General features: G+C 50.4%; 1 protein-coding gene across 1 annotated transcript; it reads right to left on the reverse strand.

Annotated features, from left to right (window-relative positions):
* Window positions 1-6,938: 6,938 nt before the first annotated feature.
* Window positions 6,939-88,478, reverse strand: LOC143956939 (T-cell surface glycoprotein CD4-like). The gene is made up of 10 exons (XM_077467111.1): window positions 88,345-88,478; window positions 55,591-55,693; window positions 47,848-48,009; window positions 45,087-45,227; window positions 40,164-40,397; window positions 32,362-32,682; window positions 31,559-31,801; window positions 23,816-23,946; window positions 18,545-18,612; window positions 6,939-11,732 (listed from the first exon to the last, which is right to left on the reverse strand). Exons 2-10 carry the CDS (start codon window positions 55,637-55,639, stop codon window positions 11,699-11,701), a joined length of 1,383 nt encoding a protein of 460 aa, XP_077323237.1. The 5' UTR covers window positions 55,640-55,693; window positions 88,345-88,478; the 3' UTR covers window positions 6,939-11,698.
* Between the last annotated feature and the right edge of the window lie 55,701 nt (window positions 88,479-144,179).

Raw genomic sequence — 144,179 nt, forward strand, 5'->3', positions numbered from 1 at the left:
CACTTGGCTATGTATCTCGGCGCGGCCCACGGGGCCCCCTATTGGGTGGGGCCCATGGGCTTGAGCTCAGTGAAGCCCAATGGTAAGTCCGGCCCTGCTCCTGGGGCAGAGAGGCAACTTTTGCCCCTGGTCTCTGGAAGCACAGGAGCTAAAGAACCAGCAACCTCACTGTCAAGGAGCAGAATGCCAGTTTCCCACCATCCCTGTGCTGAGTTCCTGGGTCTGTACACCCGCTCTGTGCCCATTATGAGGGGGTTCCCAACACAAGGATGGTCAGAACCCCTCATAATGGGCACAGCGGGCTCAAGATTTTGTACAAGGGGGCTTTCCTCTGGTTAATGGTTGGGTCGGGCAACCCTTTGTGGTCGGCTCGGGTGTGCGTCAGGGGTGCCCATTGAGTCCTCTGTTATATGTGTTTGCAATCAACCCCTTCATTAGAAGGCTAGAGAATGGACCATTGTGTGGGGTACCATTTGGGCATCGCTGGTGAGCCTCCTTTGAAGGTTGTGGCCTATGCTGATGACGTTTCTGTCTCTGGGACTGGGGAGGTGCAGGAGGTGGTCTCAGTGATAACGCAGTATTCAGAGGCATCAGGTTCAAAGGTCAACCAGGACAAGTGTGAAGCTTTCTGGATGGGCGTGGAAGGTGAGAGCTTTGTTCTCCCGGATGACTTCCCGGAGCCCCAACAAAAAATTAGAGTTCTAGGCATTGAATTTGGCCCAGGTGACTATGGTCATGCAAATTGGGTGAACAGGCTGGAGAATGCCGATGCCAAGGTGGCAAGCTGGAAAGGTTGGCAGCTTTCCTTGAGGGAAAAGGTTGATCTGATCAAGACTTACCTGATTCCGATTTTTCTATATGTCAGTTTTGTTTGCGTTTTGCCAGCTTCTCTCTATACCAGGGTCTATACTTGTTTCTTCCAGCTGTTATGGGGGAACAGAATAAACCTTGTCAAAAGGAATGTGACTTACCTTTCTAGGCGGGAGGGTGGTCTAGGGATGATCAACCCTGTAGTCTTTTTCTCTCTGATGTTTGTGAAGTACAATCTTGGTAACATGTTGGCAGAGAGACCGCCTGGGTGGGTTGGTATTTTTCAGTCCTGGTTTAGGCCCTTTCTGCGAGACTGGGAAAATGGTGGGCCAGTGAAAAGCCTGAGGGTCAAGCATGATAAGCTCCCGGCTTATGTTGCCCCGTGTTTGAAAATGCTTCGGCAGTGGCAAGTAACGGCAGGAGAAGTCAGATCTCTTCCAAGGAAACTTCTTGAGAAGCGGATCGTGAGCTCTGCTTTTGCGAGCCACTGGCCTTGAGGGATTGCCCAAGCCTGGTTTTGGGGGTGGGTTTGCGGTTGATTACTTTGGAGAGAATCCCAATGAAGTTTAGGGATCAGGCTTGGCTTGCCTTTCATGGAAAACTATATGTGAAGGGCAACTTGAAGTTTCTTTCCATGAGTGATCGGGGCTGCCCGAGAGTGGAGTGTGGAGGAGTGGTGGAGTCCATGGATCACTTTCTACTTCAGTGCCCTTTTAATATAGAGGTGTACAAGAGGGTGGGGAGGGCTCTGAGTATACCCTTCCTCCCCCATATGAGTTATGCAGAGTGGGTGTATGGGGCTTTCCAGACTCGTCGGGATTATGATTTGGAAAAACTTTTTTTAGTTAGTTTAGTAGTCCTTTATTTCACGTGGAGTGCACGGTGTCAGGTATCCTTACGGGGTAAAATCCTCCCTGTGGAAGTGGTGATGCAGAACATTCTGGGTGAGGTTGGGAAGATTCGGGGTCTTGAGAAAGACAGGTGGCAGCAGGAGGCCTGGATAAAGGCGTGGAGGAATATCAGGGCTCTGTAGCTGCTGCCTGTTGATCTCGGGGTGTGCGGCTTTCTTTGTATTCTTCTTTCACTCCCTTAGATTTTCAGATCCAATACAATTTTGATAAAAGGCTCCATGCATGGTGACGGTGATGTTCCTTAGTCTGGCTCTCCCATAGGGATTATGTAATGCGCAATTTGTTTTGCACTGTTTATTTTGTTCTTTCTGGTTTGTATAATCATATTCAATTATTTTGTAAATATGTTTTATTTATTTATTATGGTTTTATTGTATATAAGTTGTTGTTTGTAAGATTTTCAATAAACAAAATGAACCCCTCATAATGGGCACAGCGGGTGTACAGACCCGGGAACTCAGCACAGGGATGGTGAGAACCCCTCATAATGGGCACAGCGGGTGTACAGACCCGGGAACTCAGCACAGGGATGGTGGGAACCCCTCATAATGGGCACAGCGGGTGTAGAGACCCGGGAACTCGGCACAGGGATGGTGGGAACCCCTCATAATGGGCACAGCGGGTGTACAGATCCAGGAACTCAGCATAGGGATGGTGGGAACCCCTCATAATGGGCACAGCGGGTGTACAGACCCGGGAACTCAGCACAGGGATGGTGGGAACCCCTCATAATGGGCACAGCGGGTGTACAGACCCAGGAACTCAGCATAGGGATGGTGGGAACCCCTCATAATGGGCACAGCGGGTGTATAGACCCGGGAACTCAGCACAGGGATGGGGGGAACCCCTCATAATGGGCACAGCGGGAGTACAGACCCGGGAACTCGGCACAGGGATGGTGGGAACCTCTCATAATGGGCACAGTGGGTGTACAGACCCAGGAACTCAGCACAGGGATGGAGAGCACCCTTCATAATGGGCACAGCGGGTGTACAGATCCGGGAACTCAGCACAGGGATGGTGGGAACCCCTCATAATGGGCACAGCGGGTGTATAGACCCGGGAACTCAGCACAGGGATGGGGGGAACCCCTCATAATGGGCACAGCGGGTGTACAGACCCGGGAACTCGGCACAGGGATGGTGGGAACCTCTCATAATGGGCACAGTGGGTGTACAGACCCAGGAACTCAGCACAGGGATGGAGAGCACCCTTCATAATGGGCACAGCGGGTGTATAGACCCGGGAACTCAGCACAGGGATGGGGGGAACCCCTCATAATGGGCACAGCGGGTGTACAGACCCGGGAACAAAGCACAGGGATGGTGGGAACCCCTCATAATGGGCACAGCGGGTGTACAGACCCGGGAACTCAGCACAGGGATGCTGAGAACCCCTCATAATGGGCACAGCAGGTGTACAGACCTGGGAACTCAGCACAGGGATGGTGAGAACCCCTCATAATGGGCACAGCGGGTGTACAGACCCGGTAACTCAGCACAGGGATGGTGGGAACCCCTCATAATGGGCACAGCGGGCATACAGACCCGGGAACTCAGCACAGGGATGGTGAGAACATCTCATAATGGGCACAGCGGGTGTACAGATCCGGGAACTCAGCACAGGGATGGTGGGAACCCCTCATAATGGGCACAGTGGGTGTACAGATCCAGGAACTCAGCATAGGGATGGTGGGAACCCCTCATAATGGGCACAGCGGGTGTACAGACCCGGGAACTCAGCACAGGGATGGTGGGAACCCCTCATAATGGGCACAGCGGGTGTACAGACCCGGGAACTCAGCACAGGGATGGTGGGAACCCCTCATAATGGGCACAGCGGGGGTACAGACCCGGGAACTCAGCACAGGGATGGTGGGAACCCCTCATAATGGGCACAGCGGGGGTACAGACCCGGGAACTCAGCACAGGGATGGTGGGAACCCCTCATAATGGGCACAGCGGGTGTACAGACCCGGGAACTCAGCACAGGGATGGTGGGAACCCCTCATAATGGGCACAGCGGGGGTACAGACCCGGGAACTCAGCACAGGGATGGTGGGAACCCCTCATAATGGGCACAGCGAGTGTACAGACCCGGGAACTCAGCACAGGGATGGTGAGAACTCCTCATAATGGGCACAAAGGGTGCATAGATCTGGGAACCAGGGTCCCTCCAACTGCCTTCTGTGGTGGGATCCTTCCACGGCAGCTTCCTGAGCTCCAGCCCAAAGTAAAACCCCTCCCAGACAGGGGTCCCTCAAGGGCCCATTTCTATTTAAGGGCTCCGTAATCCCCTACCAGGCCCACTTCTTGCCCCTAAATATTCAAGGCCACACCTCCTGGCTTCCGCCCACTATCTTCTAGAACATTCTCCTAACCTCTAATAACCCTGACCCAGATTCCAAGCCTTAGGTTTATCCCTGGGCTAGATAAATTTACCTGTACTACCGCTAGTAGCACACTAGAGGGTGCTACATTATGGATATGATGGACATTACAGCACTGTGATTATAAATGTACATCGATTGATTTACTTCGTCACTGTAAGTGGATTTTCCTTATTTTTATTTTATTTTATTGAGAGAGTTTTTACACAGCACAGTATTGGGATTTAATTTGTTTAAGGTCATGGAGTGGCCTAGCCAGTCTCCAGACCTTAATCCTATAGAAAATGTATGGAGGAGCTGAAACTTCGAGTTGCCAAGAAACCTTCAGGATTTAGAGAAGATCTGTAGAGAAGAGAGGAGAAAATCCCTCCTGAGATGTGGAAACCTCATCACCACCTACAAGAAACGTCTGACCTCTGTGATCACCAACAAGGGTTTCCCCACCAACTACTAAGGGGATCAAATACTTATTTTACTCACTGAACTCCATTTATATTGTGTGATTTCTCTGGATTTTTGGTTGATTTTCTGTCTCCATCATATAAAATACAATTATAGACCCTTCATTTCTATGTAAGTGGGCAAAACTTACACAATCCGCAGGGGATACGATCGTTATCCCCCCCACTGTATATACAGTGGTGTGAAAAAGTGTTTGCCCCCTTCCTCATTTCCTGTTCCTTTGCATGTTTGTCACACTTAAGTGTTTCGGAACATCAAACCAATTTAAACAATAGTCAAGGACAACACAAGTAAACACAAAATGCAATTTGTAAATGAAGGTGTTTATTATTAAAGGTGACAAAAAATCCAAACCATCATGGCCCTGTGTGAAAAAGTGATTGCCCCCCTTGTTAAAACATACTATAACTGTGGTTGTCCACACCTGAGTTCAATTTCTCTAGCCACACCCAGGCCTGATTATTGCCACACCTGTTCACAATCAAGGCATCACTTAAATAGGAGCTGCTTGACACAGTAAGGTCCACCAGAAGATCCTTAAAAGCTACACATCATGCCGAGACCCAAAGAAATTCAGGAACAATTGAGAAAGAAAGTAATTGAGATCTATCAGTCTGGAAAGGGTTATAAAGCCATTTCCAAAGCTTTGGGAATCCAGCGAACCACAGTGAGAGCCATTATCCACAAATGGCGAAGACATGGAACAGTGGTGAACCTTCCCAGGAGTGGCCGGCCGCCCAAAATTACCCCAAGAGCGCAGCGACGACTCATCCAAGAGGTCACAAAAGACCCCACAACAACGTCCAAGGAACTGCAGGCCTCACTTGCCTCAGTTAAGGTCAGCGTTCATGCCTCCACCATCAGGAAAAGACTGGGCAAAAATGGCCTGCATGGCAGAGTTCCAAGGAGAAAACCACTGCTGAGCAAAAAGAACATCAAAGCTCGTCTCAATTTCTCCACAACACATCTTGATGATCCCCAAGACTTTTGGGACAACATTCTGTGGAGCGATGAGACAAAAGTGGAACTCTTTGGAAGGTGTGTGTCCAAGTATATCTGGCGTAGAAGGAACACTGCATTTCATAAAAAGAACATTATACCAACAGTAAAATATGGTGGTGGTAGTGTGATGGTCTGGGGCTGTTTTGCTGCTTCAGGACCTGGAAGACTTGCCGTGATAAAAGGAACTATGAATTCTGCTGTCTACCAAGAGATCCTGAAGGAGAATGTCCGACCATCTGTTCGTGTACTCAAGCTGAAACCAACTTGGGTTCTGCAGCAGGACAATGATTCTAAACACACCAGCAAGTCCACCACCGAATGGCTGAAGAAAAACAAAATGAAGACTTTGGAGTGGCCTAGCCAAAGTCCTGACCTGAATCCTATTGAGATGTTGTGGTATGACCTTAAAAAGGCCGTTCATGCTCGAAAACCCTCTAATGTAACTGAATTAGGACAATTCTGCAAAGATGAGTGGGCCAAAATTCCTCCAGGACGCTGTAAAAGCCTCATTGCACGTTATCGCAAACGCTTGGTTGCAGTTGTTGCTGCTAAGGGTGGCCCAACCAGTTATTAGGTTTAGGGGGCAATCACTTTTTCACACAGGGCCATGATGGTTTGGATTTTTTTTCACCTTTAATAATAAACACCTTCATTTACAAATTGCATTTTGTGTTTACTTGTGTTGTCCTTGACTATTGTTTAAATTGGTTTGATGTTCCGAAACACTTAAAGCGGTAGTAAACCCGCATTTTTTTTTTTTTTTTTTTTAAACCTGCAAAGCAAAAGGCATAATGAGCTAGTATGCACCGCATACTAGCTCATTATGAAATACTTACCTTAGAACGAGGCCCCGACATCTCGCCCGATCCACGCCGAGGAAGCCGACATGCTCCCTCGGCGTCTCTTCCGGGTATCGCGGCTCCGGCGCTGTGAGTGGCCGGAGCCGCGATATCGTCACTCCCGCGCATGCGCGCGGGAGATTTAAATCCGGCCGGACGAGCGCTGCCGGATTTTCGCGGAGAGAACCCCCTTGTGCGCATGCGCCGCTGCAGTCAGCGGCGCATACCGAGGGGAATATCTCCTAAACCGTACAGGTTTAGGAGATATTTTTTTTACCTACAGGTAAGCCTTATTATAGGCTTTCCTGTAGGTAAAAGTTAAAAAAGTGGGTTTACTTCCACTTTAAGTGTGACAAACATGCAAAGGAACAGGAAATGAGGAAAGGGGCAAACACTTTTTCACACCACTGTATAATAAAACAATAGGAGGCAATCCCTGGCACTACGGGGTATTTCTCCGGTATGATGACTCCATTGGTCTCTCCTCTTTTTACTGATAAGAATAAGAAGACACAGAGAAGAGGATCCTGGGAATGTTCTATTTATTGGGGTACACAGAAGAGGAGATTAAAGTCGGTGAAATCCCTAATTGGATGTCATGGAGTTTGCAGAATCTCTGATATCATCATAAACAATCATCGTTTTCTTATAGAAAATCCGGTTTTCGCCTTTTTTTTGTTACCCTGCGTTGTATCTTAGTGCTGCTGATCTTCTGCGACCTCTTTGCGGTCACATCTTGTTTTTCTGGACTCCGGCGTTGGCTTTGTGGGATTCTTGATGGTAACAGTAGTGGAATTTGGCAACCTAATGCATGTCGGCTCATCTGCTTGACATCTCCATCAGTGCCGATCGCTCACAGTGTTCATTTAGAAAAGGAAGGGGTCAGTAAATTACATATTTACCAGCCCCTCCCCCCACTCATCCTGAGTAGAGGGGGGGGGACTGGCAACGCTGTGGAGGGACCAGGGGAGCAAACTGGGGGGGGGGGGGCAGCAGAAGATGAAGAAGGGGCATGGACAGGAGGGGCATTTACTGATCGACTGCATTTCTCTCCTGCAGCAGCTGAATGCCGGCTGGAGGAGGAGGAGGAGAGGCGGGCTCTCAGCTGCTGCAGGAGGATCGACACCAATGGCAAAACTCCTCTCAAGGCGGTGCCCGGGGGGCACATGCCCCCCCTGCTCCCCCTTCCCCTCGGTTCAGCTATGGGGACAACACAGGGGTGCAGTTGTAAGACCGCGGTCAGGCTGTTGTCACCCTATAACAGGAAGTGCCTGCAGCACAAGGACCTTCATGGCGGGATCAACAAGTATTATTTTAAGAAAAGCTGCAGATTTAGAAGTATTAAAAACACATTTGAAACATTGTAACATGTTAATACTAATGACATTTTATGAATTGGGTTTACAAATACTCTGTGGGCTCATTCACAGCACATACATGACTTACACCTTCCTTGTACAACAACCCATCCAGCTTAAAATAGAAATGAAAGGCAAAACATTTGTGTTTAGATATAAAAACATTATAAATACTTTTTATTTTATAAGTGATTACCTGACCTCTGTTCTCAGCGGCATAAGAGGCTTAGAGAGCTGGGGGAGGAGATACAGCAGTACACTGATCCCCCTAGAGAATGTGTGGGCGGGGGAGGGGTGGGGGGCATGTCAGCACAATTCTGACCATCGGAGGACTGGGAGCAAGACCTGAGCACCGACCACGCTGGGATGGATGTGCACTCACTCAGCCTAGTGTGGTCAGTTTATAATAGGAAAGCAGAGGGACTGGCAGGATCACCACGGATTTCACAGAAAGGAAGCAATACGAGAAGGAGAAGAGGAGACTTCTTCATACAAGTACACGGTACAGCAGCCACATATCGGGGGAGGAAATGTTGGGGGAACTTATTATTGAACAGTCACTTTGTTGCATTGGAACGCGTTGGACCACCAAGTGGTAAAATGCGCAATGTTACTGTTTTTTCCCAGTGCAGGCAAAAGCAGACCAGTGGTAATTAATGCAGACCAGTGCTGACCAGTGCAGACCAGTGCAGACCAGCGCTGATCAGTGCTCAGGGCCGGGACAAGGGGTGGGCAGGAGGGACGGCTGCCCTGGGCACTGTGGTATCATGAGAGGTGGAGGGCACCACAAGGAAATTGGGGGAGGGGATTTGTGTTGGAAAGGGGGATTTGGGGGGCAGCAGGAAGTAAGTTTTGTTCTAGGAGGGGAAAATCGGGGGGTATGCAATGGGAGAAGGAATGGGGGGAAGAAGATTTGTGCTAGGAGGGATGATTTGGGAACTGCATTTGCAATGGGGTTATTGGGAGTAGCAATTTTAGGGGTAGATAATTTGTGCTAGGAGAAGTGATTTTTTTTTGGGGGGGGCACTTAAATTGGGGGGATGGGGGGGTAAGATTTGTGCTGGGAGGGGGGATTCCAGCAAGGGAAATCCCTGGGCTCTGGATGACCTTGTCTCAGCACTGCAGACCAGTGCAGACCAGCGCTGACTGCCGTAGACCAGCGCTGACCAATGCAGACCAGTGCAGACCAGCGCAGCCCAGCGATGACCAGCGCTGACCAATGCAGACCAGCGCTGACCAGTGCAGACCAGTGCAGACCAGCGCAGCCCAGCGCTGACCAGTGCAGACCAGCGCTGACCAGTGCAGACCAGTGCAGACCAGCGCAGACCAGTGCAGACCAGCGCAGACCAGCGATGATCAGCGCTAACCAATGTAGACCAGCGCAGACCAGTGCTGACCAGCGCAGACCAGCGCAGACCAGCGCAGACCAGCGCTGACCAGCGCAGACCAGCACAGCCCAACGATGACCAGCGCTGACCAATGCAGACCAGCGCTGACCAGTGCAGACCAGTGCAGACCAGTGCAGACCAGCGATGACCAGCGCTGACCAATGCAGACCAGCGCTGACCAATGCAGACCAGCGCTGACCAGTGCTGACCAGCGCAGACCAGAGCAGACCAGCGCAGACCAGCGCAGACCAGCGGTGACCAGCGCAGACCAGCGGTGACCAGTGCAGACCAGCGGTGACCAATGCAGACCAGTGCAGACCAGCGCAGACCAGCGGTGACAAATGCAGACCAGCGCAGACCAGTGCTGACCAGTGCAGACCAGCGCTGGTCAGTGCTCAGGGCCTGGACAAGGGGTGGGCAGGAGGGACGGCTGCCCTGGGCACTGTGGTATCATGAGAGGTGGAGGGCACCACAAGGAAATTGGGGGAGGGGATTTGTGTTAGAAAGGGGGATTTGGGGGGCAGCAGGAAGTAAGTTGTGTTCTAGGAGGGGAAAATCGGGGGGTATGCAATGGGAGAAGGAATGGGGGGAAGAAGATTTGTGCTAGGAGGGATGATTTGGGAACTGCATTTGCAGTGGGGTTATTGGGAGTAGCAATTTTAGGGGTAGATAATTTGTGCTAGGAGAAGTGATTTTTTTTTTGGGGGGGGGGCACTTAAATTTGGGGGATGGGGGGTAAGATTTGTGCTGGGAGGGGGGATTCCAGCAAGGGAAATCCCTGGGCTCTGGATGACCTTGTCTCAGCACTGCAGACCAGTGCAGACCAGCGCTGACTGCCGTAGACCAGCGCTGACCAATGCAGACCAGTGCAGACCAGCGCAGCCCAGCGATGACCAGCGCTGACCAATGCAGACCAGCGCTGACCAGTGCAGACCAGTGCAGACCAGCGCAGCCCAGCGCTGACCAGTGCAGACCAGCGCTGACCAGTGCAGACCAGTGCAGACCAGCGCAGACCAGTGCAGACCAGCGCAGACCAGCGATGATCAGCGCTAACCAATGTAGACCAGCGCAGACCAGTGCTGACCAGCGCAGACCAGCGCAGACCAGCGCAGACCAGCGCTGACCAGCGCAGACCAGCACAGCCCAACGATGACCAGCGCTGACCAATGCAGACCAGCGCTGACCAGTGCAGACCAGTGCAGACCAGTGCAGACCAGCGATGACCAGCGCTGACCAATGCAGACCAGCGCTGACCAATGCAGACCAGCGCTGACCAGTGCTGACCAGCGCAGACCAGAGCAGACCAGCGCAGACCAGCGCAGACCAGCGGTGACCAGCGCAGACCAGCGGTGACCAGTGCAGACCAGCGGTGACCAATGCAGACCAGTGCAGACCAGCGCAGACCAGCGGTGACAAATGCAGACCAGCGCAGACCAGTGCTGACCAGTGCAGACCAGCGCTGGTCAGTGCTCAGGGCCTGGACAAGGGGTGGGCAGGAGGGACGGCTGCCCTGGGCACTGTGGTATCATGAGAGGTGGAGGGCACCACAAGGAAATTGGGGGAGGGGATTTGTGTTAGAAAGGGGGATTTGGGGGGCAGCAGGAAGTAAGTTGTGTTCTAGGAGGGGAAAATCGGGGGGTATGCAATGGGAGAAGGAATGGGGGGAAGAAGATTTGTGCTAGGAGGGATGATTTGGGAACTGCATTTGCAGTGGGGTTATTGGGAGTAGCAATTTTAGGGGTAGATAATTTGTGCTAGGAGAAGTGATTTTTTTTTTGGGGGGGGGGCACTTAAATTTGGGGGATGGGGGGTAAGATTTGTGCTGGGAGGGGGGATTCCAGCAAGGGAAATCCCTGGGCTCTGGATGACCTTGTCTCAGCACTGCAGACCAGCGCAGACCAGCGCAGACCAGCGCAGACCAGTGCTGACCAGCGCTGACCAGTGCAGACCAGCGCAGACCAGCGCAGACCAGCGCAGACCAGCGCAGACCAGTGCAGACCAGCGCAGACCAGCGCAGACCAGCGCAGACCAGTGCTGACCAGCGCTGACCAGTGCAGTGCATTGGTGTGAACTGGGAGCATGCAATATATCGTTTTTCTGTGTGAATTAGCCCTATATCTACACACGGATTTGATTGGATCAACATTCTAACAGATTCTGGTATTGGAAGGGTGAATGTGACTATATACAGCGTGTCTCTCGGCGGGGTACAATGCGATGAAAAGCGCGCCGCGGGAAGCGGTCTCACATAGTAGTGAGGAATTGCGTGTTGTTCTAATCATCGTTTTCTTATTTATAGGATTAGCAGTTCTATGGCAACCGGAGATCCGCTGAGTAATTCCCTGCAGGACAATTTACACATCGAGTACAGAAAGCAGATCGCAGAATACAGGAAGTCGCATGTTCCTGGTGGGATCAACCGGCTGGCAGCCTGTGCAGGGAAGATGGTGCCCCCTCTAGGCCATTTATGGAGAGCCAGCCTGCTTGGCAATACAATTGTGTCCTCATAACAATTATTGGAACTTTCTTCGGAAAGCGCTCAGACGTTTTCCTTCAGTCGCTGGATTGGAAACCTGAGAAAGAGAGAAGAAGAGAAATTCACGACTTTTGCCAGAAAAACAAAATGAAAAGGTCCAAGCAGAATGAAACCCCCAAAAATATCTATGCCAAGGGTCCTCAACCCAAACCCACGAACCCTCCATGCCCCAACTCTATAAAAACGTTTATACTATGGTAATACAAAATATGTGGGGGGTTGGGGGGGCTCTGTGTGTGGGCTAAAGGCTCTCAGGGGCCCCTGGGGCACTGTGGGAGATCGGGGGGCTGGTGGACCACTGTAGGAGGTTGGTGGCACCAACACAACAAAAGTATAAGTATACATAATATGAAAATATGTGGCTCGCTATGGGATTCTGGAGGGAGCTGGGGGCAACTGGGGGAGCTGGGGGTCTCTAGGAGACGGGGGGCTTTACAGCAACATTGTGGTAGACTGGAGTGCACTGCAGGGACTGGGGGAGGGGCACTGTGAGATACTGTTGGAGGTTGGGGTGCACTATGAAAGGCTGGAGGCTCTGCTGCAAGTTAGGGGGTGCTGCAGCGGGCATGGAGGGCACTGTGGGAATTGGGGGGTAGGGTGGACCACTATAGGAGGTTAGTTGGCACTAATACATCAAAGGTATACTAATACACAAAATGTCAAATATTTGGATTCTGGAGGGAGCAGGGGACAACTGTGGGGGGTGGGGTCTATGCAAGGGGCTGGGGGTGTCTCCAGGATGCTGGGGGATTTACAGGGGTACTGTGGTAGGGTGGAATGTGGGGGGCACTATGAGACTCTGTTGGAGGTTGGGGGGCACTGCAACGGGCAGTAAGCTCTGCAGCAAGCTGGGGGGTACTGCAGAGGGCTGAAGGGCACTGTGGGAGGTTGGGGGACACAGAGGACCACTCAAAGAGGTTGGATGACACTAACACAATAAATGAATAGAAATACAAAATATGTATTAAAATGTTGGAAGGCTTTGGGTCTCTCAAGGACACTGGGGGCTTTACAGAGGCACTGGGGTAGCCTGGAGTGCACTGCAGGAACTGGAGGGGGAGGGGTGGGCACTGTGAAACACTGAGATCCATGGGGAGGGGGGGGGGGGGGTGGAGGCTCTGCAGCAAACTAGGAGGCACGGCTGGGAGCTATATCGCACTGTGGGAGTTGATGGCTCTTAGGGTACTGGAGGGCACAATGGGAATTAGGGGGCACTGCTGGGCATGGGGGGACACTGTGGGAGTTAGGGGGGCAGGGTGGACCACTATAGGAGGTTGACTGGCCCTAACCCAATAAAAGTATGGGAATACAATTAAGTATGGAAATGTTGGAAGGCTCCAGATGGGTCTGGGTGGCCCTGTAAGGGAGCTGGGGGGCATTTGTGGGATTGGGGTCTCTGGAGGTGGCTGTGGGCTTTTCAGGAGGCCCGGGGCTTTATAGAGGCACTTTGGTAGCCGGGAGTGCACAGCAAAATCTAGGTAGGGGGCATTGTGAGATACTGTTGGGGGTTCTAGGGGGGGGTATGGTTGCCACCTTTCTTCGAGCCAAAGCCGAACACTCGGCAATTTTAATTTAAGGGGGAGCGCAGTGGACTTGGTGTAAAGTGGTTTCTGCCACCAAAGCCCCCCCCTTACATCAGAGTTCTCAGTATTTGCCCGTCGGGGTACTCAGTAACTTGGGGAGCCATCGTCCAGTCTGAATAATGTGTGCGGGTTCTACTGCCCCCAACCACTAATGTGAATGAGCCCTTGGGGTATTATTAAGTGTTAGGGGCGTTAAGGCCCAACTTTATTCCAGAGTTGGGTTAGGGGTAACTGTTACGTTTTTTGGAGGAGGTTGAACATTACAGGTTCATTTTAGAGGTTGGGTTAAGTTTTCCAGCTCAGGTGAGAAGTGTTAGGAATGGTTGAAGGTGAGGGCATAAAGGGGGCGGGACTGTTCTCCTCCTTTATTTCTACAATAAAAACCCAACACTGAACACGATCGGCGAGTTCTCGGTGCCCAAAAACAATCAGCTGGACTATAAAGCGTTACTGGATCTACTGATTACCAGCAATACAGACCTGATCACAGATGAGGAAATACGGGGCAATTTAGGGAACAGCGATCACAGGTCAATTGGCTTCAGTATCAATCGCACAAATAGGAAACATAAGGAGAATACAAAGACACTGAATTTCAAAAGAGCCAACTTCCCTAAACTACGAACCTTACTAGAGGCATAAACTGGGATACAATCATAGGAACAAAGAACACGGAGGAGAGATGGGTTTGCTTTAAGAGCAAATTAAATGAAGGCATTAGCCAATACATCCCATCCCACAGAACGGTGTCATTAGCAGTAATCAGCATGGATTCATGAAGAATCGTTCTTGCCAAACCAATCTACTTACCTCCTATGAGGAGGTGAGTTGCTATCTAGATAAGGGAAGGCCTGTAGACGTGGTGTATATAGATAAAGGAAGGCCTGTAGACGTGGTGTATCTAGAGAAAGGAAGGCCCGTAGATGTGGTGTATCTAGATAAAGGAAGGCCCATAGACGTGGTGTATCTAGATAAAGGAAGGCCCGTAGATGTGGTGTATCTGGATAAAGGAAGGCCCGTAGACGTGGTGTATCTAGATAAAGGAAGGCCCCGTAGATGTGGTGTATCTAGATAAAGGAAGGCCCCGTAGATGTGGTGTATCTGGATAAAGGAAGGCCCGTAGATGTGGTGTATCTAGATAAAGGAAGGCCCGTAGACGTGGTGTATCTAGATAAAGGAAGGCCCGTAGATGTGGTGTATCTAGATAAAGGAAGGCCCGTAGATGTGGTGTATCTGGATAAAGGAAGGCCCGTAGATGTGGTGTATCTAGATAAAGGAAGGCCCGTAGATGTGGTGTATCTAGATAAAGGAAGGCCCCGTAGACGTGGTGTATCTGGATAAAGGAAGGCCCGTAGACGTGGTGTATCTAGATAAAGGAAGGCCCCGTAGATGTGGTGTATCTAGATAAAGGAAGGCCCCGTAGATGTGGTGTATCTGGATAAAGGAAGGCCCGTAGATGTGGTGTATCTAGATAAAGGAAGGCCCGTAGACGTGGTGTATCTAGATAAAGGAAGGCCCGTAGATGTGGTGTATCTAGATAAAGGAAGGCCCGTAGATGTGGTGTATCTGGATAAAGGAAGGCCCGTAGATGTGGTGTATCTAGATAAAGGAAGGCCCGTAGACGTGGTGTATCTAGATAAAGGAAGGCCCCGTAGACGTGGTGTATCTGGATAAAGGAAGGCCCGTAGACGTGGTGTATCTGGATAAAGGAAGGTCCGTAGACGTGGTGTATCTAGATAAAGTAAGGCCCGTAGACGTGGTGTATCTAGATAAAGGAAGGCCCGTAGACTTGGTGTATCTAGATAAAGGAAGGTCCGTACACGTGGTGTATCTAGATAAAGGAAGGCCCGTAGACGTGGTGTATCTATATAAAGGAAGGCCCGTAGACGTGGTGTATCTGGATAAAGGAAGGCCCGTAGACGTGGTGTATCTGGATAAAGGAAGTCCCGTAGACGTGGTGTATCTAGATAAAGGAAGGCCCGTAGACGTGGTGTATCTGGATAAAGGAAGGCCCGTAGACGTGGTGTATCTAGATAAAGGAAGTCCCGTAGACGTGGTGTATCTAGATAAAGGAAGGCCCGTAGACGTGGTGTATCTAGATAAAGGAAGGTCCGTAGACGTGGTGTATCTGGATAAAGGAAGGCCCGTAGATGTGGTGTATCTAGATAAAGGAAGGCCCGTAGACGTGGTGTATCTAGATAAAGGAAGGCCCGTAGACGTGGTGTATCTAGATAAAGGAAGGCCCGTAGACGTGGTGTATCTGGATAAAGGAAGGTCCGTAGACGTGGTGTATCTAGATAAAGGAAGGCCCGTAGACGTGGTGTATCTAGATAAAGGAAGGCCCGTAGACGTGGTGTATCTTGATAAAGGAAGGCCCGTAGACGTGGTGTATCTAGATAAAGGAAGGCCCGTAGACGTGGTGTATCTAGATAAAGGAAGGCCCGTAGACGTGTATCTTGATAAAGGAAGGCCCGTAGATGTGGTGTATCTGGATAAAGGAAGGCCCGTAGACGTGGTGTATCTAGATAAAGGAAGGCCCGTAGACGTGGTGTATCTAGATAAAGGAAGGCCCGTAGACGTGGTGTATCTTGATAAAGGAAGGCCCGTAGACGTGGTGTATCTAGATAAAGGAAGGCCCGTAGACATGGTGTATCTAGATAAAGGAAGGCCCGTAGACGTGGTGTATCTGGATAAAGGAAGGTCCGTAGACGTGGTGTATCTAGATAAAGGAAGGCCCGTAGACGTGGTGTATCTGGATAAAGGAAGGCCCGTAGACGTGGTGTATCTGGATAAAGGAAGGTCCGTAGACGTGGTCTATCTGGATAAAGGAAGGCCCGTAGACGTGGTGTATCTGGATAAAGGAAGGCCCGTAGACGTGGTGTATCTAGATAAAGGAAGGCCCGTAGACGTGGTGTATCTAGATAAAGGAAGGCCCGTAGATGTGGTGTATCTAGATAAAGGAAGGCCCGTAGACGTGGTGTATCTAGATAAAGGAAGGCCCGTAGACGTGGTGTATCTAGATAAAGGAAGGCTCGTAGACGTGGTGTATCTAGATAAAGGAAGGCCCGTGGACATGGTGTATCTAGATAAAGGAAGGCCCGTAGACGTGGTGTATCTAGATAAAGGAAGGCCCGTAGACGTGGTGTGTCTAGATAAAGGAAGGCCCGTAGACGTGGTGTGTCTAGATAAAGGAAGGCTCGTAGATGTGGTGTATCTAGATAAAGGAAGGCCCGTAGACGTGGTGTATGTAGATAAAGGAAGGTCCATAGACGTTGTGTATCTAGATAAAGGAAGGCCCGTAGACGTGGTGTATGTAGATAAAGGAAGGCCCGTAGACGTGGTGTATCTGGATAAAGGAAGGCCTGTAGATGTGGTGTATGTAGATAAAGGAAGGCCTGTAGATGTGGTGTATCTAGATAAAGGAAGGTCCGTAGACGTGGTGTATCTAGATAAAGGAAGGCCCGTAGACGTGGTGTATGTAGATAAAGGAAGGCCCGTAGACGTGGTGTATCTAGATAAAGGAAGGCCCGTAGATGTGGTGTATGTAGATAAAGGAAGGCCCGTAGACGTGGTGTATCTGGATAAAGGAAGGCCTGTAGATGTGGTGTATGTAGATAAAGGAAGGCCTGTAGATGTGGTGTATCTAGATAAAGGAAGGTCCGTAGACGTGGTGTATCTAGATAAAGGAAGGCCCGTAGACGTGGTGTATGTAGATAAAGGAAGGCCCGTAGACGTGGTGTATCTAGATAAAGGAAGGCCCGTAGATGTGGTGTATGTAGATAAAGGAAGGCCCGTAGACGTGGTGTATCTAGATAAAGGAAGGCCCGTAGATGTGGTGTATGTAGATAAAGGAAGGCCCGTAGACGTGGTGTATGTAGATAAAGGAAGGCCCGTAGACGTGGTGTATCTAGATAAAGGAAGGCCCGTAGACGTGGTGTAGGTAGATAAAGGAAGGCCCGTAGACGTGGTGTATCTAGATAAAGGAAGGCCCGTAGACGTGGTGTATCTGGATAAAGGAAGGCCTGTAGATGTGGTGTATGTAGATAAAGGAAGGCCCGTAGATGTGGTGTATCTAGATAATGGAAGGCCCGTAGACGTGGTGTATCTAGATAAAGGAAGGCCCGTAGAAGTGGTGTATCTAGATAAAGGAAGGCCCGTAGAAGTGGTGTATGTAGATAAAGGAAGGCCCGTAGACGTGGTGTATCTAGATAAAGGAAGGCCCGTAGACGTGGTGTATCTGGATAAAGGAAGGCCTGTAGATGTGGTGTATCTAGATAAAGGAAGGTCCGTAGACGTGGTGTATCTAGATAAAGGAAGGCCCGTAGACGTGGTGTATGTAGATAAAGGAAGGCCCGTAGACGTGGTGTATCTAGATAAAGGAAGGCCCGTAGATGTGGTGTATGTAGATAAAGGAAGGCCCGTAGACGTGGTGTATCTGGATAAAGGAAGGCCTGTAGATGTGGTGTATGTAGATAAAGGAAGGCCTGTAGATGTGGTGTATCTAGATAAAGGAAGGCTCATAGACGTGGTGTATCTAGATAAAGGAAGGCCCGTAAACGTGGTGTATGTAGATAAAGGAAGGCCCGTAGACGTGGTGTATCTAGATAAAGGAAGGCCCGTAGAAGTGGTGTATCTAGATAAAGGAAGGCCCGTAGACATGGTGTATGTAGATAAAGGAAGGCCCGTAGACGTGGTGTATGTAGATAAAGGAAGGCCCGTAGACGTGGTGTATCTAGATAAAGGAAGGCCCGTAGACGTGGTGTATCTAGATAAAGGAAGGCCCGTAGATGTGGTGTATCTAGATAAAGGAAGGCCCGTAGACGTGGTGTATGTAGATAAAGGAAGGCCCGTAGACGTGGTGTATCTAGATAAAGGAAGGCCCGTAGACGTGGTGTATCTAGATAAAGGAAGGCCCGTAGATGTGGTGTATCTAGATAAAGGAAGGTCCGTAGACGTGGTGTATCTAGATAAAGGAAGGTCCGTAGACGTGGTGTATCTAGATAAAGGAAGGCCCGTAGACGTGGTGTATCTAGATAAAGGAAGGCCCGTAGACGTGGTGTATCTAGATAAAGGAAGGCCCGTAGACGTGGTGTATCTAGATAAAGGAAGGCCCGTAGACGTGGTGTATCTAGATAAAGGAAGGCCCGTAGATGTGGTGTATCTAGTATAATGATGTCTCGGTGATCTGCTGATATGCGGTGGGTCCTCCTGTCCGGCTCACTGATGAGCGTCTTCTAATAAATACCCCTGAGTGTTGTATACTTACCCCCCGCACACGCACCTCTTCTGTTGGTGTATATTCTGGATCAGCCATGCTCTCTTCCGGGCTCGCCGCTGCAAAAAAAGAACAGACAGCACTCAGAATAACAAGAATCATCATAAGACGGGGGTCTAGGTGGGCCGAACAGTGGCTTAGACCAGGGTCCCCGATAGGTGGGTACAGGCAGCCTTCCTGTACTGGGCCCGGACCCCATTGGGGGAGGAGGGATGTCCTGCAATGGCTGCCTTTGGGTGGCCCCTATCAGAGCTCCCTGCCCAGACTGTGTGCATCTCATAGAACAAGGCTGAGGAAGATTGTCCCCTCCAGGTCTCCGTCCCTCTCGCTCTTAGCCAGACGCTCTGAGGGTTTCCTGTTGTTGGGGGACACGGAGAGAGTCTCATGAACTGTAATCTGTGGTTGGGGGTCTTTGTCTGGTGAGTGATGGGTACTGTGCTGGGTAAAGGGCTATAGAGGGAATTTGGTTGCTGGTAAATGTGGACATGGCCTCCAAGATTAAAGGGATCTATGGGAGGCCAAGGAGAGGCATGATGCCTCTCTATCACCTGCATACTGTGGATTACATACTGTACTCCTGACCCCTGCACTCTATACATTACATACTCCTGACCCCTGCACTCTATACATTACATACTCCCCACACCTGCACTCTATACATTACATACTCCCCACACCTGCACTCTATACATTACATACTCCTGACCCCTGTACTCTGTACATTACATACTCCTCACACCTGCACTCCGTTTGTTACCTACTCCTGACCCCTGCACTCTATACATTACATACTCCCCACACCTGCACTATATACATTACATACTCCCACACCTGCACTCTATACATTACATACTTCTGACCCCTGTACTCTGCACATTACATACTCCTCACACCTGCACTCGTTTGTTACCTACTACTGACCCCTGCACTCTATACATTACATACTACTGACCCCACCCACTCCTCACCCCCTCTTCCGTCCCCCACCCACCCCTCACCCCCTCTAACCCCCCTACCCACTAATCACCCTCTCTTCCACCCCCCACCCACTCTTCACCCCCTCTTCCGTCCCCCACCCACCCTCACCCCCTCTAACACCCCCTACCCACTAATCACCCTCTCTTCCTCCCCCACCCACTCTTCACCCCCTCTCAACCCTCCACCCACCCCTCACCCCCTCTTCCACCCCCCTCCCACCCACACCCCCTCTTCAACCTCCTACCCACCCCTCACCCCCTCTAACACCCCTATCCACCCCTCACCCCCTCTTCCACCCCCCACTCACCCCTCACCCCCTCTTCCCTGGCACAGGACATGGGCTCCATCAGCACAAGAATGATTGCTCTGGTTTTCATGTGAGAGAGTACATCGGGCATGCGCAGGTTTAAACAAATTGGCATGCTTGTTGTTCCTGCGCTGATGGGGGGGGAGGGGGCACATATCCACCCGCTGGGCCGTGGTGCCATTTAGACAGTTTTGTACTCAGGTCACAGGTACGTCTTGGCTAATTAACATCTTTTTTTTCTTTTGGAAAGGTGAACTGGCCCTTTAAATACAAATTGGGAACAGTATACTTTTGGCTCTATTCTGAAAAGAAATTGGCGTTTCACTTTCAGTCAGAAGGTGGCGATGGCGAGCCAACACAAGTACCATCAGCCAACTGCAGTCACATCCCCCGCCAGCAGAAATGTAGAAAAAGACCGAGGGGTCCATCGAGTCCGTGCGTGTTTACTTTTTTTTGGGGGGTTTATTCGTTTTTTTGTTAATCTTTTTGTCTGACTATAGAGCTTTGTGCGTCCCAAGCAGGTTTGAAGCCATTTACCATTGGCTGTCTCCAGGGCCACTCATAAGACAGTACAGGCCGGCCCTCCGTAGTGGGCCCGGGCCCCATCACTTCAAAAGAGGGGACCTGCTGAGCAGGAGGGCTGGCTATACTGCCATATTGCAGACGCCGATCCTCCTCTCCCTCCCCCTGCGGTGCTGCCGGCTCCTCCTCTTCTTTCCCCCTCCGGCTGCACTGTGGGGGGATTGGTTCTTGTACATACACCTCTTCCTTCTGCTGTCCAGAACCCCCTGTGGGATGTCATTTACTGACCCCTTCCTTTCCTAAATAAACACAACGAGTGATCGGTACCAATCACTCCTGTATCCATTAGTTGCTGAAGCATAGTAAATTGTTTACTACGCTTCTGTTTGTGAAGGAGTAGGAAGCCTCAGAGCGTTTCCTAGTCATTCATCTATAGAGAAAGGCACTTTGTTCTCAGTCACTTTGGGCTGGCAGGGGCCCTGTCAGGTAGGCTGTATGGGGCCCCCGTGATTTCTAACAGGGAGCTCCTACAGTCTCACTACCTCTGCTGAGAGAAGCATCCGATTGGTTGCTTTTCTTTCCACTCAAACAATAGAGCTTCACCAATTCACCTGCAATGCCCCCCGGTGGTGCCACAGGAACTCTGCAGCTGGCTTTTCAATTAAATTATGCAAAAAAAAAAAAAGAAAACATCAAAGCTTTGTGCAGAATTGTTTCCAGACTTCATGGCCTCATGGACAGCAAAAATATCTACCAGGGGTTCTAACCCTTTCCAAATGTAAGGATGGAGTCATGCTCAGTACTTCTGAACTGGAGTGCCATTCAGGTTCCAGAGAGCTGCTAGCACAGGACCCGGGTCATGAGCTACCATGGTGTGAGTAGGCCGGCTGCCAGCACCATAACAACCAATGGCACTCTAGGGCAAGATGCACATAGTGTTACTATGTGTTACTATGGTGTTACTATGGTGTTGCTATGGTGCTGCTATGGTCTTTCTATGGTGTTACTGTGATGTTTCTATGGTGTTACTATGGTGTTGCTATGGTGTTACTATTGTGTTTCTATGGTGTTTCTATGGCGTTGCTATGGAGTTGCTATGGTGTTACTATGGTTGTTACTATGGTGTTACTATTGTGTTACTATGGTGTTGCTATGGTGTTTCTATGGTGTTGCTATGGTGTTACTATGGTGTTGCTATGTGTTACTATTGTGTTTCTATGGCGTTGCTATGGCATTGCTATGGAGTTGCTATGGTGGTACTATGGTGTTACTATGGTGTTACTATGGTGTTACTTTTGTGTTACTATGGTGTTGCTATTGTGTTCTATGGCGTGCTAGGGCATTTGCTATGGAGTTGCTATGGTGGTTACTATGGTGTTACTATGGTGTTACTATGGTGTTACTTTTGTGTTACTATGGTGTTGCTATTGTGTTTCTATGGTGTTGCTATGGTGTTGCTATGGTGTTGCTATGGTGTTACTATTGTGTTTCTATGGTGTTACTATGGTGTTGCTATGGCGTTGCTATGGAGTTGCTATGGTGTTACTATGGTGTTGCTATGGTGTTGCTATGTGTTGCTATGGTGTTACTATTGTGTTGTTATGGTGTTGCTATGGTGTTACTATGGTGTTGCTATGGCGTTGCTATAGCGTTGCTATAGCATTAGTATGGGGTTGCTATGGTGTTACTATTATGTTTCTATGGTGTTACTATGGTGTTACTGTGATGTTTCTATGGTGTTTCTATGGTGTTACTATGGTGTTACTATAGTGTTACTATTGTGTTTCTATGGTGTTACTATGGTGTTTCTATGGTGTTTCTATGGTGTTCTATGGTGTTTCTATGGTGTTACTATGGTGTTACTATTGTGTTACTATTGTGTTCTATGGTGTTTCTATGGTGTTACTATGGTGTTTCTATGGTGTTTCTATGGTGTTGCTATGGTGTTGCTATGGTGTTAGTATGGTGTTAGTATGGTGTTGCTATGGTGTTACTATTGTGTTTCTATGGTGTTACTATTGTGTTCTATGGTGTTGCTATGGTGTTAGTATGGTGTTAGTATGGTGTTACTATGGTGTTGCTATGGTGTTGCTATGGCGTTGCTATGGTGTTGCTATGGTGTTAGTATGGTGTTACTATGGTTGCCCAAATGCCACAAACAGTTAACACTGATCCAGGGCAGGCAACATGCAGGGTCATCCCAGCATTCAGAAAAGGACTGTCCACCTCCCGCCCTCTGCTGGAGCCAAAAAAAGTAGGGAGGTTTGCTAAGAGGGGACTGGGTGATAGGGGGACTTTGGTGTGATGGGGGGGCTTGTGAATATAAGGGGGGTTCTACTGTATAGTGGGGATTCTGATGCAATGGGGTACTTTGACTGGAAGGTGGAGGGAGCCTCTGGCTAGATGGAGATAATCACCATAGAAAATTCCTACTATTCCTACTCCTGATGTTGGACGAGAAGGCCTGGCTCGCTGTCTCCGCTCTAATTGATCCCAAAGGTGTTCTATCGGGTTGAGGGCAGGACTCTGTGCAGGCCCGTCAAGTTCCTCCACCCCAAACTCGCTCATCCATGTCTTTATGGAGCTTGCTTTGTGCGCTGGTGCCCAGTCATGTTGGAACAGGAAGGGGCCGTCCCCAAATTGTTCCCACAAAGTTGGGAGCATGAAATTGTCCAAAATGTCTTGGTGTGCTGACGCCTTGAGAGTTCCCTTCACTGGAACTAAGGGGGCCAAACCCAACCTCTGAAAAGCAACCCCCACACCATAATTCCCCCTCCCCCACTTCATAATCCCCCCTCTGACACCATAATACCCCCTCCCCCCACATCATAATCCCCCCTCCACCATAATCCCCCTCCCTCCACACCATAATCTCCCCTTCTCCCCATAATAATCCCCCCTCCTTCCCACCATAATCCCCCCTGCACCAAATGATTTGGACCAGTCCACAAAGCAAGGTCCATAAAGACATGGATGAGTGAGTTTGGGGGTGGAGGAATGTGACTGGCCTGCACAGAGTCCTGACCTCAACCCACTAGAACACCTTTGGGATGAATTAGAGCAGAGACTGCGAGCCAGGCCTTCTCGTCCAACATCAGTGCCTGACCTCACAAATTTTCTTTTGGAAGAATGGTCAAACCTTCCCATAGACACCCTCCTAAACCTTGTGGACGGCCTTCCCAGAAGAGGTGAAGCTGTTACAGCTGCAAAGGGCCAACTCAATATTGAACCTTCCGGACTAAGACTGGGATGTCATTAAAGTACGTGTAAAGGCAGGTGTCCCAATACTTTTGGGAATATAGTGTGTGTAAAGCAGGTGTCCCAATACTTTTGGGAATGTGGTGTGTGTAAAGGCAGGCGTCCCAATACTTTTGGGAATGTAGTGTATGTATATACAATGTATCTTCTCATTGTAATCAGATGGTAATGAAGGGATCGGTGTCTGCTGTACTCACCATCCTGCGGGCGCGAGCCGCCACAATCACAATGATTATTACAATTAGAAGAAGGATGAGAACGCCGACTCCGATCGTCACCCAGAACGGGTAGCCGGACAGATTCCAGAACTCCGCCTCCACCTGTATACCTGGAAGAAGAGGGCGTGTCTTATCACCTGCAAATCATCTCTGAGCTTCCATTGTTATACTAGCTCCGCCTTTCTCCTCATAGATTGCTCAACTTTTATTATTTACTTGTATTTTCTCCCTGGCAGAGTAGACGTCTTCGGCCTCGTACACACGATCGGATTTTCGGCAGGGAGTTGTGTGACAGACGAGACTGTTGGCCTAAAATCCGACTGTTAGTGCGCTCCGTCAGACAATCGTTGTCCAAGTTTCGGGCCAACAATTGTTGGATGGCAGGCTAGTAAATTTTCGGCGGACGACGGTCTGTTGTCAGATTTTCGTATCGTCTGCACACAAGTCCGTCACACATAAGTACAAACACGCGAATCAATGCTCACCAAACACAGCATTCGCAGAAGGTGCGCAAAGGGTGGCGCTCCAGAGCTGAAATGCCACGTAGTACGTCACTACGTTCGTGTTTGTTGGCCGACAATTGTGTACAGTAGCATGCAAGACAAGAACCCGGCACACGCCCTTCGGACAAAAGTCTGACGCTCTGCTGTCCAACAATCCGATCGTGTGTACGAGGCTTGAGGCTGATTAGTTGCCTGGTAAAGTCATCATATCCAGCAGCTCCCAGGGAGAAAATATAATACTAATATAACAACATAGATCCTGATACCAACAGGTAAAAAAATGCAGGAAAGAGAGACGGCCAGAGACTGCAGACATGATACAGGAGATGATCAGAGACTGCAGACATGATACAGGAGATGATCAGAGACTGCAGACATGATACAGGAGATGATCAGAGACTGCAGACATGATACAGGAGATGATCAGAGACTGCAGACATGATACAGGAGATGATCAGAGACTGCAGACATGGTACAGGAGATGATCAGAGACTGCAGACATGATACAGGAGATGATCAGAGACTGCAGACATGATACAGGAGATGATCAGAGACTGCAGACATGATACAGGAGATGATCAGAGACTGCAGACATGATACAGGAGATGATCAGAGACTGCAGACATGATACAGGAGATGATCAGAGACTGCAGACATAGTACAGGAGATGATCAGAGACTGCAGACATGATACAGGAGATGATCAGAGACTGCAGACATGATACAGGAGATGATCAGAGACTGCATACATGATACAGGAGATGATCAGAGACTGCAGACATAGTACAGGAGATGATCAGAGACTGCAGACATAGTACAGGAGATGATCAGAGACTGCAGACATAGTACAGGAGATGATCAGAGACTGCAGACATAATACAGGCGATGATCAGAGACTGCAGACATAGTACAGGAGATGATCAGAGACTGCAGACATAATACAGGCGATGATCAGAGACTGCAGACATAGTACAGGAGATGATCAGAGACTGCAGACATAGTACAGGAGAGGATCAGAGACTGCAGACATAATACAGGAGATGATCAGAGACTGCTGACATAGTACAGGAGATGATCAGAGACTGCAGACATAGTACAGGAGATGATCAGAGACTGCAGACATAGTACAGGAGATGATCAGAGACTGCAGACATGATACAGGAGATGATAGAGACTGCAGACATAATACAGGAGATGATCAGAGACTGCAGACATACTACAGGAGATGATCAGAGACTGCAGACATGATACAGGAGATGATCAGAGACTGCAGACATGATACAGGAGATGATCAGAGACTGCAGACATAATACAGGAGATGATCAGAGACTGCAGACATTGTACAGGAGGTGATCAGAGACTGCAGGCATGATACAGGAGATAATCAGAGACTGCAGACATAATACAGGAGATGATCAGAGACTGCAGACATGATACAGGAGACGGTCAGAGACTGCAGACATAGTACAGGAGATGATCAGAGACTGCAGACATAGTACAGGAGATGATCAGAGACTGCAGACATAGTACAGGAGATGATCAGAGACTGCAGACATGATACAGGAGATGATCAGAGACTGCAGACATGATACAGGAGATGATCAGAGACTGCAGACATAATACAGGAGATGATCAGAGACTGCAGACATTGTACAGGAGATGATCAGAGACTGCAGGCATGATACAGGAGATGATCAGAAACTGCAGACATAGTACAGGAGATGATCAGAGACTGCAGGCATGATACAGGAGATGATCAGAAACTGCAGACATAGTACAGGAGATGATCAGAGACTGCAGACATAATACAGGAGATGATCAGAGACTGCAGACATAGTACAGGAGATGATCAGAGACTGCAGACATAATACAGGAGACGGTCAGAGACTGCAGACATAGTACAGGAGATGATCAGAGACTGCAGACATAGTACAGGAGATGATCAGAGACTGCAGACATAATACAGGAGACGGTCAGAGACTGCAGACATAGTACAGGAGATGATCAGAGACTGCAGACATAGTACAGGAGATGATCAGAGACTGCAGACATGATACAGGAGACGGTCAGAGACTGCAGACATAGTACAGGAGATGATCAGAGACTGCAGACATAGTACAGGAGATGATCAGAGACTGCAGACATAGTACAGGAGATGATCAGAGACTGCAGACATAGTACAGGAGATGATCAGAGACTGCAGACATAGTACAGGAGATGATCAGAGACTGCAGACATAGTACAGGAGATGATCAGAGACTGCAGACATGATACAGGAGATGATCAGAGACTGCAGACATAGTACAGGAGATGATCAGAGACTGCAGACATGATACAGGAGATGATCAGAGACTGCAGACATAATACAGAAGATGATCAGAGACTGCAGACATGGTGCAGGAGATGATCAGAGACTGCAGACATAGTACAGGAGATGATCAGAGACTGTAGACATAGTACAGGAGATGATCAGAGACTGCAGACATAGTACAGGAGATGATCAGAGACTGCAGACATGATACAGGAGATGATCAGAGACTGCAGACATAGTACAGGAGATGATCAGAGACTGCAGACATAGTACAGGAGATGATCAGAGACTGCAGACATGATACAGGAGATGATCAGAGACTGCAGACATAGTACAGGAGATGATCAGAGACTGCAGACATAATACAGGAGATGATCAGAGACTGCAGACATGATATAGGAGATGATCAGAGACTGCAGACATGATACAGGAGATGATCAGAGACTGCAGACATGATATAGGAGATGATCAGAGACTGCAGACATAGTACAGGAGATGATCAGAGACTGCAGACATAGTACAGGAGATGATCAGAGACTGCAGACATAGTACAGGAGATGATCAGAGACTGCACACATAGTACAGGAGATGATCAGAGACTGCAGACATAATACAGGAGATGATCAGAGACTGCAGACATAGTACAGGAGATGATCAGAGACTGCAGACATAATACAGGAGACGGTCAGAGACTGCAGACATAGTACAGGAGATGATCAGAGACTGCAGACATAGTACAGGAGATGATCAGAGACTGCAGACATGATACAGGAGACGGTCAGAGACTGCAGACATAGTACAGGAGATGATCAGAGACTGCAGACATAGTACAGGAGATGATCAGAGACTGCAGACATGATACAGGAGATGATCAGAGACTGCAGACATAATACAGGAGATGATCAGAGACTGCAGACATTGTACAGGAGATGATCAGAGACTGCAGGCATAATACAGGAGATGATCAGAGACTGCAGACATAGTACAGGAGATGATCAGAGACTGCAGACATAGTACAGGAGATGATCAGAGACTGCAGACATGATACAGGAGATGATCAGAGACTGCAGACATGATACAGGAGATGATCAGAGACTGCAGACATAATACAGGAGATGATCAGAGACTGCAGACATTGTACAGGAGATGATCAGAGACTGCAGGCATGATACAGGAGATGATCAGAGACTGCAGACATAGTACAGGAGATGATCAGAGACTGCAGACATAATACAGGAGATGATCAGAGACTGCAGACATGATACAGGAGATGATCAGAGACTGCAGACATAATACAGGAGACGGTCAGAGACTGCAGACATAGTACAGGAGATGATCAGAGACTGCAGACATAGTACAGGAGATGATCAGAGACTGCAGACATGATACAGGAGACGGTCAGAGACTGCAGACATAGTACAGGAGATGATCAGAGACTGCAGACATAGTACAGGAGATGATCAGAGACTGCAGACATAGTACAGGAGATGATCAGAGACTGCAGACATAGTACAGGAGATGATCAGAGACTGCAGACATAGTACAGGAGATGATCAGAGACTGCAGACATGATACAGGAGATGATCAGAGACTGCAGACATAGTACAGGAGATGATCAGAGACTGCAGACATGATACAGGAGATGATCAGAGACTGCAGACATAATACAGGAGATGATCAGAGACTGCAGACATTGTACAGGAGATGATCAGAGACTGCAGGCATAATACAGGAGATGATCAGAGACTGCAGACATAGTACAGGAGATGATCAGAGACTGCAGACATAGTACAGGAGATGATCAGAGACTGCAGACATGATACAGGAGATGATCAGAGACTGCAGACATGATACAGGAGATGATCAGAGACTGCAGACATAATACAGGAGATGATCAGAGACTGCAGACATTGTACAGGAGATGATCAGAGACTGCAGGCATGATACAGGAGATGATCAGAGACTGCAGACATAGTACAGGAGATGATCAGAGACTGCAGACATAATACAGGAGATGATCAGAGACTGCAGACATAGTACAGGAGATGATCAGAGACTGCAGACATAATACAGGAGACGGTCAGAGACTGCAGACATGGTACAGGAGATGATCAGAGACTGCAGACATAGTACAGGAGATGATCAGAGACTGCAGACATGATACAGGAGACGGTCAGAGACTGCAGACATAGTACAGGAGATGATCAGAGACTGCAGACATAGTACAGGAGATGATCAGAGACTGCAGACATAGTACAGGAGATGATCAGAGACTGCAGACATAATACAGGAGACGGTCAGAGACTGCAGACATGGTACAGGAGATGATCAGAGACTGCAGACATAGTACAGGAGATGATCAGAGACTGCAGACATAGTACAGGAGATGATCAGAGACTGCAGACATAGTACAGGAGATGATCAGAGACTGCAGACATGATACAGGAGATGATCAGAGACTGCAGACATAGTACAGGAGATGATCAGAGACTGCAGACATAGTACAGGAGATGATCAGAGACTGCAGACATGATACAGGAGATGATCAGAGACTGCAGACATAATACAGGAGATGATCAGAGACTGCAGACATTGTACAGGAGATGATCAGAGACTGCAGGCATAATACAGGAGATGATCAGAGACTGCAGACATGATACAGGAGACGGTCAGAGACTGCAGACATAGTACAGGAGATGATCAGAGACTGCAGACATAATACAGGAGATGATCAGAGACTGCAGACATAGTACAGGAGATGATCAGAGACTGCAGACATAGTACAGGAGATGATCAGAGACTGCAGACATAATACAGGAGATGATCAGAGACTGCAGACATAGTACAGGAGATGATCAGAGACTGCAGACATAGTACAGGAGATGATCAGAGACTGCAGACATGATACAGGAGACGGTCAGAGACTGCAGACATAGTACAGGAGATGATCAGAGACTGTAGACATAGTACAGGAGACGGTCAGAGACTGCAGACATAGTACAGGAGATGATCAGAGACTGCAGACATAGTACAGGAGATGATCAGAGACTGCAGACATGATACAGGAGACGGTCAGAGACTGCAGACATAGTACAGGAGATGATCAGAGACTGCAGACATGATACAGGAGATGATCAGAGACTGCAGACATAGTACAGGAGATGATCAGAGACTGCAGACATAGTACAGGAGATGTTTAGAGACTGCAGACATAGTACAGGAGATGATCAGAGACTGCAGACATAATACAGGAGATGATCAGAGACTGCAGACATAATACAGGAGATGATCAGAGACTGCAGACATAGTACAGGAGATGATCAGAGACTGCAGACATAGTACAGGAGATGATCAGAGACTGCAGACATGATACAGGAGATGATCAGAGACTGCAGACATGATACAGGAGATGATCAGAGACTGCAGACATAATACAGGAGATGATCAGAGACTGCAGACATTGTACAGGAGATGATCAGAGACTGCAGGCATGATACAGGAGATGATCAGAGACTGCAGACATAGTACAGGAGATGATCAGAGACTGCAGACATAATACAGGAGATGATCAGAAACTGCAGACATAGTACAGGAGATGATCAGAGACTGCAGGCATAATACAGGAGATGATCAGAGACTGCAGACATGATACAGGAGACGGTCAGAGACTGCAGACATAGTACAGGAGATGATCAGAGACTGCAGACATAATACAGGAGATGATCAGAGACTGCAGACATAGTACAGGAGATGATCAGAGACTGCAGACATAGTACAGGAGATGATCAGAGACTGCAGACATAATACAGGAGATGATCAGAGACTGCAGACATAGTACAGGAGATGATCAGAGACTGCAGACATAGTACAGGAGATGATCAGAGACTGCAGACATGATACAGGAGACGGTCAGAGACTGCAGACATAGTACAGGAGATGATCAGAGACTGTAGACATAGTACAGGATATGATCAGAGACTGCAGACATAGTACAGGAGACGGTCAGAGACTGCAGACATAGTACAGGAGATGATCAGAGACTGCAGACATAGTACAGGAGATGATCAGAGACTGCAGACATGATACAGGAGACGGTCAGAGACTGCAGACATAGTACAGGAGATGATCAGAGACTGCAGACATGATACAGGAGATGATCAGAGACTGCAGACATAGTACAGGAGATGATCAGAGACTGCAGACATAGTACAGGAGATGATCAGAGACTGCAGACATAGTACAGGAGATGATCAGAGACTGCAGACATAGTACAGGAGATGTTTAGAGACTGCAGACATAGTACAGGAGATGATCAGAGACTGCAGACATAGTACAGGAGATGATCAGAGACTGCAGACATAGTACAGGAGATGATCAGAGACTGCAGACATAATACAGGAGATGATCAGAGACTGCAGACATAATACAGGAGATGATCAGAGACTGCAGACATAGTACAGGAGATGATCAGAGACTGCAGACATAATACAGGAGATGATCAGAGACTGCAGACATGGTTCAGGAGATGATCAGAGACTGCAGACATGGTACAGGAGATGATCAGAGACTGCAGACATAATACAGGAGATGATCAGAGACTGCAGACATAGTACAGGAGACGGCCAGAGACTGCAGACATAGTACAGGAGATGATCAGAGACTGCAGACATGATGCAGGAGACAGTCATTGACTGGACACATATTACATGAGACTGCTAGAGATCACAGCTATAACAGAGAAATAGGTAAACAGAGATTAGTGTCTGAATGGACCCCAAGGGCCACATAAAAGTGTGCCAACGGGCCACATGTGGCCCCCAGGACGTGGGTTGAGCAGCAGTGTGTCCCTGTAGAGAGTTTCGCTCACCCTCTGCACACATCTCGCAGTCTCTGTGGGACAAACACCTACCGAGTGTCAGATCAGCGCTGACAAGCGTCTTCTCCTTGACCACGATGCGGCAGGCCCAGTTCCCCAATGTCTCCGGTATGACGGTCACTTCCTCGGTCACGTTTAATGCCCCCGGGGGGCCGCACTTCTCTCGGTTTATGTTGGTATTTTGCCAGCAAAGCTTCCCGTTCTCATCCAGGCAGTTTGCTTGACACAGAAGGGTGACGGTGGACTCCATGGAGAGGTGGTCTTTGGAGGAGGACACTGCAATGGTGGGACAGAAGCACATTATGGTCATCGCCTCTTCTCAGAGGACACCCCTGGAGAACATCTCATGAACAGACTGAGCACTTTGCAAAGGGTGGAATTCTAACCAGACCAGAGGAGGAGAGTATTCCGAGTGAGTTCATCCCAAGGCTGCCATGGACTCATCTGGAGTTTGTCTCTCGGGGTTTGGTCCTTCACCTGCCTCTCAGTCACCGGGTTTCATGAGGTGGGTGTTGAAGCCCAGGCCTTCCACCTGCATCCATTCACCTTCTGAGAAGAAGAATTGGGAGCCCTTGGCATGATGGAGATCAATGCCTCGGAGAGACCATGCCCTCCCAGTGCCTGGCCTTCAATAGCCATGCCAATCAAAGTCCATGACTGAGAAGCAGGTGCAGAACCTTGGGAGAGAAACTCTGGATTTACAGCCACAGGACATCCACGACCAGATGGATCAAAGTGCTCAACTCTTCTTGGCCGGTCTACTTAGACTTTTTTTTTAGCCGGCTACCGAAATACAATATGGAGTTATATGAAGGCGGGACAAACGTTTTACACACCTGTGAGATTTGCCACACACACTTCCCTCTGCAGCTTCTTCCTTCTACCTTCCATCTCTAGAACAATCTCCATCTGGTAGTCTCCAATCTCGGGATTAGGAAGATGGAGATCTAAGCTGTACGCATTGCCCCCGCAGCCTTCCAGCCAGCAGACAGAAGAACCGTTGATGGAAAGTGGTTGGATGACCTTGGATGGGTACGTGACTTTCCCTTCCACAACTTTGACTTCATTGGACTTCACTCTGAAATTGAACTGCCAGCGGAGGATCACCGGCTTCGAGTTCTGTATATACACAATACCTGAAGAGGCACTATAGGAACCTACAAAAAAAAAAAGCAAACAATGTGAGGGAAGGGCAAAGCAAAGAGCTTCCTAAAAAGTCCTATTCTCATCCAAATTTCTTGGAGGTGTGCACGAGGGTTTGATCCTCCGTCCAGTCTTTATCTGTCACCTTGGTGTGGAAATGACTGTGTTAGGAACATCCCCCATTTCACATTCTAATAATTGCGCCAGGGCTCTGCCTCGAGCCGAATGTCCTGGCCAGGGCTGCTGATAAGGTAGTACAACCAGCCCTCCTGTACTGGGCCTGGGCCCCATCAATTCAAAAGGGGGAGGAGGGCCAGCTATACTGTCTTTCTGCAGACACCGATTCTCTTCTGCCTCCTCCTGCAGCGCTGCCATCTTCTCCTCCACTCCCTCCCTCCAGCTGTGCTGCAGGGGGATCATTTCTAGCATCCGCACTCCCATCCCCCTGCTTTCCGGGCCCCTGCTGTGCGCTCCTTTTCCCTGCAGCGTTTTCTGACTTCCCTTCTCTCCCGCCAGCAGCTACTGCAGGCACACAAAAGGATGTTTCAGGATGGAGAGTGGGGGATAGACATGTGCGATTCGTTTCGTACGAATCTCAAATTCGTACGAATTTCCCAAAATTCGTACGTTCGGAAGGATCTGAAATACGAATTGCCGTGCGTCCGAATTCTGTACGCAATACGAACTTTTGTTTACGAATTTCGGATCAGTTGTCGTCGCATAGACGATTCAGTCATTATGCTTATTATGAGGGGCTCCCACCATCCCTGTGCTATGCTGACTTCCTCCTGGGGCTGTACCTCTGCTGTGCTCATTATGAGGGGCTCCCACCATCCCTGTGCTGTGCTGACTTCCTCCTGGGGCTGCTTATTATGAGGGGCTCCCACCATCCCTGTGCTATGCTGATTTCCTCCTGGGGCTGTACCTCTGCTGTGCATATTATGAGGGGCTCCCACCATCCCTGTGCTATGCTCATTATGAGGGGCTCCCACCATCCCTGTGCTGTGCTGACTTCCTCCTGGGGCTGCTTATTATTAGGGGCTCCCTCCATCCCTGTGCTATGCTGATTTCCTCCTGGGGCTGTACCTCTGCTGTGCATATTATGAGGGGCTCCCACCATCCCTGTGCTATGCTCATTATGAGGGGCTCCCACCATCCCTGTGCTGTGCTGACTTCCTCCTGGGGCTGCTTATTATGAGGGGCTCCCACCATCCCTGTGCTATGCTGACTTCCTCCTGGGGCTGTACCTCTGCTGTGCATATTATGAGGGGCTCCCACCATCCCTGTGCTATGCTGACTTCCTCCTGGGGCTGCTTACTATGAGGGAATTTCGGACACGAAATACAAAGTACAAATTAATTTTAATACGAACCGTAACGGAACAGAATGAAACAAATTTATTGACGGCGCCCATGTCTAGTTGGGGATGGGGCTGGTTAAATATACCATATAATAATTGATTTTAGTGTATTTTTAAGGAAAATATAATTTGGTATTTTGTGTGGGGGGGGGGGGGGGGCACAGCCTTGTCGGGTAAGCAGTATGGGGCCCTGTGATTTCTAACAGCAGCCCTGGTCCTGGCTCCTGTGTCTAGAGTGCATTTGGTATCTATTTCTATGGAGTAACACCGGTATCCTCCATGGTTCCTCTAGTCAGGGCTGCTGACACAGGGTCCCATACAGCCAATGCTTCAGGTATGAATGAACACATTGAGTGAGCGGTACTGAACACTCATTGCATTCATTCAGTAAAGGAAGGGGCTGTTTTTTTTATATACTTTGTTGGGAAAAAAAAGAAAAATCGAGATAAATAAAGATAAAAAAAAAAAAGTAAAGGAAGGGGCTGGTAAATATGACATATTTACCAGACCCTTCCCCCCCTCTCAAACTTGAAGGATCCTATTGTGTGCTTGCAGCTTCCGGCAGGAAGGAGAGGATGGAAGCCACCAAAACACTGCGGGGGTGGGGGGCACACAGGAGAGCCTGGGCAGCTGGGGGAAATGTGTGGTGCACATGGAGGGTGAGTGACGGGGGTCAATTACTGGAACCAATCCCTTGTATGGCTCTCTCTGCAGCAGCTGAAAGCCAACGGGAGGGAGAGGAGAAGAAGCCAGCTTTCAGCTGCTGCAGCTCTAGTAATTGCCCCCCTGTCGCACCGATCACCCTCTTCGAATTCACCCTGCTGCCTGGGCCCCCCTACTGGCACCGGGCCCCATACAGGAGGACTGGTGATACCCCCTTATCTATGACCCTGTCTTTAGTACAGTCATTCCCAGCCAGAATCCTGAGGTTTCCAGAAGTTCCTTGAGTTGTACCTGATTGATCTCCCATCTGGTTGTGCCTGGAAAATTCTGTGTCCAATCCCACCTGGCAGAGCCAGTGGCATGCCACCAATGATTAAAGATTAGGTACGCTCATGTGGAGAGGCATGTAATTGCCATCATCCCTTAGTATATGCAACAATAAAGTGCCTCCAACATTTTTAAGGCAATAAACAATGAAGAAAGGAAATATATATATATAAAAAACAATTATATTCTTTATTAATACAAAAAGATTTTCTTGTTAAAAAAAAGTAACGATCGTAGAAAACCCGAATCACAAAAGATAGAATTGAGCATAAACATTCACATGGATGTGACATTAGAAAGTGGCTAAATTCAACTACGTTTCAACAAAGAAACCTAATTAGAACATGGTTCCAAGTGATCGGTAGTTGAGAGGTCCGACGCGTTTCGAATTAGTGCATATAAATTCTTCATCAGGGACAAAAAAGAACACTTTCTGAAAATACAGAATACAATATCAATGTAACAAATGAAAACATATTCAATACAATGTACCGTTTGATAAATACCATAACATCCAATAAAAACGTACAAGTCCGCCCACTGATGTTGAAGAGGACTCTTCTCCACTACAGGCATTCCACTTAAGCACGGCTTTAGACCTCCACCGCATAAAGGGACCCAAGAGTAAAGAACGCAACGGGGACATGCACCTAACAATGGCTCCACCATTAAGTACATGACCCCGTTGAGTTCTTTACTCTTGGGTCCCTTTGTGCGGTGGAGGTCTAAAGCCGTGCTTAGGCCCTTTTCACACTGGGGCGGTGCGGCTGACGGCGGTAAAGCGCCGCTATTTCTGGCGGCGCTTTACCGTCGTTTTAGTAGCGGTCTGCGGGCGATAGCGGGGTGGTTTTAACCCCGCTAGCGGCCGAAAAAGGGTTAAAACCGCACGCACGCCGGGGATTTGCCAGCGGTATAGCCGCGCTGCCCCATTGATTTCAATGGGTAGGAGCGGTGAATACACGGCTCCTTCACCGCTCCAAAGATGCGGCTAGCAGGACTTTTTTTACCGTCCTGCTAGCGCACCGCTCGAGAGTGAAAGCCCTCGGGCTTTCACACTGGAGTGAAAGGGGCCGGTTTTTTCAGGCGCTACACAGGCGCCTGAAAACCGCCCCAGTGTGAAAGGGGCCTTTAGTGGAATGCCTGTAGTGGAGAAGAGTCCTCTTCAACATCAGTGGGCGGACTTATAAGTTTTTATGGGATGTTATGGTATTTATCAAACGGTACATTGTATTGAATATGTTTGCAATTGTTATATTGATATTGTATTCTGTATTTTCAGAAAGTGTTTTTTTTTTGTCCCTGATGAAGAATTTATGTGCACTAATTCGAAACGCGTCGGACCTCTCAACTACCGGTCACTTGGAACCATGTTCTAATTAGGTTTCTTTGTTTGAAACGTAGTTGAATTTTGCCACTTTCTAATGTCACATCCATGTGAATGTATATGTTCAGTTCTATCTTTTGTGATTCGGGTTTTCTACGATAGTTACTTTTTTTTTTAACCACTTGAGATCCGCGCTATAGTCAATTGACGGCTACAGCGCGGATCTCCTTTTCCGGGACGACGTCTATTGACGTCGTCCCGTGTACGAGCGGCCTGCGCGCGCCCTGAGGGGCGCGCGCGGCGCGCTCTGTGATCGGCGAGTCCATGAGACTCGCCTGATCACCGATCCGTGCAAGGGGTCGATCCCGACCCCTTATCACGTGATCAGCTGTCAGCCAATGACAGCTGATCAGGTGACATAACAGCTAGTATTCCTCCTCGCGCTGACAGCGCGTGGAGAAGAAAAAAAAGCCGATCACTGGCGGCCGTGATCGGGACATCAGTCCCGATCACGGCCAGCAATACAAGCGCCCACCTGCCCCCTGCCAGTGCCCACCTGCCCCCTGCAGTGCCACCCTAATAAAAAGTAAGTGCCCCCCATCAGTGCCACCCAGCAGTGACCATAGTGCCACCCAGCAGTGCCCACAGTGCCACCCAGCAGTGCCCACAGTGCCACCCACAGTGCCACCCAGCAGTGCCACCCACAGTGCCACCCACAGTGCCCACAATCTGCCTCAAAGGTGCTGCACCCCAGTGCCGCCCATCAGTGCCCAGCAGTGCCGCCCAACAGTGCCCAGCAGTGCCGCCCATCAGTGCCCAGCAGTGCCACCTATCAGAGCCACCTATCAGTGCCACCTATCAGTGCCCATCAGTCCCATCTATCAGTGGTACCTATCAGTGCCCATCCGTGCCACCCATCCGTGCCACCCATCCGTGCCATCTTATCTGTGCCCATCTTTGCCCATCAGTGCCGCCTTATCTGTGCCCATCGTTGCCGCCTTATCTGTGCCTATTAGTGCCGCCTTAACTATGCATATCAGTGCCCACCAGTGCAGCCTATCAGTGCCCACCAATGCAGCCCATCAGTGCCCACCATTGCAGCCCATCAGTGCCCACCAATGCAGCCTATCAGTGCCGCCTCATCAGTGCACTTCAATGAAGGAGAAAAATGACCCGTTTGCAAAATTTTATAACAAACTATTAAAACATGATTTTTTTTTGCATCTTTTTTTGTTTGTTTAGCAAAAAATAAAACTCCGAGCTGTAACTAAATACCACCAAAAGAAATCTCTATTTGTGGGAAAAAAATGATAAAAATTTCATTTGGGTACAGTGTTGTATGCCCGCGCAATTGTCATTCAAAGTGCATCAGCACTGAAAGCTGAAAATTGGTCTGGGCAGGAGGGGGGTTTAAGTGCCCAGTAAGCAAGTGGTTAACAAGAAAATCTTTTTGTATTAATAAAGAATATAATTGTTTTTTTTTCATATATATATATTTCCTTTCTTCATTGTTTATTTCCTTAAAAATCCCAATTTTGGAGGTACTTTATTGTTGACACCAATGACGATAACTAAAACTAATTCAAAATTTCCCACTGGTTATATATCACAGCGGCTCAATCTGTGTCTGTAGTGCGCGTTCAAAGCTTCACACCACAGATAATCGCATCTTGTTCTGCCGCGCACACACCAGCGGATTTTCAATTCCTGACGCTCAAAATTCCTGCGCATGCTCGGAAACAATTAGACAATTGAACTTCATTTTCCAGGCTCTTCATAGTGTTGTACGTCACCGTGTTCTTGACGGTCGAAAGTTCGGAGAACTTGTGTGACCCGCGTGTATGCAAGTCAAGCTTGAGCGGAATCCCATCGGAAAAACCATCCAAGATTTTTTCTACGGGATTCCGCTCAAGCTTGTCTTGCATACACGCGGGTCACACAAAAGATCGCTGAACTTTCGACCTTCAAGAACGCGGTGACGTACAGCACTATGATGAGCCGGGAAAATGAAGTTCAATTGTCGAATTGTTTCTGAGCGTGTGTCGAATTGTTTCCAAACGTGTGTCGAATTGTTTCCGAGCGTGCGTCGAATTGTTTCCGAGCGTGCGTCGAATTGTTTCCGAGCGTGTGTCAAATTGTTTCCGAGCGTGCGTCGAATTGTTTCCGAGCGTGCGTCAAATTGTTTCTGAGCGTGCGTCGAATTGTTTCCGAGCGTGTGCCGAATTGTTTCCGAGCGTGCGTCTAATTGTTTGCGAGCGCGTGTCGAATTGTTTCCGAGCGTGCGTCGAATTGTTTCCGAGCGTGTGTCGAATTGTTTCCGAGCGTGTGTCGAATTGTTTCCGAGCGTGCGTCGAATTGTTTCCGAGCGTGTGTCGAATTGTTTCCGAGCGTGCGTCTAATTGTTTGCGAGCGCGTGTCGAATTGTTTCCAAGCGCGTGTCGAATTGTTTCCGAGCGTGAGTCGAATTGTTTCCGAGCGTGCGTCGAATTGTTTCCGAGCGTGCGTCAAATTGTTTCCGAGCGTGCGTTGAATTGTTTCTGAGCGTGCGTCTAATTGTTTGCGAGCGCGTGGCGAATTGTTTCCGAGCGTGTGTCGAATTGTTTCCGAGCGCGTGGCGAATTGTTTCCGAGCGTGTGTGGAATTGTTTCCGAGCGTGAGTCGAATTGTTTCCGAGCGTGCGTCGAATTGTTTCCGAGCGCGTGGCGAATTGTTTCCGAGCGTGAGTCGAATTGTTTCCGAGCGTGCGTCGAATTGTTTCCGAGCGTGTGTGGAATTGTTTCCGAGCGTGAGTCGAATTGTTTCCGAGCGTGCGTCGAATTGTTTCCGAGCGTGTGTCGAATTGTTTCCGAGCGTGAGTCGAATTGTTTCCGAGCGTGCGTCGAATTGTTTCCGAGCGTGTGTCGAATTGTTTCCGAGCGTGCGTCGAATTGTTTGCGAGCGTGTGTCGAATTGTTTCCGAGCGTGTGTCGAATTGTTTCCGAGCGTGTGTCGAATTGTTTCCGAGCGTGTGTCGAATTGTTTCCGAGCGCGTGTCAAATTGTTTCCGAGCGTGCGTCGAATTGTTTCCGAGCGTGCGTCGAATTGTTTCCGAGCGTGTGTCGAATTGTTTCCGAGCGTGCGTCGAATTGTTTCCGAGCGTGCGTCGAATTGTTTCCGAGCGTGCGTCTAATTGTTTCCGAGCGTGCGTCTAATTGTTTCCGAGCGTGCGTCGAATTGTTTCCGAGCGTGCGTCGAATTGTTTCCGAGCGTGCGTCGAATTGTTTCCGAGCGTGCGTCGAATTGTTTCCGAGCGCGTGTCGAATTGTTTCCGAGCGTGTGTCGAATTGTTTCCGAGCATGCATAGGAATTTTACGTGTAGGAATCGCTACAGGCGATCGGAATTTCCGATCAAAACTTTTTTTTTTTTCGACTGAAAAATTGAGAACCTGCTCTCAGTATTTTGCTGGCGGGAATTCGGCCAGCAAAACTCGGATGGAGCGCACACACACGGTCGCAAAAGCTCTCATCTGTCTTTTTGCTGGCGGGATTTCCGATCGTGCGTACGCGGCATCAGAGTTATGTCATGAGTTTGGAAATTCTAGAGAAACGCTGAAATAATGCATTACATTGTAGCTAAAACCATTCGATTTTCATTGACTTAAATGTTCCGGAGAGTTTAGTCAACTACAATACAACTAAAACTAAAACAATTCAGATGACTAAAATACGACTAAAACTAAAATGGCATTTTGGTCAAAGGACTATAACTAAAGCTAAATAGAAATCTATTAACTCTGGAAAATAGAAGTAAATAAGAATGATTATCGGGCGTCTTCCATTACCGAGGACTCTGATGGTTGTGGAGATATTGAGCTCCTCATTGCCGTCCGTCTTGATATGACACCAATATTGACCGGCGCTCTGCAAGTCCACCTCCTTCATCTCTAGACTCGTTCCTCTGTCTAGATGCTTCTCATCCTTCGTCCAATGGACCTGGAGCCCCGGGACCTTCTCAGGAGACAGCTCCAGTTTTAGGTCCTCGGATGACAGGAGGCTTTTGGAAGGTGTTGCTGACACTGCAAGAAATAATAAGAAACAACAACAACAACAACAACAACAACAACGTATGAATAAAACTTTGGTCCCTACAGAAGCCGTGTGGTGGCGCCAACTGGCAAGATGGGGAAAAATACTTTTCTGCCTTGTCTTGTGTTTGGGACCAGAGGCAGTCCATCCATTAGTGGCGCAGGGCACCGCCCCCCAATCCATCCGACTGGCTCCCCATGTAGGACGCTGGATGCATGTATTCCAATGGGGGGGGGGGGGGGTTGGAGCACATGATTAAAGCCAGGCTCTAATAGGCTTCAAAATAGGTTGGGCCCTGGGGGGAGGGGGGTGGGGGAAGGGGGTTAGGGGGCACTGCACCCTGAGTCCACCTAGTTGTGTGACAATAGCGAATGAATATTCACTATTTTCACACCGATTCTCCTCACCGGCCAATCAGGAAGCGGGTCTGAGACTCATTTCCCGATTGTATTAAAGGAGAAGTGTTCCGATTGGCCACCAAGAAGGAGGGTGGAGACAGAAGCCGCCAGTCCCGCGGAGGAGAGCAGGGGAAGTGGAGGCCCGCTGCCTGTCGTGCTCCTCTTCACTCCCCCCCTCCATTTTTTTTTTTTTTAACACCAGCCGCCACTGGTTTGGACTAAGCTGGGCAAGGCTGGCCTGTGTCCTTACACATCAACCGTAGCGCTCATTCCCTCAGGGGGCACGCGGTTTGAGGTCTTTTCCTGTGGTTTTACCCCCAGCCAGGCACACAGTCCCTCCTGTGGCTCAATGAACAGTCCGGGGGAATTCTTTTCCGATGCTTTATTGAAAAACTCGAACTTGGAAAGGAGTAGGGTAACTGCGGGATACCCCGGGTAACTCCGGTAGCAAGGACACTAATCTTCCTCCTGCTATTGTGAGCACAGTCCTTGGATGCCTCCTTCCACTATCTTCCAGACACTTCTTTTCCGGTGATACCAGACCAGACCCCCAGATGAAGGTCCCTCAGTCATTTCCAGCCACTTTAGTCAGAGTTGGCCACACAGATAGCCTAGGCGGGACCTTGATGAACAGAAGACGCCTGGCAGCCTGCCCAGGAAGGCAGCAGCCCTCCAGGATGGGATCTCCTCCTCTAGGACGAGAAGTTCTCTGCTCTCAGTCTCATGGTATTTATGCTCCTTCCCAGTTATCATCTGGGCATCTCTGCTCAGGGATTGGCCAGGGCTGCATACATTTTCAGCTGCTAATTAGAATCTCCCAGCCAGAGGCGGACTGACATCTCATGGGGCCCCCGGGCAATAGAAGATTATGGGGCCCCTGGGCAATAGAAGATTATGGGCCACCCGGGCAATAGAAGATTATGGGGCCCCGGGCAATAGAAGATTATGGGGCCCCCGGGCAATAGGAGAAGATTATGGGGCCCCCGGGCAATAGAAGATTATGGGGCCCCCGGGCAATAGGAGAAGATTATGGGGCCCCCGGGCAATAGAAGATTATGGGGCCCCCAGGCAATAGAAGATTATGGGGCCCCTGGGCAATAGGAGATTATGGGGCCCCTGGGCAATAGGAGAAGATTATGGGGTCCCCGGGCAATAGTCGATTATGGGGCCCCCAGGCAATAGATTATGGGGCTACACAGTATACACACACATACAGTATACACACACAGACACACTATACACACACACAGAATACACACACTGAAAAGGCACTGGAGAGGCAGGGCAGCTATAATCTTGGGATTTTTGAAACAAAAAACAAAAGATTTTTACATACTGTCCCTGGTTTTATTGAGGCTGGAAACCCTGATGGGGCCCCTTAGTAGCATGGGGCCCTCGGGCAGTGCCCGAATGGTCAGTCCGCCCCTGCTCCCAGCCCACCAGCTTCCAGAAAGGTTTCAGACGGACAGGGGAAGCAATCAACTCTGCAGCCAGTGAAACACAGAACAGACCTGACTAATCACATTCAGCTACACTCATTACAGTAACTAAGATGACCTACCCCCGAGCACCTATGTAGTATGTAGGAGGGTGATGCACACGTAACGGAGGTGACAGGGAAACTGTCTGTCCACGAGGACAAGAAATGAAAGGAAAACTCTCCAGCGGGACACAGACATGAAAAACTGTCAGAGGTCTTAAAGTGGAAGGCGAGTCCAAACTTAAAGGAGAAGTACGGGGGGGGGGGGGAGCTGGTCTGGTTGTACTTCTCCTGTGGGGTTCAGTTCCCTCTGCTCTCCTGTGACCCGTTTCCAGCAGACAACAGTCTGAAGCCCGCTGTTGGCTGGCGTCACAGGGCCGGTCCAGGCTAGGACAAGATCGCGACGATGGAGTCAGGATCCTGACCACGTGCCTGGATCGGCAACCCGGCTCAGTCTCCCAGTGAGCCGCTGAGAGCCTGAGCCGGCCGCTCCTGCCCCCTCCATCGCTGAGAGCCTGAGCCGGCCGCTCCTGCCCCCTCCATAGCTGAGAGCCTGAGCCGGCCGCTCCTGCCCCCTCCATCGCTGAGAGCCTGAGCCGGCCGCTCCTGCCCCCTCCATCGCTGAGAGCCTGAGCCGGCCGCTCCTGCCCCCTCCATCGCTGAGAGCCTGAGCCGGCCCCTCCTGCCCCCTCCATAGCCCAGCAGTCACCAGCTCTCTGCTCTGTTTGATCGCTCGGTTCTCAGTGTAATGCCGCGTACACACGACCGGACTTCCCGGCAGGCTAGGTCAGACGGAATCATTTCCTCCGACAATCCGATCGTTTTTCGTTTTAAAAAATCCGACGGACCTAGAAATAGAACATGTTTCATATCTGTCCGACGGACTCAATTCCTATCGGGAAAAGCGTTGGTCTGTGTGCCGGTCCAACAGACCAAATATGACACAAGGGCAGCTATTGGCTACTGGCTATTGAACTTCCTTTTTTAGTCCCATTGACGTCATCGCGTTCAGAACGAACGGACTTTCGATTGGACTTAGTCCGGTTGTGTGTAGCCAACTCCGTTTGTTTGGAAAGTCTGTCGGAACTTCGCCGAAAGTCCATCGGGAAGACCGCCGGACCTAGCCTGCCGGAAAGTCCGGTCGCGTGTACGCGGCATTAGGGTTAGAGAAGCACAAAGAGCCAATCAGTTGTGCTGCCATGCTGATAGAAGTAGAGAGCAGAGTGACAGAGAGCGGAACTCGTCAGCCCACTGATTCTCCTTTCACTGTCCAGTCACATGGTGGAGGTGGGGAGGAAACCTGTAAGTAAAAGTGAAACTGCAACATAGAAAGATCAGGTGTCTTTCTTAGTCTGATGGGGCTGTGATGTGTGGCAGAGCTGTGTAAATCTCAGAACTGGATGGACAAAAATGTAAACTCTTTGACAGGTGTGAAAACATAAATATGTATTTCATCTGTGACTGTTTGCCTGAAGTTCAGTGTAAATGTGCTAAGGACGGCGAACATTTTATTGCACCTCAATGGAAGCCCCATTGGAGTAGAAAATAACCCCGGCATCGGTGGGAGTCAGTGGTCACAAAGATCAGCTGCTTAGCTTCACACTTCCCATGGAGGGGGGGGGGGCAAACAAGGGAGGAGAGGGGCGGGAGGAGAAGGAGCAGATCAGCTCTCTCCTCTCCTATCAGTGCAAGGGAGGGGGGAGGGGAAACTGTCTGGATGAGAGAGATGCTCTCAGCTCAGAGTCCTGCTGTCGAGACACTGATAGGCACTGATAGGTCTGCACCAATAATCAGGGCACTGATAGGTGGCACTGATGGGTACTGATAGGTGGCACTGTTTTGTGCTAATAGGCGTCATTGATAAGCTGCACTGATGGGCACAGATAGGTGGCACTGATGGCTACTGACAGGCTGTACTGATAGGCACTGATGGGTCTGCACCAATAATCAGGGCACTGATAGGCTGCACTGATGGCCACTTATAGGCACACTGATGTGTACTGATAGGTGGCACCGATGGCCACTTATAGACTGCACTAATGGCCAGTGAAAGGTGGCACTGCTGGCCAGTGAAAGGTGGCACTCATAGGTGACACTAATGAGCAATGATAGGCTGCACTGATGGCTACTGATAGGCTGCACTGATGGGCACTGATAGGTGACACTGTTGGGCACTGATAGGCTGAACTGATGGCCACTGATAGGTGACACTGATGGGCAATGATAGGTGACACTGATGGGCACTTATAGGTGACACTGATGGGCACTGATAGGCTGAACTGATGGCCACTGATAGGTGACACTGATGGCAATGATAGATGACACTGATGGCCACTGATAGGCTACACTGATGGCCACTGATAGGTGACACTGATGGGCAGTGATGGGTGACACTGATGGGCAGTGATAGGTGACACTGATGGCCATTGATAGGTGACACTGATGGCCACTGATAGGTGACACTGATGGGTACTCTGATGTCTACTGGCAGCACTGATGGGACTGCATCAATAATCAGGACATTTTGGTGTTGTGGGGGAGAGGGGGAAATAGTGCCCACTGTTGGTTTTCATTGTAGGTATTATGACCTAATGGTGTTAGTGAAAGGATTGGCGCCTCATTGTTAGTGCCAGTGGAAGGAATGGCGCCCCAAGGGGCAGAAAAAGACCAACCAAGGGCTGCAGTTTGGAGGCCATTGGGGTATACAGTATCATAGTTTACATATATGTGCTGATTATGTTTCCCGGATAGAATTAGCAGCTCACCCATTGGCTGGAGTTACTCTTTAACTATGTACTTACCTGCAAAGACTATGAGCTGCACGGTGTGAAGAATGGTGGCCTTGTCTTTCTGGCAGGTGTAAATCCCCGAATCGCTTCTCTGCACTTCACTCACCTCCAGGTCACTTGTGGCGTGGCTCTGTACGTTGAAGCGGCTCGCATCTGCCATCACAGATATCAACAGGTCAAAAAACATATCATTTTTCATTTAGGGTAGGAGGTAGGTGGACACCCCCCCTCCCCCCATGTCCTTTCCATAAATATTATCTGCTTTACAATATTAAAATATCATCGGTCACAAAGGATAACAACATGGCGGCTCCGGGGTTTGCTTGTCAACTTGCAGCGCTGAGCTTCTGGGATCAGTTCCCCCCAGGACCCCTATCTGCCTGGAATTTATACATTTCTTGTTTATTAACCACTTGACCCCTAGAAGGTTTTACCCCCCTTCCTGCCCAGGGCATATTTTGCTATTCAAGCACTGCGCTACTGTAACTGGTAATGGCGCGGTCATGTGACACTGTACACAAATGACACTAATAACAATAGTGGAGGGGGATGGTCACTGAGCACTTGACTGCAGCCTATTGTCATTAATGGTATTGGATAATGTCTTTATGTTTGATGGTTCTTTATATTATCCCTCCTGAAGAAGCGTTTTTTACACAAAACCTGTTGAGGATTCCCTGTACATTGAGGATTGATGTCATCTAATGTCTGAGGGGACCACATGTGTGTGTGCAGCCTATTGCATGAGGGTGTGCACCCCAAAGCTTCACATGCGTGTGCATGTATATATATATATATATATATATATATATATATATATATATATATATATATATATATAAAGGTGTAGGCACATTTTTACCCCCCCCCCCCCACCGGCACAGGGACAGAGAAGCAGACTCCATCACAGGGAAATCTTTCCCATCTCCCCACCGGCACACAGAGCAATAGAGCCTTCCATGCCAGCAGAACACAATGATCACTGCTGGCTGCTATAGCTGCTGGCAGAGATCACATGCAGAAAATCCGACAGGCTGGTTGTACTGAAGTCGATTGATGGACTGACTTCAGTACAACCAGCCTGCCTACAGATTGAACTAGTTGAGATCTGATCCATCTATGGCCGGCTTAAAGTGGTTCTCCACCCTAAAGGGGAAGTGCCGCTCATGTGATCCCTCCCCCCCCTCCGGTGCCACAATCGGCACCTTTCAGGGGGGAGGGGGTATCTGCACCCACTTCTGGGACAAGACCACCGCAGATGCCCCCCCGTTGTGTTCTGGGAAACACACTGTTCCCAGGACACAGCAGGGACCAGCAGAGACGCGCAGCGCGACTCACGCATGCGCAGTAGGGAACCGGGCAGTGAAGCCGCAACGCTTCACTTCACGATTTCCTGATAGACAGGGCTGGACTGGGACAAAAATTTGGCCCTGGACTTCATCCAGACCGGCCCACTTTAATTTTGCAAACACGCAAAAAAAACAGTATATAAACTGTACGCAATTGGGCAAAAAAGCCCCTAGAGAGCCCCCCTTACATCTGGGTCCCCAGAGAGCCCCTCTTACATCAGGGTCCCCAGAGAGCCTCCCACTTACATCAGCGTCCCCAGAGAGCACCCCTTACATCAGGGTCCCCAGAGAGCCCCTCTTACATCAGAGTCCCCAGAGATCATCTGCCTTACATCAGGTTCCCCAGAGAGCCCCTCCTTACTTCAGGGTCACCAGAAAGAGGGCAGGTAGTGGGCCGGGACCCTGTGGTTGGGGACTCCTGGACTGACTCGGGGCTATGGGCCCCAGATTCGGGGCTATAGCCCCAAAAGTCCCCCCCCAGCGATGCCACTGGCTATCACTGAAACCAGCCCACTGAGCCATCGGCCCACCGGGAAACTCCCTATAGTCCCTATGGCCAATACATGCCTGCTGACAGAGGATGGCGGCGGGGGCAGCAGAGAGCCGAACGATCGCTCGTCATCTGCCGCCGACATCGCTGGACCCCGGGACAGGTAAGCGTCAATTTATTAAAAGTCAGCAGCTGCAATATTTGTAGCTGCTGGCTTTTAATATTTTTTTTAAAGGTGCAGAACCGCTTTAATGCACACAGGGTGATTAGAGTGTGACCCAGGCACACCTGGCACACCCTGTGTGCACGCCCCTGGTACCCCATTACCGGCAGAAATTGTTCTTATCGGGTCAATAACACACGATTTGAAGATGTCATTGTTGCTTGTATTCATGTATGTGGATAATTGCTCCTTTTCATGTTATTGTATCAATAAATTGTTACTTTTATTACGATGTTATTGTAAATTTGAGGTCCTGAGAGCGTCCATTTTCCCTTTGTCTCTGGGGACATAGTGGGGTTTGTCCCCAGTTTTCTATTGCAAGGATGATGGTACCCCCCATACCCTTCACCCTGCCTTATTTGTTAAAGGGCCCACACTTTATTCTTACATCTAAGCATAGATAAATTATTAGACCCCCTTTCACACTTGTGCAACCTGAAAAGTCGCACCATTTTGCCGCAACTTTGGCTGCGATTTTGCAGCGACTTGAAGCAATGCCTGTGTAACCTTGAAGGTCTATAGACCTCGAGTCTCTCATTGAGGTCTATAGGCTGATTGGAAATCATTGGGGGGGGTACGACTTGTCATGTGACTTTCCAGTCCCAAGTCGCAGGACAAGTCGCACAAGTGTGAAAGGGGGGCTGTGGATTCATCCTTTAAAGGTGGGGGAGGGAAACGGTTCTTTCTTCATTCTTGTTATCCTTCACTTACCTTTTATAGCATGACTTCCGTACTTTGTGGAGCCTTTGTATCTGATGAGTAAAGATCCACCCCTTAGCCAGTCAATGTTCCCCCCTGACGCCACCCCACATGGCAGATTGACCTTTTTATTCTCTGCTGTTATGACGTTCTTACTGGAATCCAGTGGTACACCTGAAAAACAAAGTGCAGGTCAGTGATAGGGAGGAGGTTTGGGTTTGCAGTGAATCCAACGTTCACAAAAGTTCACAAATCTTGGCCAAAAACTTTGCCGGTTGGCCATCAGGAATAAGGAACCGCCTGTAGTCCAGTGCTTAGTCTTTGCCCTTGGCCAGCTCAGCTGCAAGAGCCAATAATAATAGAGGAAGAGTTACCATAGCGGAAGAGTTACCACAGAGGAAGAGTTACCATAGAGGAAGAGTTACCATAGAGGAAGAGTTACCATAGAGGAAGAGTTACCATAGAGGAAGAGTTACCATAGAGGAAGAGTTACCACAGAGGAGGAGTTACCATAGAGGAAGAGTTACCACAGAGGAAGAGTTACCATAGAGGGGGAGTTACCATAGAGGAAGAGTTACCATAGAGGAAGAGTTACCACAGAGGAAGAGTTACCACAGAGGAAGAGTTACCATAGAGGGGGAGTTACCATAGAGGAAGAGTTACCATAGAGGAAGAGTTACCATAGAGGAAGAGTTACCACAGAGGAAGAGTTACCATAGAGGGGGAGTTACCATAGAGGAAGAGTTACCATAGAGGAAGAGTTACCATAGAGGAAGAGTTACCACAGAGGAAGAGTTACCATAGAGGAAGAGTTACCACAGAGGAAGAGTTACCATAGAGGAAGAGTTACCACAGAGGAAGAGTTACCATAGAGGAGGAGTTACCATAGAGGAAGAGTTACCATAGAGGAAGAGTTACCACAGAGGAAGAGTTACCATAGAGGGGGAGTTACCATAGAGGAAGAGTTACCATAGAGGAAGAGTTACCATAGAGGAAGAGTTACCACAGAGGAAGAGTTACCACAGAGGAAGAGAGTTACCATAGAGGGGGAGTTACCATAGAGGAAGAGTTACCACAGAGGAACAGTTACCACAGAGGAAGAGTTACCATAGAGGAAGAGTTACCATAGAGGAAGAGTTACCACAGAGGAAGAGTTACCATAGAGGGGGAGTTACCATAGAGGAAGAGTTACCATAGAGGAAGAGTTACCACAGAGGAAGAGTTACCATAGAGGGGGAGTTACCATAGAGGAAGAGTTACCATAGAGGAAGAGTTACCACAGAGGAAGAGTTACCACAGAGGGGGAGTTACCATAGAGGAAGAGTTACCACAGAGGAAGAGTTACCATAGAGGAAGAGTTACCACAGAGGAAGAGTTACCATAGAGGGGGAGTTACCATAGAGGAAGAGTTACCATAGAGGAAGAGTTACCACAGAGGAAGAGTTACCATAGAGGGGGAGTTACCATAGAGGAAGAGTTACCACAGAGGAAGAGTTGCCTCCTTACAAACATCCGACTTACAAACAGAAGGAGACAACAGGAAGTGAGAGGAAATCTACCCCTAGGAAGGGAAATTCACTCCTGTAAGAGTTAATATGGGAAAAAAGGTGTCTCCACGGATGCTTTATCACCAGTCCACATTTCCCTAACAACCCAAAATTTTCAAAATCCAATTGTCATTGGGACAGAAAGTGAGGTGAAATCTTCTAAACAGGGGCACAGACCTTCCCTATGCTATCCAAAAAGCTTAAAAATAGATTTTTTGGCTGGAGCTACACTTAAAAAATTTACCTCTTCCGACTTACAAACAGATTCAACTTAAAGAGGAAGTAAACCCTGATGAGTTTACTTCCTCTTTCATTCCCTGCAAAGGTAAAGCATAATGGACTACTATGCATCGCATCGCATCGCATCACATCGCATAGTAGCCCATTATGTGTCACTTACCTGACACAGGAGCCAGCGAAGTCACCGCTGTCCCCTGTAGTCCGGCGCATCCATCTTCTCGGTGGGTCTTCCCGCTCCGCCGCTGTCATTTGGCGAAGCCGCGATGACGTCACTCCCGCGCATGCGCTCGGGAGCCGCCATTCGCAGCATGCGTCGTAGACAGCGGTGCCTGTCTTTCGGCAAATATCTCCTAAACCGTGTAGGTTTAGGAGATATTTCTTGGACCTACAGGTAATCCTTAATCTAGGCCTTAATCTAGGCTCACCTGTAGGTCCAAGTGTGTTGTAAGGGTTTACAACCACTTTAAGAACAAACCTACAGTCCATATATGGCTTGTAATCCGGGGACTGCTTGCACAGAGGAAGAGTTGCTATAGAGCAGCCTTTCTCAACCTTTTTAACACAGAGGAACCCTTGAAATAGTTCTCCGGCCTCGAGGAACCCCCTGATAAAAATTTGAAAACTACAACTCATGAGACATTAGTGTGATGGTCAGTGAGCGGGATGGTCCTTACACTCAACCAGGGTTCAGTGGAACCCTAGGGTTCCTCCAGAGGTTGATAGGTGTTCCTTCAGCATTGGGAAAAATGGTCCTTACAGGTAGCTAAAAAGATCAATGGTGTCGGTGGGAACTTATCTAAGAGGCAGAAATTTCCCAATGCTAAAGGAACCCCTACAACCTCTGCAAGAACCCTAGGGTTCCACTGAACCCTGGTTGAGTATCACTGCTATAGAGGAAGAGTTACCAAAGAAGAAGAGTTACTAAGGAGGAAGAGTTACCATAGAGGAAGAGTTACCATAGAGGAAGAGTTACCATAGAGAAAGAGTTACTATAGAGGAAGAGTTACCATAGAGGAAGAGTTACCATAGAGGAAGAGTTACCACAGAGGAAGAGTTACCACAGAGGAAGAGTTATTATAGAGGAAGAGTTACTATAGAGGAAGAGTTACCACAGAGGAAGAGTTACTATAGAGGAAGAGTTACCATAGAGGAAGAGTTACTAAAGTGGAAGAGTTACTATAGAGGAAGAGTTACCATAGAAGAAGAGTTACTAAAGTGGAAGAGTTACCACAGAGGAAGAGTTACCATAGAGGAAGAGTTGCCACAGAGGAAGAGTTACCACAAAGGAAGAGTTACCACAGAGGAAAAGTTACCATAGAAGAAGAGTTACCATAGAGGAAGAGTTACTAAAGTGGAAGAGTTACCACAGAGGAAGAGTTACCATAGAGGAAGAGTTACCACAGAGGAAGAGTTACCACAGAGGAAGAGTTACCATAGAAGAAGAGTTACTAAAGTGGAAGAGTTACCATAGAGGAAGAGTTACCATAGAGGAAGAGTTGCCATAGAGGAAGAGTTACCACAGAGGAAGAGTTACCACAGAGGAAGAGTTACCACAGAGGAGGAGTTACCATAGAAGAAGAGTTGCCATAGAAGAAGAGTTACCATAGAGGAAGAGTTACTAAAGTGGAAGAGTTACCATAGAGGAAGAGTTACCATAGAGGAAGAGTTACCACAGAGGAAGAGTTACCACAGAGGAAGAGTTACCACAGAGGAGGAGTTACCATAGAAGAAGAGTTACCATAGAAGAAGAGTTACCATAGAGGAAGAGTTGCCATAGAAGAAGAGTTGCCATAGAGGAAGAGTTACTAAAGTGGAAGAGTTACCATAGAGGAAGAGTTACCATAGCGGAAGAGTTACCACAGAAGAAGAGTTACCACAGAGGAGGAGTTACCACAGAGGAGGAGTTACCATAGAAGAAGAGTTACCATAGAGGAAGAGTTACCATAGAGGAAGAGTTACCATAGAGGAAGAGTTACCATAGCGGAAGAGTTACCACAGAAGAAGAGTTACCACAGAGGAGGAGTTACCACAGAGGAGGAGTTACCATAGAAGAAGAGTTACCATAGAGGAAGAGTTACCATAGAGGAAGAGTTACCATAGAGGAAGAGTTACCATAGAGGAAGAGTTGCCATAGAGGAAGAGTTACTCCACCAATATATGAAATGTAAATGACATGTAAGAAATGTTATGCCCATTACTTTTGGTACAGTCTCGTATAATCAGTACAAATATCCTACAAACTAGAATCTTTTGCTTCATCCACAAGCACTATGGGGGGAACTTACCTGATTTAACTTTGATGATTTTTCAGCTAAATATCCGATATTTTGGCACAATTTTGCCAATGGGATGAATTGTGTACAATTGCTGTCCATGAAGACGGAGAAATGAAGGTGGTTTAAAAAACGCAACTGACACCCCCACCCAGCTTCCTACTTACCTCTATTGCAGAGCCTCACACTGTGCGATGTCCGCTGAGCCACACAATGAGACCTCCGAACCTTCCATGGAGTCATCTGAGACATTGGAGCTGGATCCCCGCCCGGCCCTATACAAGGCTATGAGCTCCACAGGTGCGGCCAACACCAAAGAGTGCCCATGGGGAAAGTGGTAATTATAAAGACAATAAGATCTATTTACTGTGATCAGATTTTACGATATTATATTTTGTGGCTCTTTAGTATGTTTTTCAATTTATTGCTATCGCTATTACAGCGTACAAATCCTCTGAAGAAAAAATTGTGCCGGTCGGCACCCCTGTGAGTCCGATCGCGGGTCCCGCGGACTCGGTTGCGGGCATACCCTTCGATCGTCTCACGGGGCGGCTGAATGAGGAGATGCCGCTGTAAACAGCATTTCCCCATTCTGCCTAGCAACTAGTGATGCTGATCTCTGCTCCATGTGATTGGAGCAGAGATCAGTGTTCACTAAATTAAAGCCCAACCCCCCCACAGTTAGTAACACACCCCTAGGAACACTTAACCCCTACCCTGCCACCCACTGGTTAACCCCTTCACTGCCAGTGTCATTTACACAGGAATCACTGCATTTATATAGCACTGATTACTGTATAAATGACAATGGTCCCAAAAATGTGTCAAAAATGTCCGATGTCTCCGCCACAATAAAAATCGCTGATCGCCGCCATTACTAGTAAAAAAAAATTATTAATAAAAATGCCATAAAACTATCCCCTATTTTGTAAACGCTATAACTTTTGCGCAAACCAATCAATAATCGCTTATTGCGATTTTTTTTACCAAAAATATGTAGAAGAATACGTATCGGCCTAAACTGAGGGAAAAAAATGTTTTTTTATATATTTTTGGGGGATATTTATTATAACAAAAAGTAAAAAATAATGCATTTTTTTCAAAATTGTTGCTCTATTTTTGTTTATAGCGCAAAAAATAAAAACCGCAGAGGTGATCAAATACCACCAAAAGAAAGCTCTATTTGTGGGGAAAAAAAGGACGTCAATTTTGTTTGGGAGCCACGTCGCACGACCGCGCAATTGTCAGTTAAAGCGACGCAGTGCCGAATCGCAAAAAGTGGTCTGGTCTTTGACCAGCAAAATGGTCCGGTCTGTAAGTGGTTAAAGAGTATGTAGATGGTAAAAAAAAAAAAAAGGGAAATTGGAGAAGGTAAGGGAATAATATTTAATTCCCCCACTTAATCACCTATCCTATCAGCCACACTGCAGTCCAAAATATCGGACCAACAGGGGGCCTACATGTGCACTGAGGCACAGAAAAATCTGCAGAATTTTCGTCAAACAGTGATGTCGCTTACAGGCCGCTAATGAACAGGAGAGGGACGCATCAAGGGCCCCCGGGGTCCCAAGAAGTTGTACTTACTGCACAGACTGGGTTCAAGTCATGGCCCCACCAAGTATGCCAAAATCAGCGTCTGTCTCTGAAGAAGACCCGGCGGGGTCGAAACGCGTCAGTTTACCATCATTGTAGCACTTGACTATTCTATACTATCACGTGCTGTAAATGCTCCCACTTGTGCCGGTGCTGTAGTGTTTATATCTCCTGTACCGCGGCTCTTATTTTAACCACTTGCCGCCCGCCCTATTACAAATTGACGGTGGCAAAGTGGTTTCATAATCCTGATCGGACGTCATATGACATCCTCAGGATTATGAGCCACTGCACGCCCCCGGGGGCGCGCATTGCGGCGATCGTTGTTGCGGTGTGTCAGTCTGACACCCGGCAACTACGATCTCGGTAAAGAGTCTCCGACGGAGACTCTTTACCACGTGATCAGCCGTGTCCAATCACGACTGATCACAGTGTAAATAGGAAAAGCCGGTGATCGTCTGTCAGACGCGAGTAGAGGAGAGCCGATCGGCTGCTCCTCTGACAGGGGGGGGTCTGTGCTGATCGATTATCAGCACAGCCCCCCCCCGAGGATGCCCACACTGGACCACCAGGGACGCCACCAGACCACCAGGGAAAAGGTAATCCTCCCTAGACCACCAGGGATGCCAGTCAGCACAATGGATGCCAATCAGTGCCCATAATGGATGCCAATCAGTGCCCACAATGGGCATCACTGATTGGCATGCATTATTGTTTGGCACTGATTGGCATCCATTAGTACAGTATAACACCAATGCCGCCTATGAGTGCCCACCTGTGCCGCCTATGAGTGCCCACCTGTGCCGCCTATCAGTGCCCACCTGTGCCGCCTATCAGTGCCCACCCATGCCCATCTGTGCCGCCTATCCATGCCCATCTGTGCCGCCTATCCATGCCCATCTGTGCCGCTTATCCATGCCCATCTCTGCCGCCCATCCATGCCAATCCGTGCCAGCTATCAGTGCCAATTTGTGCCACCTATCAGTGTCCACCCGTGTCGCCCATCCGTGTCGCCCATCCGTGTTGCCCATCCGTGCCGCCTATCAGTGCCGCCTATCAGTGTCCATCAATGCCACCTCATCAGTGCCACTTCATTGGTGCCCATCAGTGCCGCCCCATCAGTGCCCATCAGTGAAGGAGAAAACGTACTTATTTACAAAGTTTTGAAACTGAAACAAAAAAAAACTTTTTTTTTTTTCAAAATTTTCGGTATTTTTTTATTTGTAGCGCAAAAAATTAAAACCGTGGAGGTGATCAAATACCACCAAAAGAAAGCTCTATATGTGGGGAAAAAATGATAAACATTTCATTTGGGTACAGTGTAGCACGACCGCGCAATTGTCATTCAAAGTGCGACAGCGCTGAAAGCTCAAAATTGGTCTGGGCAGGAAGGTGTTTAAAGCGGGACTCCGCGTTTTTTTTTTCTTTTAAAAGCCAGCAGCTACAAATACTGCAGCTGCTGACTTAATGACACTTACCCGCCCAGCGTGCCCGCGATGTCGGCACCCGAAGCCGATCTCTCGATCGTCTCTCGGGTGCTGCCGCCGCCATCTTGGGTATGGGAATCAGGAAGTGGAGCATTTCGGCTTCATTTCCCGGTTCCCTACTGCGCATGCGCGAGTCGCGCTGCGCAATAAGGACGGTCCCCGCTGCCTCTGGGATCTGTGTGTTTCCCAGCAGGCAGCGGGGCACTTGCGGAAAGGGGCGGGCACTTGCGGAAAGGGGCGTAAGTTACGCCCCCTTTCCGCAGAGAGCTATCCCGGAAGTGGGTGCAGTTACCTGGATTATCCAGGTAACTGCACCCCCCTCCCCCCTGAAAGGTGCCAATTGTGGCGCCGGAGGGGGGGGGGGATTCCGATGAGCGGAGGGTCCATTTTAGGGTGGACCTCCGCTTTAAGTGCCCCCCCCCCCCCGGTATTAAAGTGGTTAACCAATCATTTTCTAATATTTACCATTTCAAATGTTTTGATATTTTGTTTAATAAAATGGAAATTTATTCTTAATTCTTTTGTAGAACTTTTTTTTTTACTCATTTGCTGCCTAGAAACCCCCCATATGGGGGGGAGATCCCCTCTCTGATAGATATAAAGGTATAAACTCACATTTGTGGAAGTAGAGGAGGAATACGAGGAGTCGCTGTGATTTCTTCATCTTGGGAATTCGGAGTTTTCGCTTGGCTTTCAGTCTCCGGGGACGCGGAAAGGTCTGCGGACAAAGTAGAGTTTGTTGGAAGGCGCCATGGTCTAATATTTAATACGGTCTAATATCATCTATTTCTGGATTTTTACTGCCCGGTTAAAAATAAATAAAAAAAAAGCCATTTTCCCTGTTGGAAGTCATCTTGGAATGTTAGTAAAGTGAGTTTACCCAGCAGGGTGAGGGCAACTGAAGAGTCTTCCCCTGGAGGAAGGGATTCATGCATACCCCCTGGTGGTGGGGTATGGGAACAGGAGAGCTTTGCTGCAGACCACCCCGGTGATGGGAAGACTATAAAGTGCCCAATCGCCTCGCCTGCAAATCAGGATAGGAGGAGGCCAACTGTTACCGGAAGATGACCTGGGCCAAGGCAGGTGCCCATAGCCCAATGCTGCCCCCTTGTGGAAGAGAAGAACATACTTCCTGGGAGATGTTCCCGGGTCGGGTCGCCACCTTTTCTTCAAATCAAACCCGAACACTTTAGCGGCGCACAGCAATTTTTTTTATAGTATAAACGATACATATATTTTGCTACTAAATAACATTTCTAATCATATGAAGTTAATAACAAGAGTCCCCCTTTACATCAGAGTCCACAGAGTTCCCCTTTACATCAGAGTCCACAGAGTTCCCCTTTACATCAGAGTCCACAGAGTTCCCCTTTACATCAGAGTCCCCAGAGTTCCCCTTTACATCAGAGTCCACAGAGTTCCCCTTTACATCAGAGTCCACAGAGTTCCCCTTTACATCAGAGTCCTCAGAGTTCCCCTTTAGATCAGAGTCCTCAGAGTTCCCCTTTACATCAGAGTCCACAGAGTCCCCCTTTACATCAGAGTCCACAGAGTTCCCCTTTACATCAGAGTCCACAGAGTTCCCCTTTACATCAGAGTCCACAGAGTTCCCCTTTACATCAGAGTCCTCAGAGTTCCCCTTTAGATCAGAGTCCACAGAGTTCCCCTTTACATCAGAGTCCCCAGAGTTCCCCTTTACATCAGAGTCCACAGAGTTCCCCTTTACATCAGAGTCCACAGAGTTCCCCTTTACATCAGAGTCCTCAGAGTTCCCCTTTACATCAGAGTCCCCAGAGTTCCCCTTTACATCAGAGTCCCCAGAGTTCCCCTTTACATCAGAGTCCACAGAGTTCCCCTTTACATCAGAGTCCACAGAGTTCCCCTTTTACATCTGAACTTGCAGAGTTCTCTTTCACTGTAAGGGGGGACTCTGCAGACTCTGATGTAAGGGAGACCTCTGGGGCTTCTAACATAAGGGATGCACTGGGAGCCCTGATTTAAGGGGGGAACACTGAGAACTCTGATGTATGGAGAGGACTCTAATGTAAGGGGAAACACTGTGGCTGCTGGTGTAAAGGGGAATTCTGATGTAAGGGGTGCTCTGAGAATCCTAAATTGCCTTACTGTACTTACTCAGAGGAAAGAGAGAGAAGGGGGGAGACTTTAGTCACAGACAGGGATGGATGGATGGTGAGCTCACTCACCCCTTGGCAGTCAGCACCAGATGGATCTGAGGCTGCTGGACTTCAAATTTCCAGCTCCCACTTTCCCTTTCTGAGGCACAGAGCCGGGGATTGGAGTGTGGGGCAGACACAGAGGGGTAGGGGGTGGGGTGGAAGAGGTTCAGATCAAGCCCTCTCTCCTCTCCCATCTGTATGTGTTTGGGGGGGGGGAGGGGGTGGTTTGTTAGTGCTGGCTTTAGGGGCTGTGAAAGAGAGTGTAACGGACACTCTTAGCTGAGACAACCACTGCCAGCAATCCTGCTGAAAAGCCATAGTCCAGTGTAAATAATGTGTCCGGGTTTCAGACAGTCTGAAACCCGGACACATGAACCCAAACCCGAACTGTCCGGGTGAATCCTGGACGGGTGGCAACGCTATTCCCCGGGGGAGGGGGGATAACATTAATCTCGGTGATTAGGAAGAACAGCCCCTCATAGCTTCTCATTGGACCAGCCGAGAGACGCCAAATACTGAGGAGGACCTTACATAACGTATCCTCTATTCTCTTTTGTTTTATATTCTCTGCCGGATTCTTTTAGTGTTTTATGTTGTTATTTCGGCTTTCTTTGTAAATAAATGAGACCTTTGCTTATCGAAGTTTTGAGTTTATTTCTATAGCTAATATTATTATTATCATATCACCGCCATCAACCTGATCAGAGCTCCGATAGAGGAGCCAACTATAGGAAGAGAGAAGATCATTCATATTTATAATATCACCAGTTCAAGTCGCCATCATTGTCCTTCTAGAAAGCTGAATGCAAGGCAAACACACAAGCATATATACCGTGTTTCCCCGATAGTAAGACACCCCCGATTGTAAGACGTATCGGGAGTTTCAGAGGGGTCGGCTAATATAAGCCGACTAGAACTAGTTCCCCCACAAGCGGGGTTTTTAGGCAGCAAGAGACAGTAATAGAAGCCAATAGAAGTAGTATAAAAGGTATTTTAATAATAATAATTGGTAAAAACAAACATGAGCTTCACCTGAACACTTGGATAACAGACAAAATCATGTATATAAAGTACATATAATGTCACATGGAAGTAAGGTGTATATTCATCCAGGAGGAAAGAAACCTGTACCCGTGGTTAGGTGAGCACTCATTTCCCCTTTGTACTTGACCTATACTTGGTGATATACTGCACCAAAACAAGCCCTTTTTACTGCCTGTTCAATATGAGGACTGATCTAAACTAATTTACAGATCGGACTTCAGGAAATACGTTGTAGGGACTGCGCCAGTTACCACTTGTGGATTAACGCCTAAGTCGCCGTCCCTCATCTTTACCTTCTGGAACAGTTTCCTATTAGGTCTTACAATTCAGGTAATAACCTCACCACCCGCCTGGCTATTCCAATGATGCTAATACACCGGTGTGGTATTTTCTCACACATCACATTTACACACTTTTCTTATATGTATATATCATTATGCACTTGACACTCTTATTGATTATGTCCCTTACCACTGTCACCTAGTTCAGCGCATCTTGTTTTTGCACACTTTCACATGTGGTGTCTTTTTTGTTTGTTTGTTGTATGACCCGCATATATTATTATTTACTCATGTTTTCACTTTCTCACTATTCCTTTGCGCACTTTTTCTTACTCTGTTTAAGCGCATACTCACACCGTTTTCACACAGCCCACTTCCCATCACCTTTATTCCTCTTTTTCTTCTCCATCTTTCTTTTTCTCCCGTCCCTCTTTTTCTGTGTACTAGAGCTCACATACTGACACACATTCGCACACTCACTCATCCTAGGCCATTTTTTCCTTTGTTCCCCTCTTTTTTAGGCTCCTTGGATTCCCAGGCGTGGTTTCTTTTTCCCCCCTCTTCTTTCTCTCTTTGTCCGGGTTTTAGAAAGCATGTTATATGGACATTTGGACAATTGGGGGTGCAAGTGTGTATATGTATATGTGTACATGTGCACAACCCTTGGCATACATAACGGGGATATGATACTATTATCCCCATATTATGTATGCACTCCATGTCTCCAACATTTAATAATCCTTGCTTTCAATTATGTAATTAATTAATTTTTTGCCACTGTTGGGATTTTACTGCAGGTGTGACCCGCCATACCTTCGGTGTACCCTTACTCGCACCTACCCCCCCGGAGTTTCCTCCTCTGGGGGGCAAGGCAATAGTGTGACCTCCCGTGAGTCACGTCAGTGGGTGTGTGACACTGACTCTTCTTCCATCTGGCATCTTGGCAATACATACGGACCAGGTACCACTCAAGATGCGTAAAGGAAATTGAGATATTGCCTTATGGGAGAACCTTTCTTCTGAAGCACTACAATCCATCTTACCTACCTGGAAGTACATTATTGGGTAAACCATTTTTAAATTGATATTGGTTATCCCTAATATGTATAACACCGGATTTATTTATTCAGTGTAATCTTGTTTTTCTTTTAACAGACCACCATCTCTGAAGAAGACCCCCTCTGGGGTCGAAACGCGTTAGCTTTATGCTTTCACTGTTATCTACTCATACAGTGTAACATAGTTGTGTCTGTTATCTTACTTCCATGTGACATTATATGTACTTTATATACATGATTTTGTCTGTTATCCAAGTGTTCAGGTGAAGCTCATGTTTGTTTTTACCAATTATTATTATTAAAATACCTTTTATACTACTTCTATTGGCTTCTATTACTGTCTCTTGCTGCCTAAAAACCCCGCTTGTGGGGGAACTAGTTCTATTTGTATCTACTTGGGGTGAGCAGCACCCTCCTAGCTTCTTATAGCACTGTGTTCTTATTTGATGGCTAATATAAGCCGTACCCCGAAAGTAAGACATATGTCTTACTTTCGGGGAAACACGGGGGTATTGCCGCCTCCAGTGGCGTACTAAGAGTGGGGCGGGGGGTGCGGGCCGCACCGGGTGCCACACCCTGGGGGGGGGGGGGGGTGCCAGGCCAGCGCCCTCCCCCTCCGACTGAAGAGACAGCGCCGTTCTGATCAGTCTCGGGCAGCGGCTGTCACTCACAGCCGAGCAGAGTGAAGCCGCCTCCCCCTCCTCTTGTATGGCTACACAGTGCTGTCCATGAAGGAGAAGGAGGGGGAGGCGGCTTCACTTAAGCCGCCTCCCCCTCCTCCTCCTCCTCCTCCATACACAGCACTGTGTAGCCATACAAGAGGAGGGGGAGGCGGCTTCACTCTGCTCGGCTGTGAGTGACAGCCGCTGCCCCAGACTGATCAGAACGGCGCGACGCAACCACAGAGAAGGGGATTATTGCGCCAGGTCCCGGATCACTGCCGACAGGTGTCACTGGCTCTGTGTCCTCCCGGTACAGGTCAGTGCTGGTCATACAGAGAGAGACCAAGGAGGGGGAGGGGGGGTGTGAAGAGATTCTCTGCAGCTCTTATTATGTAACCGCAAGATGCAGCTGAGGAGGACTACAAGTCCCAACATACCGGGCTGTGTGGGCTTACAGTTCTCCTCTGCTGAGCATAGCAGCTTTGTATGCTTGGACTTGTAGTCCTCCATAGTGCAGCCTTGCATGCTGGGACTTGTAGGCCTCCTCTGTATTACAGTGCAGCCTTGCATGCTGGGACTTGTAGTCCTCTGTAATGCAGTGCAGCCTTTCTTGCTGGGACTTGTAGTCCTCTTCTGTAGCGCAGTGCAGCTCTGCATGCTGGGACTTGTAGTCCTCTTCTGTAGCGCAGTGCAGCTCTGCATGCTGGGACTTGTAGTCCTCTGTAATGCAGTGCAGCTCTGCATGCTGGGACTTGTAGTCCTCTTCTGTAGCGCAGTGCAGATCTGCATGCTGGGATTTTTTTCCAATATAAGACATACCCCGAAAGTAAGACATAGTGGGGCTTTTGGGGATAAAAAGAAAGTAAGACACTGTCTTACTTTCGGGGAAACACGGTATATATATATATATATATATACATAGAAGATATATGACCTGGAAGCTGCTATACCTACCAAAGGGTTTGTAATTCTGTCCATCCATTGCCAAGAATGACACTGCTCCGCCTGAAAGCGCAGCCACATTGGTGCCACCTAGGTCGCCTGCCTGCCTGTCAGTGCACTGTGCTGGAGCGCAAAAAGAACACTTATGAAGTCACCCATTTTCTCAGTCTACTCTGACCTCCTGTCGACGCGTCCCCTGTCTGCACATTTCTATGCAGCTCACCTGATTGGATCATTAAAGATAAGATATCATGTAAGCAACTCCTCTTAGCGATACATTCTGCACCATTTATGTGCGGCTTTTTAATGCGATTTAGATGCGTCACATTCTGTCATTTTAACATAATTAGTCGGTGTAGCCGGAAGGCGAAGTCATTTATAGATTTCTGGTGGCTTTTTTTGATCTGTAATAAAAAATATTATTTAAACTTTATTAATTTTCCTCCCATTATATGTTTTTACTTCTGTGCAGAGTAGCCGTCTTTTTCTTCCATAGCGGCGCCTCTTCTCTTTACACGAGACGTAATTCTTTTTTCTATCAACACAAAGTGTCACATAATTGTGAAGTGGAAGGAAAATGATACGAATAAATATGTGAAAAGTGTGGGGGAGGGGCATTTGTATGGCGCCCCCTTTACTCTGATACCCCTAACTAAAATCTAGGGGAACCAATTGCCTTCAGAAGTCACCTAATTAGTAAATAGAGCCCACCTGTGTGTCATTTCATCTCAGTATAAATACAGCTGTTCTGTGAAGCCCTCAGAGGTTTGTTAGAGAACTTTAGTGAACAAACAGCATCATGAAGACCAAGGAACACACCAGGCAGGTCAGGGATAAAGTTGTGGAGAAGTATAAAGCAGGGTTGGGTTATAATAAAATCTCCCAAGCTTTGACCATCTCACGGAGCTCTGTTTAATCCATCATCGGAAAATGGAAAGAGTATGGGCACAACCGCAAACCTACCAAGACATGGCCGTCCACCTAAACTGACCGGGCCGGGCAAGGAGAGCATTCATCAGAGAAGAGCCAAGAGGTCCATGGTAACTCTGGAGGAGCTGCAGAGATCCACAGCTCAGGGGGGAGAATCTGTCCACAGGACAACTATTAGTCGTCTCTCCACAAATCTGCCCTTTATGGAAGAGTGACAAGAAGAAAGACATTGGAGAAAGAAAGTCATAAGAAGTCCTGTTTGTAGTTTGTGAGAAGCCATGTGGGGGAGGGGGCAGCAAACATGTGGAAGAAGGTGATCTGGTCAGAGGAGACCAAAATTCTACTTTATGGCCTAAAAGAAAAACGCTATGTGTGGGGGAAACTAACACCGCCCATCCCCCGAACACACCATCCCCACCGTGAGACATGGTGGTGGCAGCATCATGTGGTGGGGATGGTTTTCTTCAGCAGGGACAGGGAAGCTGGTCAGAGTTGATGGGAAGATGGATGGAGACAAATACAGGACAATCTTAGAAGAAAACCTGTTAGAGTCGGCAGAAGACTTGAGACCGGGGCGGAGGTTCCCCTTCCAGCAGGACAACGATCCGAAACATCCAGCCAGAGCTACAATGGAATGGTTTACATCAAAGCATATTATGTGTTAGAATGGCCCAGTCACAGTCCAGACCTAAATCCCATTGAGAATCTGTGGCAAGACTTGAAAATTGCTGATCACAGACGCTCTCCATCCAATCTGACAGAGCTTGAGATATTTTACAAAGAAGAAGAATGGGCAGAAATGTCCTCTCTAGATGGGCAAAGCTGGTAGAGACACCCCCAAAAAGACTTGTAGAGAAAGGGGGTTCTACAAAGTATTGACTCCGGGGGGCGCCATACAAATGCCCCTCCCCCACACTTTTCACATATTTATTTGTATCATTTTCCTTCCACTTCACAATTATGTGACACTTTGTGTTGGTCCATCACATAAAATCCCAATAAAATACATTTATGGTTTTGGTTGTAACAAAATGTGGGGAATGTCAGGGGGTATGAATACTTTTTCCAGGCACTCTAGATGGTTATACATGGAGGACACTCAAAATGCAAATATTTTCCACCACTGAAGCTCATTCATGTTAGGAAGTTTTGCTCGGGGCTGATATCTGTGATAAGACAGCAAAGCACTGATTTGATGGGTCGACGCACACCCCGCGCCTCCATAGACAGAGCTGGAGAACGGGGGGTCTGAAGTGGTTTTGTGGGTGCCTCCCTCCCCCGTCTTCCGCTCTTTGATAGAACACACAGGGGAGAAACCATCAAACATTTCCTGTTGTTGTGAGGGGAACCAAAAAGAGAAAAAAGGTGAAGGAGAATCTTACAATAGAAGTTTAGGTACAAATTCCAAAATGCAGTATAAGGTATATAGAGCAGGGGGTATAATAGAGAGCAGGGGGTATAATAGAGAGCGGAGGGTATAATAGAGAGCGGGGGGTATAATAGAGAGCGGAGGGTATAATAGAGATCAGGGGTATAATAGAGAGTGGAGGGTATAATAGAGAGTGGGGGTATAATAGAGGTCAGTGGTATAATAGAGAGCAGGGGGTATAATAGAGAGTGGGGGTATAATAGAGATCAGGGGTATAATAGAGAGCAGGGGGTATAATAGAGAGTGGGGGTATAATAGAGAGCAGGGGGTATAATAGAGAGTGGAGGGTATAATAGAGAGCAGGGGGTATAATAGAGATCAGGGGTATAATAGAGAGCGGGGGGTATAATAGAGAGCGGGGGGTATAATAGAGGTCAGTGGTATAATAGAGAGCAGGGGGTATAATAGAGAGTGGGGGTATAATAGAGAGCAGGGGGTATAATAGAGAGTGGAGGGTATAATAGAGAGCAGGGGGTATAATAGAGATCAGGGGTATAATAGAGAGCGGGGGGTATAATAGAGAGTGGAGGGTATAATAGAGATCAGGGGTATAATAGAGAGCAGGGGGTATAATAGAGATCAGGGGTATAATAGAGAGCGGAGGGTATAATAGAGAGCGGAGGGTATAATAGAGAGCGGGGGGTATAATAGAGAGCGGGGGGTATAATAGAGATCAGGGGTATAATAGAGAGCAGGGGGTATAATAGAGATCAGGGGTATAATAGAGAGCGGAGGGTATAATAGAGAGTGGGGGTATAATAGAGAGCAGGGGGTCTGACGAAGAGCAGGGGGTATAACAGAGAGTGGGGGGTATCATAGAGAGCAGGGGTATTATAGAAATCGGGGGTATAATAGAGCGTGTCCCTATGAGTATCACCGTACATTAGATGTCTCCATCGGTGTATCCCCCCTACTTTAGATGTCCCCTATCATGAATTGTCACAATCGGAGTGCCCCCTTACATATGATCAGTTATCCCCATCATGGTGCCCTCTTGCCTCAGATGTCCCAATGCTTTAGATGTCCCCTTTACATCAACTGTCTGCATAAGACTGGCTGAGGGATCAGTGGATACATTCTCAGAGACCTGGGGGGGGGGGGGCGCATGACTAAAATCTAGGGGGGCACAGCCCATCCCAGTACCCCTCTTGATCCTGGCTCTGGTGGCCAGTGATGCCCCCCTTACAGTGGTGGTTAGAATGCAACTCTTACAGGTAGATAAAAAAGAGCATCGGTGCAATGCGCCGGCTAAGCCAAGTGGTGTTGGCCATGGACCATTGTGGTCAGCCATATTGGGTTAATGATGTCACCGGCGGGCATACCCGTCCTTTTGTATACCTGCAGCTGTGGGGTGGGAAATCTCTCATCCACAGCCAATTGTCCCAGCAATACAGCTAATGTCCAAGTCCATCCCTGGTCTGCAGAAACTCGAAATCCCAGCAATTCGATGTTCATGGCGGATCTCCATCCTATCAGGCAAACTAAACCTCTCGGTGCACCTGAAGAGGGGTCATTTAGAACTTTTGGCACTTCAGATTTTTGGATGGCTGTAGTCCAAATCATAAAACATCTCACGGCTATTGCTGTAGGCTCCTTGTGCCCATAGCATGGTGGCATGGTGGCCATATCATGGTGGCATGGTGCCCATAGCATGGTGGCATGGTGCCCATAGCATGGTGGCATGGTGGCCATAGCATGGTGGCATTTCAGGCACATAGAAGAAGTGTTGTAGAGGGGTGTAGATCTGTGCATAGATCTGTGTGTGTGTGGGGGTGGATGTACACCTTCCTCTAGAGATGTTCGGAGGGCTTGTGGTGGGTTCCTGGTAGGTTTGATCTTCACCAGAGATATATTCTGATTTACCAGCCGCTTCCGAATACACATATGCTGCTCCCATCCCCCCAAGACCAAGACCCACCCAAGACCCCTAACCGCACGCACCGCAGTATATATATATATATATACATACAAACACCACAACATCCTACTAACATCAGAATCCAAAGTTTTTGACACGTATTCTGTGGCGAAGGCGGCATTGGACCAAATAGACTATTGTTGGTACCCCAAATATTTGGCGCATAGAAACCAAACTTTTCTGGATGCGTTATATTTACAATTCTGTTTATAAGTTTTGAAATAAGAAATGCAACCAGTGCGGAAATTTCGATATTTTTTTCTTCAAGTGCTCCACAAGCGAGGTGCTTGGCTTGTGCTTGCAACGTGAGCCCATTCACCCCCTCGGGCGGGGGTGGGGGGGAGGGGGCTTTTAGAACTTTTGGCATTTTACTGCCCAAAAGAACCAAAATTTTAGATCACTGTAGTCCTAATCGTCAAAGATCTCTCAGCAATTGCTGTAGGCTCCTTGTGCCCATAGCATGGTGGCATGGTGCCCATAGCATGGTGGCATGGTGCCCATAGCATGGTGACATGGTGCCCATAGCATGGTGGCATGGTGCCCATAGCATGGTGGCATGGTGCCCATATCATGGTGGCATGGTGCCCGTAGCATGGTGGCATGGTGCCCATATCATGGTGGCATGGTGCCCATAGCATGGTGGCATGGTGGCCATATCATGGTGGCATGGTGCCCATAGCATGGTGGCATTTCAGGCACATAGAAGAAGTCTTGTAGATAATGCAACCAGTGCGGAAATTTAGAAATTTTTTTTTTCAAGTGGCATTTTACTGACGAAAAGAACCAAAATTTTAGATCACTGTAGTCCTAATCATCAAAGATCTCTGGGCAATTGCTGTAGGCTCCTGCCCTGTGCCCATACCACGGTGGGGGGGTACGGAAGGAGCGCGCTCTCCGTCTATTCATATACTTTTCAGGCACATAGAAGAAGTCTTGTAGAGGGGTGTAGATCTGTGCATAGATCTGTGTGTGTGTGGGGGTGGATGTACACCTTCCTCTAGAGATGTTCGGAGGGCTTGTGGTGGGTTCCTGGTGGGTTTGATCTTCACCAGAGATATATTCTGATTTACCAGCCGCTTCCGAATACACATATACTGCTCCCATCCCCCCAAGACCAAGACCCCTAACCGCACGCACCGCAGTATATATATATATATATATATACACACAACAACAACCTACTGACATCAGAATCCATCGTTTTTGAAAATTATTTTGTGGCAAAGAAGACATAGGACCTAATAGACTATTGTTGGCGCCCCAAATACGTGGCACAGAGGACCTTCTTGGACACGTTACACGACAGGTCAGTCTGTGAGGTGTGAAATAAGAAATGCGACTAATGCAGCAATTTAGAAAAATATATGAAGTGTTCCACATCCACAAGCAAGGTGTTTGCCTTGTGGCTGCAGCGTGGCCCCATTCACCCCCTTGGGAGGGGGGCGGGGCAGAGGGTCATGACGGGGTACATTTTTCTTCTGTAGTTGTGGCATCTGTATAAGCCTATATGGCTGCCTTTGTAGCTTAAGGGGAACGGGTGGGGCCCAGGGCTCATGCCCCCTCCCCCTCCCCAGACTGCACCTGTAAACAAGTCCTAATGCCACGTTCACGCGATCGAATTGTTTGGCGGACCGAGTCAGTACGCCGGACAATTTCGATCGCTTGTGGTCTCCAGTGGACTTTTTCATCGTAAAGTCCGGCGGACTTAGAAAGTAGTTTTGACTCAAAATTTGTCCGCTGGACTTGGGTTTCAGCGGACAATACGTTGGTCAGTGTGCTAGTCCGGCGGACTAAGAATGACGCATGCTCAGAAGCAAGTATGAGAAGGAAGCTATTGGCTACTGGCTATTGAACTTCCTTTTTCTAGTCCCGTCGTACGTGTTGTACGTCATCACGTTAGAAATCACCGGACTTTCGGAGTGTCCGTGTGTGGCCAAGTCCGTTCGTTATAAAGTCCGGCGGATTGTTTGCCGGACCAATTCCGCCGGACAATTTGATCGTGTGTACGCGGCATTAGAGTCACTCACAATGGAAGGACGCTTTGTCTTTGGGCCATGTAGTCGTAGGATGTAAGCAATGAAGCTGGCAGTGCTGGGCTTTCTTATTATTAAGCCTAGCATGCATTGCAAACTGAGCATCATCAATGAACTGCATGTTAAAGCAAAATGAAACCTAAAAAGAATAAAAACTACTATCGCTCTTTCCTCAACCCCTTCCTGGACCTGACTACTCTCTCCCCTTCCCTGACTACTGCCTGGACCTGACTACTATCTTTCCTTTCCTGACTCCTTTCTTCACCTGACTCTTCTCTCTCCTTTCCTGACTTCTTCTTGGACCTGACTACTCTCTCTCCTTCAATTCCTTCCTCAACCTGACTACTCTCTCCCCTTCCCTGACTCCTGCCTGGACCTGACTACTCTCTCTCCTTCCCTGGCTCCTGCCTGGACCTGACTACTCTCTCTCCTTCCTCAACTCCTTCCTGGACCTGACTACTCTCTCCCCTTCCCTGACTCCTGCCTGGACCTGACTACTCTCTCTCCTTCCTGGACCTGACTCTTCTCTCTCCTTCCCTGACTCCTTCCTGGACCTGACTACTCTCTCCCCTTCCCTGACTACTGCCTGGATCTGACTACTATCTCTCCTTTCCTGACTCCTGCCTGGACCTGACTACTCTCTCTCCTTCCCTAACTCCTGCCTGGACCTGACTACTCTCTCGCCTCCCCTGACTTGTGCCTGGACCTGACTACTCTCTTTCCTTCCTCAACTCCTTCCTGGACCTGACTACTCTCTCTACTTCCTCAACTCCTTCCTGGACCTGACTACTCTCTCCCCTTCCCTGACTCCTGCCTAGACCTGACTACTCTCTCCCCTTCCCTGACTCCTTCCTAGACCTGACTACTCTTTCCCCTTCCCTGACTCCTGCCTAGACCTGACTACTCTCTCCCCTTCCCTGACTCCTGCCTGGACCTGACTACTCTCTGCCCTTCCCTGACTCCTTCCTAGACCTGACTACTCTTTCCCCTTCCCTGACTCCTGCCTAGACCTGACTACTCTCTCCCCTTCCCTGACTCCTGCCTGGACCTGACCACTCTCTCCCCTTCCCTGACTCCTGCCTGGACCTGACTACTCTCTCCCCTTCCCTGACTCCTGCCTGGACCTGACTACTCTCTGCCCTTCCCTGACTCCTTCCTAGACCTGACTACTCTTTCCCCTTCCCTGACTCCTGCCTAGACCTGACTACTCTCTCCCCTTCCCTGACTCCTGCCTGGATCTGACTACTCTCTCCCCTTCCCTGACTCCTGCCTAGACCTGACTACTCTTTCCCCTTCCCTGACTCCTGCCTAGACCTGACTACTCTCTCCCCTTCCCTGACTCCTGCCTGGACCTGACTACTCTCTCCCCTTCCCTGACTCCTTCCTAGACCTGACTACTCTTTCCCCTTCCCTGACTCCTGCCTAGACCTGACTACTCTCTCCCCTTCCCTGAATCCTGCCTAGACCTGACTACTCTTTCCCCTTCCCTGACTCCTGCCTAGACCTGACTACTCTCTCCCCTTCCCTGACTCCTGCCTGGACCTGACTACTCTCTGCCCTTCCCTGACTCCTTCCTAGACCTGACTACTCTTTCCCCTTCCCTGACTCCTGCCTAGACCTGACTACTCTCTCCCCTTCCCTGACTCCTGCCTGGACCTGACTACTCTCTCCCCTTCCCTGACTCCTGCCTGGACCTGACTACTCTCTCCCCTTCCCTGACTCCTGCCTGGACCTGACTACTCTCTGCCCTTCCCTGACTCCTTCCTAGACCTGACTACTCTTTCCCCTTCCCTGACTCCTGCCTAGACCTGACTACTCTCTCCCCTTCCCTGACTCCTGCCTGGATCTGACTACTCTCTCCCCTTCCCTGACTCCTGCCTAGACCTGACTACTCTTTCCCCTTCCCTGACTCCTGCCTAGACCTGACTACTCTCTCCCCTTCCCTGACTCCTGCCTGGACCTGACTACTCTCTCCCCTTCCCTGACTCCTTCCTAGACCTGACTACTCTTTCCCCTTCCCTGACTCCTGCCTAGACCTGACTACTCTCTCCCCTTCCCTGAATCCTGCCTAGACCTGACTACTCTTTCCCCTTCCCTGACTCCTGCCTAGACCTGACTACTCTCTCCCCTTCCCTGACTCCTGCCTGGACCTGACTACTCTCTGCCCTTCCCTGACTCCTGGCTGGACCTGACTACTCTCTGCCCTTCCCTGACTCCTGCCTGGACCTGACTACTCTCTCTTCTTCCTCAACTCCTTCCTGGACCTGACTACTATCTCCCCTTATCTGACTCCTGCCAGGACCTGACTACTATCGCTCTTTCCTCAAACCCTTCATGGACCTGACTACTCTCTCCCCTTCCCTGACTCCTGCCTGGACCTGACTACTCTCTGCCCTTCCCTGACTCCTGCCTGGACCTGACTACTCTCTCTTCTTCCTCAACCCCTTCCTGGACCTGACTACTCTCTCCCCTTCCCTGACTCCTGCCTGGACCTGACTACTCTCTGCCCTTCCATGACTCCTGCCTGGACCTGACTACTCTCTCTTCTTCCTCAACTCCTTCCTGGACCTGACTACTATCTCCCCTTACCTGACTCCTACCAGGACCTGACTACTATCGCTCTTTCCTCAACCCCTTCCTGGACCTGACTACTCTCTCCTCCCCTGACACCTGCCTGGACCTGACTACTCTCTCGCTTGTCACTTGCCTTGTCTCCTGCTTGGACCTGACTATTCTCTCGCCTGTCACCTGCCAAGACCCCTGCCTGGACCTGTCTACTTTTATGCTTGGCTTGCCACCCACCAAGACCCCTGCCTGGATCTGACTACTCTTCTGCTTGGCTTGCCGCCCACCAAGACCCCTGAATGGACCTGACTACTCTCCTGCTTGGCTTGCCACCCACCAAGACCCCTGAATGGACCTGGCTACTCTCCTGCTTGGCTTGCCACCCACCAAGACCCCTGCCTGGATCTGACTACTCTTCTGCTTGGCTTGCCACCCACCAAGACCCCTGAATGGACCTTACTACTCTCTTGCTTACCACTGAATCCAACCTGGACCCAGCTACTCTCTTGCCTGCCATCTGCTAGGACCCTTTCCGGAACCTGACTACTTCCTCGCCTGCTGTGACCCCCTGCCTGGACCTGACTACTTTCTTGCATGCTGCCTGCCTTGACCCTAGCCCAAGACATCTTGTCTGCAGCCCTGTGAACAGTCTCTACACTGTAGACTTTCAAGTCCAGCCACCCCCCACGCCCCCCTTGAGGGCCAAAACCCAGTGGCAGCTTGCAACAAAGAAAACCAGCCTCACTAGGGTTCCCGGGCCATCGCCACTATCAGGAGCTGTGGTGAAGACCAACTGCCACTTAGATTTTGCACCTCGGGTCAGCTCACATCACCAGTCAGGGGCCATCATAACAGTTGCTTTGGCTGCCAGAAAACTCTACAAACTATTATTTATAAGGAACTGAAACCCAAGTGAAAAATAAAATTTTTGTCTGGACCAATCCCTGTTGCTTGGTGTCCCCCATCCTTTCTTTCCGTACAAGCAAACTTTCCTAGAAACCCCATTGAGACTCCACTGGGCAAAAGAGTGCTGCCAATCTATAACAATGGTTGGATACTGTCAGGCCTACCACCAAGTTTTCTGGCACCCCAATTCTCCTCTGGGACTGACACCCACCCATCAAGGCATGGGGTGGGGGCAGGGAAGGCAAAATATAAGCAAATTAAACTTCGGCTTTAAAAATCTATTGAAAAATCTACTGGAAAATGAGCTGATTTTACCCCCCGGGGTCAGGAGAAGATGCAAAAAAACAGTTGAGTTGCTTCTGTGGGTGAAACCATGAGATTATCTCACAGGATCCTTCTATCAGTCCCGCCAATGTGCTGAAGTGTTGTCAGATCATATCTCAGGCTTTGTCAGCAGGAAGGAGTAGGAGGTGAGTAAACACAACGGCGCACCGAGCGCACTCTAACACATTTGTATGTCTTCTATGCACACATTTGTACAGCTTTTAGATTCATGTTTTCAAAACATGTCAGAAGTTTTATATGACATTTTAATAAATGATTTTACACAATTTTGATTTTATTTTCTGGTGTGAACTTCTTCACGTTCACCGTACCGGAGGAAGGCGGTATAGGAAAGGAAATTTCACTTTATTGTAACCCACAATTGTGCACCATATTGAAGCCTAATAGGTGTCCCGAAGGCTTGATAATCCCATATCTATGGGCGGCTTAATCGTTTCTACTGGAAACACCTACAAGAACATGCTTTTTATTTTTATTTTATTTTACTTTTACTTTTTGAAAAACAGAAATGATAACAGGAGCCAAGATATGGACAAGTTAAAGTTTTTTTTTTTTTTTTTTTAGTTTTGGATGCGATTCCTTTCGTTCCAAATACATTTTTTACCGAATTTTACCGAATTTTGACAAACTCGTTAATTAGGATATTACCAAATTAACGAAAATCCATTTAAACAAATTTTTCTGAATATTTATAAATTCGAACATTCTAAAATTCGTAAATTCATAAGTTTGAAAATTTGTAAATTAGAAAAATTTGTAAATTCGTAAATTAGAAAATTCATAAATCTGTAAAGTCGATAATTTGTAAATTCATAAATTTGAAAATTTGTAAATTAAAAAAATTGAAAATCTGAAAAAAATAACTAAACTAATAATAACTTAACTATTACTAACTATTAAATTATAGGTATTGGAATTTCCTTTCACATTTGGCAGTTAATGAACATAACAAATACGAATTTATCCGAAGTTACGAATTATCCAAAATAACGTATGCCATATCTGAACGAATGGAATGTAACAAATTAATAATAATAATAAATAATAATAATAATATTTATTATTATTATTATTATTATTTGTTATTCATTTGTTCTGTTCCATTTGTTTAGATGTGGCATTCATTATTTTGGATAATTCGTAGCTTTGGATGAATTCGTATTTGTTATGTTCATTAACAGCCAAGTTTGAAAGGAAATTCCAATACCTATAATTTAATAGTTAGTAATAGTTAAGTAGCCCTCTGTGTGTGATTTGGGACTAGGACGGAGGTTCACCTTCCAGCAGGACAATGACCCCAAACACACTGCTAAAGCAACACTTGAGTGGTTTAAGGGGAAACATGTAAATGTGTTGGAATGGCCTAGTCAATGCCCAGACCTCAATCCAATAGAAAATCTGTGGTCAGACTTAAAGTTTGCTGTTCACAAGGCGCAAACCATCCAACTTGAAGGATCTGCAGCAGTTTTGCGAGGAGGAGGAATGGGGCAAAAATCCCAGTGGTGAGATGTGGCAAGACTCATAGAGACTTATCCAAAGAGACTTGGAGCTGTGGTAGCTGCAAAAGGTGGCTCTACAAAGTGTTGACTTTAGGGGGGTGAATAGTTTTGCACACTGACTTTTTCTGTTATTTTGTCCTATTTTTTGTTTGCTTCACAATAAAATATATATATATATCTTCAAAGTTGTGGGCGTGTTCTGTAAATTAAATGATGCAAATCCTAAAGTAGGGCAGTGGACGGTGTCAGTAGAGCAGTGTACAGTGTCAGTAGGGCAGAGGACGGTGTCAGTAGGGCAGTGGACGGTGTCAGTAGGGCAGTGGACGGTGTCAGTAGAGCAGTGTACAGTGTCAGTAGGGCAGAGGACGGTGTCAGTAGGGCAGTGGACGGTGTCAGTAGGGCAGTGGACGGTGTCAGTAGGGCAGTGGACGGTGTCAGTAGAGCAGAGGACGGTGTCAGTAGGGCAGTGGACGGTGTCAGTAGGGCAGTGGACAGTGTCAGTAGGGCAGTGGACGGTGTCAGTAGAGCAGTGGATGGTGTCAGTAGAGCAGAGGACAGTGTCAGTAGGGCAGTGCACGGTGTCAGTAGGGCAGAGGACGGTGTCAGTAGGGCAGTGGACAGTGTCAGTAGAGCAGTGGACGGTGTCAGTAGAGCAGAGGACAGTGTCAGTAGGGCAGTGGACGGTGTCAGTAGGGCAGTGGACGGTGTCAGTAGAGCAGTGGATGGTGTCAGTAGAGCAGTGGACGGTGTCAGTAGAGCAGAGGACAGTGTCAGTAGGGCAGTGGACGGTGTCAGTAGAGCAGAGGACAGTGTCAGTAGGGCAGTGGACGGTGTCAGTAGGGCAGTGGACGGTGTCAGTACAGCAGTGGACGGTGTCAGTAGGGCAGAGGACGGTGTCAGTAGAGCAGAGGACGGTGTCAGTAGGGCAGAGGACGGTGTCAGTAGGGCAGTTGATGGTGTCAGTAGAGCAGAGGATGGTGTCAGTAGAGCAGTAGACGGTGTCAGTAGAGCAGTGGACAGTGTCAGTAGAGCAGAGAACGGTGTCAGTAGAGCAGTGGATGGTGTCAGTAGAGCAGTGGATGGTGTCAGTAGAGCAGTGGATGGTGTCAGTAGAGCAGTGGACGGTGTCAGAGCAGTGGATGGTGTCAGTAGAGCAGAGGACGGTGTCAGTAGAGCAGTGGACGGTGTCAGTAGAGCAGAGGACGGTGTCAGTAGAGCAGTGGACGGTGTCAGTAGGGCAGTGGACGGTGTCAGTAGGGCAGTGGACAGTGTCAGTAGAGCAGAGGACGGTGTCAGTAGAGCAGTGGACGGTGTCAGAGCAGTGGATGGTGTCAGTAGAGCAGAGGACGGTGTCAGTAGGGCAGTGGATGGTGTCAGTAGAGCAGAGGACAGTGTCAGTAGGGCAGTGGACGGTGTCAGTAGAGCAGAGGACAGTGTCAGTAGGGCAGTGGACGGTGTCAGTAGAGCAGAGGACAGTGTCAGTAGGGCAGTGGACGGTGTCAGTAGGGCAGTGGACGGTGTCAGTACAGCAGTGGACGGTGTCAGTACAGCAGTGGACGGTGTCAGTAGGGCAGAGGACGGTGTCAGTAGAGCAGAGGACGGTGTCAGTAGGGCAGAGGACGGTGTCAGTAGAGCAGTGAATGGTGTCAGTAGAGCAGAGGACAGTGTCAGTAGGGCAGTGGACGGTGTCAGTAGGGCAGTGGACGGTGTCAGTAGGGCAGTGGACGGTGTCAGTAGAGCAGTGGACGGTGTCAGTAGAGCAGAGGACGGTGTCAGTAGAGCAGAGGACGGTGTCAGTAGAGCAGTGTACAGTGTCAGTAGAGCAGTGGATGGTGTCAGTAGGGCAGTGGATGGTGTCAGTAGGTCAGTGGACGGTGTCAGTAGAGCAGTGGACGGTGTCAGTAGGGCAGTTGATGGTGTCAGTAGAGCAGAGGATGGTGTCAGTAGAGCAGTGGACGGTGTCAGTAGAGCAGTGGATAGTGTCAGTAGAGCAGAGAACGGTGTCAGTAGAGCAGTGGATGGTGTCAGTAGAGCAGTGGATGGTGTCAGTAGAGCAGTGGATGGTGTCAGTAGAGCAGTGGACGGTGTCAGAGCAGTGGATGGTGTCAGTAGAGCAGAGGACGGTGTCAGTAGAGCAGTGGATGGTGTCAGTAGAGCAGAGGACGGTGTCAGTAGAGCAGTGGACGGTGTCAGTAGGGCAGTGGACGGTGTCAGTAGGGCAGTGGACAGTGTCAGTAGAGCAGAGGACGGTGTCAGTAGAGCAGTGGACGGTGTCAGTAGAGCAGAGGACGGTGTCAGTAGGGCAGTGGATGGTGTCAGAGCAGTGGATGGTGTCAGTAGAGCAGAGGACGGTGTCAGTAGGGCAGTGGATGGTGTCAGTAGAGCAGTGGACAGTGTCAGTAGAGCAGAGGACGGTGTCAGTAGAGCAGTGGACGGTGTCAGAGCAGTGGATGGTGTCAGTAGAGCAGAGGACGGTGTCAGTAGGGCAGAGGATGGTGTCAGTAGGGCGGTGGATGGTGTCAGTAGAGCAGTGGATGGTGTCAGTAGAGCAGAGGACGGTGTCAGTAGAGCAGTGGATGGTGTCAGTAGAGCAGTGGACGGTGTCAGTAGAGCAGAGAACGGTGTCAGTAGAGCAGAGGACAGTGTCAGTAGAGCAGTGGATGGTGTCAGTAGGGCAGTGGACGGTGTCAGTAGAGCAGTGGATGGTGTCAGTAGAGCAGAGGACGGTGTCAGTAGAGCAGTGGATGGTGTCAGTAGAGCAGTGGACGGTGTCAGTAGAGCAGAGAACGGTGTCAGTAGAGCAGTGGATGGTGTCAGTAAAGCAGAGAACGGTGTCAGTAGAGCAGTGGACGGTGTCAGTAGAGCAGAGAACGGTGTCAGTAGAGCAGAGGACAGTGTCAGTAGAGCAGTGGATGGTGTCAGTAGAGCAGAGAACGGTGTCAGTAGAGCAGTGGACGGTGTCAGTAGAGCAGAGAACGGTGTCAGTAGAGCAGTGGATGGTGTCAGTAGAGCAGAGGGCAGTGTCAGTAGAGCAGTTGATGGTGTCAGTAGCGCAGTGGACGGTGTCAGTAGGGCAGTAAAAATCCTCTGTAATTTTGTCCTGCAGCAACTGAATGGTGGCGGGGAGAGGAGGAGAAGCCTACTTTCAGCTGCTGCAGAAGGAAAATACAGATCAGTTCCAGTAACAGCCATCCCTCCACCGCCATTCCTGTCCAGGTTCCGGGGTTTGGCAAGGAAGCATTGGGGTCTACCCATCACCTGCCCATGATCAGCGGGTATATCGACGCCCACATTAGGTGTGCACACCTATGATTCGCACTGTAGGGTAAACCGGTCCAGCACAATGATGTGCCGCTGACCCTGGAGTGAGTGCGTGTAGACGGGGAATAGATGGAAGATACAAGGGACTGAGGCCCTAGTGGACTGAAATGCGTAAGTATGGAAGCATGCATGGAGATTTTACCTCGCATGGAGAAACGGGTGTCGGTGCTTCGCTCCTCAAAACACAGAATTGGGGCCGATTCTTCATTTCTTATATCAATGGTTGTTCGCTGAACAAAAACGATTTCCTCTTCTTGCAAAACACATACACAATAAGCCCTTGTACACACGGTTGGACATTCCGACAACAAAATCTGTCGGATTTTGTCCGAAACTTGTGTTGTATACACACGGTCGGACAAAGTTGTCGGAAAATCCGATCATACAGAACGTGATGACGTTATTTCGTTACGATGGGACTACGTTCAGCCTAGTAGCCAATAGCTTTGGTCTAGGAATTTGATCTGAGCATGCGTGGCACTTTGTCCGATCGGAATTCTCTACAAACGATCAGACAAAGTCTGATCGGACCATGTTGTCGGAAAATTTTATAGCCCAGCTCTAAAACTTTGTCGGTCGGATATTCCGACGGAAACAGTCCGATGGAGCCCACACACACGGTCGGATTATCCGACAACACAGTCCGATCGGACATTTTCCTTCCGAGTGTCCGGCCGTGTGTACAAGGGCTAAGACAAAGCCAAATATTATCAAGATGGGAAAAAGAGGGGCGGTGATAAATGTTTCCACACTTACGCGTTTCAACCCAACATGGCTCAGGCCCTGCTGGGCTGAAATGCGTAAAGCCTGGAAGCCTACGTGGAGATTTTACCTCGGGTTAAAGCGAAACCTCAGTAATTTTTTTCCTAAACACAAATTATTTCCTCTTTTCTGGGAAATTTGCATGTTTGCAAAATCCATAATGAGCCGAATTCCATGAAAATGAGACGTCTTGTATATCAGAGGAGATCTTTCCATTCAGAAAACAAAACATTTCTCCTCCTCCAACTGCAACATCCGCAGCAAAAGATACTCACATCGATTTTCACACATTGGGGTTTATTTACTAAGACTGGAGAGTGCAGAATCTGGTGCAGCCGTGGGAGCCAATCAGCTTCTGACTTCAGCTTCTTCCATTAAGCTTTGATAATAAAACCTGGAAGCTGATTGGCTGCAATGCAGAGCTGCACCAAATTCTGCACCCTCCAGTCTTAGTAAATCTCCCCCCCCCCCCACAGTCTTTTCACATCCTGTATAGTCATCTGGAAATCACAAGAAGATCGCTACTTTCTATCTATAAATGATCGAATCTCCGATCCTCTGAAATGCTGACATTTATCTCCAGTCGGGCTGATTAGATTGTTATGTTACTTTATAATTAGCTGTTTATATCACCACCTCGGATGATGGAGGATTTCCACAGCAAGGGGGTTCAGCATATGACGGGAACATGAAAAGATCCATCTAGAGTCACATTATTCTTTTATGTCATGTTTTGTCACCCGCGAGGCGAGACCGCGCTATACCATAGGCCAAGAGACCGGAGTTCAGATTCACACCGAGAAACGAGGAATAATCATAGTTACATAGTCAGTCAGGTTGAAAAAAAAGACACAATGTCCATCAAGTTCAACTACAAAAAAAATAAAAAATAAAATATCACCATAATATAATCCGGGGTGAAGAATCAGCGGTTTAACCCCTAAAGCCCCCCCCCCCGGCAGGATTTACCCCCCCTTTCCTGACCAGCCCTTTTTTTCCCTGCGATTCGGCACTGCGCCGAATTTAACTGACAATTGCGCAGGCGTGCGACGCTGGACACAAATTTACATCGACTTCCTTTTTTTCCCCCACACGTAGAGATTTCTCTTGGTGGTATTTGATCACCTCTGCGGTTTTTATTTTTTGCTCTAAAAACAAAAAATTTGGAAAAAAAAAAACAACAATATTTTGTACTTTTTGCTATAATAAATATCCCCCAAAAAAAAAAAGAAATTTTTTCAACGGTTGAGGCCAATGTGTATTTTGCTACTTTTGTTTTTGTTTGTTTGTTAATATTTGTTTATTGGATTTAGGAAAAAGACATACAGAATAAGCTAAAGTGTAAAAAGTATATAAGAATATATATGTAAAAATAAACAAGATAAATAAGATAAATAAGATAAACATTGTCCGAAGACACTCAGGGACGGTAAATGTATTTCTCTTTCGTTCATTGACGGACACCGCTCCTTTAATTCTTGACCTTAGGGTTATCACGCCACCGCCAGGAGAGGACAGTCCTCTCCAGAAGGTGGCGTGATAACCCTAAGGTCAAGAATTAAAGGAGCGGTGTCCGTCAATGAACTTCAGTGAAAAGGATTTTACGATAAGTACAAAAATCCCATTTTTGCTACATATTTTTTAGTTAAAAAAAAATAAAAAAATCGCAATAAGCGAATATTGATTGGTTTGCGCAAAAGTTATAGCGTCTACAAAATAGGGGATAGATTTATGGCATTTTTAATATTATTTTTCTTCTTTCTACTAGTAATGGCGGTGATCTGCAATTTTTAGCGGGACTGCGACATTCGGATCATTTTTTCGGATCAGCAGATAATAATTTAATTTGCAAAAACCTGTGAAAATTCCACCACCATATACACTGTAATATCCACAATCTCCCCACTGTAATATTGCTGAGTATGGCTGGGTATTACCGAGTATTACTGAGTATGGCAGAGTATGGCAGAGTATGGCTGGACATTACAGAGTATGGCTGGGTATGGCAGAGTTTTGGCAGGGTATTGCAGAGTATTGGCAGGGTATTGGCAGGGTATTGGCAGGGTATTGCAGAGTATTGGCTGGGTACTGCAGAGTATTGCAGGGTATTGGCAGGGTATTGCAGAGTATTGGCAGGGTATTGCAGGGTATTGCAGAGTATTGGCAGGGTATTGGCAGGGTATTGCAGGGTATTGCAGAGTATTGGCAGGGTATTGGCAGGGTATTGGCAGGGTATTGCAGAGTATTGGCTGGGTACTGCAGAGTATTGCAGGGTATTGGCAGGGTACTGCAGAGTATTGCAGGGTATTGGCAGGGTATTGCAGAGTATTGGCTGGGTACTGCAGAGTATTGCAGGGTATTGGCAGGGTATTGCAGAGTATTGGCAGGGTATTGGCAGGGTATTGCAGAGTATTGGCAGGGTATTGCAGGGTATTGCAGAGTATTGGCAGAGTATGGATGCCATCCGATTTCTCCCCTCCGCGGTACAGATCTATACACAGAGGGGAGAGAAGAACCGGCGTCATCATGACGCCGGTTTGTTTACAAGTGATCGTTCCGTCATTTGACGGAGCAATCATATTGTAAACAGCTAACGGGTGCACCAAGGTGGCCGCCGCTCCTTAGCTAGGCCGAAGCCGCTGCCTTTCCTAAGGCCGAGGCCCTTTACTTTAACTCAGTTACTTACATCACTGGTCCTAGCGAGGTGTTTCTAAGTGTGGGGGGAGGGGACTGACTGGGAGTGGAGAGAGATCGCTGTTCCTGATCACTTGGAACAGACAATCTTTCTCTAACTCCCCTGACAGAACAGGGATCGTTTTGTTTACATTGACACGTCCCCCGTTCTGGCTCTCTGAGGAGCGATCGCAGGTGGCCGGCAGACATTGTGGCCGCTGGCCACACGCATACTGCTCTAGTAGTAAAAACGGGCCTATGTAAAGGTACGGAACAAGCTGACCTGCCACATGATAATGATGACGGCGGGTCGGCAAGTGGTTAACATTCAAATCTCTGACATCTCTGCAAATCACCTGAAATGAAGAGCCTGGAGCCCGGCTCCGTACCGGAACACTGCAGAGAATTATTCAAGACCTAGGCCAGGGATATGCAATTAATGGACCTCCAGCTGTTGCAAAACTACAAGTCCCATCATGCCTCTGCCTCTGGGTGTCATGCTTGTGGCTGTCAGAGTCTTGCTAGGCCTCATGGGACTTGTAGTTCTGCAACAGAATGAAATGAAATGAGAACCTTCTAGAACATGCTCCACATGGCCAGACCCAAAAGGTGGCCTTTGTCTTTTATTGTGATGTTCGCTCGCCACATCGCCACATCGCCACTTTGCTACTTTGTGAAATTTCTGCTGTATGCCTCATTTTTTTATAGTAGATTTAAGCGAAACAATTACATTGTTTCATTCTTCTTCATTAGTCTTTCGAAATAAGTTCCATATATTCAGCAATTGTTTACAAAGGCAGGAAAAAAAGGTGGGGGAGGGAGGAGAGGCGCCAACAGCCGCTGCTGTAGCACAATTTTATTATTAAAAGGTAAACACATGAATGTACAGAATACCCCCACAAGGGGTAACAGGCAGTGGGGTGCAAAGGGGGATTCCCCCAGGAGTTGTCCAGGGAAAGGGTTCCTCCAGAGTTTTCTAGGGATTCTTTGAGCAATGGCAAATGGATTTACTGCCAACAATGACTTTTTCTACGGATTACCAATGTAAAGGGGTTATTTTTAGGATCACTATTGCTATGGACATGGTGACGACCACCATTCCGCCTCAGTCACCACCATTCACCACCATTCCGCCTCAGTCACCACCATTCACCACCATTCCGCCTCAGTCACCACCATTCACCAGCATTCCTCCTCGGTCACCACCATTCCGCCTCGGTCACCACCATTCACCAGCATTCCTCCTCGGTCACCACCATTCCGCCTCATTCACCACCATTCCGCCTCAGTCACCACCATTCACCAGCATTCCTCCTCGGTCACCACCATTCCGCCTCGGTCACCACCATTCCGCCTCGGTCACCACTATTCCGCCTCGGTCACCACCATTCCGCCTCGGTCACCACCATTCACCAGCATTCCTCCTCGGTCACCACCATTCCGCCTCAGTCACCACCATTCCGCCTCAGTCACCACCATTCCGCCTTGGTCACCACCATTCACCAGCATTCCTCCTCAGTCACCACCATTCCGCCTCAGTCACCACCATTCCTCCTCGGTCACCACCATTCCGCCTCAGTCACCACCATTCCGCCTCAGTCACCACCATTCCGCCTCAGTCACCACCATTCACCAGCATTCCTCCTCAGTCACCACCATTCCGCCTCAGTCACCACCATTCCTCCTCGGTCACCACCATTCTGCCTCGGTCACCACCATTCACCAGCATTCCTCCTCAGTCACCACCATTCTGCCTCCGTCACCACCATGCACTACCATTCCGCCTCGGTCACCACCATTCACCAGCATTCCTCCTCGGTCACCAGCATTCCTCCTCGGTCACCACCATGCACCACCATTCCTCCTCGGTCACCACCATGCTGACTTCCATCATCCAATCATGTGCAAGAAAAATGCTGTTTTATTTATGTTCCTTGCGTGTGATTGGCTATCCTTTGCAAATAGAAGCTTTCCCTCATTTACTAAGATCTGGAGCAGCTGCATGGGGTCGATTTACTAAAGGTAACTAGTCTGTGCGCTGCAAATGCAGGTGCTCTAGATTTTGAGGGGAATACGCAAGAAAAATAGAAATAAAACACACATTCTTGCTTGCACATGATTGGATGATATAAATAGGCAGAGCTTCCCCTCATTTCAGAGCTTCCCCTCAGATTTAGAGCAACTGCACTTGTAGGGCACAGTGTGATTGCTTTTAGTAAATCAACCTCCCCATGTCTGAAGAAGGTGGGTGGTATAATGTGTTTTGCCCTGGGTGTCAAATACTTAGTATGTCACCATTTTTTTTTTCATTTTTTTTATGTCTTAATTAATTTGCATGTTTTACATGTTTTACATTTGCATAATTTACATGTTCTGTTTTTTTTATGTTACTTAACTTTCCACAACTTACAGATCATGCTAATGTACCATAAATTGTAATTCTAATCATTTTTAGCATTTGGCTCCTGAAAATTACTACAAGGGTTCCTTCGGGGATAAACGGTTGAGAAAGGCGGACATAAACGTCGTGGCGTTGAGTTATTTGCAATATATGGTAAATGAATGTCAAAATAAATATAAAGAGATAAAAAATGGAAATTCAAAAGCGCATATAAATAAATATAAATATTTAATTTGTATTTATATTTTTTATTTATATGTTCTTAACTTTCCACAATTTACAGATCGTGTTAATAAGCTGTAATTATAATCATTTTTAGCATTGGTTCCTGAAAATTATTTCAAGAGTTCCTTCGGGGATAAAAAAAAAATAAAAAATTGAGAAAGGCTGAAAGAGACATTGAGGCGTTGAGTTATTTGCAAAATGTTTTTACTTATTTGGAATATATATTTGGTTTTCTTTCACATGATTTACATCTTAATCTCTGCAAATTTGTTCAGTTAAACAAAAGTGAAATGTATCAATTCTAATTAAAGAAGCTAATATTTGAAACAATAGGGATGACTCTGGATTGCCATCAAATCGCTTTACCTAATCTGCTTCATCAAGATTCTCTTTTAAAAAAAAATTGACAAACTAGGATCCCATTGCTGTATTTTAAATTTAATCAGATTATCATTTTTTATATATATATATATATATATATATATATATATATATATATATATATATATTTCTAATAAATCTTTATAATATTAACTCAGCTGTTTTTACGGAGTATAGAAAAAAAAAAGGAAGTGTGCACAACTAATTTAGATTTTATTGTAGCGGTGATCAGAGTTACATAGTTATTCAGGTTGAAAAAAGACACAAGTCCATCTAGTTCAACCAAAAAAAAAATAAAAAAAAAATCATACAATCTAATATATATATACACAATCCTTCACCCAGAGTTGATCCAGAGGAAGGCGAAAAATCCTGGCAGAGCCATGATCCAATTTGCTACAGCAGGGGAAAAATTCCTTCCTGATCCCCCCGAGAGGCAATCAGATTTTCCCCGGATCACCTTTACCTATAAATGTTACATTATGGGGGACCCCAACATAATATAATAAAATAAATGACATTTCACTGCTTTTATATAGCAGCTTGTACTCAATTCTGGATACTAATCCCTTATAAGGTAGACAACCATGTTGGTTGTAGCTCAGATTAAAGCCATACAGACCACTACCTTATATATAGTCTGATGTTAGGACAGTCTGATGTTAGGACAGTTTGATCCCATTAGGGGTGCGTGAGATAATATGGAATTTACAGATTCATTGTTACTCTATTTTGTTACACCTTTTTTTGGTTTCTTATGAGATGTAGGTATGCGACTAATATGACTCCATATATACGCATGTGTTGTTTAAATCAATTTTATCCAGCTTGGAGTAATTTCATCTATATGATAGATATTTACAAGTGTGTGTTTTTTTTTTTTTGTTTAATTTTTTTTTTTATTGATCTATACATTTCTATCTTATGCCAAATATCAATTCATATTGTTGCTTTATTTTCAAATTCTGTATTTCATAATTACAATGATATTCAGATTTATGTTTTACTATATGTATGTAACATGCAATCTTTGTTTTATCAATAATAATCAATAAAAACATTGAAACACAAATGTTACATTATGTTTATTTTCTGGAGACAATTGTTTCCAAAGACAACGTTTCAAAAACTGATAAATCCGGATAATTGACTTACAAAGAATTATTCATAAAGGGAGATAAAATAATTATTGGATATTGGAGGACGGTTGCTTTTTTTTTTGCTTGTGTACTATTGAGGTGAGATGTGTAAAGCCCCCCCATACACACCATCAGATTTTCTGCTGAGTTTTTCCTTCAGATTTACCAAAACCATGTAGTGCAAGGCCAGCCTGATTGTATACACATTGAAACTCCAAAGGCGTGATCTCATATAATATTGTTTTGGTAAATGTGAAGGAAAAAAATCAGCAGAAAATCTAATAGTGTGTATGGGGGCTTTAGATTTACTTTACCCACAGTCTCACTCACACTGCTGCATTTTTAATTTCCTCTCTAATATGGAGTTTGGTTAGGGCTGTGGAAGCATTAGAATAACGTGCGGCAGTGTATTGAATAAATAAATGCAATCATATATGGAACATTAATGTGAAAATAATCATGAATAAAACACACATGGGAATCCAAAAGTGCATATAAATAAATATGCATAAAAAGTGCATAAAGTTAATACAAATCCATAAAGTGTTATGAATTATCATTTATAAGATGCATCTTATATGTTACAACTATTGTGATCCATATTATTACTGGTTAAGATTTACTGTAGATTAAGATGTTATGCTTTTTTTCATAACCTACTTTGTATTAAAATATATTGCCTTAATTATTTCTTTACAAACATGTATAAGATGGAAATGTTTATACACAATGTATGCTTTATTCTTTATAATAAATCTGAATTGCAAAAAAAAAAAAAAAAAAAATCAATCATCAACTAATAAAGTTCATTAGTGAATTTCTTCATTAAAAAAATAAATAAAATAAAATAAAAATTAATAATAATAATAATAATAATAATAATAATAAAATATATATATATATATATATATATATATATATATATATATATATATATATATATATATATATATATATATAGATAGATATATATATATATATATATATACACACATACCATAAAGACCACTGTGAAGAGAGAGAAGAATTGTGTGCAGCTCCTCCTTCCTGCAATGATCAGAAAAACACAAATCCCCTGTTGGTGGGACTTTTTAGGCACTGGGACCCCAATATATATATATATATAGATGTATTGACGGAAAAAAATCAAATTATAATCCGATTAGTTAAAAGACAGCAATGAGATCCTAGTTTGTCTCAATATTTCAAAAGAGAATCTTGATAAAGCAGATTAGGTAAACCAATTTGGCGGCAGTCCTCCCAATTGTTGCAAATATTAGCTACTTTAATTAGAATTGATACATTTCTTTATTGTTTAAATGAACAAATTTGCAAGAGATTGAAATGTAAAGTATGTGAAGGAAAACCAAATTATATATATATATACCAAGTCTTAAATAAAATGTCAGTAAAAACATCTTGCAAATAACTCGACGTCTCTGTCAGCCTTTCTCATTTTTTTTCATCCCTAAAGTAACAGTTGAAATAATTTTCATGGGGCCAATGCTAAAAATGGTTATAATTACAGCTTATTAGCATGATCAGTAAGTTGAGGAGAGTTAAGTAAAATAAAAAAGAACATATAAATAAAAATACAAATTAAATATTTATATGTGCTTTTGGATTCCTATTTTTTTTTTCATATTTATTTTCCATATATGAATTTATTTCTTTATATAAAGTGACAGCACTGCGCGTTATTGTAATGATTTCAGTCTGTATTTTTTTGTGTGTGAATATTAAGGTATATTTTGGTGAACACTTTAGTGTATGGTTTATTTCGTTTTTTGTTCAAAGGGGTGTGGAAGCACCTCAAGGGTCACATGTATGAGGGGGGCCAGGAACAGAATCAGGGACTTAACACCAATGAAGTCTTCCTTGGCTGGTCCTCATACCATTGGGGTAATGGTCCACCATTGGCAGAAAGTATTTTTCCCTATGGAGATCCATATAGGCTTTAACAATGGCCACACACACCAGGCAATTTAAACCAACCTTAAACAGCCTTCAAAAATGTCCAGAAATCACAAGGGAACTATGTCAGGGAATCACACCAATGAAGTCTTCCTTGACTGGTCCTCAAACCACATTCAGAAGGTCATCTTCCATATAGATCTTCTTATAAGCTTTAATAATGGCCACACACACCAGGAAATTTAAACTTATCTCAAGCAGCCTTCAAAAATGTCCAGAAATCACAAGGGAACTATGTCAGGGAATCACACCAATGAAGTCTTCCTTGACTGGTCCTCATACCATTGGGGTAATGGTCCTCAAACCACGTTCAGAAGGTCATCTTCCATATAGAGCTTCTTATAAGCTTTAATAATGGCCACACACACGAGGAAATGTAAACCTACCTCAAGCAACCTTCAAAAATGTCCAGAAATCACAAGGGAACTATGTCAGGGAATCACACCAATGAAGTCTTCCTTGACTGGTCCTCAAACCACATTCAGAAGGTCATCTTCCATATAGATCTTCTTATAAGCTTTAATAATGGCCACACACACCAGGAAATTTAAACTTATCTCAAGCAGCCTTCAAAAATGTCCAGAAATCACAAGGGAACTATGTCAGGGAATCACACCAATGAAGTCTTCCTTGACTGGTCCTCATACCATTGGGGTAATGGTCCTCAAACCACGTTCAGAAGGTCATCTTCCATATAGAGCTTCTTATAAGCTTTAATAATGGCCACACACACGAGGAAATGTAAACCTACCTCAAGCAACCTTCAAAAATGTCCAGAAATCACAAGGGAACTATGTCAGGGAATCACACCAATGAAGTCTTCCTTGACTGGTCCTTGACTGGTCCTCATACCATTGGGGTAATGGTCCTCAAACAATTGGCAGAAAGTCATCTTCCCAATGGAGCTTCATATAGGCTTTAATATTGGCCAAATTGCCATATAAACATTTTAAAGATGGATCTCAGACTACTGAATAGTCACCAATACTACTCAACCGATTCGTGCCTTGGAACGGTGTACCTCCACAACTATTTGGCAATGTCCAAATATAGGAGAAAAGGAAGGGGAACCAGAATGGTCACCCCACCCAAGCAAGAGTTGTAAAGGGAAAACTATGTCGGGAATCACACCAATGAAGTCTTCCTTGACTGGTCCTCATACCATTGGGGTAATAATGATCTACAAACCACTGGCAGAAAGCCATCTTCCCTATGGAGCTCCATATAGGCTTTAGTAATGGCCAAACACACCAGGCAATTCAAACCAACCTCAAGCCGCCTTCAGAAAAGTCCAATTTGATGAATTTGTCCTACCATCGAAAACATCTACCGACACTGAGTAATGATTTATAGTGAAGGTGCTGATTGTACCAAAACTTGTACAGCCATTGTTGCAATTGAAAGCGGGAATTGCCTGAAAATTGCCAATGTGTGGTTAGCACTAATAATCCAACCCTAAAGCTTGCCATGCACATGGTCATTTTCAATTTAGATTGCAAGTAATTACCACAAAACTAAGCAATCTGCCAACCACTAGATCTCAGTCAATTGTCAAAGTCAAAACTAGAAAAAAAAAAATACATGAAAGCATCAATACAGTTGACTGAAAGATCCAACCAAAAATGTATAAAAACCACAACAATTTCTTTGAAAGCGATCAAATTTTGGTGCAATTTTAAATCCATATTCTTGTGGTCAATCAAAACCACCACTTCTATGTCTTCGCTTTGTGACTTTGACAAAAAAAAAAATAGATTTGAAAGTTTGATTGCTGCATCAAGTTTCCATATATATATATATATATATATATATATATACGGCCGGCTCTCTATTATGTGATTGGATAATGAAAAAGATATATCAATCACTTTCTACGAGATCTTATTTTTCCACCCAGTTCAATCGGTGCGATTTTAAACCCATCCCCTTGTGGTATATCGGGAACCACCATCTTATGTCTTTGATTGCTTTGGGACTTTGGAAAAAAAAAATAGAAGCAAAAGTTTGATCAGTGTGTCAAATTTCTATATATATATATAAATATGGCCGGCTGAAGAGTTAGAAGACTCTATTGTGGAATTGGGTGATGAAACAATGTATCTAAAAGAGATCAGATTGTTCCACTCGGTTCAATCGGTGCGATTCCAAACCTATCTTCTTGCGTTCAATCACGATCGCCATCGTAGGTCTTTGATTGGTTTGAGAAATGTCGATAAAAATTAGAATGAAAAGCGCGATCGTTGTTTTAAATGTCCATGTGAATGAATGCGCTAAAAATCGGGTCATGAAAAAAATATAAAGATTTATTTAAAAGCGATTCGATTATTTTCCCACCGTGTTGGGTTGGCTCAAACTTCAAACAACTTCAAACCCGTCTCCTTGGCTTCATCAAAACCACCATTTCACGTCTTCAATCGCTTTCAGATTTTTGACAATTGGAATCAAAGTTTTGATCACCGCGTCCAATCGAATTGCCTCGTCTATGGCCAAACCAAGAGCTAAAAGACTCCATTGGGTGAGTCAACACTTCACCGTCTACCTGAAGGCCCATTTGTATAAATATCGCATATATTATAGAAACTTAAACCAAAAAAAAAGGAAATTTAGAGTTTGAATCAACAAAAACATGTGGCCAGAAATTTGAACTGAAACAAATAGAAAGTCTGTTATAAATAAACCGTAATACAGAAAATGTGCATCTTACCTGCAGGATCTGGGGCACAGCTGTCTGCTCCTCCAGTGGTTTGAGTTTTGGGTTCACATCTCGTGTCTCCGCCCCCCGAATACAGGAAGTGTCTAGTCCGGGGCCACAAAATAAACATGGGGAAGTGAGAATGTGCGAGATCAAAGGGCAGAGATACACAATGATATCATCTACTCCCCAAATAAAGAGCAAAACAAAAAGACATTTGTATATATTTGTATACAGACATTGTATATACACACAGCGGGTGAAATAAGTATTGAACTCGTCACCATTTCTCTCGGTAAATCTATTGGTAAAGGTGATGGTGACATGAAATCTCCCCCACATGTCGATAACAACCCATCCAATCCGTACATACAAAGACACCGAAACAAATCTGTTCAGAAATGAAGTTCTGTGTAATAAAATGGAAGGACACCGGGAAAAAGTATTGAACCCGCAAAATGAAATCTATTTAATACTTGGTACAAAACCCTTTGGTAATGACGGCTTCAAGACACCGGGTCCTGTATGGAGGAACGAGTCGCATGTGTTGCTCAGGTGGGATTTTGGCCTATTCTTCCACAGAGTCTTCAGATCTTGAAGGTCCCGTGGGCCTCTTCTATGAACTCTGATCTTTAGTTCTTTCCATAGACCTTCTATTTGATACAAGTCAGGTAATTGGCTGGGCCAATCTAGCAGCTTTATTTTCTTTCTCCTTGGCTTTGTGTTTGGGATCATTGTCCTCCTTAGATGTCCTCCTGAGATGTCCTCCTGGGATGTCCTCCTGGGATGTCCTCCTGGGATGTCCTCCTGGAATGTCCCCTTAAGATGTCCTCCTGGGATGTCCCTTTAAGATGTCCTCGTGGGATGTTCTCCTGAGATGTCCTCCTCGGATGTTCTCCTGGGATGTCCTCCTGGGATGTCCTCCTGAGATGTCCTCCTGGGATGTCCTCCTGGGATGTCCCTTTAAGATGTCCTCGTGGGATATCCTCCTGGGATGTTCTCCTGGGATGTCCTCCTGGGATGTCCTCCTGGGATGTTCTTCTGGGATGTTCTCCTGGGATGTTCTCCTGAGATGTCCTCCTGGGATGTCCTCCTGAGATGTCCTCCTGGGATGTCCTCCTGAGATGTCCTCCTGGGATGTCCTCCTGGGATGTCCTCCTGGGATGTCCTCCTGGGATGTTCTTCTGGGATGTCCTCCTGGGATGTCCTCCTGGGATGTCCTCCTGGGATGTCCCTTTAAGATGTCCTCGTGGGATATCCTCCTGGGATGTCCTCCTGAGATGTCCTCCTGGGATGTCCTCCTGAGATGTCCTCCTGGGATGTCCTCCTGGGATGTCCTCCTGGGATGTTCTTCTGGGATGTCCTCCTGAGATGTCCTCCTGAGATGTCCTCCTGGGATGTCCTCCTGGGATGTCCTCCTGAGATGTCCTCCTGGGATGTTCTTCTGGGATGTCCTCCTGAGATGTCCTCCTGAGATGTCCTCCTGGGATGTCCTCCTGGGATGTCCTCCTGAGATGTCCTCCTGAGATGTCCTCCTGGGATGTTCTCCTGAGATGTCCTCCTGGGATGTACTCCTGAGATGTCCTCCTGAGATGTCCTCCTGGGATGTCCTCCTGGGATGTCCTCCTGGGATGTCCTCCTGGGATGTCCTCCTGAGATGTCCTCCTGGGATGTCCTCCTGGGATGTCCTCCTTCGTTTCATCTTCATCATCCTGGTAGATGGCAGCAGATTTTTCTCACCATTCATCCTTCCTTCAATGATATGAAGTTTGCTGAAAAACAGCCCCGCCCACACCATGATGTTCCCACTTCCAAACCTCACTGTTGATATGGGGGTGTTTTTGGGGTGATGTGACCTCCAAACATGGGGTGCATTTCTATGGCATCCAAAGAGTTTAGTTATAACTAGAGAATGTTCTCTGTTGCATTAAAAGGTATCTTATAAGTACGCTCCTTCAGAAAGTCACTGGTGGGGGGGGGGGGGGGGGGACACCCCTCACAGCTGGTTGCCCAGTATTATTAATACAGTTATTTACAGTATATAGCACTGAGAAATGCCACTTTAAGAACGCAGGACCTGATATCAATGCTAGGGTCCGGCAGCAACCACACAACCCAGCCATGGACAGGCATACCTACACCAGGGTCAATTAAGTTACTAGTATGTCTTTGGAGGGTAAATGGAAACTCACATACAACTTCAGACAGTATCTTGGATGGGATTCTAACTGAGGACCAGGGGCGGCGTGTCCATCAAGGGCACACGGGCACTACCCCCCCTGTCGCGCCATCCCACCTATATGGTTTATGAATAGATTAATGCACAGTATGTATCTATCCATGGCTGCCGCGGCCACCCCCTATTCAGGGCACCGGGCACCTGAATTACGTTGGGGGTGTTTTTTGAAGCACCTGATCAGAGCTATAAGCTCTAATAGGCTTCACAATAGGGGGGGGCTCAGAGCGCAGAGCATTGTGTTAAAATAGAAAATTAATATTCGCTTTATTAACACTGAATCATCTCAGGGAGGGAGGATCTGTTACCCATTTCCCGATTGGCTGAAAGGTCAGGCGATCCTATTTGACGACTAGAAGGAGGGGAGGAGACGCACAGCGGAAGCCACCATGACCTCAGAAGAAAAGAGGACACAGAAGACGTTGGCAGATGCCCGCCACAGCCTGATCCCCTGCCCGATGTGCCCGCTGATCCCCGATGTGCCTGCCACCGATTGGGTAAATGCTGGTGGACCAACAGACAGCGGGGAGGTTTGAGTTGCCGCGGGGGGGGGGGGGGGGGAGGTTGTTTGCCGCCTTCCCAAATAAAAAAAAAACACCAGCCACCACTGCTGAGGACCCCAGTGCTGTAAGGCAGGCCTTCTACCCACTAAGTTGCTGTGCTACCACAAAAGGCATGCATGTTTTGGTGCACTTCGGTACAATACAATTCAATACAAAAAGATTAGGAGGTCCTGTTAGTGAGAACTTACAATTTTAGAGGGAGGGGTAAGTGACTGAAAAGGTAATAGCTGTGGGTGGATGAGTTGATGGAGCAAGTAGGACTTCAGTTGTTGGGTGGAGGCAAGCGTAGAAGAGATGAGTCTTCAGGGATTGCCTACAGAGAGACAAAGTGAGAGATAGCCGGAAAGATTGGGGTAGGGAGTTCCAGTAAAGAAGAGCGACACCAGAGTCCTGGAAGTGAGCACAGAAATAGGTGATGAGGGATCTAGTGAGCAGGAGTTCTTAGGAGGAGTGAAGAGGATGGTTTAGGTAACATTTTGTGAAGAGGTTGGTGATGTTGCTCCAGGGGAAAGTTTTGGATGGTGTTGTATGATTTTGTATTTTCAATTTTATTTATTGGGTGATTGGAAGCCAGTGGAAGAATTGTCAGAGAGGGGTGGAGGACACTGAGAAGAAGCTGGGGGAGAGATGGGCAGAGAGAGGTGGAGGAATCTAAGAGGAAGCCAGTGGAGGGGTTGGTAGAGAGGGGTGGAGGACACTGAATGGAGGCCAGTGGAGGGATTGGTAGAGAGGGGTGGAGGACACTGAATGGAGGTCAGTGGAGGGATTGGCAGAGAGGGGTGGAGGACACTGAATAGAGACCAGTGGAGGGATTAGCAGAGAGGGGTGGAGGACACTGGATGGAGGTCAGTGGAGGGATTGGTAGAGAGGGGTGGAGGACACTGAATGGAGGTCAGTGGAGGGATTGGTAGAGAGGGGTGGAGGACACTGAATGGAGGTCAGTGGAGTGATTGGTAGAGAGGGGTGGAGGACACTGAATGGAGGTCAGTGGAGGGATTGGTAGAGAGGGGTGGAGGACACTGAATGGAGGCCAGTGGAGGGATTGGTAGAGAGGGGTGGAGGACACTGAATGGAGACCAGTGGAGGGATTGGTAGAGAGGGGTGAAAGACACTGAATGGAGACCAGTGGAGATTTTGGTAGAGAGGGGTGAAAGACACTGAATGGAGGTCAGTGGGGGGATTGGTAGGGAGGGGTGGAGGACACTGAATGGAGATCAGTGGAGGGATTGGTAGAGAGGGGTGGAGGACACTGAATGGAGGTCAGTGGAGGGATTGGTAGAGAGGGGTGGAGGACACTGAATGGAGATCAGTGGAGGGATTGGTAGAGAGGGGTGGAGGACACTGAATGGAGATCAGTGGAGGGATTGGTAGAGAGGGGTGGAGGACACTGAATGGAGATCAGTGGAGGGATTGGTAGAGAGGGGTGGAGGACACTGAATGGAGGTCAGTGGAGGGATTGGTAGAGAGGGGTGGAGGACACTGAATGGAGGTCAGTGGAGGGATTGGTAGAGAGGGGTGGAGGACACTGAATGGAGGTCAGTGGAGGGATTGGTAGAGAGGGGTGGAGGACACTGAATGGAGGTCAGTGGAGGGATTGGTAGAGAGGGGTGGAGGACACTGAATGGAGGTCAGTGGAGGGATTGGTAGAGAGGGGAGGAGGACACTGAATGGAGGTCAGTGGAGGGATTGGCAGAAAGGAGAGGAGGACACTGAATGGAGACCAGTGGGGGGATTGGTAGAGAGGAGTGGAGGACACTGAATGGAGATCAGTGGAGGGATTGGTAGAGAGGGGTGGAGGACACTGAATGGAGGTCAGTGGAGGGATTGGTAGAGAGGGGTGGAGGACACTGAATGGAGGTCAGTGGAGGGATTGGTAGAGAGGGGTGGAGGACACTGAATGGAGGTCAGCGGAGGGATTGGTAGAGAGGGGTGGAGGACACTGAATGGAGGTCAGTGGAGGGATTGGTAGAGAGGGGTGGAGGACACTGAATGGAGGTCAGTGGAGGGATTGGTAGAGAGGGGTGGAGGACACTGAATGGAGGTCAGTGGAGGGATTGGTAGAGAGGGGTGGAGGACACTGAATGGAGGTCAGCGGAGGGATTGGTAGAGAGGGGTGGAGGACACTGAATGGAGACCAGTGGAGGGATTGGTAGAGAGGGATGGAGGACACTGAATGGAGACCAGTGGAGGGATTGGTAGAGAGGGGTGGAGGACACTGAATGGAGGTCAGTGGAGGGATTGGTAGAGAGGTGTGGAGGACACTGAATGGAGGTCAGTGGAGGGATTGGTAGAGAGGGGTGGAGGACACTGAATGGAGGCCAGTAGAGGGATTGTCAGACAGGGGTGGAGGACACTGAATGGAGACCGGTGGAGGGATTGGTAGAGAGGGGTGGAGGACACTGAATGAAGGTCAGTGGAGGGATTGGTAGAGAGGGGTGGAGGACACTGAATGGAGGTCAGCGGAGGGATTGGTAGAGAGGGGTGGAGGACACTGAATGGAGACCAGTGGAGGGATTGGTAGAGAGGGATGGAGGACACTGAATGGAGACCAGTGGAGGGATTGGTAGAGAGGGGTGGAGGACACTGAATGGAGGTCAGTGGAGGGATTGGTAGAGAGGTGTGGAGGACACTGAATGGAGGTCAGTGGAGGGATTGGTAGAGAGGGGTGGAGGACACTGAATGGAGGCCAGTAGAGGGATTGTCAGACAGGGGTGGAGGACACTGAATGGAGACCGGTGGAGGGATTGGTAGAGAGGGGTGGAGGACACTGAATGGAGACCAGTGGAGGGATTGGTAGAGAGGGGTGGAGGACACTGAATTGAGACCAGTGGAGGGATTGGTAGAGAGGGGTGGAGGACACTGAATGGAGGTCAGTGGAGGGATTGGTAGAGAGGGATGGAGGACACTGAATGGAGATCAGTGGAGGGATTGGTAGAGAGGGGTGGAGGACACTGAATGGAGATCAGTGGAGGGATTGGTAGAGAGGGGTGGAGGACACTGAATGGAGGTCAGTGGAGGGATTGGTAGAGAGGGGAGGAGGACACTGAATGGAGGTCAGTGGAGGGATTGGCAGAAAGGAGAGGAGGACACTGAATGGAGACCAGTGGGGGGATTGGTAGAGAGGGGTGGAGGACACTGAATGGAGACCAGTGGAGGGATTGGTAGAGAGGGATGGAGGACACTGAATGGAGACCAGTGGAGGGATTGGTAGAGAGGGGTGGAGGACACTGAATGGAGGTCAGTGGAGGGATTGGTAGAGAGGTGTGGAGGACACTGAATGGAGGTCAGTGGAGGGATTGGTAGAGAGGGGTGGAGGACACTGAATGGAGGCCAGTAGAGGGATTGTCAGACAGGGGTGGAGGACACTGAATGGAGACCGATGGAGGGATTGGTAGAGAGGGGTGGAGGACACTGAATGGAGACCAGTGGAGGGATTGGTAGAGAGGGGTGGAGGACACTGAATGGAGACCAGTGGAGGGATTGGTAGAGAGGGGTGGAGGACACTGAATGGAGATCAGTGGAGGGATTGGTAGAGAGGGATGGAGGACACTGAATAGAGGTCAGTGGAGGGATTGGTAGAGAGGGGTGGAGGACACTGAATGGAGATCAGTGGAGGGATTGGTAGAGAGGGGTGGAGGACACTGAATGGAGGTCAGTGGAGGGATTGGTAGAGAGGGGAGGAGGACACTGAATGGAGGTCAGTGGAGGGATTGGCAGAAAGGAGAGGAGGACACTGAATGGAGACCAGTGGGGGGATTGGTAGAGAGGGGTGGAGGACACTGAATGGAGACCAGTGGAGGGATTGGTAGAGAGGGGTGGAGGACACTGAATGGAGACCAGTGGAGGGATTGGTAGAGAGGGGTGGAGGACACTGAATGGAGGTCAGTGGAGGGATTGGTAGAGAGGTGTGGAGGACACTGAATGGAGGTCAGTGGAGGGATTGGTAGAGAGGGGTGGAGGACACTGAATGGAGGCCAGTAGAGGGATTGTCAGACAGGGGTGGAGGACACTGAATGGAGACCGGTGGAGGGATTGGTAGAGAGGGGTGGAGGACACTGAATGGAGACCAGTGGAGGGATTGGTAGAGAGGGGTGGAGGACACTGAATGGAGACCAGTGGAGGGATTGGTAGAGAGGGGTGGAGGACACTGAATGGAGGTCAGTGGAGGGATTGGTAGAGAGGGATGGAGGACACTGAATGGAGGCCAGTAGAGGGATTGTCAGACAGGGGTGGAGGACACTGAATGGAGGCCAGTAGAGGGAATGTCAGACAGGGGTGGAGGACACTGAATGGAGACCGGTGGAGGGATTGGTAGAGAGGGGTGGAGGACACTGAATAGAGACCAGTGGAGGGATTGGTAGAGAAGGGTGGAGGACACTGAATGGAGGTCAGTGGAGGGATTGGTAGAGAGGGGTGGAGGACACTGAATGGAGACCGGTGGAGGGATTGGTAGAGAGGGGTGGAGGACACTGAATGGAGGTCAGTGGAGGGATTGGTAGAGAGGGGTGGAGGACACTGAATGGAGACCAGTGGAGGGATTGGTAGAGAGGGGTGGAGGACACTGAATGGAGGTCAGTGGAGGGATTGGTAGAGAAGGGTGGAGGACACTGAATGGAGGTCAGTGGAGGGATTGGTAGAGAGGGGTGGAGGACACTGAATGGAGACCGGTGGAGGGATTGGTAGAGAGGGGTGGAGGACACTGAATGAAGGTCAGTGGAGGGATTGGTAGAGAAGGGTGGAGGACACTGAATTGAGGTCAGTGGAGGGATTGGTAGAGAGGGGTGGAGGACACTGAATGGAGATCAGTGGAGGGATTGGTAGAGGGGGGTGGAGGACACTGAATGGAGGTCAGTGGAGGGATTGGTAGAGAGGGGTGGGGGACACTGAATGGAGGTCAGTGGAGGGATTGGTAGAGAGGGGTGGAGAACACTGAATGGAGGTCAGTGGAGGGATTGGTAGAGAGGGGTGGAGGACACTGAATGGAGACCGGTGGAGGGATTGGTAGAGAGGGGTGGAGGACACTGAATGGAGGTCAGTGGGGGGATTGGTAGAGAGGGGTGGAGGACACTGAATAGAGACCAGTGGAGGGATTGGTAGAGAAGGGTGGAGGACACTGAATGGAGGTCAGTGGAGGGATTGGTAGAGAGGGGTGGAGGACACTGAATGGAGACCGGTGGAGGGATTGGTAGAGAAGGGTGGAGGACACTGAATGGAGGTCAGTGGAGGGATTGGTAGAGAGGGGTGGAGGACACTGAATGGAGACCAGTGGAGGGATTGGTAGAGAGGGGTGGAGGACACTGAATGGAGGTCAGTGGAGGGATTGGTAGAGAGGTGTGGAGGACACTGAATGGAGGTCAGTGGAGGGATTGGTAGAGAGGGGTGGAGGACACTGAATGGAGGCCAGTAGAGGGATTGTCAGACAGGGGTGGAGGACACTGAATAGAGACCGGTGGAGGGATTGGTAGAGAGGGGTGGAGGACACTGAATGGAGACCAGTGGAGGGATTGGTAGAGAGGGGTGGAGGACACTGAATTGAGACCAGTGGAGGGATTGGTAGAGAGGGGTGGAGGACACTGAATGGAGGTCAGTGGAGGGATTGGTAGAGAGGGATGGAGGACACTGAATGGAGATCAGTGGAGGGATTGGTAGAGAGGGGTGGAGGACACTGAATGGAGATCAGTGGAGGGATTGGTAGAGAGGGGTGGAGGACACTGAATGGAGGTCAGTGGAGGGATTGGTAGAGAGGGGAGGAGGACACTGAATGGAGGTCAGTGGAGGGATTGGCAGAAAGGAGAGGAGGACACTGAATGGAGACCAGTGGGGGGATTGGTAGAGAGGGGTGGAGGACACTGAATGGAGACCAGTGGAGGGATTGGTAGAGAGGGGTGGAGGACACTGAATGGAGGTCTGTGGAGGGATTGGTAGAGAGGTGTGGAGGACACTGAATAGAGGTCAGTGGAGGGATTGGTAGAGAGGGGTGGAGGACACTGAATGGAGGCCAGTAGAGGGATTGTCAGACAGGGGTGGAGGACACTGAATGGAGACCGATGGAGGGATTGGTAGAGAGGGGTGGAGGACACTGAATGGAGGTCAGTGGAGGGATTGGTAGAGAGGGGTGGAGGACACTGAATGGAGGTCAGTGGAGGGATTGGTAGAGAGGGGTGGAGGACACTGAATGGAGACCAGTGGAGGGATTGGTAGAGAGGGGTGGAGGACACTGAATGGAGACCAGTGGAGGGATTGGTAGAGAGGGGTGGAGGACACTGAATGGAGATCAGTGGAGGGATTGGTAGAGAGGGATGGAGGACACTGAATGGAGGTCAGTGGAGGGATTGGTAGAGAGGGGTGGAGGACACTGAATGGAGATCAGTGGAGGGATTGGTAGAGAGGGGTGGAGGACACTGAATGGAGTTCAGTGGAGGGATTGGTAGAGAGGGGAGGAGGACACTGAATGGAGGTCAGTGGAGGGATTGGCAGAAAGGAGAGGAGGACACTGAATGGAGACCAGTGGGGGGATTTGTAGAGAGGGGTGGAGGACACTGAATGGAGACCAGTGGAGGGATTGGTAGAGAGGGATGGAGGACACTGAATGGAGACCAGTGGAGGGATTGGTAGAGAGGGGTGGAGGACACTGAATGGAGGTCAGTGGAGGGATTGGTAGAGAGGTGTGGAGGACACTGAATGGAGGTCAGTGGAGGGATTGGTAGAGAGGGGTGGAGGACACTGAATGGAGGCCAGTAGAGGGATTGTCAGACAGGGGTGGAGGACACTGAATGGAGACCGGTGGAGGGATTGGTAGAGAGGGGTGGAGGACACTGAATGGAGACCAGTGGAGGGATTGGTAGAGAGGGGTGGAGGACACTGAATGGAGACCAGTGGAGGGATTGGTAGAGAGGGGTGGAGGACACTGAATGGAGGTCAGTGGAGGGATTGGCAGAGAGGGGTGGAGGACACTGAATGGAGACCAGTGGAGGGATTGGTAGAGAGGGGTGGAGGACACTGAATGGAGATCAGTGGAGGGATTGGAGGAGAGGGGTGGAGGACACTGAATGGAGACCAGTGGAGGGATTGGTAGAGAGGGGTGGAGGACACTGAATGGAGACCAGTGGAGGGATTGGTAGAGAGGGGTGGAGGACACTGAATGGAGGTCAGTGGAGGGATTGGTAGAGAGGGATGGAGGACACTGAATGGAGGCCAGTAGAGGGATTGTCAGACAGGGGTGGAGGACACTGAATGGAGGCCAGTAGAGGGATTGTCAGACAGGGGTGGAGGACACTGAATGGAGACCGGTGGAGGGATTGGTAGAGAGGGGTGGAGGACACTGAATAGAGACCAGTGGAGGGATTGGTAGAGAAGGGTGGAGGACACTGAATGGAGGTCAGTGGAGGGATTGGTAGAGAGGGGTGGAGGACACTGAATGGAGACCGGTGGAGGGATTGGTAGAGAAGGGTGGAGGACACTGAATGGAGGTCAGTGGAGGGATTGGTAGAGAGGGGTGGAGGACACTGAATGGAGACCAGTGGAGGGATTGGTAGAGAGGGGTGGAGGACACTGAATGGAGGTCAGTGGAGGGATTGGTAGAGAAGGGTGGAGGACACTGAATGGAGGTCAGTGGAGGGATTGGTAGAGAGGGGTGGAGGACACTGAATGGAGACCGGTGGAGGGATTGGTAGAGAGGGGTGGAGGACACTGAATGAAGGTCAGTGGAGGGATTGGTAGAGAAGGGTGGAGGACACTGAATTGAGGTCAGTGGAGGGATTGGTAGAGAGGGGTGGAGGACACTGAATGGAGATCAGTGGAGGGATTGGTAGAGGGGGGTGGAGGACACTGAATGGAGGTCAGTGGAGGGATTGGTAGAGAGGGGTGGAGGACACTGAATGGAGGTCAGTGGAGGGATTGGTAGAGAGGGGTGGAGGACACTGAATGGAGGTCAGTGGAGGGATTGGTAGAGAGGGGTGGAGGACACTGAATGGAGGTCAGTGGAGGGATTGGTAGAGAAGGGTGGAGGACACTGAATGGAGGTCAGTGGGGGGATTGGTAGAGAGGGGTGGAGGACACTGAATGGAGGTCAGTGGGGGGATTGGTAGAGAGGGGTGGAGGACACTGAATAGAGACCAGTGGAGGGATTGGTAGAGAAGGGTGGAGGACACTGAATGGAGGTCAGTGGAGGGATTGGTAGAGAGGGGTGGAGGACACTGAATGGAGACCGGTGGAGGGATTGGTAGAGAAGGGTGGAGGACACTGAATGGAGGTCAGTGGAGGGATTGGTAGAGAGGGGTGGAGGACACTGAATGGAGACTAGTGGAGGGATTGGTAGAGAGGGGTGGAGGACACTGAATGGAGGTCAGTGGAGGGATTGGTAGAGAGGGGTGGAGGACACTGAATGGAGGTCAGTGGAGGGATTGGTAGAGAGGGGTGGAGGACACTGAATGGAGGTCAGTGGAGGGATTGGTAGAGAGGGGTGGAGGACACTGAATGGAGGTCAGTGGAGGGATTGGTAGAGAAGGGTGGAGGACACTGAATGGAGGTCAGTGGAGGGATTGGTAGAGAGGGGTGGAGGACACTGAATGGAGGTCAGTGGAGGGATTGGTAGAGAGGGGTGGAGGACACTGAATGGAGGTCAGTGGAGGGATTGGTAGAGAGGGGTGGAGGACACTGAATGGAGGTCAGTGGAGGGATTGGTAGAGAAGGGTGGAGGACACTGAATGGAGGTCAGTGGAGGGATTGGTAGAGAGGGGTGGAGGACACTGAATGGAGGTCAGTGGAGGGATTGGTAGAGAGGGGTGGAGGACACTGAATGGAGGTCAGTGGAGGGATTGGTAGAGAGGGGTGGAGGACACTGAATGGAGGTCAGTGGAGGGATTGGTAGAGAGGGGTGGAGGACACTGAATGGAGACCAGTGGAGGGATTGGTAGAGAGGGGTGGAGGACACTGAATGGAGACCAGTGGAGGGATTGGTAGAGAGGGGTGGAGGACACTGAATGGAGGTCAGTGGAGGGATTGGCAGAGAGGGGTGGAGGACACTGAATGGAGGTCAGCGGAGGGATTGGTAGAGAGGGATGGAGGACACTGAATGGAGATCAGTGGAGGGATTGGAGGAGAGGGGTGGGGGACACTGAATGGAGATCAGTGGAGGGATTGGTAGAGAGGGGTGGAGGACACTGAATGGAGGTCAGTGGAGGGATTGGTAGAGAGGGGTGGAGGACACTGAATGGAGGTCAGTGGAGGGATTGGTAGAGAGGGGTGGAGGACACTGAATGGAGGTCAGTGTAGGGATTGGAGGAGAGGGGTGGAGGACACTGAATGGAGACCAGTGGAGGGATTGGTAGAGAGGGGTGGAGGACACTGAATGGAGGTCAGTGGAGGGATTGGTAGAGAGGGGTGGAGGACACTGAATGGAGGTCAGTGGAGGGATTGGTAGAGAGGGATGGAGGACACTGAATGGAGGTCAGTGGAGGGATTGGAGGAGAGGAGTGGAGGACACTGAATGGAGGTCAGTGGAGGGATTGGAGGAGAGGAGTGGAGGACACTGAATGGAGGTCAGTGGAGGGATTGGAGGAGAGGAGTGGAGGACACTGAATGGAGGTCAGTGGAGGGATTGGAGGAGAGGAGTGGAGGACACTGAATGGAGGTCAGTGGAGGGATTGGTAGAGAGGGGTGGAGGACACTGAATGGAGGTCAGTGGAGGGATTGGTAGAGAAGGGTGGAGGACACTGAATGGAGGTCAGTGGAGGGATTGGTAGAGAGGGGTGGAGGACACTGAATGGAGGTCAGTGGAGGGATTGGTAGAGAGGGGTGGAGGACACTGAATGGAGGTCAGTGGAGGGATTGGTAGAGAGGGGTGGAGGACACTGAATGGAGGTCAGTGGAGGGATTGGTAGAGAAGGGTGGAGGACACTGAATGGAGGTCAGTGGAGGGATTGGTAGAGAGGGGTGGAGGACACTGAATGGAGGTCAGTGGAGGGATTGGTAGAGAGGGGTGGAGGACACTGAATGGAGGTCAGTGGAGGGATTGGTAGAGAGGGGTGGAGGACACTGAATGGAGGTCAGTGGAGGGATTGGTAGAGAGGGGTGGAGGACACTGAATGGAGACCAGTGGAGGGATTGGTAGAGAGGGGTGGAGGACACTGAATGGAGACCAGTGGAGGGATTGGTAGAGAGGGGTGGAGGACACTGAATGGAGGTCAGTGGAGGGATTGGCAGAGAGGGGTGGAGGACACTGAATGGAGACCAGTGGAGGGATTGGTAGAGAGGGGTGGAGGACACTGAATGGAGATCAGTGGAGGGATTGGAGGAGAGGGGTGGGGGACACTGAATGGAGATCAGTGGAGGGATTGGTAGAGAGGGGTGGAGGACACTGAATGGAGGTCAGTGGAGGGATTGGTAGAGAGGGGTGGAGGACACTGAATGGAGGTCAGTGGAGGGATTGGTAGAGAGGGGTGGAGGACACTGAATGGAGGTCAGTGTAGGGATTGGAGGAGAGGGGTGGAGGACACTGAATGGAGACCAGTGGAGGGATTGGTAGAGAGGGGTGGAGGACACTGAATGGAGGTCAGTGGAGGGATTGGTAGAGAGGGGTGGAGGACACTGAATGGAGGTCAGTGGAGGGATTGGTAGAGAGGGATGGAGGACACTGAATGGAGGTCAGTGGAGGGATTGGAGGAGAGGAGTGGAGGACACTGAATGGAGGTCAGTGGAGGGATTGGAGGAGAGGAGTGGAGGACACTGAATGGAGGTCAGTGGAGGGATTGGAGGAGAGGAGTGGAGGACACTGAATGGAGGTCAGTGGAGGGATTGGAGGAGAGGAGTGGAGGACACTGAATGGAGGTCAGTGGAGGGATTGGTAGAGAGGGGTGGAGGACACTGAATGGAGGTCAGTGGAGGGATTGGTAGAGAAGGGTGGAGGACACTGAATGGAGGTCAGTGGAGGGATTGGTAGAGAGGGGTGGAGGACACTGAATGGAGGTCAGTGGAGGGATTGGTAGAGAGGGGTGGAGGACACTGAATGGAGGTCAGTGGAGGGATTGGTAGAGAGGGGTGGAGGACACTGAATGGAGGTCAGTGGAGGGATTGGTAGAGAAGGGTGGAGGACACTGAATGGAGGTCAGTGGAGGGATTGGTAGAGAGGGGTGGAGGACACTGAATGGAGGTCAGTGGAGGGATTGGTAGAGAGGGGTGGAGGACACTGAATGGAGGTCAGTGGAGGGATTGGTAGAGAGGGGTGGAGGACACTGAATGGAGGTCAGTGGAGGGATTGGTAGAGAGGGGTGGAGGACACTGAATGGAGACCAGTGGAGGGATTGGTAGAGAGGGGTGGAGGACACTGAATGGAGACCAGTGGAGGGATTGGTAGAGAGGGGTGGAGGACACTGAATGGAGACCAGTGGAGGGATTGGTAGAGAGGGGTGGAGGACACTGAATGGAGGTCAGTGGAGGGATTGGCAGAGAGGGGTGGAGGACACTGAATGGAGACCAGTGGAGGGATTGGTAGAGAGGGGTGGAGGACACTGAATGGAGATCAGTGGAGGGATTGGAGGAGAGGGGTGGGGGACACTGAATGGAGATCAGTGGAGGGATTGGTAGAGAGGGTGGAGGACACTGAATGGAGGTCAGTGGAGGGATTGGTAGAGAGGGGTGGAGGACACTGAATGGAGGTCAGTGGAGGGATTGGTAGAGAGGGGTGGAGGACACTGAATGGAGGTCAGTGTAGGGATTGGAGGAGAGGGGTGGAGGACACTGAATGGAGACCAGTGGAGGGATTGGTAGAGAGGGGTGGAGGACACTGAATGGAGGTCAGTGGAGGGATTGGTAGAGAGGGGTGGAGGACACTGAATGGAGGTCAGTGGAGGGATTGGTAGAGAGGGATGGAGGACACTGAATGGAGGTCAGTGGAGGGATTGGAGGAGAGGAGTGGAGGACACTGAATGGAGGTCAGTGGAGGGATTGGAGGAGAGGAGTGGAGGACACTGAATGGAGGTCAGTGGAGGGATTGGAGGAGAGGAGTGGAGGACACTGAATGGAGGTCAGTGGAGGGATTGGAGGAGAGGAGTGGAGGACACTGAATGGAGGTCAGTGGAGGGATTGGTAGAGAGGGGTGGAGGACACTGAATGGAGGTCAGTGGAGGGATTGGTAGAGAGGGGTGGAGGACACTGAATGGAGATCAGTGGAGGGATTGGTAGAGAGGGGTGGAGGACACTGAATGGAGTTCAGTGGAGGGATTGGTAGAGAGGGGAGGAGGACACTGAATGGAGGTCAGTGGAGGGATTGGCAGAAAGGAGAGGAGGACACTGAATGGAGACCAGTGGGGGGATTGGTAGAGAGGGGTGGAGGACACTGAATGGAGACCAGTGGAGGGATTGGTAGAGAGGGATGGAGGACACTGAATGGAGACCAGTGGAGGGATTGGTAGAGAGGGGTGGAGGACACTGAATGGAGGTCAGTGGAGGGATTGGTAGAGAGGTGTGGAGGACACTGAATGGAGGTCAGTGGAGGGATTGGTAGAGAGGGGTGGAGGACACTGAATGGAGGCCAGTAGAGGGATTGTCAGACAGGGGTGGAGGACACTGAATGGAGACCGGTGGAGGGATTGGTAGAGAGGGGTGGAGGACACTGAATGGAGACCAGTGGAGGGATTGGTAGAGAGGGGTGGAGGACACTGAATGGAGACCAGTGGAGGGATTGGTAGAGAGGGGTGGAGGACACTGAATGGAGGTCAGTGGAGGGATTGGCAGAGAGGGGTGGAGGACACTGAATGGAGACCAGTGGAGGGATTGGTAGAGAGGGGTGGAGGACACTGAATGGAGACCAGTGGAGGGATTGGTAGAGAGGGGTGGAGGACACTGAATGGAGGTCAGTGGAGGGATTGGTAGAGAGGGATGGAGGACACTGAATGGAGGCCAGTAGAGGGATTGTCAGACAGGGGTGGAGGACACTGAATGGAGGCCAGTAGAGGGATTGTCAGACAGGGGTGGAGGACACTGAATGGAGACCGGTGGAGGGATTGGTAGAGAGGGGTGGAGGACACTGAATAGAGACCAGTGGAGGGATTGGTAGAGAAGGGTGGAGGACACTGAATGGAGGTCAGTGGAGGGATTGGTAGAGAGGGGTGGAGGACACTGAATGGAGACCGGTGGAGGGATTGGTAGAGAAGGGTGGAGGACACTGAATGGAGGTCAGTGGAGGGATTGGTAGAGAGGGGTGGAGGACACTGAATGGAGATCAGTGGAGGGATTGGAGGAGAGGGGTGGAGGACACTGAATGGAGACCAGTGGAGGGATTGGTAGAGAGGGGTGGAGGACACTGAATGGAGACCAGTGGAGGGATTGGTAGAGAGGGGTGGAGGACACTGAATGGAGGTCAGTGGAGGGATTGGTAGAGAGGGATGGAGGACACTGAATGGAGGCCAGTAGAGGGATTGTCAGACAGGGGTGGAGGACACTGAATGGAGGCCAGTAGAGGGATTGTCAGACAGGGGTGGAGGACACTGAATGGAGACCGGTGGAGGGATTGGTAGAGAGGGGTGGAGGACACTGAATAGAGACCAGTGGAGGGATTGGTAGAGAAGGGTGGAGGACACTGAATGGAGGTCAGTGGAGGGATTGGTAGAGAGGGGTGGAGGACACTGAATGGAGACCGGTGGAGGGATTGGTAGAGAAGGGTGGAGGACACTGAATGGAGGTCAGTGGAGGGATTGGTAGAGAGGGGTGGAGGACACTGAATGGAGACCAGTGGAGGGATTGGTAGAGAGGGGTGGAGGACACTGAATGGAGGTCAGTGGAGGGATTGGTAGAGAAGGGTGGAGGACACTGAATGGAGGTCAGTGGAGGGATTGGTAGAGAGGGGTGGAGGACACTGAATGGAGACCGGTGGAGGGATTGGTAGAGAGGGGTGGAGGACACTGAATGAAGGTCAGTGGAGGGATTGGTAGAGAAGGGTGGAGGACACTGAATTGAGGTCAGTGGAGGGATTGGTAGAGAGGGGTGGAGGACACTGAATGGAGATCAGTGGAGGGATTGGTAGAGGGGGGTGGAGGACACTGAATGGAGGTCAGTGGAGGGATTGGTAGAGAGGGGTGGAGGACACTGAATGGAGGTCAGTGGAGGGATTGGTAGAGAGGGGTGGAGGACACTGAATGGAGGTCAGTGGAGGGATTGGTAGAGAGGGGTGGAGGACACTGAATGGAGGTCAGTGGAGGGATTGGTAGAGAAGGGTGGAGGACACTGAATGGAGGTCAGTGGGGGGATTGGTAGAGAGGGGTGGAGGACACTGAATGGAGGTCAGTGGGGGGATTGGTAGAGAGGGGTGGAGGACACTGAATAGAGACCAGTGGAGGGATTGGTAGAGAAGGGTGGAGGACACTGAATGGAGGTCAGTGGAGGGATTGGTAGAGAGGGGTGGAGGACACTGAATGGAGACCGGTGGAGGGATTGGTAGAGAAGGGTGGAGGACACTGAATGGAGGTCAGTGGAGGGATTGGTAGAGAGGGGTGGAGGACACTGAATGGAGACTAGTGGAGGGATTGGTAGAGAGGGGTGGAGGACACTGAATGGAGGTCAGTGGAGGGATTGGTAGAGAGGGGTGGAGGACACTGAATGGAGGTCAGTGGAGGGATTGGTAGAGAGGGGTGGAGGACACTGAATGGAGGTCAGTGGAGGGATTGGTAGAGAGGGGTGGAGGACACTGAATGGAGGTCAGTGGAGGGATTGGTAGAGAAGGGTGGAGGACACTGAATGGAGGTCAGTGGAGGGATTGGTAGAGAGGGGTGGAGGACACTGAATGGAGGTCAGTGGAGGGATTGGTAGAGAGGGGTGGAGGACACTGAATGGAGGTCAGTGGAGGGATTGGTAGAGAGGGGTGGAGGACACTGAATGGAGGTCAGTGGAGGGATTGGTAGAGAAGGGTGGAGGACACTGAATGGAGGTCAGTGGAGGGATTGGTAGAGAGGGGTGGAGGACACTGAATGGAGGTCAGTGGAGGGATTGGTAGAGAGGGGTGGAGGACACTGAATGGAGGTCAGTGGAGGGATTGGTAGAGAGGGGTGGAGGACACTGAATGGAGGTCAGTGGAGGGATTGGTAGAGAGGGGTGGAGGACACTGAATGGAGACCAGTGGAGGGATTGGTAGAGAGGGGTGGAGGACACTGAATGGAGGTCAGTGGAGGGATTGGCAGAGAGGGGTGGAGGACACTGAATGGAGGTCAGCGGAGGGATTGGTAGAGAGGGATGGAGGACACTGAATGGAGATCAGTGGAGGGATTGGAGGAGAGGGGTGGGGGACACTGAATGGAGATCAGTGGAGGGATTGGTAGAGAGGGGTGGAGGACACTGAATGGAGGTCAGTGGAGGGATTGGTAGAGAGGGGTGGAGGACACTGAATGGAGGTCAGTGGAGGGATTGGTAGAGAGGGGTGGAGGACACTGAATGGAGGTCAGTGTAGGGATTGGAGGAGAGGGGTGGAGGACACTGAATGGAGACCAGTGGAGGGATTGGTAGAGAGGGGTGGAGGACACTGAATGGAGGTCAGTGGAGGGATTGGTAGAGAGGGGTGGAGGACACTGAATGGAGGTCAGTGGAGGGATTGGTAGAGAGGGATGGAGGACACTGAATGGAGGTCAGTGGAGGGATTGGAGGAGAGGAGTGGAGGACACTGAATGGAGGTCAGTGGAGGGATTGGAGGAGAGGAGTGGAGGACACTGAATGGAGGTCAGTGGAGGGATTGGAGGAGAGGAGTGGAGGACACTGAATGGAGGTCAGTGGAGGGATTGGAGGAGGGGAGTGGAGGACACTGAATGGAGGTCAGTGGAGGGATTGGTAGAGAGGGGTGGAGGACACTGAATGGAGGTCAGTGGAGGGATTGGTAGAGAAGGGTGGAGGACACTGAATGGAGGTCAGTGGAGGGATTGGTAGAGAGGGGTGGAGGACACTGAATGGAGGTCAGTGGAGGGATTGGTAGAGAGGGGTGGAGGACACTGAATGGAGGTCAGTGGAGGGATTGGTAGAGAGGGGTGGAGGACACTGAATGGAGGTCAGTGGAGGGATTGGTAGAGAGGGGTGGAGGACACTGAATGGAGGTCAGTGGAGGGATTGGTAGAGAAGGGTGGAGGACACTGAATGGAGGTCAGTGGAGGGATTGGTAGAGAGGGGTGGAGGACACTGAATGGAGGTCAGTGGAGGGATTGGTAGAGAGGGGTGGAGGACACTGAATGGAGGTCAGTGGAGGGATTGGTAGAGAGGGGTGGAGGACACTGAATGGAGGTCAGTGGAGGGATTGGTAGAGAGGGGTGGAGGACACTGAATGGAGACCAGTGGAGGGATTGGTAGAGAGGGGTGGAGGACACTGAATGGAGACCAGTGGAGGGATTGGTAGAGAGGGGTGGAGGACACTGAATGGAGGTCAGTGGAGGGATTGGCAGAGAGGGGTGGAGGACACTGAATGGAGACCAGTGGAGGGATTGGTAGAGAGGGGTGGAGGACACTGAATGGAGATCAGTGGAGGGATTGGAGGAGAGGGGTGGGGGACACTGAATGGAGATCAGTGGAGGGATTGGTAGAGAGGGGTGGAGGACACTGAATGGAGGTCAGTGGAGGGATTGGTAGAGAGGGGTGGAGGACACTGAATGGAGGTCAGTGGAGGGATTGGTAGAGAAGGGTGGAGGACACTGAATGGAGGTCAGTGGAGGGATTGGTAGAGAGGGGTGGAGGACACTGAATGGAGGTCAGTGGAGGGATTGGTAGAGAGGGGTGGAGGACACTGAATGGAGGTCAGTGGAGGGATTGGTAGAGAGGGGTGGAGGACACTGAATGGAGGTCAGTGGAGGGATTGGTAGAGAAGGGTGGAGGACACTGAATGGAGGTCAGTGGAGGGATTGGTAGAGAGGGGTGGAGGACACTGAATGGAGGTCAGTGGAGGGATTGGTAGAGAGGGGTGGAGGACACTGAATGGAGGTCAGTGGAGGGATTGGTAGAGAGGGGTGGAGGACACTGAATGGAGGTCAGTGGAGGGATTGGTAGAGAGGGGTGGAGGACACTGAATGGAGACCAGTGGAGGGATTGGTAGAGAGGGGTGGAGGACACTGAATGGAGACCAGTGGAGGGATTGGTAGAGAGGGGTGGAGGACACTGAATGGAGGTCAGTGGAGGGATTGGCAGAGAGGGGTGGAGGACACTGAATGGAGACCAGTGGAGGGATTGGTAGAGAGGGGTGGAGGACACTGAATGGAGATCAGTGGAGGGATTGGAGGAGAGGGGTGGGGGACACTGAATGGAGATCAGTGGAGGGATTGGTAGAGAGGGGTGGAGGACACTGAATGGAGGTCAGTGGAGGGATTGGTAGAGAGGGGTGGAGGACACTGAATGGAGGTCAGTGGAGGGATTGGTAGAGAGGGGTGGAGGACACTGAATGGAGGTCAGTGTAGGGATTGGAGGAGAGGGGTGGAGGACACTGAATGGAGACCAGTGGAGGGATTGGTAGAGAGGGGTGGAGGACACTGAATGGAGGTCAGTGGAGGGATTGGTAGAGAGGGGTGGAGGACACTGAATGGAGGTCAGTGGAGGGATTGGTAGAGAGGGATGGAGGACACTGAATGGAGGTCAGTGGAGGGATTGGAGGAGAGGAGTGGAGGACACTGAATGGAGGTCAGTGGAGGGATTGGAGGAGAGGAGTGGAGGACACTGAATGGAGGTCAGTGGAGGGATTGGAGGAGAGGAGTGGAGGACACTGAATGGAGGTCAGTGGAGGGATTGGAGGAGAGGAGTGGAGGACACTGAATGGAGGTCAGTGGAGGGATTGGTAGAGAGGGGTGGAGGACACTGAATGGAGATCAGTGGAGGGATTGGTAGAGAGGGGTGGAGGACACTGAATGGAGTTCAGTGGAGGGATTGGTAGAGAGGGGAGGAGGACACTGAATGGAGGTCAGTGGAGGGATTGGCAGAAAGGAGAGGAGGACACTGAATGGAGACCAGTGGGGGGATTGGTAGAGAGGGGTGGAGGACACTGAATGGAGACCAGTGGAGGGATTGGTAGAGAGGGATGGAGGACACTGAATGGAGACCAGTGGAGGGATTGGTAGAGAGGGGTGGAGGACACTGAATGGAGGTCAGTGGAGGGATTGGTAGAGAGGTGTGGAGGACACTGAATGGAGGTCAGTGGAGGGATTGGTAGAGAGGGGTGGAGGACACTGAATGGAGGCCAGTAGAGGGATTGTCAGACAGGGGTGGAGGACACTGAATGGAGACCGGTGGAGGGATTGGTAGAGAGGGGTGGAGGACACTGAATGGAGACCGGTGGAGGGATTGGTAGAGAGGGGTGGAGGACACTGAATGGAGGTCGTGGAGGGATTGGTAGAGAGGGGTGGAGGACACTGAATGGAGGTCAGTGGAGGGATTGGTAGAGAGGGGTGGAGGACACTGAATGGAGACCAGTGGAGGGATTGGTAGAGAGGGGTGGAGGACACTGAATGGAGGTCAGTGGAGGGATTGGCAGAGAGGGGTGGAGGACACTGAATGGAGACCAGTGGAGGGATTGGTAGAGAGGGGTGGAGGACTATGAATGGAGGTCAGTGGAGGGATTGGTAGAGAGGGGTGGAGGACACTGAATGGAGATCAGTGGAGGGATTGGAGGAGAGGGGTGGAGGACACTGAATGGAGACCAGTGGAGGGATTGGTAGAGAGGGGTGGAGGACACTGAATGGAGGTCAGTGGAGGGATTGGTAGAGAGGGATGGAGGACACTGAATGGAGGCCAGTAGAGGGATTGTCAGACAGGGGTGGAGGACACTGAATGGAGGCCAGTAGAGGGATTGTCAGACAGGGGTGGAGGACACTGAATGGAGACCGGTGGAGGGATTGGTAGAGAGGGGTGGAGGACACTGAATAGAGACCAGTGGAGGGATTGGTAGAGAAGGGTGGAGGACACTGAATGGAGGTCAGTGGAGGGATTGGTAGAGAGGGGTGGAGGACACTGAATGGAGACCGGTGGAGGGATTGGTAGAGAAGGGTGGAGGACACTGAATGGAGGTCAGTGGAGGGATTGGTAGAGAGGGGTGGAGGACACTGAATGGAGACCAGTGGAGGGATTGGTAGAGAGGGGTGGAGGACACTGAATGGAGGTCAGTGGAGGGATTGGTAGAGAAGGGTGGAGGACACTGAATGGAGGTCAGTGGAGGGATTGGTAGAGAGGGGTGGAGGACACTGAATGGAGACCGGTGGAGGGATTGGTAGAGAGGGGTGGAGGACACTGAATGAAGGTCAGTGGAGGGATTGGTAGAGAAGGGTGGAGGACACTGAATTGAGGTCAGTGGAGGGATTGGTAGAGAGGGGTGGAGGACACTGAATGGAGATCAGTGGAGGGATTGGTAGAGGGGGGTGGAGGACACTGAATGGAGGTCAGTGGAGGGATTGGTAGAGAGGGGTGGAGGACACTGAATGGAGGTCAGTGGAGGGATTGGTAGAGAGGGGTGGAGGACACTGAATGGAGGTCAGTGGAGGGATTGGTAGAGAGGGGTGGAGGACACTGAATGGAGGTCAGTGGAGGGATTGGTAGAGAAGGGTGGAGGACACTGAATGGAGGTCAGTGGGGGGATTGGTAGAGAGGGGTGGAGGACACTGAATGGAGGTCAGTGGGGGGATTGGTAGAGAGGGGTGGAGGACACTGAATAGAGACCAGTGGAGGGATTGGTAGAGAAGGGTGGAGGACACTGAATGGAGGTCAGTGGAGGGATTGGTAGAGAGGGGTGGAGGACACTGAATGGAGACCGGTGGAGGGATTGGTAGAGAAGGGTGGAGGACACTGAATGGAGGTCAGTGGAGGGATTGGTAGAGAGGGGTGGAGGACACTGAATGGAGACTAGTGGAGGGATTGGTAGAGAGGGGTGGAGGACACTGAATGGAGGTCAGTGGAGGGATTGGTAGAGAGGGGTGGAGGACACTGAATGGAGGTCAGTGGAGGGATTGGTAGAGAGGGGTGGAGGACACTGAATGGAGGTCAGTGGAGGGATTGGTAGAGAGGGGTGGAGGACACTGAATGGAGGTCAGTGGAGGGATTGGTAGAGAAGGGTGGAGGACACTGAATGGAGGTCAGTGGAGGGATTGGTAGAGAGGGGTGGAGGACACTGAATGGAGGTCAGTGGAGGGATTGGTAGAGAGGGGTGGAGGACACTGAATGGAGGTCAGTGGAGGGATTGGTAGAGAGGGGTGGAGGACACTGAATGGAGGTCAGTGGAGGGATTGGTAGAGAAGGGTGGAGGACACTGAATGGAGGTCAGTGGAGGGATTGGTAGAGAGGGGTGGAGGACACTGAATGGAGGTCAGTGGAGGGATTGGTAGAGAGGGGTGGAGGACACTGAATGGAGGTCAGTGGAGGGATTGGTAGAGAGGGGTGGAGGACACTGAATGGAGGTCAGTGGAGGGATTGGTAGAGAGGGGTGGAGGACACTGAATGGAGACCAGTGGAGGGATTGGTAGAGAGGGGTGGAGGACACTGAATGGAGACCAGTGGAGGGATTGGTAGAGAGGGGTGGAGGACACTGAATGGAGGTCAGTGGAGGGATTGGCAGAGAGGGGTGGAGGACACTGAATGGAGGTCAGCGGAGGGATTGGTAGAGAGGGATGGAGGACACTGAATGGAGATCAGTGGAGGGATTGGAGGAGAGGGGTGGGGGACACTGAATGGAGATCAGTGGAGGGATTGGTAGAGAGGGGTGGAGGACACTGAATGGAGGTCAGTGGAGGGATTGGTAGAGAGGGGTGGAGGACACTGAATGGAGGTCAGTGGAGGGATTGGTAGAGAGGGGTGGAGGACACTGAATGGAGGTCAGTGTAGGGATTGGAGGAGAGGGGTGGAGGACACTGAATGGAGACCAGTGGAGGGATTGGTAGAGAGGGGTGGAGGACACTGAATGGAGGTCAGTGGAGGGATTGGTAGAGAGGGGTGGAGGACACTGAATGGAGGTCAGTGGAGGGATTGGTAGAGAGGGATGGAGGACACTGAATGGAGGTCAGTGGAGGGATTGGAGGAGAGGAGTGGAGGACACTGAATGGAGGTCAGTGGAGGGATTGGAGGAGAGGAGTGGAGGACACTGAATGGAGGTCAGTGGAGGGATTGGAGGAGAGGAGTGGAGGACACTGAATGGAGGTCAGTGGAGGGATTGGTAGAGAGGGGTGGAGGACACTGAATGGAGGTCAGTGGAGGGATTGGTAGAGAAGGGTGGAGGACACTGAATGGAGGTCAGTGGAGGGATTGGTAGAGAGGGGTGGAGGACACTGAATGGAGGTCAGTGGAGGGATTGGTAGAGAGGGGTGGAGGACACTGAATGGAGGTCAGTGGAGGGATTGGTAGAGAGGGGTGGAGGACACTGAATGGAGGTCAGTGGAGGGATTGGTAGAGAAGGGTGGAGGACACTGAATGGAGGTCAGTGGAGGGATTGGTAGAGAGGGGTGGAGGACACTGAATGGAGGTCAGTGGAGGGATTGGTAGAGAGGGGTGGAGGACACTGAATGGAGGTCAGTGGAGGGATTGGTAGAGAGGGGTGGAGGACACTGAATGGAGACCAGTGGAGGGATTGGTAGAGAGGGGTGGAGGACACTGAATGGAGACCAGTGGAGGGATTGGTAGAGAGGGGTGGAGGACACTGAATGGAGGTCAGTGTAGGGATTGGAGGAGAGGGGTGGAGGACACTGAATGGAGACCAGTGGAGGGATTGGTAGAGAGGGGTGGAGGACACTGAATGGAGGTCAGTGGAGGGATTGGTAGAGAGGGGTGGAGGACACTGAATGGAGGTCAGTGGAGGGATTGGTAGAGAAGGGTGGAGGACACTGAATGGAGGTCAGTGGAGGGATTGGAGGAGAGGGGTGGGGGACACTGAATGGAGATCAGTGGAGGGATTGGTAGAGAGGGGTGGGGGACACTGAATGGAGGTCAGCGGAGGGATTGGTAGAGAGGGGTGGAGGACACTGAATGGAGGTCAGTGGAGGGATTGGTAGAGAGGGGTGGAGGACACTGAATGGAGGTCAGTGGAGGGATTGGTAGAGAGGGGTGGAGGACACTGAATGGAGGTCAGTGGAGGGATTGGTAGAGAGGGGTGGAGGACACTGAATGGAGGTCAGTGGAGGGATTGGTAGAGAGGGGTGGAGGACACTGAATGGAGGTCAGTGTAGGGATTGGAGGAGAGGGGTGGAGGACACTGAATGGAGACCAGTGGAGGGATTGGTAGAGAGGGGTGGAGGACACTGAATGGAGGTCAGTGGAGGGATTGGTAGAGAGGGGTGGAGGACACTGAATGGAGGTCAGTGGAGGGATTGGTAGAGAGGGATGGAGGACACTGAATGGAGGTCAGTGGAGGGATTGGAGGAGAGGAGTGGAGGACACTGAATGGAGGTCAGTGGAGGGATTGGAGGAGAGGAGTGGAGGACACTGAATGGAGGTCAGTGGAGGGATTGGAGGAGAGGAGTGGAGGACACTGAATGGAGGTCAGTGGAGGGATTGGAGGAGAGGAGTGGAGGACACTGAATGGAGGTCAGTGGAGGGATTGGTAGAGAGGGGTGGAGGACACTGAATGGAGGTCAGTGGAGGGATTGGTAGAGAGGGGTGGAGGACACTGAATGGAGGTCAGTGTAGGGATTGGAGGAGAGGGGTGGAGGACACTGAATGGAGACCAGTGGAGGGATTGGTAGAGAGGGGTGGAGGACACTGAATGGAGGTCAGTGGAGGGATTGGTAGAGAGGGGTGGAGGACACTGAATGGAGGTCAGTGGAGGGATTGGTAGAGAAGGGTGGAGGACACTGAATGGAGGTCAGTGGAGGGATTGGTAGAGAGGGGTGGAGGACACTGAATGGAGGTCAGTGGAGGGATTGGTAGAGAGGGGTGGAGGACACTGAATGGAGGTCAGTGGAGGGATTGGTAGAGAGGGGTGGAGGACACTGAATGGAGGTCAGTGGAGGGATTGGTAGAGAGGGGTGGAGGACACTGAATGGAGACCAGTGGAGGGATTGGTAGAGAGGGGTGGAGGACACTGAATGGAGACCAGTGGAGGGATTGGTAGAGAGGGGTGGAGGACACTGAATGGAGGTCAGTGGAGGGATTGGCAGAGAGGGGTGGAGGACACTGAATGGAGACCAGTGGAGGGATTGGTAGAGAGGGGTGGAGGACACTGAATGGAGATCAGTGGAGGGATTGGAGGAGAGGGGTGGGGGACACTGAATGGAGATCAGTGGAGGGATTGGTAGAGAGGGGTGGAGGACACTGAATGGAGGTCAGTGGAGGGATTGGTAGAGAGGGGTGGAGGACACTGAATGGAGGTCAGTGGAGGGATTGGTAGAGAGGGGTGGAGGACACTGAATGGAGGTCAGTGTAGGGATTGGAGGAGAGGGGTGGAGGACACTGAATGGAGACCAGTGGAGGGATTGGTAGAGAGGGGTGGAGGACACTGAATGGAGGTCAGTGGAGGGATTGGTAGAGAGGGATGGAGGACACTGAATGGAGGCCAGTAGAGGGATTGTCAGACAGGGGTGGAGGACACTGAATGGAGGCCAGTAGAGGGATTGTCAGACAGGGGTGGAGGACACTGAATGGAGACCGGTGGAGGGATTGGTAGAGAGGGGTGGAGGACACTGAATAGAGACCAGTGGAGGGATTGGTAGAGAAGGGTGGAGGACACTGAATGGAGGTCAGTGGAGGGATTGGTAGAGAGGGGTGGAGGACACTGAATGGAGACCGGTGGAGGGATTGGTAGAGAAGGGTGGAGGACACTGAATGGAGGTCAGTGGAGGGATTGGTAGAGAGGGGTGGAGGACACTGAATGGAGACCAGTGGAGGGATTGGTAGAGAGGGGTGGAGGACACTGAATGGAGGTCAGTGGAGGGATTGGTAGAGAAGGGTGGAGGACACTGAATGGAGGTCAGTGGAGGGATTGGTAGAGAGGGGTGGAGGACACTGAATGGAGACCGGTGGAGGGATTGGTAGAGAGGGGTGGAGGACACTGAATGAAGGTCAGTGGAGGGATTGGTAGAGAAGGGTGGAGGACACTGAATTGAGGTCAGTGGAGGGATTGGTAGAGAGGGGTGGAGGACACTGAATGGAGATCAGTGGAGGGATTGGTAGAGGGGGGTGGAGGACACTGAATGGAGGTCAGTGGAGGGATTGGTAGAGAGGGGTGGAGGACACTGAATGGAGGTCAGTGGAGGGATTGGTAGAGAGGGGTGGAGGACACTGAATGGAGGTCAGTGGAGGGATTGGTAGAGAGGGGTGGAGGACACTGAATGGAGGTCAGTGGAGGGATTGGTAGAGAAGGGTGGAGGACACTGAATGGAGGTCAGTGGGGGGATTGGTAGAGAGGGGTGGAGGACACTGAATGGAGGTCAGTGGGGGGATTGGTAGAGAGGGGTGGAGGACACTGAATAGAGACCAGTGGAGGGATTGGTAGAGAAGGGTGGAGGACACTGAATGGAGGTCAGTGGAGGGATTGGTAGAGAGGGGTGGAGGACACTGAATGGAGACCGGTGGAGGGATTGGTAGAGAAGGGTGGAGGACACTGAATGGAGGTCAGTGGAGGGATTGGTAGAGAGGGGTGGAGGACACTGAATGGAGACTAGTGGAGGGATTGGTAGAGAGGGGTGGAGGACACTGAATGGAGGTCAGTGGAGGGATTGGTAGAGAGGGGTGGAGGACACTGAATGGAGGTCAGTGGAGGGATTGGTAGAGAGGGGTGGAGGACACTGAATGGAGGTCAGTGGAGGGATTGGTAGAGAGGGGTGGAGGACACTGAATGGAGGTCAGTGGAGGGATTGGTAGAGAAGGGTGGAGGACACTGAATGGAGGTCAGTGGAGGGATTGGTAGAGAGGGGTGGAGGACACTGAATGGAGGTCAGTGGAGGGATTGGTAGAGAGGGGTGGAGGACACTGAATGGAGGTCAGTGGAGGGATTGGTAGAGAGGGGTGGAGGACACTGAATGGAGGTCAGTGGAGGGATTGGTAGAGAGGGGTGGAGGACACTGAATGGAGGTCAGTGTAGGGATTGGAGGAGAGGGGTGGAGGACACTGAATGGAGACCAGTGGAGGGATTGGTAGAGAGGGGTGGAGGACACTGAATGGAGGTCAGTGGAGGGATTGGTAGAGAGGGGTGGAGGACACTGAATGGAGGTCAGTGGAGGGATTGGTAGAGAGGGATGGAGGACACTGAATGGAGGTCAGTGGAGGGATTGGAGGAGAGGAGTGGAGGACACTGAATGGAGGTCAGTGGAGGGATTGGAGGAGAGGAGTGGAGGACACTGAATGGAGGTCAGTGGAGGGATTGGAGGAGAGGAGTGGAGGACACTGAATGGAGGTCAGTGGAGGGATTGGAGGAGAGGAGTGGAGGACACTGAATGGAGGTCAGTGGAGGGATTGGTAGAGAGGGGTGGAGGACACTGAATGGAGGTCAGTGGAGGGATTGGTAGAGAAGGGTGGAGGACACTGAATGGAGGTCAGTGGAGGGATTGGTAGAGAGGGGTGGAGGACACTGAATGGAGGTCAGTGGAGGGATTGGTAGAGAGGGGTGGAGGACACTGAATGGAGGTCAGTGGAGGGATTGGTAGAGAGGGGTGGAGGACACTGAATGGAGGTCAGTGGAGGGATTGGTAGAGAAGGGTGGAGGACACTGAATGGAGGTCAGTGGAGGGATTGGTAGAGAGGGGTGGAGGACACTGAATGGAGGTCAGTGGAGGGATTGGTAGAGAGGGGTGGAGGACACTGAATGGAGGTCAGTGGAGGGATTGGTAGAGAGGGGTGGAGGACACTGAATGGAGGTCAGTGGAGGGATTGGTAGAGAGGGGTGGAGGACACTGAATGGAGACCAGTGGAGGGATTGGTAGAGAGGGGTGGAGGACACTGAATGGAGACCAGTGGAGGGATTGGTAGAGAGGGGTGGAGGACACTGAATGGAGGTCAGTGGAGGGATTGGCAGAGAGGGGTGGAGGACACTGAATGGAGACCAGTGGAGGGATTGGTAGAGAGGGGTGGAGGACACTGAATGGAGATCAGTGGAGGGATTGGAGGAGAGGGGTGGGGGACACTGAATGGAGATCAGTGGAGGGATTGGAGGAGAGGGGTGGGGGACACTGAATGGAGATCAGTGGAGGGATTGGTAGAGAGGGGTGGAGGACACTGAATGGAGGTCAGTGGAGGGATTGGTAGAGAGGGGTGGAGGACACTGAATGGAGGTCAGTGGAGGGATTGGTAGAGAGGGGTGGAGGACACTGAATGGAGATCAGTGGAGGGATTGGTAGAGAGGGGTGGAGGACACTGAATGGAGATCAGTGGAGGGATTGGAGGAGAGGGGTGGGGGACACTGAATGGAGATCAGTGGAGGGATTGGTAGAGAGGGGTGGAGGACACTGAATGGAGGTCAGTGGAGGGATTGGTAGAGAGGGGTGGAGGACACTGAATGGAGGTCAGTGGAGGGATTGGTAGAGAGGGGTGGAGGACACTGAATGGAGGTCAGTGTAGGGATTGGAGGAGAGGGGTGGAGGACACTGAATGGAGACCAGTGGAGGGATTGGTAGAGAGGGGTGGAGGACACTGAATGGAGGTCAGTGGAGGGATTGGTAGAGAGGGGTGGAGGACACTGAATGGAGGTCAGTGGAGGGATTGGTAGAGAGGGATGGAGGACACTGAATGGAGGTCAGTGGAGGGATTGGAGGAGAGGAGTGGAGGACACTGAATGGAGGTCAGTGGAGGGATTGGAGGAGAGGAGTGGAGGACACTGAATGGAGGTCAGTGGAGGGATTGGAGGAGAGGAGTGGAGGACACTGAATGGAGGTCAGTGGAGGGATTGGAGGAGAGGAGTGGAGGACACTGAATGGAGGTCAGTGGAGGGATTGGTAGAGAGGGGTGGAGGACACTGAATGGAGGTCAGTGGAGGGATTGGTAGAGAAGGGTGGAGGACACTGAATGGAGGTCAGTGGAGGGATTGGTAGAGAGGGGTGGAGGACACTGAATGGAGGTCAGTGGAGGGATTGGTAGAGAGGGGTGGAGGACACTGAATGGAGGTCAGTGGAGGGATTGGTAGAGAGGGGTGGAGGACACTGAATGGAGGTCAGTGGAGGGATTGGTAGAGAAGGGTGGAGGACACTGAATGGAGGTCAGTGGAGGGATTGGTAGAGAGGGGTGGAGGACACTGAATGGAGGTCAGTGGAGGGATTGGTAGAGAGGGGTGGAGGACACTGAATGGAGGTCAGTGGAGGGATTGGTAGAGAGGGGTGGAGGACACTGAATGGAGGTCAGTGGAGGGATTGGTAGAGAGGGGTGGAGGACACTGAATGGAGACCAGTGGAGGGATTGGTAGAGAGGGGTGGAGGACACTGAATGGAGACCAGTGGAGGGATTGGTTTAGAGGGGTGGAGGACACTGAATGGAGGTCAGTGGAGGGATTGGTGGAGAGGGGTGGAGGACACTGAATGGAGATCAGTGGAGGGATTGGTAGAGAGGGGTGGAGGACACTGAATGGAGGTCAGTGGAGGGATTGGTAGAGAGGGGTGGAGGACACTGAATGGAGGTCAGTGGAGGGATTGGTAGAGAGGGGTGGAGGACACTGAATGGAGACCAGTGGAGGGATTGGTAGAGAGGGGTGGAGGACACTGAATGGAGACCAGTGGAGGGATTGGTAGAGAGGGGTGGAGGACACTGAATGGAGGTCAGTGGAGGGATTGGCAGAGAGGGGTGGAGGACACTGAATGGAGGTCAGTGGAGGGATTGGTAGAGAGGGGTGGAGGACACTGAATGGAGGTCAGTGGAGGGATTGGTAGAGAGGGGTGGAGGACACTGAATGGAGATCAGTGGAGGGATTGGAGGAGAGGGGTGGGGGACACTGAATGGAGATCAGTGGAGGGATTGGTAGAGAGGGGTGGAGGACACTGAATGGAGGTCAGTGGAGGGATTGGTAGAGAGGGGTGGAGGACACTGAATGGAGGTCAGTGTAGGGATTGGAGGAGAGGGGTGGAGGACACTGAATGGAGATCAGTGGAGGGATTGGTAGAGAGGGGTGGAGGACACTGAATGGAGGTCAGTGGAGGGATTGGTAGAGAGGGGTGGAGGACACTGAATGGAGGTCAGTGGAGGGATTGGTAGAGAGGGATGGAGGACACTGAATGGAGGTCAGTGGAGGGATTGGAGGAGAGGAGTGGAGGACACTGAATGGAGGTCAGTGGAGGGATTGGAGGAGAGGAGTGGAGGACACTGAATGGAGGTCAGTGGAGGGATTGGAGGAGAGGAGTGGAGGACACTGAATGGAGGTCAGTGGAGGGATTGGAGGAGAGGAGTGGAGGACACTGAATGGAGGTCAGTGGAGGGATTGGTAGAGAGGGGTGGAGGACACTGAATGGAGGTCAGTGGAGGGATTGGTAGAGAAGGGTGGAGGACACTGAATGGAGGTCAGTGGAGGGATTGGTAGAGAGGGGTGGAGGACACTGAATGGAGGTCAGTGGAGGGATTGGTAGAGAGGGGTGGAGGACACTGAATGGAGGTCAGTGGAGGGATTGGTAGAGAGGGGTGGAGGACACTGAATGGAGGTCAGTGGAGGGATTGGTAGAGAAGGGTGGAGGACACTGAATGGAGGTCAGTGGAGGGATTGGTAGAGAGGGGTGGAGGACACTGAATGGAGGTCAGTGGAGGGATTGGTAGAGAGGGGTGGAGGACACTGAATGGAGGTCAGTGGAGGGATTGGTAGAGAGGGGTGGAGGACACTGAATGGAGGTCAGTGGAGGGATTGGTAGAGAGGGGTGGAGGACACTGAATGGAGGTCAGTGGGGGGATTGGTAGAGAGGGGTGGAGGACACTGAATGGAGACCAGTGGAGGGATTGGTAGAGAGGGGTGGAGGACACTGAATGGAGACCAGTGGAGGGATTGGTTTAGAGGGGTGGAGGACACTGAATGGAGGTCAGTGGAGGGATTGGTGGAGAGGGGTGGAGGACACTGAATGGAGATCAGTGGAGGGATTGGTAGAGAGGGGTGGAGGACACTGAATGGAGGTCAGTGGAGGGATTGGTAGAGAGGGGTGGAGGACACTGAATGGAGGTCAGTGGAGGGATTGGTAGAGAGGGGTGGAGGACACTGAATGGAGACCAGTGGAGGGATTGGTAGAGAGGGGTGGAGGACACTGAATGGAGACCAGTGGAGGGATTGGTAGAGAGGGGTGGAGGACACTGAATGGAGGTCAGTGGAGGGATTGGCAGAGAGGGGTGGAGGACACTGAATGGAGACCAGTGGAGGGATTGGTAGAGAGGGGTGGAGGACACTGAATGGAGATCAGTGGAGGGATTGGAGGAGAGGGGTGGGGGACACTGAATGGAGATCAGTGGAGGGATTGGTAGAGAGGGGTGGAGGACACTGAATGGAGGTCAGTGGAGGGATTGGAGGAGAGGGGTGGAGGACACTGAATGGAGACCAGTGGAGGGATTGGTAGAGAGGGGTGGAGGACACTGAATGGAGGTCAGTGGAGGGATTGGTAGAGAGGGGTGGAGGACACTGAATGGAGGTCAGTGGAGGGATTGGTAGAGAGGGATGGAGGACACTGAATGGAGGTCAGTGGAGGGATTGGAGGAGAGGAGTGGAGGACACTGAATGGAGGTCAGTGGAGGGATTGGAGGAGAGGAGTGGAGGACACTGAATGGAGGTCAGTGGAGGGATTGGAGGAGAGGAGTGGAGGACACTGAATGGAGGTCAGTGGAGGGATTGGAGGAGAGGAGTGGAGGACACTGAATGGAGGTCAGTGGAGGGATTGGAGGAGAGGAGTGGAGGACACTGAATGGTGGTCAGTGGAGGGATTGGTAGAGAGGGGTGGAGGACACTGAATGGAGGTCAGTGGAGGGATTGGAGGAGAGGAGTGGAGGACACTGAATGGAGGTCAGTGGAGGGATTGGAGGAGAGGAGTGGAGGACACTGAATGGAGGTCAGTGGAGGGATTGGAGGAGAGGAGTGGAGGACACTGAATGGAGGTCAGTGGAGGGATTGGAGGAGAGGAGTGGAGGACACTGAATGGAGGTCAGTGGAGGGATTGGAGGAGAGGAGTGGAGGACACTGAATGGAGGTCAGTGGAGGGATTGGAGGAGAGGAGTGGAGGACACTGAATGGAGGTCAGTGGAGGGATTGGAGGAGAGGGGTGGGGGACACTGAATGGAGATCAGTGGAGGGATTGGTAGAGAGGGGTGGAGGACACTGAATGGAGGTCAGTGGAGGGATTGGTAGAGAGGGGTGGAGGACACTGAATGGAGGTCAGTGGAGGGATTGGTAGAGAGGGGTGGAGGACACTGAATGGAGGTCAGTGTAGGGATTGGAGGAGAGGGGTGGAGGACACTGAATGGAGACCAGTGGAGGGATTGGTAGAGAGGGGTGGAGGACACTGAATGGAGGTCAGTGGAGGGATTGGTAGAGAGGGGTGGAGGACACTGAATGGAGGTCAGTGGAGGGATTGGTAGAGAGGGATGGAGGACACTGAATGGAGGTCAGTGGAGGGATTGGAGGAGAGGAGTGGAGGACACTGAATGGAGGTCAGTGGAGGGATTGGAGGAGAGGAGTGGAGGACACTGAATGGAGGTCAGTGGAGGGATTGGAGGAGAGGAGTGGAGGACACTGAATGGAGGTCAGTGGAGGGATTGGAGGAGAGGAGTGGAGGACACTGAATGGAGGTCAGTGGAGGGATTGGTAGAGAGGGGTGGAGGACACTGAATGGAGGTCAGTGGAGGGATTGGTAGAGAGGGGTGGAGGACACTGAATGGAGATCAGTGGAGGGATTGGTAGAGAGGGGTGGAGGACACTGAATGGAGTTCAGTGGAGGGATTGGTAGAGAGGGGAGGAGGACACTGAATGGAGGTCAGTGGAGGGATTGGCAGAAAGGAGAGGAGGACACTGAATGGAGACCAGTGGGGGGATTGGTAGAGAGGGGTGGAGGACACTGAATGGAGACCAGTGGAGGGATTGGTAGAGAGGGATGGAGGACACTGAATGGAGACCAGTGGAGGGATTGGTAGAGAGGGGTGGAGGACACTGAATGGAGGTCAGTGGAGGGATTGGTAGAGAGGTGTGGAGGACACTGAATGGAGGTCAGTGGAGGGATTGGTAGAGAGGGGTGGAGGACACTGAATGGAGGCCAGTAGAGGGATTGTCAGACAGGGGTGGAGGACACTGAATGGAGACCGGTGGAGGGATTGGTAGAGAGGGGTGGAGGACACTGAATGGAGACCAGTGGAGGGATTGGTAGAGAGGGGTGGAGGACACTGAATGGAGACCAGTGGAGGGATTGGTAGAGAGGGGTGGAGGACACTGAATGGAGGTCAGTGGAGGGATTGGCAGAGAGGGGTGGAGGACACTGAATGGAGACCAGTGGAGGGATTGGTAGAGAGGGGTGGAGGACACTGAATGGAGATCAGTGGAGGGATTGGAGGAGAGGGGTGGAGGACACTGAATGGAGACCAGTGGAGGGATTGGTAGAGAGGGGTGGAGGACACTGAATGGAGACCAGTGGAGGGATTGGTAGAGAGGGGTGGAGGACACTGAATGGAGGTCAGTGGAGGGATTGGTAGAGAGGGATGGAGGACACTGAATGGAGGCCAGTAGAGGGATTGTCAGACAGGGGTGGAGGACACTGAATGGAGGCCAGTAGAGGGATTGTCAGACAGGGGTGGAGGACACTGAATGGAGACCGGTGGAGGGATTGGTAGAGAGGGGTGGAGGACACTGAATAGAGACCAGTGGAGGGATTGGTAGAGAAGGGTGGAGGACACTGAATGGAGGTCAGTGGAGGGATTGGTAGAGAGGGGTGGAGGACACTGAATGGAGACCGGTGGAGGGATTGGTAGAGAAGGGTGGAGGACACTGAATGGAGGTCAGTGGAGGGATTGGTAGAGAGGGGTGGAGGACACTGAATGGAGACCAGTGGAGGGATTGGTAGAGAGGGGTGGAGGACACTGAATGGAGGTCAGTGGAGGGATTGGTAGAGAAGGGTGGAGGACACTGAATGGAGGTCAGTGGAGGGATTGGTAGAGAGGGGTGGAGGACACTGAATGGAGACCGGTGGAGGGATTGGTAGAGAGGGGTGGAGGACACTGAATGAAGGTCAGTGGAGGGATTGGTAGAGAAGGGTGGAGGACACTGAATTGAGGTCAGTGGAGGGATTGGTAGAGAGGGGTGGAGGACACTGAATGGAGATCAGTGGAGGGATTGGTAGAGGGGGGTGGAGGACACTGAATGGAGGTCAGTGGAGGGATTGGTAGAGAGGGGTGGAGGACACTGAATGGAGGTCAGTGGAGGGATTGGTAGAGAGGGGTGGAGGACACTGAATGGAGGTCAGTGGAGGGATTGGTAGAGAGGGGTGGAGGACACTGAATGGAGGTCAGTGGAGGGATTGGTAGAGAAGGGTGGAGGACACTGAATGGAGGTCAGTGGGGGGATTGGTAGAGAGGGGTGGAGGACACTGAATGGAGGTCAGTGGGGGGATTGGTAGAGAGGGGTGGAGGACACTGAATAGAGACCAGTGGAGGGATTGGTAGAGAAGGGTGGAGGACACTGAATGGAGGTCAGTGGAGGGATTGGTAGAGAGGGGTGGAGGACACTGAATGGAGACCGGTGGAGGGATTGGTAGAGAAGGGTGGAGGACACTGAATGGAGGTCAGTGGAGGGATTGGTAGAGAGGGGTGGAGGACACTGAATGGAGACTAGTGGAGGGATTGGTAGAGAGGGGTGGAGGACACTGAATGGAGGTCAGTGGAGGGATTGGTAGAGAGGGGTGGAGGACACTGAATGGAGGTCAGTGGAGGGATTGGTAGAGAGGGGTGGAGGACACTGAATGGAGGTCAGTGGAGGGATTGGTAGAGAGGGGTGGAGGACACTGAATGGAGGTCAGTGGAGGGATTGGTAGAGAAGGGTGGAGGACACTGAATGGAGGTCAGTGGAGGGATTGGTAGAGAGGGGTGGAGGACACTGAATGGAGGTCAGTGGAGGGATTGGTAGAGAGGGGTGGAGGACACTGAATGGAGGTCAGTGGAGGGATTGGTAGAGAGGGGTGGAGGACACTGAATGGAGGTCAGTGGAGGGATTGGTAGAGAAGGGTGGAGGACACTGAATGGAGGTCAGTGGAGGGATTGGTAGAGAGGGGTGGAGGACACTGAATGGAGGTCAGTGGAGGGATTGGTAGAGAGGGGTGGAGGACACTGAATGGAGGTCAGTGGAGGGATTGGTAGAGAGGGGTGGAGGACACTGAATGGAGGTCAGTGGAGGGATTGGTAGAGAGGGGTGGAGGACACTGAATGGAGACCAGTGGAGGGATTGGTAGAGAGGGGTGGAGGACACTGAATGGAGACCAGTGGAGGGATTGGTAGAGAGGGGTGGAGGACACTGAATGGAGGTCAGTGGAGGGATTGGCAGAGAGGGGTGGAGGACACTGAATGGAGGTCAGCGGAGGGATTGGTAGAGAGGGATGGAGGACACTGAATGGAGATCAGTGGAGGGATTGGAGGAGAGGGGTGGGGGACACTGAATGGAGATCAGTGGAGGGATTGGTAGAGAGGGGTGGAGGACACTGAATGGAGGTCAGTGGAGGGATTGGTAGAGAGGGGTGGAGGACACTGAATGGAGGTCAGTGGAGGGATTGGTAGAGAGGGGTGGAGGACACTGAATGGAGGTCAGTGTAGGGATTGGAGGAGAGGGGTGGAGGACACTGAATGGAGACCAGTGGAGGGATTGGTAGAGAGGGGTGGAGGACACTGAATGGAGGTCAGTGGAGGGATTGGTAGAGAGGGGTGGAGGACACTGAATGGAGGTCAGTGGAGGGATTGGTAGAGAGGGATGGAGGACACTGAATGGAGGTCAGTGGAGGGATTGGAGGAGAGGAGTGGAGGACACTGAATGGAGGTCAGTGGAGGGATTGGAGGAGAGGAGTGGAGGACACTGAATGGAGGTCAGTGGAGGGATTGGAGGAGAGGAGTGGAGGACACTGAATGGAGGTCAGTGGAGGGATTGGAGGAGAGGAGTGGAGGACACTGAATGGAGGTCAGTGGAGGGATTGGTAGAGAGGGGTGGAGGACACTGAATGGAGGTCAGTGGAGGGATTGGTAGAGAAGGGTGGAGGACACTGAATGGAGGTCAGTGGAGGGATTGGTAGAGAGGGGTGGAGGACACTGAATGGAGGTCAGTGGAGGGATTGGTAGAGAGGGGTGGAGGACACTGAATGGAGGTCAGTGGAGGGATTGGTAGAGAGGGGTGGAGGACACTGAATGGAGGTCAGTGGAGGGATTGGTAGAGAAGGGTGGAGGACACTGAATGGAGGTCAGTGGAGGGATTGGTAGAGAGGGGTGGAGGACACTGAATGGAGGTCAGTGGAGGGATTGGTAGAGAGGGGTGGAGGACACTGAATGGAGGTCAGTGGAGGGATTGGTAGAGAGGGGTGGAGGACACTGAATGGAGACCAGTGGAGGGATTGGTAGAGAGGGGTGGAGGACACTGAATGGAGACCAGTGGAGGGATTGGTAGAGAGGGGTGGAGGACACTGAATGGAGGTCAGTGGAGGGATTGGCAGAGAGGGGTGGAGGACACTGAATGGAGATCAGTGGAGGGATTGGAGGAGAGGGGTGGGGGACACTGAATGGAGATCAGTGGAGGGATTGGTAGAGAGGGGTGGGGGACACTGAATGGAGGTCAGCGGAGGGATTGGTAGAGAGGGGTGGAGGACACTGAATGGAGGTCAGTGGAGGGATTGGTAGAGAGGGGTGGAGGACACTGAATGGAGGTCAGTGGAGGGATTGGTAGAGAGGGGTGGAGGACACTGAATGGAGGTCAGTGGAGGGATTGGTAGAGAGGGGTGGAGGACACTGAATGGAGGTCAGTGGAGGGATTGGTAGAGAGGGGTGGAGGACACTGAATGGAGGTCAGTGTAGGGATTGGAGGAGAGGGGTGGAGGACACTGAATGGAGACCAGTGGAGGGATTGGTAGAGAGGGGTGGAGGACACTGAATGGAGGTCAGTGGAGGGATTGGTAGAGAGGGGTGGAGGACACTGAATGGAGGTCAGTGGAGGGATTGGTAGAGAGGGATGGAGGACACTGAATGGAGGTCAGTGGAGGGATTGGAGGAGAGGAGTGGAGGACACTGAATGGAGGTCAGTGGAGGGATTGGAGGAGAGGAGTGGAGGACACTGAATGGAGGTCAGTGGAGGGATTGGAGGAGAGGAGTGGAGGACACTGAATGGAGGTCAGTGGAGGGATTGGAGGAGAGGAGTGGAGGACACTGAATGGAGGTCAGTGGAGGGATTGGTAGAGAGGGGTGGAGGACACTGAATGGAGGTCAGTGGAGGGATTGGTAGAGAGGGGTGGAGGACACTGAATGGAGGTCAGTGTAGGGATTGGAGGAGAGGGGTGGAGGACACTGAATGGAGACCAGTGGAGGGATTGGTAGAGAGGGGTGGAGGACACTGAATGGAGGTCAGTGGAGGGATTGGTAGAGAGGGGTGGAGGACACTGAATGGAGGTCAGTGGAGGGATTGGTAGAGAAGGGTGGAGGACACTGAATGGAGGTCAGTGGAGGGATTGGTAGAGAGGGGTGGAGGACACTGAATGGAGGTCAGTGGAGGGATTGGTAGAGAGGGGTGGAGGACACTGAATGGAGGTCAGTGGAGGGATTGGTAGAGAGGGGTGGAGGACACTGAATGGAGGTCAGTGGAGGGATTGGTAGAGAGGGGTGGAGGACACTGAATGGAGACCAGTGGAGGGATTGGTAGAGAGGGGTGGAGGACACTGAATGGAGACCAGTGGAGGGATTGGTAGAGAGGGGTGGAGGACACTGAATGGAGGTCAGTGGAGGGATTGGCAGAGAGGGGTGGAGGACACTGAATGGAGACCAGTGGAGGGATTGGTAGAGAGGGGTGGAGGACACTGAATGGAGATCAGTGGAGGGATTGGAGGAGAGGGGTGGGGGACACTGAATGGAGATCAGTGGAGGGATTGGTAGAGAGGGGTGGAGGACACTGAATGGAGGTCAGTGGAGGGATTGGTAGAGAGGGGTGGAGGACACTGAATGGAGGTCAGTGGAGGGATTGGTAGAGAGGGGTGGAGGACACTGAATGGAGGTCAGTGTAGGGATTGGAGGAGAGGGGTGGAGGACACTGAATGGAGACCAGTGGAGGGATTGGTAGAGAGGGGTGGAGGACACTGAATGGAGGTCAGTGGAGGGATTGGTAGAGAGGGATGGAGGACACTGAATGGAGGCCAGTAGAGGGATTGTCAGACAGGGGTGGAGGACACTGAATGGAGGCCAGTAGAGGGATTGTCAGACAGGGGTGGAGGACACTGAATGGAGACCGGTGGAGGGATTGGTAGAGAGGGGTGGAGGACACTGAATAGAGACCAGTGGAGGGATTGGTAGAGAAGGGTGGAGGACACTGAATGGAGGTCAGTGGAGGGATTGGTAGAGAGGGGTGGAGGACACTGAATGGAGACCGGTGGAGGGATTGGTAGAGAAGGGTGGAGGACACTGAATGGAGGTCAGTGGAGGGATTGGTAGAGAGGGGTGGAGGACACTGAATGGAGACCAGTGGAGGGATTGGTAGAGAGGGGTGGAGGACACTGAATGGAGGTCAGTGGAGGGATTGGTAGAGAAGGGTGGAGGACACTGAATGGAGGTCAGTGGAGGGATTGGTAGAGAGGGGTGGAGGACACTGAATGGAGACCGGTGGAGGGATTGGTAGAGAGGGGTGGAGGACACTGAATGAAGGTCAGTGGAGGGATTGGTAGAGAAGGGTGGAGGACACTGAATTGAGGTCAGTGGAGGGATTGGTAGAGAGGGGTGGAGGACACTGAATGGAGATCAGTGGAGGGATTGGTAGAGGGGGGTGGAGGACACTGAATGGAGGTCAGTGGAGGGATTGGTAGAGAGGGGTGGAGGACACTGAATGGAGGTCAGTGGAGGGATTGGTAGAGAGGGGTGGAGGACACTGAATGGAGGTCAGTGGAGGGATTGGTAGAGAGGGGTGGAGGACACTGAATGGAGGTCAGTGGAGGGATTGGTAGAGAAGGGTGGAGGACACTGAATGGAGGTCAGTGGGGGGATTGGTAGAGAGGGGTGGAGGACACTGAATGGAGGTCAGTGGGGGGATTGGTAGAGAGGGGTGGAGGACACTGAATAGAGACCAGTGGAGGGATTGGTAGAGAAGGGTGGAGGACACTGAATGGAGGTCAGTGGAGGGATTGGTAGAGAGGGGTGGAGGACACTGAATGGAGACCGGTGGAGGGATTGGTAGAGAAGGGTGGAGGACACTGAATGGAGGTCAGTGGAGGGATTGGTAGAGAGGGGTGGAGGACACTGAATGGAGACTAGTGGAGGGATTGGTAGAGAGGGGTGGAGGACACTGAATGGAGGTCAGTGGAGGGATTGGTAGAGAGGGGTGGAGGACACTGAATGGAGGTCAGTGGAGGGATTGGTAGAGAGGGGTGGAGGACACTGAATGGAGGTCAGTGGAGGGATTGGTAGAGAGGGGTGGAGGACACTGAATGGAGGTCAGTGGAGGGATTGGTAGAGAAGGGTGGAGGACACTGAATGGAGGTCAGTGGAGGGATTGGTAGAGAGGGGTGGAGGACACTGAATGGAGGTCAGTGGAGGGATTGGTAGAGAGGGGTGGAGGACACTGAATGGAGGTCAGTGGAGGGATTGGTAGAGAGGGGTGGAGGACACTGAATGGAGGTCAGTGGAGGGATTGGTAGAGAGGGGTGGAGGACACTGAATGGAGGTCAGTGTAGGGATTGGAGGAGAGGGGTGGAGGACACTGAATGGAGACCAGTGGAGGGATTGGTAGAGAGGGGTGGAGGACACTGAATGGAGGTCAGTGGAGGGATTGGTAGAGAGGGGTGGAGGACACTGAATGGAGGTCAGTGGAGGGATTGGTAGAGAGGGATGGAGGACACTGAATGGAGGTCAGTGGAGGGATTGGAGGAGAGGAGTGGAGGACACTGAATGGAGGTCAGTGGAGGGATTGGAGGAGAGGAGTGGAGGACACTGAATGGAGGTCAGTGGAGGGATTGGAGGAGAGGAGTGGAGGACACTGAATGGAGGTCAGTGGAGGGATTGGAGGAGAGGAGTGGAGGACACTGAATGGAGGTCAGTGGAGGGATTGGTAGAGAGGGGTGGAGGACACTGAATGGAGGTCAGTGGAGGGATTGGTAGAGAAGGGTGGAGGACACTGAATGGAGGTCAGTGGAGGGATTGGTAGAGAGGGGTGGAGGACACTGAATGGAGGTCAGTGGAGGGATTGGTAGAGAGGGGTGGAGGACACTGAATGGAGGTCAGTGGAGGGATTGGTAGAGAGGGGTGGAGGACACTGAATGGAGGTCAGTGGAGGGATTGGTAGAGAAGGGTGGAGGACACTGAATGGAGGTCAGTGGAGGGATTGGTAGAGAGGGGTGGAGGACACTGAATGGAGGTCAGTGGAGGGATTGGTAGAGAGGGGTGGAGGACACTGAATGGAGGTCAGTGGAGGGATTGGTAGAGAGGGGTGGAGGACACTGAATGGAGGTCAGTGGAGGGATTGGTAGAGAGGGGTGGAGGACACTGAATGGAGACCAGTGGAGGGATTGGTAGAGAGGGGTGGAGGACACTGAATGGAGACCAGTGGAGGGATTGGTAGAGAGGGGTGGAGGACACTGAATGGAGGTCAGTGGAGGGATTGGCAGAGAGGGGTGGAGGACACTGAATGGAGACCAGTGGAGGGATTGGTAGAGAGGGGTGGAGGACACTGAATGGAGATCAGTGGAGGGATTGGAGGAGAGGGGTGGGGGACACTGAATGGAGGTCAGTGGAGGGATTGGTGGAGAGGGGTGGAGGACACTGAATGGAGATCAGTGGAGGGATTGGTAGAGAGGGGTGGAGGACACTGAATGGAGGTCAGTGGAGGGATTGGTAGAGAGGGGTGGAGGACACTGAATGGAGGTCAGTGGAGGGATTGGTAGAGAGGGGTGGAGGACACTGAATGGAGACCAGTGGAGGGATTGGTAGAGAGGGGTGGAGGACACTGAATGGAGACCAGTGGAGGGATTGGTAGAGAGGGGTGGAGGACACTGAATGGAGGTCAGTGGAGGGATTGGCAGAGAGGGGTGGAGGACACTGAATGGAGGTCAGTGGAGGGATTGGTAGAGAGGGGTGGAGGACACTGAATGGAGGTCAGTGGAGGGATTGGTAGAGAGGGGTGGAGGACACTGAATGGAGATCAGTGGAGGGATTGGAGGAGAGGGGTGGGGGACACTGAATGGAGGTCAGTGGAGGGATTGGTGGAGAGGGGTGGAGGACACTGAATGGAGATCAGTGGAGGGATTGGTAGAGAGGGGTGGAGGACACTGAATGGAGGTCAGTGGAGGGATTGGTAGAGAGGGGTGGAGGACACTGAATGGAGGTCAGTGGAGGGATTGGTAGAGAGGGGTGGAGGACACTGAATGGAGACCAGTGGAGGGATTGGTAGAGAGGGGTGGAGGACACTGAATGGAGACCAGTGGAGGGATTGGTAGAGAGGGGTGGAGGACACTGAATGGAGGTCAGTGGAGGGATTGGCAGAGAGGGGTGGAGGACACTGAATGGAGGTCAGTGGAGGGATTGGTAGAGAGGGGTGGAGGACACTGAATGGAGGTCAGTGGAGGGATTGGTAGAGAGGGGTGGAGGACACTGAATGGAGATCAGTGGAGGGATTGGAGGAGAGGGGTGGGGGACACTGAATGGAGATCAGTGGAGGGATTGGTAGAGAGGGGTGGAGGACACTGAATGGAGGTCAGTGGAGGGATTGGTAGAGAGGGGTGGAGGACACTGAATGGAGGTCAGTGTAGGGATTGGAGGAGAGGGGTGGAGGACACTGAATGGAGATCAGTGGAGGGATTGGTAGAGAGGGGTGGAGGACACTGAATGGAGGTCAGTGGAGGGATTGGTAGAGAGGGGTGGAGGACACTGAATGGAGGTCAGTGGAGGGATTGGTAGAGAGGGATGGAGGACACTGAATGGAGGTCAGTGGAGGGATTGGAGGAGAGGAGTGGAGGACACTGAATGGAGGTCAGTGGAGGGATTGGAGGAGAGGAGTGGAGGACACTGAATGGAGGTCAGTGGAGGGATTGGAGGAGAGGAGTGGAGGACACTGAATGGAGGTCAGTGGAGGGATTGGAGGAGAGGAGTGGAGGACACTGAATGGAGGTCAGTGGAGGGATTGGTAGAGAGGGGTGGAGGACACTGAATGGAGGTCAGTGGAGGGATTGGTAGAGAAGGGTGGAGGACACTGAATGGAGGTCAGTGGAGGGATTGGTAGAGAGGGGTGGAGGACACTGAATGGAGGTCAGTGGAGGGATTGGTAGAGAGGGGTGGAGGACACTGAATGGAGGTCAGTGGAGGGATTGGTAGAGAGGGGTGGAGGACACTGAATGGAGGTCAGTGGAGGGATTGGTAGAGAAGGGTGGAGGACACTGAATGGAGGTCAGTGGAGGGATTGGTAGAGAGGGGTGGAGGACACTGAATGGAGGTCAGTGGAGGGATTGGTAGAGAGGGGTGGAGGACACTGAATGGAGGTCAGTGGAGGGATTGGTAGAGAGGGGTGGAGGACACTGAATGGAGGTCAGTGGAGGGATTGGTAGAGAGGGGTGGAGGACACTGAATGGAGGTCAGTGGGGGGATTGGTAGAGAGGGGTGGAGGACACTGAATGGAGACCAGTGGAGGGATTGGTAGAGAGGGGTGGAGGACACTGAATGGAGACCAGTGGAGGGATTGGTTTAGAGGGGTGGAGGACACTGAATGGAGGTCAGTGGAGGGATTGGTGGAGAGGGGTGGAGGACACTGAATGGAGATCAGTGGAGGGATTGGTAGAGAGGGGTGGAGGACACTGAATGGAGGTCAGTGGAGGGATTGGTAGAGAGGGGTGGAGGACACTGAATGGAGGTCAGTGGAGGGATTGGTAGAGAGGGGTGGAGGACACTGAATGGAGACCAGTGGAGGGATTGGTAGAGAGGGGTGGAGGACACTGAATGGAGACCAGTGGAGGGATTGGTAGAGAGGGGTGGAGGACACTGAATGGAGGTCAGTGGAGGGATTGGCAGAGAGGGGTGGAGGACACTGAATGGAGACCAGTGGAGGGATTGGTAGAGAGGGGTGGAGGACACTGAATGGAGGTCAGTGGAGGGATTGGCAGAGAGGGGTGGAGGACACTGAATGGAGACCAGTGGAGGGATTGGTAGAGAGGGGTGGAGGACACTGAATGGAGATCAGTGGAGGGATTGGAGGAGAGGGGTGGGGGACACTGAATGGAGATCAGTGGAGGGATTGGTAGAGAGGGGTGGAGGACACTGAATGGAGGTCAGTGGAGGGATTGGTAGAGAGGGGTGGAGGACACTGAATGGAGGTCAGTGGAGGGATTGGTAGAGAGGGGTGGAGGACACTGAATGGAGGTCAGTGTAGGGATTGGAGGAGAGGGGTGGAGGACACTGAATGGAGACCAGTGGAGGGATTGGTAGAGAGGGGTGGAGGACACTGAATGGAGGTCAGTGGAGGGATTGGTAGAGAGGGATGGAGGACACTGAATGGAGGCCAGTAGAGGGATTGTCAGACAGGGGTGGAGGACACTGAATGGAGGCCAGTAGAGGGATTGTCAGACAGGGGTGGAGGACACTGAATGGAGACCGGTGGAGGGATTGGTAGAGAGGGGTGGAGGACACTGAATAGAGACCAGTGGAGGGATTGGTAGAGAAGGGTGGAGGACACTGAATGGAGGTCAGTGGAGGGATTGGTAGAGAGGGGTGGAGGACACTGAATGGAGACCGGTGGAGGGATTGGTAGAGAAGGGTGGAGGACACTGAATGGAGGTCAGTGGAGGGATTGGTAGAGAGGGGTGGAGGACACTGAATGGAGACCAGTGGAGGGATTGGTAGAGAGGGGTGGAGGACACTGAATGGAGGTCAGTGGAGGGATTGGTAGAGAAGGGTGGAGGACACTGAATGGAGGTCAGTGGAGGGATTGGTAGAGAGGGGTGGAGGACACTGAATGGAGACCGGTGGAGGGATTGGTAGAGAGGGGTGGAGGACACTGAATGAAGGTCAGTGGAGGGATTGGTAGAGAAGGGTGGAGGACACTGAATTGAGGTCAGTGGAGGGATTGGTAGAGAGGGGTGGAGGACACTGAATGGAGATCAGTGGAGGGATTGGTAGAGGGGGGTGGAGGACACTGAATGGAGGTCAGTGGAGGGATTGGTAGAGAGGGGTGGAGGACACTGAATGGAGGTCAGTGGAGGGATTGGTAGAGAGGGGTGGAGGACACTGAATGGAGGTCAGTGGAGGGATTGGTAGAGAGGGGTGGAGGACACTGAATGGAGGTCAGTGGAGGGATTGGTAGAGAAGGGTGGAGGACACTGAATGGAGGTCAGTGGGGGGATTGGTAGAGAGGGGTGGAGGACACTGAATGGAGGTCAGTGGGGGGATTGGTAGAGAGGGGTGGAGGACACTGAATAGAGACCAGTGGAGGGATTGGTAGAGAAGGGTGGAGGACACTGAATGGAGGTCAGTGGAGGGATTGGTAGAGAGGGGTGGAGGACACTGAATGGAGACCGGTGGAGGGATTGGTAGAGAAGGGTGGAGGACACTGAATGGAGGTCAGTGGAGGGATTGGTAGAGAGGGGTGGAGGACACTGAATGGAGACTAGTGGAGGGATTGGTAGAGAGGGGTGGAGGACACTGAATGGAGGTCAGTGGAGGGATTGGTAGAGAGGGGTGGAGGACACTGAATGGAGGTCAGTGGAGGGATTGGTAGAGAGGGGTGGAGGACACTGAATGGAGGTCAGTGGAGGGATTGGTAGAGAGGGGTGGAGGACACTGAATGGAGGTCAGTGGAGGGATTGGTAGAGAAGGGTGGAGGACACTGAATGGAGGTCAGTGGAGGGATTGGTAGAGAGGGGTGGAGGACACTGAATGGAGGTCAGTGGAGGGATTGGTAGAGAGGGGTGGAGGACACTGAATGGAGGTCAGTGGAGGGATTGGTAGAGAGGGGTGGAGGACACTGAATGGAGGTCAGTGGAGGGATTGGTAGAGAGGGGTGGAGGACACTGAATGGAGGTCAGTGTAGGGATTGGAGGAGAGGGGTGGAGGACACTGAATGGAGACCAGTGGAGGGATTGGTAGAGAGGGGTGGAGGACACTGAATGGAGGTCAGTGGAGGGATTGGTAGAGAGGGGTGGAGGACACTGAATGGAGGTCAGTGGAGGGATTGGTAGAGAGGGATGGAGGACACTGAATGGAGGTCAGTGGAGGGATTGGAGGAGAGGAGTGGAGGACACTGAATGGAGGTCAGTGGAGGGATTGGAGGAGAGGAGTGGAGGACACTGAATGGAGGTCAGTGGAGGGATTGGAGGAGAGGAGTGGAGGACACTGAATGGAGGTCAGTGGAGGGATTGGAGGAGAGGAGTGGAGGACACTGAATGGAGGTCAGTGGAGGGATTGGTAGAGAGGGGTGGAGGACACTGAATGGAGGTCAGTGGAGGGATTGGTAGAGAAGGGTGGAGGACACTGAATGGAGGTCAGTGGAGGGATTGGTAGAGAGGGGTGGAGGACACTGAATGGAGGTCAGTGGAGGGATTGGTAGAGAGGGGTGGAGGACACTGAATGGAGGTCAGTGGAGGGATTGGTAGAGAGGGGTGGAGGACACTGAATGGAGGTCAGTGGAGGGATTGGTAGAGAAGGGTGGAGGACACTGAATGGAGGTCAGTGGAGGGATTGGTAGAGAGGGGTGGAGGACACTGAATGGAGGTCAGTGGAGGGATTGGTAGAGAGGGGTGGAGGACACTGAATGGAGGTCAGTGGAGGGATTGGTAGAGAGGGGTGGAGGACACTGAATGGAGGTCAGTGGAGGGATTGGTAGAGAGGGGTGGAGGACACTGAATGGAGACCAGTGGAGGGATTGGTAGAGAGGGGTGGAGGACACTGAATGGAGACCAGTGGAGGGATTGGTAGAGAGGGGTGGAGGACACTGAATGGAGGTCAGTGGAGGGATTGGCAGAGAGGGGTGGAGGACACTGAATGGAGACCAGTGGAGGGATTGGTAGAGAGGGGTGGAGGACACTGAATGGAGATCAGTGGAGGGATTGGAGGAGAGGGGTGGGGGACACTGAATGGAGATCAGTGGAGGGATTGGTAGAGAGGGGTGGAGGACACTGAATGGAGGTCAGTGGAGGGATTGGTAGAGAGGGGTGGAGGACACTGAATGGAGGTCAGTGGAGGGATTGGTAGAGAGGGGTGGAGGACACTGAATGGAGGTCAGTGTAGGGATTGGAGGAGAGGGGTGGAGGACACTGAATGGAGACCAGTGGAGGGATTGGTAGAGAGGGGTGGAGGACACTGAATGGAGGTCAGTGGAGGGATTGGTAGAGAGGGGTGGAGGACACTGAATGGAGGTCAGTGGAGGGATTGGTAGAGAGGGATGGAGGACACTGAATGGAGGTCAGTGGAGGGATTGGAGGAGAGGAGTGGAGGACACTGAATGGAGGTCAGTGGAGGGATTGGAGGAGAGGAGTGGAGGACACTGAATGGAGGTCAGTGGAGGGATTGGAGGAGAGGAGTGGAGGACACTGAATGGAGGTCAGTGGAGGGATTGGAGGAGAGGAGTGGAGGACACTGAATGGAGGTCAGTGGAGGGATTGGTAGAGAGGGGTGGAGGACACTGAATGGAGGTCAGTGGAGGGATTGGTAGAGAAGGGTGGAGGACACTGAATGGAGGTCAGTGGAGGGATTGGTAGAGAGGGGTGGAGGACACTGAATGGAGGTCAGTGGAGGGATTGGTAGAGAGGGGTGGAGGACACTGAATGGAGGTCAGTGGAGGGATTGGTAGAGAGGGGTGGAGGACACTGAATGGAGGTCAGTGGAGGGATTGGTAGAGAAGGGTGGAGGACACTGAATGGAGGTCAGTGGAGGGATTGGTAGAGAGGGGTGGAGGACACTGAATGGAGGTCAGTGGAGGGATTGGTAGAGAGGGGTGGAGGACACTGAATGGAGGTCAGTGGAGGGATTGGTAGAGAGGGGTGGAGGACACTGAATGGAGGTCAGTGGAGGGATTGGTAGAGAGGGGTGGAGGACACTGAATGGAGACCAGTGGAGGGATTGGTAGAGAGGGGTGGAGGACACTGAATGGAGACCAGTGGAGGGATTGGTTTAGAGGGGTGGAGGACACTGAATGGAGGTCAGTGGAGGGATTGGTGGAGAGGGGTGGAGGACACTGAATGGAGATCAGTGGAGGGATTGGTAGAGAGGGGTGGAGGACACTGAATGGAGGTCAGTGGAGGGATTGGTAGAGAGGGGTGGAGGACACTGAATGGAGGTCAGTGGAGGGATTGGTAGAGAGGGGTGGAGGACACTGAATGGAGACCAGTGGAGGGATTGGTAGAGAGGGGTGGAGGACACTGAATGGAGACCAGTGGAGGGATTGGTAGAGAGGGGTGGAGGACACTGAATGGAGGTCAGTGGAGGGATTGGCAGAGAGGGGTGGAGGACACTGAATGGAGGTCAGTGGAGGGATTGGTAGAGAGGGGTGGAGGACACTGAATGGAGGTCAGTGGAGGGATTGGTAGAGAGGGGTGGAGGACACTGAATGGAGATCAGTGGAGGGATTGGAGGAGAGGGGTGGGGGACACTGAATGGAGATCAGTGGAGGGATTGGTAGAGAGGGGTGGAGGACACTGAATGGAGGTCAGTGGAGGGATTGGTAGAGAGGGGTGGAGGACACTGAATGGAGGTCAGTGTAGGGATTGGAGGAGAGGGGTGGAGGACACTGAATGGAGATCAGTGGAGGGATTGGTAGAGAGGGGTGGAGGACACTGAATGGAGGTCAGTGGAGGGATTGGTAGAGAGGGGTGGAGGACACTGAATGGAGGTCAGTGGAGGGATTGGTAGAGAGGGATGGAGGACACTGAATGGAGGTCAGTGGAGGGATTGGAGGAGAGGAGTGGAGGACACTGAATGGAGGTCAGTGGAGGGATTGGAGGAGAGGAGTGGAGGACACTGAATGGAGGTCAGTGGAGGGATTGGAGGAGAGGAGTGGAGGACACTGAATGGAGGTCAGTGGAGGGATTGGAGGAGAGGAGTGGAGGACACTGAATGGAGGTCAGTGGAGGGATTGGTAGAGAGGGGTGGAGGACACTGAATGGAGGTCAGTGGAGGGATTGGTAGAGAAGGGTGGAGGACACTGAATGGAGGTCAGTGGAGGGATTGGTAGAGAGGGGTGGAGGACACTGAATGGAGGTCAGTGGAGGGATTGGTAGAGAGGGGTGGAGGACACTGAATGGAGGTCAGTGGAGGGATTGGTAGAGAGGGGTGGAGGACACTGAATGGAGGTCAGTGGAGGGATTGGTAGAGAAGGGTGGAGGACACTGAATGGAGGTCAGTGGAGGGATTGGTAGAGAGGGGTGGAGGACACTGAATGGAGGTCAGTGGAGGGATTGGTAGAGAGGGGTGGAGGACACTGAATGGAGGTCAGTGGAGGGATTGGTAGAGAGGGGTGGAGGACACTGAATGGAGGTCAGTGGAGGGATTGGTAGAGAGGGGTGGAGGACACTGAATGGAGGTCAGTGGGGGGATTGGTAGAGAGGGGTGGAGGACACTGAATGGAGACCAGTGGAGGGATTGGTAGAGAGGGGTGGAGGACACTGAATGGAGACCAGTGGAGGGATTGGTTTAGAGGGGTGGAGGACACTGAATGGAGGTCAGTGGAGGGATTGGTGGAGAGGGGTGGAGGACACTGAATGGAGATCAGTGGAGGGATTGGTAGAGAGGGGTGGAGGACACTGAATGGAGGTCAGTGGAGGGATTGGTAGAGAGGGGTGGAGGACACTGAATGGAGGTCAGTGGAGGGATTGGTAGAGAGGGGTGGAGGACACTGAATGGAGACCAGTGGAGGGATTGGTAGAGAGGGGTGGAGGACACTGAATGGAGACCAGTGGAGGGATTGGTAGAGAGGGGTGGAGGACACTGAATGGAGGTCAGTGGAGGGATTGGCAGAGAGGGGTGGAGGACACTGAATGGAGACCAGTGGAGGGATTGGTAGAGAGGGGTGGAGGACACTGAATGGAGGTCAGTGGAGGGATTGGCAGAGAGGGGTGGAGGACACTGAATGGAGACCAGTGGAGGGATTGGTAGAGAGGGGTGGAGGACACTGAATGGAGGTCAGTGGATGGATTAGTAGAGAGGGGTGGAGGACACTGAATGGAGACCAGTGGAGGGATTGGTAGAGAGGGGTGGGGGACACTGAATGGAGATCAGTGGAGGGATTGGTAGAGAGGGGTGGAGGACACTGAATGGAGATCAGTGGAGGGATTGGAGGAGAGGGGTGGGGGACACTGAATGGAGATCAGTGGAGGGATTGGTAGAGAGGGGTGGAGGACACTGGATGGAGATCAGTGGAGGGATTGGTAGAGAGGGGTGGAGGACACTGAATGGAGATCAGTGGAGGGATTGGTAGAGAGGGGTGGAGGACACTGAATGGAGGTCAGTGGAGGGATTGGAGGAGAGGGGTGGAGGACACTGAATGGAGACCAGTGGAGGGATTGGTAGAGAGGGGTGGAGGACACTGAATGGAGGTCAGTGGAGGGATTGGTAGAGAGGGGTGGAGGACACTGAATGGAGGTCAGTGGAGGGATTGGTAGAGAGGGATGGAGGACACTGAATGGAGGTCAGTGGAGGGATTGGAGGAGAGGAGTGGAGGACACTGAATGGAGGTCAGTGGAGGGATTGGAGGAGAGGAGTGGAGGACACTGAATGGAGGTCAGTGGAGGGATTGGAGGAGAGGAGTGGAGGACACTGAATGGAGGTCAGTGGAGGGATTGGAGGAGAGGAGTGGAGGACACTGAATGGAGGTCAGTGGAGGGATTGGAGGAGAGGAGTGGAGGACACTGAATGGTGGTCAGTGGAGGGATTGGTAGAGAGGGGTGGAGGACACTGAATGGAGGTCAGTGGAGGGATTGGAGGAGAGGAGTGGAGGACACTGAATGGAGGTCAGTGGAGGGATTGGAGGAGAGGAGTGGAGGACACTGAATGGAGGTCAGTGGAGGGATTGGAGGAGAGGAGTGGAGGACACTGAATGGAGGTCAGTGGAGGGATTGGAGGAGAGGAGTGGAGGACACTGAATGGAGGTCAGTGGAGGGATTGGAGGAGAGGAGTGGAGGACACTGAATGGAGGTCAGTGGAGGGATTGGAGGAGAGGAGTGGAGGACACTGAATGGAGGTCAGTGGAGGGATTGGTAGAGAGGGGTGGTGAAATAAGTTTTTTTTCTCTATGATGCTACAATGAGAAGATCTGATTGGGTCATCATAGTAATTCCACAAACTCGGTTGTAGCCGCACCCCGCCACGTACATTGTACTCATCGATATCTTCTCTATGTAGGCTGCACTGTACATGGGGGGGGGGGGGGGGGGGGGTTGTCCTCTCCTATCTGCCAGCTGTCACCATGTTATGTACTCATCTCCTCATTTACTGAACGGGATTCAATCCAAGATAAAGTGCGTAAGAAATAGAAAAGAGAGCGAGCGCTGACACGAAGAGACACGAAGAGACGAGTCCCGATGGATACGGAAGATTTCTGCCATTATCCTGGATCTTTTCTTCTGCCAAGAAACAAACAGAACCTTCATTGGCCTCATTATTTTATACAGAAATTATACAAAAAATAAAAATATTTGGATGACTCAAATAATAATCAAGTATAGAAAAAAAAGAGAAGAAAACATATAAAATAAATCCTCCTCACATCTTTGTGTAACATTCAGTCTGGCCATAGATGGAGAGAATTGTTAATCGGGGTGACGGGGCAGCTGCAGCATCACCCGCATATCTTTGTTTTTCAGCCCCGATTCCTTACATTGTAAAAGCCATCATAGCAGTTGTTTAGCTGCTTGATTGCTTTTACAGGTGTCGGGAGGAAACGTCCCCCACCTGCTGCTGCCCTCCAGTGCTTCTCCGGTCTCGTTCGTGCGATCGGCGAGCTGGAGAATGGATCCACCAATGCCCAAGGAACTGGCCATGGACCAGAGATGAGAAATAGGAGACAAGGAGATGTGTCCACAATCCCTACATCCCCCAAAGGGTTTCCCCAGTCCCAACATCCCCCTCAGGGTGTCCCCAGTCCCAACATCCCCCAAAGGGTGTCCCCAGTCCCAACATCCTCCGAGGGGTGTCCCCAGTCCCAACATCCTCCGAGGGGTGTCTACAGTCCCAACATCCCCCGAGGGGTGTCCCTAGTCCCAACATCCTCCGAGGGGTGTCTACAGTCCCAACATGCCCCGAGGGGTGTCCCTAGTCCCAACATCCCCCGAGGGGTGTCTGCAGTCCCAACATCCCTCAAGGGGTGTCTACAGTCCCAACCACCCCCGAGGGGTATTCCCAGTCCCAACATCCCCCCAAAGGGGTGTCTCCAGTCCCAACATCCCCCAAGGGTTGTCTACAGTCCCTACATCCCCCAAAGGGTGTCCCCAGTCCCAACATCCCCAAGGGGTATTCTCAGTCCCAACATCCTCCGAGGGGTATTACCAGTCCCAACATCCTCCAAAGGGGTATTCCCAGTCCCAACATCCCCCAAGGGGTGTCTCCAGTCCCAACATCCCTCAAGGGGTGTCTACAGTCCCTACATCCCCCGAAGGGTGTCCCCAGTCCCAACATCCCCGAGGGGTATTCTCAGTCCCAACATCCTCCGAGGGGTGTCTCCAGTTCCAACATCCCCGAGGGGTGTCTGCAGTCCCAACATCCCCCGAGGGGTGTCTACAGTCCCAACATCCTCCAAAGGGGTGTTCCCAGTCCCAACATCCCCCCAAAGGGGTGTCCCCAGTCCCAACATCCCCCAAGGGGTGTCTACAGTCCCTACATCCCCCGAGGGGTATTCCCAGTCCCAACATCCTCCAAAGGGGTGTCCCCAGTCCCAAAATCCCCCAAGGGGTGTTTCCAATCCCAACATCCCCGGAGGGGTGTTCCCAGTCCCAACATCCTTGAGGGGTGGTAACAGTCCCAACATCCCCCCAAAGGGGTGTACCCAGTACTAACATTCCGAGGAGTGTTTTCAGTCCCAAGAGCTCCCCAAAGGGGTGTTAGCATGCCCAACATCCCCCGGGGGTGTCCCCAGCCCAACATCCCCCCAAAGGGGTGACCCCAGTCCTAACATTCCCCAAGGGATGTTCCCAGTCCCAACATCCCATGAAGGGTGTTTCCAGTCTTACCACCCCCCGAGGGGTGGTAACAGTCCCAAAATCCCAGAAGGATGTCCACAGTCCCAACATCTTACAAGTGGTATCCACTGTCCCAACATAACCCAAGGGGTATTCCCATTACCAACATCCCCTGAGGGGTGGTAACAGTTCCAACATTCCCCTTGGATTGTTCCCAGTTCCAACATCCCCCGAGGAGTGGTAACAGTTCCAACATTCCCCTTGGGGTGTTCCCAGTCCCAACAAACTCCGAGGGGTGGTAACAGTTCCAACATTCCCCTTGGGGTGTTCCCAATCCCAACAAACTCAGAGGGGTGGTAACAGTTCCAAAATTCCCCTTGGGGTGTTCCCAGTCCCAACATCCCCCGAGGAGTGGTAACAGTTCCAACATTCCCCTTGGGGTGTTCACAGTCCCAACAAACTCCGAGGGGTGGTAACAGTTACAACATTCCCCTTGGGGTGTTCCCAGTCCCAACAAACTCCGAGGGGTGGTAACAGTTCCAACATTCCCCTGGGGTGTTCCCAATCCCAACAAACTCAGAGGGGTGGTAACAGTTCCAAAATTCCCCTTGGGGTGTTCCCAGTCCCAACATCCCCCAAGGAGTGGTAACAGTTCCAACATTCCCCTTGGGGTGTTCACAGTCCCAACAAACTCCGAGGGGTGGTAACAGTTACAACATTCCCCTTGGGGTGTTCCCAGTCCCAACATCCCCCGAGGGGTGGTAACTGTTCCAACATTCCCCTTGGGGTGTTCCCAGTCCCAACATCCCCCGAGGTGTGGTAACTGTTCCAACATTCCCCTTGGGGTGTTCACAGTCCAATCTCCAAAAAGTACATAAGCAGTCCTCCGATTTCCTTCCTAAGGGGAAGCTAAAACAAAAGTATCTTCCCTCCTCCATGGAGCTGTCTGAAGGCCCCTCTTACCCCACCCCGGGGGGGCCCCCTGCTGGGCTGTATAATCTTTGTCTTTATCAAAGTGCCCTACGGCAGCTGGCACTTCATCGTACATTAAGATTTAAGTCTTTATCCCAAACATAAGTCTCCTATTATCTCATCATGATTATAATAACATCGATTGATGAATATTGTTGTGGACTGACGTGGCTGAATGTGCTCGTCTTTTATTGGGGCTTTTTTTGTATTGGTTCCCATGGGAGCTAAGACGTCATCACGCACACGCGCTGCACTGCCTTGGCAACGGTACAGTTCATGTGAGGTCCTCACTGAATACTAATGATATGACCGTATGTCAGCCAAGAACTCTGAGCTAGAGAGTGCATGATAGGCAAACAATGTACATGGTGAGCAATCAATGGACATTCTAGATTAGAAAAGCACATTCTAGGCAAGCAATGTACATTCTAGGCAAGCAATGCACATTCCAGGTGAGCAATGCACATTCTAGGCAAGCAATGCACATTCTAGGCGAGCAATGTACATTCTAGGCAAGCAATGCACATTCTAGGCAAGCAATGTACATTCCAGGTGAGCAATGCACATTCTAGGCAAGCGATGTACATTCTAGGCAAGCAATGCACATTCTAGGTAAGCAATGCACATTCTAGGCAAGCAATGTACATTCTAGGCAAGCAATGCACATTCTAGGCAAGCAATGCACATTCTAGGCGAGCAATGCACATTCTAGGCGAGCAATGCACATTCCAGGTGAACAATACACATTCTAGGCAAGCAATGCACATTCCGGGTGGGAAATGCACATTCTAGGCAAGCGATGCACATTCTAGGCAAGCAATGTACATTCTAGGCAAGCAATGCACATTCTAGGTGAGCAATGCACATTCTAGGCAAGCAATGTACATTCTAGACGAGCAATGCACATTCTAGGCGAGCAATGCACATTCCAGGTGAACAATACACATTCTAGGCAAGCAATGCACATTCCAGGTGAAAAATACACATTCTAGGCAAGCAATGCACATTCCGGGCGGGAAATGCACATTCTAGGCAAGCAATGCACATTCCAGGTGAACAATACACATTCTAGGCAAGCAATGCACATTCCAGGTTAACAATGCACATTCTAGGCAAGCAATGAACATTCCGGGTGAGAAATGCACATTCTAGGCAAGCAATGCACATTCTAGACAAGCAATGTACATTCTAGGTGAGCAATGTCCATTCTAGACAAGCAATGTACATTCTAGACAAGCAATATACATTCTAGACAAGCAATGCACATTCTAGGCAAGCAATGTACATTCTTGACAAGCAATGCACATTCTAGGCAAGCAATGTATATTCTAGGCAAGCAATGCACATTCTAGGCAAGCAATGCATATTCTAGGTAAGCAATGCACATTCCAGGTGAGCAATGTACATTCTAGGCAAGCGATGTACATTCTAGGCAAGCAATGCACATTCCAGGTGAGCAATGCACATTCTAGGCAAGCAATGTACATTCTAGATGAACAATGCACATTCTAGGCAAGCAATGTACATTCTAGACGAGCAATGCACATTCTAGAAGAGCAATGCACATTCTAGGCAAGCAATGCACATTCTAGACTATCAATGCATATTCTGGGCAAGCAATGTACATTCTAGGCAAGCAATGCACATTCCAGGTGAGCAATACACATTCTAGGCAAGCAATGCACATTCCAGGTGAACAATGTACATTCTAGGCAAGCGATGCACATTCTAGGCAAGCGATACACATTCTAGGCAAGCAATGTACATTCCGGGCGAGAAATGCACATTCTAGGCAAGCGATGCACATTCTAGGCAAGCAATGTACATTCCGGGTGAGAAATGTCTATTCTAGGCAAGCAATGCACATTCCAGGCGAACAATACACATTCTAGGCAAGCAATGCACATTCCAGGTGAACAA

This window comes from Lithobates pipiens, unplaced genomic scaffold (genome assembly GCF_037356315.1).
Source record: "Lithobates pipiens isolate NorthernLeopardFrog02 unplaced genomic scaffold, aLitPip1_a1.2 Scaffold_47, whole genome shotgun sequence".
NCBI lineage: Eukaryota > Metazoa > Chordata > Amphibia > Anura > Ranidae > Lithobates > Lithobates pipiens.

Bases quoted from the DNA above. Each gene is read 5' to 3' on its own strand.
- LOC143956939 (XM_077467111.1), bottom strand. From the start codon at position 55,639: ATGAAGAAATCACAGCGACTCCTCGTATTCCTCCTCTACTTCCACAAA. The intron at 32,683-40,163 runs GTAATGGAAGAC...TTTTTTTTGTAG, and splicing joins CACAACCATCAGAGTCCTCG to GTTCCTATAGTGCCTCTTCA. The intron at 18,613-23,815 runs GTGAGTACAGCA...CTTTTTTTGCAG, and splicing joins CGGCTCGCGCCCGCAGGATG to CGGCGAGCCCGGAAGAGAGC.